Raw genomic sequence first — 144,179 nt, forward strand, 5'->3', positions numbered from 1 at the left:
AGCAAAAAAGAACACATTCCAGTGAACAGCTTCTCCTTTAGAATTCTTTTTTCAGGCTGGAGGAAGAGTAGGGTGTTCTGCATTTATAGAACATTCTTTCCAGCTCCCTTACATTAAGTCCCAATTACACATATTTACACTTGCATGCTAATTTCATAGAGATAGGGAATGGATCTTGTGCTTTTCTTCCCAATGCAAATTGGTGTGTTTCAAAGAGACATAGGCAAATAAATATCATAGTAACTAGCAGGGGAAAGTGAGATAAAATTAAACTGGAAACAGCTGCATGTTCTAGATGGGCCTGATTTCAAGGGATGCAGAACACTCTCCCAGCTCCCATTGGGATTGCCTAGAGAGTTTGGGTGCTCAGCATATCTAAAATCAGACCAAAATAGTCCACCACAGATCTCTTTTTCTTTCCTCCTTGTTGACAGACTGTGAGAGCTTAGCATGGGGTATAGCAGATGCTGCCTCTACGCCCCACAAACCCATAATGGCCACGGCGCCCCAAACCACCAGAGCTAGATCCCAGAAGACCTGCACCACCATAGAGCCCTCTGCCATATCCACCACCAAATCCGCTGCCAAATCCGGATCCATAACCACCAGCAGCACATGGGGTGTTGCCTCCAACAGCCACGGGCTCACAACTGGCAGAGAGGATGGGTCCTGGGATGGTCACGATGGCGGCAGGTGGCTGGATGACGACCTCTGCTGGTGGGATCTGGTTGACGCATGAAGGCTGGACACCAGAAAGAATACCAAGACTGGCAGAAGGGACGCCGGATCCAACCAGGGCACCGGAGCCATAGCCATAGCCAGAACCATAGCCAAATCCACCGCCAAATCCGCCACCAAGGCCACCGCCAAGACCACCGCCAAGACCACCGGCTGATCCAAAGCCAACGACTGGGGTGGAAGCACAAGATGGGACGGCGCAGGAAGGTCCACAGTTAGCCATGGTTGAGTCTGGAAAGACATAGGCAGGCACATATTATAGCCAAGAAACATTGTAATTCACAACAGCAATGAAAACCATGGATTGCATCCAACTACCAATCTGAGTAGACATGTCTATTGATTAAATGGGTCTACCTGGAAAAACATGGAATACATGGAGAAACACAGAATACAGCCCTATGTATTCTCAGTGGCACAGTATATCAAGCGAGCGATATACCAGACCATGTACTGAGCTTCTTTATTTTCCCCCTGGTTAGATCTGAAGCTGGTGTTGCCAGTCTTTTGAGGCCAGTAGGGACATTTTATTCTTGACAATAGTTCCCATGGAGTGAGGGGAGAAGTGACGTATCAGAAATTGACTACCGTATCTGAAGAACCAGGAAAGGAGGCAGAGACATAATTTCAGTTCAACAACACCTGTGGATTCCAGGTTGAAAGACTGGTGCAGGGAGTTCTGAACTAGATCGTCTAACGGCCAACACCATGATGGTTATGCTCTGCCTCACCAGTTACAGGCATCATGCTTCTGAATACTAGCTGCTGGAAACTTCAGAAAGGGAGAGTGCCATTGCACGTGGGTCTTACAAATGGGTTTTCAACAGGTCTCTGATAGGCCTGTGTGAGAAAAGGATGCTGAACTACATGGGCCATTTGCCTGGTCCAACAGCAGCTCCCAATACTGCTATTTAGATGAGGATTCTGAAAGAAATCTCTACCTTCTCACACACAGAATTACATCTCTGTTTCCAAAGAGAGAAGAAATATTAAATCAGTTTTAGGTTTGTATCATAAGCAGACTCTCCAAGCATAGGGGGTAAAACGTGCTGAGAATGTGGCATTCTAAATCCCCAGCTAACTGTTGAAAGGTGTTGGAAATTCAAGAGCTAGATATGTGTGTGGAAGTCTAAGAGATATACTTCAAGGGAACTAGGTAGCACAAATACACCATGGAGATTTAGTATAAATGTGCATTAGCATTTTAAATCTCTGAGTCAAGTCCTACATTGGCAGGTATAAGTACAGTGGTACCACGGGTTAAGAACTTAATTCGTTCCGGAGGTCCATCTTAACCTGAAACTGTTCTTAACCTGAAGCACCACTTTAGCTAATGGGGCCTCCCGCTGCCCCCGTGCTGCCAGAGCACAATTTCTGTTCTCATCCTGAAGCAAAGTTCTTAACCTGAGGTAACATTTCTGGGTTAGTGGAGTCTGTAACCTGAAGCATCTGTAACCTGAAGTGTCTGTAACCCGAGGTACCACTGTAAATGGGAGCAAACTGGAGCTTCTTCTGAGATGAATCAGTGTAACTATTCTAAAAGCTCTCCATAAAGAATCACAGAACTGTAGCTTTTTACACCATCAATTCCTATCTCCGTGCTTTGATGGATGCAATCCAGACCTCCAGCGCAGGAGATATTGACTACCCAACTCTCCAGTTGATTGCTTCCTTCATCAAACCAATCGGTTTCTTTGGGGAAGGATTCTGGCTCTGTTTAAAACATCTACTTTGTATGCAAAAGGCCCTAGTTCAACACCCAGCATCTTCAGGTAGGGGTGACAGGTACACCCAGTGTGGAACCCAATGTAGACTAGTTGTGGGGAATCTTTTACCCTCCAAGGACTGCTGAACTACTACATCCATCATCCCTGGTCATTGGCCATGCTTGCTAAGGATGATGGGAGCTATGGTTCAGCAACCTCTGGAGGACCAAAGGTTTCCCACTCCTGGTGTAGACAATACTGAGCTAGGTAGACCCATCATCTGACTTGATATAAGGCAGCTTCCTCTGCTCCCTGCTTTCCTACAAACTGTGCTATGTCCAACCAAGATTGACCTTCCTCTAGCTTTTACCCATTTGATCTATGCAAGGACTTGAACAAGCCAAGCTTACCTGTGTTGTTTTGATGAGTGGGAAGTTGAGAGATGATGAGAGGTGAAGCTGTTGGTGAACTGTGGAAGAAGGAGAGCTTTTATACCGTCCTCACGGAGTCCCTGATGGTTAAGAAACGCCCCTTCACACTTAATGTCTCAATTATCCACGATCAAAATCTGCTGTTTCCATCATAGTCTAAAATTGCTTTAATAAGCCAAACGTTGTCAGGATGCCAACTCTGTAATCAGCTTATTACACAACATGTTCATTTTTTCCTTCCATTTCTTCCCTCCGGGGATTGCTCACTGTATTCCGTTGGCTTGGGAAGGAATCTCGTTGGGTGGAAAAGTGGGCCTTGTTTCCTTTTCATTCTGTTTTTAAATATACAGCATTTTTAAACAAATGAAAATACAAAGAAACAGCAACTATAACAGAGCCTCCAATTATACCTATTTTCCAGGGACAGTCCTGGATTTACAAAGCTCACTCGGTTTCTGATTTGGTCCCAGAATGTCCCCCTTTTCCCTAGGATTTCCCTATTTTCATTTGATAAATGTTGGGGGGTATGGAATTATGCAACCCGAGGCATTTTTGTTGGGGATTGTAGGGAAAGACCTGCCAAAAAAGTTGAAAAACATCTTCATGTATGCGACAACGGCCGTGAGAGTTCGGGTAGCACAAGGATGGAAGACTGAAGAAACCCCAACTAAAGAATCATGGCAAGAAAAATTGATGGACTATGCAGAACTGGCAAAACTGACATATAAGCTACGGGACAAGGATAACTGTGACTTTAAGGATGAATGGGAACCCTTTACAAAGTATCTGAAGACGCAACAAAGCAAACTGGACTCCTTGGCTGGTTTTGAATAAACATTCACAAACTTTTTATTGATAATAATCAGCTAAATAGTTTGAGGATCTATACAACTTTGTAACATGCAGAAAACAGCATTCTTAGAGAAACCAAAGACTGGAACTGAGGGAAGTCGGGGGGTGGGGTTTGTGGGGGGGGAGGGAGGAAAAATGGGGGGGGAGAACAAGGATGATATGTTTTTGGATAATATGTCTTGTTATAATTTTGAATAATAATTAAAAAAAAACTAAAAGAGTTATGCAACCCCTGAACCTAAGAGATAAGTAATTATACAACCTTTAGAAGACATCCGAAGGCAGTCCTGTATAGGGACATTTTAAAATGTCTAATGTTTTATTATATTTTTACATATGTTGGAAGCCGCTCAGAGTGGCTGGGGCAACCCAGAATCTCTAGCCATTTTGGAAATAAAATTACAGGAAAAGATGTGCTGGTCCCCTCAATGCAATTTCTTTGACATCAGACATGAGCATGGTGGGGATCTTGTATATTTTTCTGGAAGCTGCAGTTAGTCACCTTTTCAAAGCCACAATTTCAAGAATTCCCTTGTTTGTTAAAGAGCTGATTGTTAAAGCACCCTGGAAATTGTAATTCTGTGCTGGGAATAGTTGTTCCCTACCACCTTTTTGCCCCCTTAACAAACTGCAGTTCCCATTCTTTGGGGACTTTAAATATCCATGACTATTTAAAGCAGTCTAATGATGCTTCACCTATATAGATGAGTTATATCCTTTTTAAAAAAAAGCAGACTGATTCAGATGAATTGAACTTAAGATGGAGCATATGAGAAACAGAGAGAGATTGAAATTCATAGTCTTTCATTCCACTGTTCCCAGGATTCATTGGGGGGAAGCAATGGTGATTGAGTTAATGGATACTGTCGGTGGTACCCAGGTCCGGATTTAGGTTTGATGAGGCCCTAAGCTGCTGAAGGTAATGGGGCCCTTTATATGTCTAGCTGTCCTTTGTCAACAACAAATTGTCACTGTTTTTTGTGTTGAATATATGCTATACAGTAATTCATAGACCTAATAGGTATCAAAAGCCAATTGCACATAACAAAATATGTATTTTATCAAAGTACGGTAACTCTTGAACTGAAATACAATTAAGAAGAAGTATCTTAATAGTGAAATAATTATTAAGCTCTAACTTAAAATGATTTTTTTATTCATAGCAAACGTAATAATGCAAACACATTGGCATTTGGCAATAACAAAAGTAGCTTTAGAAACACAATGTACAAAGACCCATAATCTAGTCTCTAGAAACTTGCTATAACATGAAATAATAATAGGTGTAAATATATGATGCAAACTATGAATAATTATAAATAGCATTATTAATATGTAATTAAGTGTTACAACCTGTACAATGCAATTGTAGTTAATACAGTGCATTTTTTTATAACATCAGTATCACCGTAGTAGTCCACACTGTTCATTGGGACAGCAGACCTTATTTGTCCCCCCCCCCCTTATATTTTGGAAATGTACATCCAGGTTTTCCCCTTTAATTTTTTGGGGGGACCCCCAAGAGAGTGGGGCCCTAAGCTATAGCTTGTTTAGCTTATGCGTAAATCTGGCACTGGTGGTGCCTGGTCAGCTGAATAGTGTGAACCTCACAGGGCAATTCCAGAGTCAGCAATCTTAACAGGAGAAAAACCCACAAGCAACCTTGTGGTTAGAGGATCATCTCCCTGCTTTGATGCCTTCCGCTGGTGTCAGGTGTTGGCTGTTTGGGTTTCCTGCTAGAGGATTCTTGTTGGCTTTCCAAAATTGTTGACAAGATCAGAAGAAACCAACAAAGCAAGTTAAGTGCCATGACCCCATGCAATCCTGCATTCCAGCATTAATTGAGCCGCTTTGCCCTGCTTGTAATTATTTGCCCATAAAGAAAATTGTAGTGTGTGCTTGTTAAAATGCTCAGTTTATTTAATTCAAATTGTCTGAATGTTTTTTCCCAGGGTTTAATGCAAGACAAGCTTAAAGTTTGCACAGGTTTTACTTAATCATCCCTCCTTGACTTTTCTTAACATATATTTCAAATTTGTGAGTTACACAATTCTCAAGGTTATATTTCCTATAAGGAGCAAGCAAAAATTGCACAGAAAGGGGCCTCTCGCGTATGCAATCCAATGTAAACAAGCAGAGCTCGCACAGCTTTGCCACTGGTCTCCCCAGCCTCTAGTCTATGGGCAGAGCAGGACTGGTGTCAAAACTCTGTGGAACATCTTCCCTCCTGCTGAATGAGAGAGGAGAGGCATTCTGCCACCCTGCTTTGCTGCCAGGCAGAGAGGGGAGATCTCCCTCACATACACCTGGTGGTGTGACGCATCTTTCCATTGGCAAGGAATCTCAGCTAGAGCATCCATGACAGATGGCCACCCAACCTCTGCTTCAAAACTTCCAAGGAAGGAGAGTCCACAGCCTCCCAAGGAAGACAATTCCACTGTCAAACAACTCCTACTGTCAGAAAGTTCTTCCTGATGTTTAGTCAAACTCTCCTTTCTTGTAACTTCAATCCATTGGTCTGAGTCCTAGCCTCCAAAGCAGGAGAAAACAAGCTTGTTCCCTCTTCCATGTGACAGCCCTTGAGATATTTGAAGATGGATATCATCTCTCCTCTCAGTCTCCTCTTTTCCAGGCTAAACATGCCCAGCTCCTTCAACCTTTCCTTTTAAGGCTTGGTTTCCAGTCCCTCTGTCATCTTGGTCACCCTCCTCTGCACACATTCCAGCTTGTCAACATGTATCTGAAATAGTGGCACCCAGAACTGTACATAGTATTTCAAGTGTGGTCTGACCAATGCAGAATAGAGTGATAATATTACTTCCTTTGATCAGGACACTATATTTCTGTTGATGCAGCCTAATCCCAGATTCCAACCCTACTATCCAGTATAAAGATTTACTTCTCTTTCTACTGGTAGTAGCACATTTAGTGATAGTGTATCACTGGAAATCCCAGGGGGAGCTACCTCTTGAGACATGGTTCAATAATATTTGGGATATAGCTGGTTCAGAATGACTGCTGGGCTCAGAAGAGTTGCAAGTGGTGTTATAAAGGGAAATACCTTTGGTGAAACTTGGTCTCCACTTTTTTATATGTAAGGGGAAAAGAAAGTAAAGCTATTCCATCAGCCTCACAAACCTGTCTGTGGGGAACCTATATGGACTGCCAACGTTTTAAGATCATGGAAAATAACACCATAAACTTAATGCTATGTTCTTTTCTTTCCAGTGACTGTATTGTATAATAAATATTATTATTTTAGAAAAGAACTAAGTCCCTATGAGTTCAATGGGATTTTTTCTCTGGAATGTTCCTGATCATTCTCAAAGTTTCTGTTGTTGTTGTTGTTTCTTTTCCCCCCTGACAGGGACTCAAGGCAGCTCACAGCTACAATCTTATTCTGTTCCATTTATCTGTTGAAGGTGTTTCACATGATTCCTTCCCTCACACATTTTTTCTTTTCAACAATCTTGCGAGGTAGATTTGGTGGAGAGGTTGTAATTGGCTCAAGGTGGCAGGTGTATATGACGCCTATCTGGGTGGGAGATCAAACATGGGAGAAGCTTCCTGGTGTAGAATAGAACGTACCAATGTTCATCTGAGAAATGTTGGAGAGTATGCCATGGGGCTATATGGGCTTTTGGTCTGAACTAGCAGGCCTTTTCTCACATTTGTGAAGAGAATGCTGGGGTTGGAGAACCATAATGATGTAAAAGAGGCCAGCTAGATGAGTTGTAGCTTAGTGTTACCTTGGGTAAACTATTTCTTCCAGGCTACTCTCTCCTGACGAGAGAGAGAGAGAGAGAGAGAGAGAGAGAGAGAGAGAGAGAGAGAGAGAGAGAGAGACTGACTCTGTCATTAACTTGATGCTGCCTTGACAGCTAAGTTGTAAGTGATAAAGATCAAGTCAACAGAGCATGATTTTGTCCCTTGTCTCTTCTCTCTCTCTTTCACACATGCACACACACACACAAACACATCAAGACAAGCTGCTGATACACCGATTTGGGGAAATTAACATTAATCATTTTACATTTTGGGCAGGACAGGTTTCTTACCAGTATAATTAGAGTGCTCATTCCCTTAATCGGGGTTCTGATCTCTCAAAATTAGTTTGACAGAAACAAGCAAATTAAACAGCAGGTATGTCACCATGTTTAAGCTCCAGGGCACCCCCAAACACGTGGATTGTCTGGGTTTGATTTTGTTTTGCTGAGAGTGAGAAAAGGAAATGAATGAAGAGGCAAGATATTTCGTGTGTGTGCTTTGCCCCCCAGTAGATGTGCCCCTCAAGATCTCCCACCCACACTATGCAAATTGGGCTTGTTTTATTTTATTTTATTTATTTATTAAAAAATGAGTCCCTTTTATGGATGGGAGAGAAAATTGGCACAGATCACAATCAAAGGGAAGCCTACCTAAATTACATTGCTGAAACAATAAGCAAAGCATACTCCGAAATTTGCACTTCTCTGAATTTTGCAGTGCTGTTGTAAAATTGTGTATATTGTATGTAAGTTCAGAGCAATGCTGATTAATTTTCCTGAAGGCGCTTTTTTAAATGATGATGATGTTAATTAAATAATAATAATAATAATAATAATAATAATAATAATAATAATAATAATTTCACAACTTTATATACAAATGTGGATAACGGAAGTTAACACTGGATAAAGGAGAGACTGAAATGGATAGCTTCACTTATCCCTAGAACTAATGAAGACTTACCCAGTGTAGACCCAGTGAAATTGATTGATTACTCTGATGGCCCTGAGTACCTTGTCCACTTATGTCAGTATGTCTACTATGATTAAGACTTATTTGAATAAAAACCAATAATCTCCCTTCCATCATACATCTCTGTTGCTGCCACATAATACCTGTTTCACAGCTGTGAGAATTCTGGGATGTTGCCAAGAATCCTTTATTGTCCCCTATGCTCCATCAGCGCTGATACATTGTCAAGATGGATGCTCTCTCTGCCTTCCCTTATAGCTCAATCCTTAGAATGCCCAGGTAGGACTGGGGATTGTCACCTGCCTGAAACCCTGGAGATGCCTGTCAATGTAATCAGCACTGAGCTATATGGACCCCAGTGTTCTGTCTTGGTAGAAAGCACTTTTCTACATTGGGAGCCAAGCTATGTTTCTCTGCTTCTAGAAAGATGCATTGCTGATCTCTTCAAAATGGTATCCATTGGGTATTATATCTGAATGAACTTCAACAAGGATATCTAGAGGTATCCATGTCTTTAATGGCACATGCCAAATATTCTAAGGCAAACATAAAGCATAGAGCTGGAGAGAAGCCCGACTACTTCAATTATTTCAATTATATTTTCGTATGTTTTATTTGCATGTGTGTCAATGGGTCTTTATTCTCCTCCTACCACAAATATCAGTCTGGGTAGGCCAGCCAAGCAAAGCAAGGGGCCCTTAGGCAGACTGTTCCCACAGTCTCAAAGTTTCAAAGAAAAATGTTTATAGAAATATAGGAAGCTGCTTTAGATCAAGTCAGGCCATTGGTTCTAGCCAGGCCATTGGTTCTAGCTCGTATTGTCTATGTTGATTGGCAGTGTTGATTCAGGGTTCTGTATGGTGGTTTCTCTCAGCCCTACCTGGAAAAGTTAGGGGTTGAATCTGAGAGCTTCTGCATTCAAAGCATGTACTTGGCATTGGTGCTGGAAGATGGCACCAAATAGGGAGAGTTCTGGGAGCCAGACAGAGAGGCTGAGATGGCTACATTTGGCCCCTGAGATTTCCAGACCCTTGGTCTACACTGACCAGGAGCAACTGTCCAGGGTTTCAGAATGGCAGTTAAGAAAAATGTACAAAACCGGTTCAAATTTGTGTTGGAAATGTAAGGAAAAAGAAGGGACTTTTTATCATATGTGGTAGGATTGTAGTAAAATTTTTTAAAAAATAGAGAAATGATATACAATGAGTTGAAGAAAATGTTCCAATTAACATTTGTAAAAAAAACCCTGAAGCTTTCTTGTTAGGGATTGTAGGAAAAGATCTGCCAAGGGAATTAAAAAAAAAATTCATGTATGCGACAACGGCAGCAAGAGTCTTAATAGCACAAGGATGGAAAAATGAGGAAATCCTGCCTAAAGAACTGTGGCAAGAGAAATTGATGGGCTATGTGGAATTGGCGAAACTGACACATAAACTATGTGACAAGGATAACTGTGACTTTAAAGATGAATGGGAACCTTTTATGAAGTATTTAAAGAAACAACAAAATGAACTGGACTCCTTGGCAGGTTTTAAATAAACACTCACAAATTATTTATTGGTAACATACAGATAGATAAATTGAGGATCTTTACAATTTTATAACATGCAGAGGATAACATGTGCTGAGAAACCAGAGAGAGGAGCTGAGGGAAGTCTGTTGAAATCCCCAATAAAAAAAATATTTTTAAAAAAGACAGAATGGACATTCCCATCCCTACCTGGAGATGCCAGGGATTGAACCTGGCAACCTTTTGCATGCAGAACAGGTGCTCTGCCACTGAACTATGACACCTGGAATGGTGGGACACCAATGTTGATTCATGAAGATACATAATTGTTTCATAGCATTCGCCAGGAGGATCAGGTGATGGGGGGGGGGAGGAAAAAAAAGGACCAGAAATGCCCACAAGCCATTCTGGAAGGCGGGGGGGGGGGGAATCCACTGACAAGTTGTTAATTATTTCCCGTGCATGATGTGAGTAATAGCATTAACGAGATCTCATGACGCATAAAAAGAAATTTGTTTGCCGCTGATTAAAGCCTCTGAGCGTCGTGGGGCGTTTCCTAACTGACACTGCTCCTGGAAAAATGGTATAAAAGCTCATGCCATCCCAGGTTCTCTCTACAGCTTCACCTGACAAACCTTCTCATTCATCTCCAGCTCCTCCAAGAGACAGGTAAGTAAGTCATCCTTAAGGGAAGGGCTGTAGCTCTGGGACAGAGTAGCTGCTGTGCTGGCAGAAGATTCCCAATTCAATCCCTGGCATCTCCAGGTAGTGATGGGAATGCCACCCTTTCTGAAACCTCAGTGAGGGCTATAGCTCAATGGTAGATCATCTGGACCAGGGGCATCTTCTTAGGTTCCATTCCTACCCTAGACTATTGTAGGGGTATTGCCAATGATCTCCTGAGGCCAGTTAATACATCTTAATGAAGCTTTTGCATAGCATGTAACTCCATTCTTTGCTGTGTTTTCGCCACTATCCTCACTGAAACACCTCAGTAAATAGTCTGAACCTTGTATATGTTGCAAGCTTTAAGAAGAGCCTGTTGCATCAGGCAAATGGCCCATCTAGTTCAGCATTAGAGTTTTAAAATACTAATACACATTTATACTAAATCTCCATGGTGTATTTGTGCTACCTAGTTCCTTTGAAGTATATCTCTTAGACTTCCACACACATATCTAGCTCTTTTGAATTTCCAACGTCTTTCAACAGTTAGCTGGGGATTTAGAATGCCACATTCTCAACATGTTTTACCCTATATGCTTGGAGAGTCTACCTATGATATAAACCTAAAACTGATTTAGTATTTCTTCTCTCTTTGGAAACAGAGATGTAATTCTGTGTGTGAAGGGGTAGAGATTTCTTCCAAGATCCTCATCTAAATAGCAGTATTGGGAGCTGCTCTTGGACCAGGCAAATGGCCCATGTAGTTCAGCATCCTTTTCTCACACAGGCCAATCAGAGGCCTGTTGAAAGCCCATCTGTAAGATCCACATGCAATGGCACTCTCCCCTTCTGAAGTTTCCAGCAGCTGGTATTCAGAAGCGTGATGCTTGTAACTGGTGAGGCAGAGCATAACAATCATGGGATTGGCCATTAGATCACCTAGCTCAGAACTCCCTGCGTTTCAACCTTGTGTTTCAACCTTGAGTCCACAGTGTTTCAACCTTGGTAGTCCACAGGTGTTACCGAACTAAAATTACGTCCCTGCCCCTTTTCCTGGTTCTTCAGATACGGCAGTCAATTTCTGATAGGTCACTTCTCCCATCCCTCCATGAGAACTATTGTCAAGAATAAAATGTCCCTACTGGCCTCAAAAGACTGGCAACACCAGCTTTTGATCTAAGAAGTTGGGAAATAAAGTTGCTCATTACATGTTCTGGTCTATCCCTTGCTTGATATACTGTGCCACTGAGAATACATAGGGTGTATTCCATGTTCCATGTATTCAATGTTTTTTCCAGGTAGACCTATTTAATCAATGGACATGTCTACTCAGATTGGTAGTTGGATGCAATCCATGGTTTTCATTGCTGTTGTGAATTACAATGTTTCTTGGCTATAATATGTGCCTGCCTATGTCTTTCCAGACTCAACCATGGCTAACTGTGGACCTTCCTGCGCCGTCCCATCTTGTGCTTCCACCCCAGTCGTTGGCTTTGGATCAGCCGGTAGTCTTGGCGGTGGTCTTGGCGGTGGCCTTGGTGGCGGATTTGGCGGTGGATTTGGCTATGGTTCTGGCTATGGCTATGGCTCCGGTGCCCTGGTTGGATCCGGCGTCCCTTCTGCCAGTCTTGGTATTCTTTCTGGAGTCCAGCCTTCATGCGTCAACCAGATCCCACCAGCAGAGGTCGTCATCCAGCCACCTGCCGCCATCGTGACCATCCCAGGACCCATCCTCTCTGCCAGTTGTGAGCCCGTGGCTGTTGGAGGCAACACCCCATGTGCTGCTGGTGGTTATGGATCCGGATTTGGCAGCGGATTTGGTGGTGGATATGGCAGAGGGCTCTATGGTGGTGCAGGTCTTCTGGGGTCTAGCTCTGGTGGTTTGGGGCGCCGTGGCCATTATGGGTTTGTGGGGCGTAGAGGCAGCATCTGCTATACCCCATGCTAAGCTCTCACAGTCTGTCAACAAGGAGGAAAGAAAAAGAGATCTGTGGTGGACTATTTTGGTCTGATTTTAGATATGCTGAGCACCCAAACTCTCTAGGCAATCCCAATGGGAGCTGGGAGAGTGTTCTGCATCCCTTGTAATCAGGCCCATCTAGAACATGCAGCTGTTTCCAGTTTAATTTTATCTCACTTTCCCCTGCTAGTTACTATGATATTTATTTGCCTATGTCTCTTTGAAACACACCAATTTGCATTGGGAAGAAAAGCACAAGATCCATTCCCTAACTCTATGAAATTAGCATGCAAGTGTAAATATGTGTAATTGGGACTTAATGTAAAGGAAGGTGGGAAGAATGTTCTATACATGTAGAACACCCTACTCTTCTTCCAGCCTGAAAAAATAATTCTAAAGGAGAAGCTGTTCACTGGAATGTGTTCTTTTTTGCTTTATTGTCTTCCAGTATGCCTAGTATTCACTTGAATACTTTTACTGTTTGAAATTCCCAATAAAACTTTTTCTGCATCATAGCAATGGCTTTCTGGTTTTCCTTTTATGTGGCAGCACAATGCTATACATATGTATCAAGAAATAAGTTCCTTTCAATACAGTTTAGTGCAACTTACTCAAAAGTAAGTAGGTTCAGGGTCACAACCTTAAGAACACAACACATATCCTCTTGGACTGGTTCAAGCATCCACCACCCTGTTAACAGTGCAGCAAGTATTTCCAGAACTTGCCACCTAGATATCATCAGAAGCCTTGAATGTTGGAGGAGGTGCAGGAGATTTCACGGGGGTACTTAACAACAGAGAATATTGATAAGGCATAGAACCAATAAATCCAGAGAGAGGTATCACTGTTGTTTTAAGATGGTCTGCCCAGCAGTTGGAAGAAACTTCAAATTTGGATTTGAGGAACATTTACTGAACATTCCATTCATTTCTTAGATTCTGTAGAACAAATTGATTTACTGATACCAAATAACTATAAAAATTGACCGCTGGTTTTTTTTAGTCTCAAAGGATTTAACCAATTGTTCTAGTACCTCTGGTGTCTTAGATGCTAGGAAGGCTGCCAAAGGCCTGAGAGAAGAGGAATGTTCTTGCCTGGCACTTAAAGATCTGTAATGAAGGCATCTATTGAACCTCCTTGGGGAGAGCAGTCCAAAAACAGAGAACCACAAAAGAGAATGACCATTTTCTTGTTGCTGTCCTTCAGACCTCTCATGGAGGAGGTACCTGAAGAAGGGTCTCAAATGGTGATCACATGGACTGGGTCAGTTCATATGGGCAGAGGTGGTCCTTGAGATATTGCAGTCCTAAGCCATTTAAGGCTTTATTGGGTCAGGAAACTAATTAGCAGCCTGTGGAGTCAGGCAAGGATTGGTGTTATATGCTCAAACTGTCCTGCCCCAGTGAGCAACCCAGCCACCAAATTCTGCACCAGCCGATGCTTCTGAACTGTTTTCAGAGGCAGCTTCACATACAATGCATTGCAGAAATCTCACCTAGTGGTAAAGGCAACAGAGGTTAGGCCAATGATGGCCAAACTTGGCCCTCCAGGTTTGGGACTACCATTCCCATCATCCCTGACCACTGGTTCTGTTAGCTAGGAATCATAGGAGTTGTAGTCCCAAAACAGCTGGAGGGCCAGGTTTGGGCATCACTGTGTTAGGCTATCATTGTTCAGATAGATGCACAGCTGGGTCACCAGCCTAATCTTATGGAAGGCACTCCATGCCACCAAGGCCAACAGAACCTCAAGTGACAGCAGTGGAACCAGAAGGACCCTCCAAGCTACGTGTCTGTTCCTTCGGGGGCTATGTAACCTCATCAAGAGCAGGCCACCTCCCATCTATCCAGTCTACGGACCACCCACTAACTGTACCTCAGTCTTATCTGGACTGAGCTTCAGTTTGTTGGCTCTCATCCAGTCCATTACCAAGGAAGAAAACTGCCCAGCACATCCACTGACAAGCCTTGAGATATAAAAGAGAAGTAGAGCTGTGTGTCATCAGCATTTAGCATATTCGGCGTCGTGGTGAAAGGCTCCCCCTGGCACCCACCCCCATTGTTGACCTTTGTTGGGGGGAGGACAGCGCTGCCGGCGTGGCTGGAGGAGGCGGGCAGGGGCTGGAGGGCAGCTGATGACATACTCCAAAACTCCAGGTAACCCCCTCAGCAGTTTCATGTGGATATGAAACAGCATGAGGCATAAAATCAAACCCTTCATGGACCTCACAGAGCCAAAGAGCACTCCCCAAGCATCAGCTACTGGAAGCCTAAGTAGGACAGGAACCACTGCAGAACAGTGCCACTCACACTTAACTTAGGCTGGATCTAGACACATCAAAGAAGCGTTTCCGTGAAATGTGTTGCAAACTTTGCATGAGAAATTGGGTTGGCAAAAACAGGACTCCACAGCGCCATTTGGTGTCACAGTGTTAGAATGCATTGTTGTTGTTTAGTCGTTTAGTCGTGTCCGACTCTTCGTGACCTCATGGACCAGAGCACGCCAGGCACTCCTGTCTCCCACTGCCTCCCGCAGCTTGGTCAGACTCATGTTGGTAGCTTCGAAAACACTGTCCCACCATCTCGTCCTCTGTCGTCCTCTTCTCCTTGTGCCCTCAAACTTTCCCAACATCAGGGTCTTTTCCAGGGAGTCTTCTCTTCTCATGAGGTGGCCATACATAATAAGACAATGACCTATCCCCCACAACAGCATATGAATCAACAGCAGTTTTCATGACACATGAAGGAAGATAATGACATGATAAAATTCAAAACAGTAACTATTAATTACGTAAAGGTAAATATAACCTGACCATTAGGTCCAGTCGTGACCGACTCTGGTGTTGCGGCACTCATCTCACTTTATTGGCCGAGGGAGCCAGCGTAAAGCTTCCGGGTCATGTGGCCAGCATGACTAAGCCGCTGCTGGCGAACCAGAGCAGCGCACGAAACGCCGTTTACCTTCCCGCCAGAGCGGTACCTATTTATCTACTTGCACTTTGATGTGCTTTCGAACTGCTAGGGTGGCAGGAGCAGGGACCGAGCAACGGGAGCTCACCCCATCATGGGGATTCAAACTGCCGACCTTCTGATCAGCAAGTCCTAGGCTCTGTGGTTTAACCCACAGCGCCACCCGCGTCCCAATTAATTACATAGCTATATGGAAAATGCATCTGGAAGACAAAATGTATTGAGGAGGTAGTGATCTGACATGGAGCCATTCCTGCCTCTGTTCCTTCCCCCTCCCTCACTCTTGTTAAGTTTTTTGATGGTGTGAGAACAGTATTTAATGTCCTAAAAATGTTGGGAGGAGGTGACCCCTCCCCAAATGCCTTAATCAGTTGGGAGGATAATGCTGGGTACCTTCTTTGATGTTGAACATTGTTTTGAGGAAGTTAGGCATTGGGAGGGGGTGGCTATCTATAAAATCGGATGGTTTGGGCAGAGGTTTTTTTTTTGTAGCTCATGCATGGACTGATTGGCCGCAGAGCCGTGCAAACTGAGGCTACTTGGAAGAGTCACTTCGCCGCTTCTTGAGGGCTTCCAAGTGGCAGATTGAAGTGCGTGCTTGCTGTTTTAGAACAAAATCTTTTAATCTTCTCACTCACTTGTGTAGTTTGCATTGCTTCTGAATCTCATTTTAAAAGAACCACCTTGCCTTTGGCAAGACAACAGCCTTTCAAAATCCTATTAAAACTATTTAGTTTAATTAATTCAACAACATTTATGAACTTGATCTAGGGATACCAGCTTTTTACAACCTGGTAATTACATCTCCAATGCCCCTCTGCTACCTGCTTGCCTTTTAGCACCTCCTTGGATTACCCCACTGCCTCCCTTGGGGTGATTCCACTCACTTTGGGAGTTATTGCTTTAGCATTGCAAGTTAGTAATTCTAACACTTGGAACAAAGAGACGGGATGTTTGTGTTTGGCTTTCTAGGGATGCAACTTTGGAATATATGAAAGTGTACTGTGGCCTGTGTGAGAACTGGTCAAGCCTGGGACCACCTACCCAACCTCCATCTTACTTGCCTGAGGCTGCAATCCTAACCCTGCTTACCTGGCAGTAAGCCCCATTGAATTCAATAGAACTTAGACTGATTTGGTTAGGGCTGTGCTGTAATTGGGACCATGGTAGACAAAGGATGTGAAAGCTGTGGTCCTCCAGCTATTGAACAACTACATATAGTACCCACCAGTCCCAGCAAGTATGTCTGTTGGTCCGGGTGCCAAACCAAGAGAGTTGATTCAGAATGAACTTTAATGGAAATATGAAAAGTGTCAAGCAGGCAATTGTAAAAGAAGCAGGACAGGAACAAGGCAAAGGCACACAGTATACAATGTGGCTTTCAACTTCTTCTTGGTCTGGAGGCTTTCGGGACACATAGTGGGAAAGCAGGAGAAAGGAAAGATGGCAGAGACTCGTGTAAATGCTGTTGGCTTAGATGACGGTCCCAGAAATTCAGATTTTCCAGACTCCAAGGTGAGACGCTCAATAATGGATAGGCATTCAGGGTCATTCAAATCATCACCACACAGATTTTCTTCACAAGTTCAATAGGCCTAAAAGCACACACTGCCACGATGCCCCTGCAGAGCCCTCCTTCCAAAGAGCCCACCCCTTCTCAGACTATAGCCCCAAGAGCTTCCAAGGAGGCCATCCCCATAGCCCCACCCACCATGGTCAGGTTACATTTACCTTTACGTAATTAATAGTTACTGTTTTGAATTTTATCATGTCATTATCTTCCTTCATGCGTCATGAAAACTGCTGTTGATTTATATGCTGTTCTGGGGGATAGGTCATTGTCATATTATGCCATGTATGTATGGCCACCTCATGAGAAGAGATGTTTCCCCCTATTGCTGAGCAGACCATCTTAAAACAACAGTGATACCTCTCTCTGGATTTTTGCTTCTTAGCCTTATCAATATTCTCTGTTGTTAAGTACCCCCGTGATATCTCTTTCACCTCCTCCAACATTCAAGGCTTCTGATGATATCTAGGTGGCAAGTTCTGGAAATACTTGCTGCACTGTTAACAGGGTGGTGGATGCTTGAACCAGTCCAAGAGGATATGTGTTATGTTCTTAAGGTTGTGACCCTGAACCGACTTACTTTTGAGTAAGTTGCATTGAACTGTATTGAAAGGAACTTATTTCTTGGTAGATGTGTATAGGATTGTGCTGCCACATAAAGGGAAAACCAGAAAGCCAGTGCTATGATGCAGAAAAAGTTTTATTGGGAATTTCAAACAGTAAAAGTATTCAAGTGAATACTAAGCATACTGTAAGCCAATAAAGCAAAAAAGAACACACTCCAGTGAACAGCTTCTCCTTTAGAATTATTTTTCAGGCTGGAGGAAGAGTAGGGTGTTCTACATGTATAGAACATTCTTTCCACCTTCCTTTACATTAAGTCCCAATTACACATATTTACACTTGCATGCTAATTTCATAGAGATAGGGAATGGATCTTGTGCTTTTCTTCCCAATGCGAATTGGTGTGTTTCAAAGAGACATAGGCAAATAAATATCATAGTAACTAGCAGGGGAAAGTGAGATAAAATTAAACGGGAAACAGCTGCATGTTCTAGATGGGCCTGATTTCAAGGGATGCAGGACACTCTCCCAGCTCCCATTGGGATTGCCTAGGGAGTCTGGGTGCTCAGCATATCTAAAATCAGACCGAAATAGTCCACCGCAGATCTCTTTTTCTTTCCTCCTTGTTGACAGACCGTGAGAGCTTAGCATGGGGTATAGCAGATGCTGCCTCTACGCCCCACAAACCCATAATGGCCACGGCCCCCCAAACCACCAGAGCTAGACCCCAGAAGACCTGCACCACCATAGAGCCCTCTGCCAAATCCGCTGCCAAATCCGGATCCATAACCACCAGCGGCACATGGGGTGTTGCCTCCGACAGACACAGGCTCACAACTGGCAGAGAGGATGGGTCCTGGGATGGTCAGGACGGCAGGAGGTGGCTGGATCACAACCTCTGCTGGTGGGATCTGGTTGACGCATGATGGGGCAACTCCTGCCAGGACTCCGAGGTTGGTTGCTCTTTCAGCACCTCCATAACCATAGCCGAGACCTCCGTAGCCATAGCCGAGACCTCCGTATCCGTAGCCAAGACCTCCATACCCATAGCCAAGACCTCTTGCTGATCCAAACCCAACAGTGGGAGTGGAAGCACAGGATGGGACAGCACAGGATGGACCACAGTCAGCCATTGTTGTGTAGAGGTGAGTCTGAAACCAAGAAGACCATGGGACAAAATGAACATGTGGAATGCCACTTCAATGGGGAATGCAGGGGACATTTGAATCAGCTGCCTTTGACAGCTCTAACACTATGCCCTAATGCTTGGATTCTTTATTGTCTTCTCTTTCTTTCACCACAGCCCTTCTCTTCATTGTGGGTCCCAAATCCAAATACTGGCAGCTCCAGGAATGTCTGAGAATGTCATCTATCTGAAACTCTGGAGAATAGTTTCCAGTCAGTGAGGACAATACTGAACTAGGAGGTCCAATGGTCTGTCTTGGTAAAAAGCAACTCCCTAAGTTTCTATTTAAACCAGACCTTTAGATGGAACAATGAATGCAGGAAACTTTTTTTCTTTCCTAGAGGAAGGGCCATTACTCACTGGCAGAACATATGTTTTGCATTCGATCCCTAGAATCTGCAGGTTGGGCTAGGAATGAATGAACCCTGGAGAGCCTCAGACGATCAGAGAGGACAATACTGAACTACATGGATGAATTGTAAGGCAGCTTCCTATATTATTACTTTCTTCATCTGCCAAATCTTCCATGAAGAACAAATGTATATTAGCCTATGCAATAAATACTGTACTTCCCTTATGCTGACTTCTGTTATTTATCTTCCTGACTGAATTTTTGCTAAGGTTACATTGCTGGGGAAATATGAAAAACATTCCGTGGAATGCTGTCTTGTGTCTCAAGCCCAATGCATGGAGAGTCATGAATGCTAAATTTGTACTTTACAATGAGGAAAGCTGGATTTGCACAACTTGTGATAGAATAAGACTCTCTCACCAGGAAAACAAAAATGTCTAGTTTTAAAAGAATGCTATAAGATGTATAATAATAATAATAATAATAATAATAATAATAATAATAATAATAATAATTTATTATTATTTATACCCCACGCATCTGGCTGAGTTTCCCCAGCCACTCTAGGCAGCTCCCAATCAAGTGTTAAAAATACAGCATTAAATATTAAAAACTTCCCTAAACAGGGCTGCCTTCAGACGTCTTTTAAGATAAGATAGCTACTTATTTCCTTCACATATGAAGGGAGGGCATTCTGCAGGGCAGGCGCCACTACCGAGAAGGCCCTCTGTCTGGTTCCCTGTAACCTCACTTCTTGCAATGAGGGAACCGCCAGAAGGCCCTCAGAGCTGGACCTCAGTGTCCAGGCAGAACGATGGGGGTGGAGAGGGCTATAGTGAATTGTTAGAGCATCTTCTTTGCATGCAGAAGGTCCTGACTTCACTCCCCAGTATCTCCAGGTAAGGTTTGGAAGAAAAACCTTCCTTGAAGCCCTGGAGAATTGCAGCCAGTCAAACATTACAGTGCTGGATGGATGAACACTCTGGTCTCGGTGCAAGGCAACTTCCTAAAACATTTGTGTTCAGAAGAAATACATAGAAAATAAGTCAGCCAAGAAAATGGAGTATGGAGGATTCCTGATGGAAGAGCAGCATAAAGGTAAAGGGACCCCTGACCATTTGGTCCAGTCGTGACCGATTCTGGGGTTGCGGGACTCATCTCGCTTTATTGGCCAAGGGAGCCAGCGTACAGCTTCCGGGTCATGTGGCCAGCATGACAAAGCCGCTTCTAGCAAACCAGAGCAGCGCATGGAAACGCAGTTTACCTTCCCGCTGGAGCGGTACCTATTTATCTACTTGCACTTTGACGTGCTTTCGAACTGCTAGGTTGGCAGGAGCAGGGACCGAGCAACGGGAGCTCACCCCATTGCGGGGATTCGAACTGCCAACCTTCTGATCAGCAAGTCCTAGGCTCTGTGGTTTAACCCAAAGTGCCACCAGCGTCCAGCTGAACCCTCTAAGCAGTGCAAAAAAAAAAAAAGCACGTAAAGACAAGATCATAACATAAATGCACACATTTGACTTACCAAAGTCTGTGAGGAGTAGAAATGGAGAGAAGGAGATCAAGTCAAGGAAAGCTGTTGGACTATCTCAGCCCAGGGAGCCCTTTTATACTCTTTTGACTGTATCCCCTGATGGCCCCACAGCTAGCTGGGATACACCCCCTTTCCCTGAGGCTTTAATTAGCAAGCAATTTATGAATTACATCATGCCCTCTAATTGTTTTAATAAGAAAGAAAAATGGGGCAAAAGACTTCGCATTTCCTCTGCTCCCCACAAAGCTTCTTTCCCATCCTCACCCTTTTGATCTTTGCATTCTCATTCTTCCACCAAAGGAGTTAATAAAAAAAAATTAAGAAAATGTAAAGATGCCTTTGTATGTTCATTTCGGACAGATCAACAGGTGCTATGGCTTTGAAGAGAATTAAAGTGGCTGGAATGGTTGGAGATTTTATCAGCAGCCTACTTGACTTCCATATCCAAGATTATCATTCCGTTCTCAGCACATAGCCAGGGTTCTCTGCCTCCAATGTCAGAGGTAGCATGCCTCTGAATACCAGTTGTTGGGAATCAGAATTGGGGAATGGGACATTGAGTTCCTGTCCTTCTTATGGGATTCCTATTGGTTGACCACTTTGAGAACAGAATCTTCCTAATGCTCTAACCTTCACTGATGCAAGGATGTCATATACACATGTATGAATAAGTGTACCCAATAAAGCGAAAATGATTTTGAAGCGTTAGCAAAAAAATCACAATTATTTGAAGCCCACCTACCAAATAAAATGATTGAAGAAATAAAAGGATAATGTAGGCAGGGATGATAGGAGACACCTATGTCCCAACCAGTCAGGGATCACATATTAAATTCACTTGTAATATTAGCAGCTCCTGGTTTCCTGAATTTCTAGCCCTCCTGTAACTTGTAATGTCAATGTGGCTAACACAATGCAAGGGTAAAATTTAATAATGATGTTTAAAAAATCCTTCGATAGCTTCCTGTTTCCATCCATCTTTGAGATCAGCAAAGGAAATCCTATCCACTGTTACATCAATATGCAAGATCAGGTGGGCAGATCGCCTTCATGGTGATCAGTTGAGATCTGTTGGTAGCCATCTATCTCCACTTACTGAAATGCTAAGGTTATTTTCAACTAGCCCATGTTAGACCTATTGAAAGCAATGGACAGGGGATGCCAGGAAACAGGGAATTATGTTCACATGTGGTGGGAGTGTAAATATGTACACATTTTTTTGGCAAAGGTTATTTAAGGAGATAACAGAAATCACTGGGCTACAGCTGACCGAAAGTCTAGCGGTAGCATGATTATCAATTTACAATGGAGTGGCAGGTTTGCTGGCTATGAAGGACTTGCTCACAAATTTATTGACAGCTGCATGAATTATTATAGATAAGAAGTGGAAGGGGCAAGCAGAATATAAAATGGAATAATGGCATAAAGAGGTGTGGGATATAGCTGTTAAAAGATAAATTTATGTGCCATTGAGGTAAGATGGGAAATATGCAAGGGAAATTATTTTTGAGGAGATATGGAGAGTGTTTGTAGAACTTGTACTGTTAAAACGGAAAAGGGTCAAACCATCATAAGAGGTGTTGAAATTTTGGAAGGCTGGATAGTTACAATGGGATGGTATCAGTGGTGGGGTGCACATTTTTATTCTTATTTATTTATGCTTATTACTTTATAAAAGAAGAAGAAAAAAGCAAGGGACAAATCAGTCAACACCATGCATTTTGATGGAACTTTCCTGAGAATGAGTTTATTGGATGCAACCCATCATAATTTCAGCTATGTTTGTGTGTGGCTTGTCGCTCATAATTTAGCATGTTCTAAACTACAGATTTTGAATACATTTCATACGTTTTCTAGGCTTCCCAATATGCAAGTTTTAATTGCCTTTCTAAGCTGCCTGTTTAAAAAGAAAAAAAGTAGTGTTTTCTTTTTGGTTTCAACTTGGTACTGATTTTATATATCTGGTTTAGATGCTTAACATATTTTTGGTTGGTGTGGGGTTTTTTTAACCACAGACACCATCTTCTATTGAAGTTGGGACAGCCCCCTCCCACCTCTGCCACCCAGAAGACCACTCCAGATTAACTCTAGATTTTTGCCAGGCTGAAGGAAACATCTCTGACCTCCTAGGACCAGTGAAGAACATAACATATAATGAGCCCTGAAGCTGGATCAAACCAAAGGCCCATGTTGTCCAGCATCCTCTTTCCTGCAGTGGTCAACCAGATGTAGTGGTCAACATAGGGACCATAGCTCTTTCTCACTATTGTTCTCTTCCAAGTGGCATTGGCGCTCTCAGGTCTCAATTGTGAGTTCCCCACTGAGGCTCTGCACTGTGTATGCAAGATGCTGAATTAGATGGGCCTTTGACCTCATCCAGCAGGACTTTTCTGATGTGCTCAAGGCATTCAAGGACACTGATTTCATCTGATACCGGAGATGTCTCAGAAGGTGTAAGCAGAAAGCTTTGATCATGTCCTAGAGTTCCCTACACTGATGAAAGAGCTTTGATGATCTCCATCTCCTCCCTCTGGGTGTTTCCGATTTAAAACAGCAGATAAACTAGAGCAATTTGACTTGAGGTCAGTAAAATTAAAAGGAAGGGAGAGGGGAACAAACCGGTGTCAAGACTATTTGTGTTGCATTATTGCAACCACTTAATTTTGTGACCTCCCTCTTTTGTGCTTAGTAAAGTATTTTGCACATGAAATTGTTGACAACTAAATAAAATGTTAGTTGGAAAGAGGCGGTCTCTTGGTCACAGGAGTGGTTGACAGAACTGTATAAAAACGGAAAATTCTCCCAGTTCCTCCAACAGCTTCATCTGACTCTCTTGTCTTCGTTCCATCTTCTCAAAGAAGCAGGTAAGTTCATTTTTTGGGGCGAATGTTTCTGAATTTATCAAAAAAAATCACATCAAATTAAGACTAGATGGATTTTCCAGCTTCATACTTTGTAAGTGCATTTAATATGATATTGCTAGAAGAAACTCTAATTAAGCATTTTTAAGGAAAGCTGGACCTGCCAACCTAGCAGTTCGAAAGCACCTCCGGGTGCAAGTAGATAAATAGGGACCGCTTACCAGCGGGAAGGTAAACGGCGTTCCGTGTGCTGCGCTGGCTCACCAGATGCAGCTTGTCACGCTGGCCACGTGACCTGGAAGTGTCTGCGGACAGCGCTGGCTCCCGGCCTATAGAGTGAGATGAGCGCACAACCCTAGAGTCTGGCAAGACTGGCCCATACGGGCAGGGGTACCTTTACCTTTACCTTTAAGGAAAGCTGGAAGGTGCCACCAGCTCTCTATCTTCTTCCTTCCTTCCTAAATGATATTTAGACAAACATATACACTTCTGTCTTTTACAGCACAAAACTCTGCATTTCACTCAGAAGTAAACCTGAATGTGTTGTGCTTAAAGGTAAAGGGACCCCTGACCGTTAGGTCCAGTCGTGACCGACTCTGGGGTTGCAGCGCTCATCTCGCCTTATTGGTCGAGGGAGCCGGCATACAGCTTCTGGGTCATGTGGCCAGCATGACTAAGCCACTTCTGGCAAACCAGAGCAACACATGGAAACGCCATTTACCTTCCTGCTGGAGCGATACCTATTTATCTACTTGCACTTTGACGTGCTTTCGAACTGCTAGGTTGGCAGGAGCAGGGCTGTCTTATTTTTTTAAAGCTCATCCCCAACTTGCTAGAGAATGGTATACTGTGGTGCAGTATGTTCAAGATACATGTTGATAGCATTGTTGATAAAACATGCCTTTTCTTAAAAGAACCTTACTGGGTTATCTCATCATTTTCTTATATTTCAGAACATCAGTACTGGGGTAGCCAACATAGCACCTTCCAGATGTTGTGGGTTAAAATGCCAAGAAAGGGGATCATTCCTTAGTGATACAGCCCATACTTGGCATGCACAAGGTCCCAGGATCAGTCCCCTACATCTCCAGGTGGGGCCAGTAATGTCCCCTGTCTGGAACCCAGGAGAGTCATCAGCAATCAGTGTAGACCATGGGAGGGCAAACCCAAGCCCAGGGGCTGGATCCGGCCCAATCACCATCTAAATCCAGCCCACGGATGGTCCAGAATCAGCATGTTTTTACATGTGTCCTTTTATTTAAAATGCATCTCTGGGTTATTTCCTCCTGAAGCTTCCAAAGAAGAGGGAGACAGTATAGAATTACAACAGTGGTTTGCGGGAGGCCATAGCTCAGAGGCTGCAGAGGGGAGAAGCTGGGAAATATCGGGAAAGGAGCAGGAACAAGAAGAAGCACGAGGGGAGAGACAGCTGGCAGACTGAGTGTCTTTAGAATGCATTCCAGACCCTTCTCTCTCCCAGAACCTGGCAGGCATTGAAAGTAGGAGAGCAGAGAGCTCAGAGGCAAAAGGCATAGAGAAGCCACCATAGGGAAGATGTATAATAGAAGAGACGGAGGGAGTGGGGTTTTCACTCGGAGCAACATCATTACTCTAAGAAGCAACATTTGTAAGCCTCTCTCTGTGAACATTGAATAAAATACCCCCATCGTTCAGCCTGGACATTGAGATCCAGCGCCGAGGGCCTTCTGGCAGTTCCCTCATGTTGAGAAGTGAGGTTACAGGGAACCAGACAGAGGGCCTTCTCGGTAGTGGCGCCCGCCCTGCAGAACGCCCTCCCTTCATATGTGAAGGAAATAAGTAGCTATCTTATCTTTAAAAGACGTCTGAAGGCAGCCCTGTTTAGGGAAGTTTTTAATATTTAATGCTGTATTGTTTTTAACACTTATTGCTGGCAGCCTGCCGCGAGGGAGAGGGATCAGATTCCCTGAAGCCTGACACTTCCCTTCTTCTCTTTCTATGGTTCATTTTACATTTCTTATATCCCTGCATATCTTACAAAAACTATACCAATCGGTTTTCCATTATTACATCCATCAAAATATTATTTGCATTGCTGAATTTATCTTCATGCTGCCAGAGTTTCCAGCTGTACACATGCAATTTTATTTTTTAGATTCATCTTCAGCCATGGCTAACTGTGGCCCATCCTGTGCCGTGCCATCCTGTGCTTCCACCCCCACAGTTGGATTTGGATCTGCAGCTCTTGGTAGACGCGGAGGTCTTGGCTACGGATACGGAGGTCTTGGCTACGGCAATGGAGGTCTCGGCTACGGCTATGGAGGTCTCGGCTACGGCTATGGAGGTGCTGAAAGAGCAGCCAATCTCGGTGTCCTGGATGGAGTCATCCCTTCATGCGTCAACCAGATCCCACCAGCAGAGGTCGTCATCCAGCCACCTCCCAGTGTCCTGACCATCCCAGGGCCCATCCTCTCTGCCAGCTGTGAGCCTCTGTCTGTTGGAGGCAACACTCCATGTGCTGTTAGTGGTTCTGGAATCGTAGGAGGCTATGGCTATGGTGGGTGGGGCTATGGGTCTGGCCTCCTTGGAAGCTCTGGGGGCTGGGGCTATGGTTTGGGCTATGGGAGGGGAGCACTCCTTGGAAGGAAGTTCGGGCGTCGTGGTAGCATCTGTTCTTAGGCCAATTAAACCTAAGAAGCATATCCTGAACTGATATCCAGGGAACTTGATACCGATTCAATCGCCAAGGTTTAGAAGACCTGCATCCAAGCAAACCGCTGCTGAAGTTGAACTCTCTTAATTCCCCCCTCTGTATTATGAAGTCGAGAAGACCAAGAACCTTCTACAATATGCAGCTTTTTTTGCCTATTGTACAACTACCCTTTCTTTTTCTTTGACCTTTTCAATAAAGCTTGTTCTGCATTCTGATAACATGTGTGTCTTTGTTTTTAAAACTCCACCTCCAGTTTCTCATACGAAGGTGTCCAAGGTCTTAAACCTAATTTTGTCCCAATTAAAATTGGAGTATTGGGGGCCGTCTCTCTTGCACCCTGAAGGGTTTACATGGAGTGTGGGGAAAGTATGTTATATTCCTCTAGAAATACCATTCGCCTCTTATTCAACATGAGTACAGGATCTCTCTCCAGGGCACCCTGACTAGTTATTCATTCAGAGAAACAACTCATAGTCAGGGGTCAAATGCAACTTTTGCTGATCGCTAAAGGACCAGGAAGGATGGGTTAAATAGGTGCAAGGAAGCAGTTGTGCCCCTTCTCCTGATTCTTCTTTGCTGTCACTCCTGTCTTCCACTGCCTCCCACAGTTTGGTCAAACTCATGCTGGTCGCTTCGAGAACACTGTCCAACCATCTCCTTCTCTGTCGTCCCTTTCTCTTTGTGCCCTCCATCTTTCCCAACATCAGGGTCTTTTCCAGGGAGTCTTCTCTTCTCATGAGGTGGCCAAAGTATTGGAGCCTCAGCTTCAGGATCTGTCCTTCCAGTGAGCACTCAGGGCTGATTTCCTTCAGAATGGAGAGGTTTGATCTTCTTGCAGTCCACGGGACTCTCAAGAGTCTCCTCCAGCACCAGAATTCAAAAGCATCAATTCTTTGGTGATCAGCCTTCTTTATGGTCCAGCTCTCAGTTCCATACATCACTACTTGGAAGTATATAATAATAAATACTTAGCTAAGAAAAAGAAAAGGGGAAAAGAAAAGAGGGAGATAAAAAAGCATACCTTTAAATAAACTTTCTTATTTTAAAAATAAATTCATATCTATAGATACTCAAAAAACAAATAGCCATCTATATTAATATGAAAAAATATCTGTGGAAATCAATGTGGAGGAGCAGAAAATATAAATTTCATACTTTGATTAATCACAGACATATTACCAGCTCTCTCTCTCTCTCTCTCTCTCTCTCTCTCTCTCTCTGTGTGTGTGTGTGTGTGTGTGTAAAGTAAATTATACAGAGGAGTGTTTTCTTCAGCTTTCTTATCCCTCCCAAAAAATATTTAAAATGTTCCATCTTCTAACTATTTCCCCCCCCCCTCCTTGCTGGCCAACAAGAACTGTTCTCTGACAAGTTGCGTCAGTCAAAATGGCAGCTTGGAACTTCCTATTTTTCCAATTTTGATGCCTTGGCAGAGCCTTGACATGACATGACTTCTGGTGCTTCGTAAGGACCTGGAAGTCATGTCAGAGGCATTGCGGTGCAGGTGCTGAGCACCCACAACAATGTTTTGTGGGTGCCCTGGCCCCCAAGAGTTGGTGCCAGTGCCTGGATGCTTTCCTTTGTTCTCTCGATCTCTCCCTTCCCGGCCTCTTACTCCGAGTCCTTCACCAACAATCCATCACTTTAATGTGTGCGTAATTCTTGGGTCCCAATCATGGCCCATAGCTGAGGACACCAAGGAAAACAAAAGGGGGCTGGGAGCCAGGAAAGAATATAAAAAGAAGAAAAGAAAGAAGAAAGAGAAAGGCACTTCCAATTTTCCATCTGCCCGTTACGTAACAGAAATTACTCAAAATATTCACTCCAAGAAAGCATGTTCTCCTTCATGGAGAGCACATGTCGCGGTGGGGGCCGACAGGACACTCCAAAGTTGTGGGACAGGCTAATTGATCTTTGTCCACTGTTGTGATTGGGCTTCCCTTGTTGTTGGGAAGATGTTAATGTTGCCATTTGATGATTGACAGCCAGGAATGTTAAAACTCCCTGCACGAGGCGTAGAGCTTCCTCTTTTCGCTCCGTGCATCGGATTGCCCGTCCCCCCTCCCTATAATTAGGGTTGTTTGCTTTGACCTTGCTATGCCTGTCATGGGGTCATCTGCTCTTGGGGCAGGAGCCCAGTAGGAATTTTGTCCATCTGGCTGATTGGCTGGGGCCATTTGGTTTTTGCCTACTGCGTAGCAAATCGTCACAACTTGTAAGGTTGCAGTTAGGCGTTGGTTTATGGTTTGGTTGGTTGAGGGGCATGGATTGGCTGTACCTGCTCCTCTAATGCTGCTGCTGCTGCAAGGAATTCCGTTAAAGGAATACAGGGGCTCATTATTGCTTTTGTCCGAACCCTGTCAGGGGGCTAGGGCCACGCAAAAGCCCCTGGTTGCATTTGGGGAAGGCTGAGGGCAGGTTTCCTGCTCCATCGCTACCCCCAAATGTATTCCCCTTTTCTGACTTTCACAGGCTTGTGAAATGTCAGTCTGTCCCCCACTGGGGGGGCAGACAGTCGCAACCAATGCCTAAGCAACCACTCACAATTTTTGTATTTTAATAAAGCTGTGGCCAAACTTATGTCAAAAAACCTTAAACAAAAATTCTGTGTGTTGTGTGAATTATTTGGGGTTGCCTGGGGACATCAACACACAAAACACCCAGCTGTTCTACTTTCTGCTAAGCAATATTTTCCTAATCTCCAGATTGTATAGTTTCAATATAGGGTTTTGTGCTAAGTATACAATTCCTGGTAAAAGGTTTCTGCAATTTCTCTCATCTTTATCCTTATATTTAATTGATGGAATAAACATTTGTATCTGTTTATCTTTCAGATGTTTTGATAGTAATTTAGATGGTTTATTACTGTATTTCAACCATCTTTGATTTTTTTACAGTTGGCAAAGCATTCCAGTTTTTCGGCTTGCATATTTTGAATGTTCTCTGTTGTTCTTAACTTCACCATGTTTGCTTATGCTAATGTGTCTTTTCTTAATATTTAAACCATTTTTTTCTGCTTGAGAGAATCTCTTATACATCTCTGCTGCTGTTTTTGTTTTGTCAGAACACCTCTGATATTAGATTCAGTTTCATCCCATATATGGCCATTTTGTTTATGCCCTTTAAAAAAACAATCTAAATATTGTTCTATTTGTGTCTTTCTATCTCCTCTTACTGATAAACTGTTATTTATTCTCTAGAATTTACGATTAGAATTATTTGGCATTTTGATGTTCAATAATCCCTTAAAGTTAGAGTACAAAACCTCCAAACATCTGTCAAATTTTTGTAGGCAAACATGCCTTGAGACACATTCCAGTTTTAATTTAGACAAAAATTCACTTCAGTCAGCTGGACAGCTTGCTGTGAGGAACTGAGACCAAGTGCTACAAAAACCAGCACACATGGGTTACTGTAATGCGCCAAAAGCTTTATTGAAAAGATTCAAGAAATGACATTGATAGCTGTATGAGAAATACAGAAGAAATTTAGCATATAAGCATCTTAGTTTTCTGGACTAAGCAAAGAGGTGGGGGATGAAGAGGGTTCAACTTCAGCAGTGGATCCTGGGATTTAGCCCTTTTGAACCACGACCAATGGATCTGTATCAAGTTCTCTGATTATCAGTTCATAATATGCTTCTCAGGTTTAATTGGCTTATGCACAGATGTTACCACGACGCCCGAACTTCCTTCCAAGGAGTGCTCCTCTCCCATAGCCCAAACCATAGCCAAAGCCCCCAGAGCTTCCAAGGAGGCCAGACCCATAGCCCAAGCCCCCATAGCCATAGCCTCCTACGATCCCGGAACCACCAACTGCACATGGAGTGTTGCCTCCAACAGCCACAGGCTCACAGCTGGCAGAGAGGATGGGCCCTGGGATGGTCACAACGCAGGCAGGTGGCTGGACCACGACCTCTGCTGGTGGGATTTGGTTGATGCAGGATGGGATAACTCCTGCCAGGACTCCGAGGTTGGCTGCTCTTTCAGCACCTCCATATCCATAGCCGAGACCACCATATCCGTAGCCAAATCCTCCATTTCCATAGCCGAGACCTCCCAATCCATAGCCGAGACCACCATAGCCAAGACCTCCTGCTGATCCAAACCCAACAGTGGGGGTGGAAGCACAGGATGGGACAGCACAGGATGGACCACAGTCAACCATTGTTGGATGGAGGTGAGTCTGAAACCAAAAACACCAAGGTAACACAGTAAGCCATGGCTGAAGATGAATCTAAAAAATAAGGTTGCAGAACTGAGCAGAACATGGAGCATGAAAACCAAAAAACAACAGAGAATTATAAATTGTCAGATATGATGTATATGAAGGAGGCCCAGTGTTGCATGCTTCAACCAGATGTAGACAGAACGTCCTATTGTCAAGGGTCATGACAATTGCAGTTCAACAACAATTGGAAGCCCAGTACTTATTCTCTACTCTCCGACACATGTTCCAACCAATTAGGGTTCACATATTATAGGTTTATTGTCCAAACTCCATCTGTGAGGTTTTGTCCTCTTCCCAAAAATTACTACCTTAATTTTAGAATGGTTGACTGTTCACTGCTGTTTTGTGCAAAAGACATTCAACTTCCTCAAAAGTCTCTGCATCCCAATTAAGGTAGCAGAAATCAAAACAATATCGTTGGCATACAGAAGAACTGAGAGTTTGACTTCCTGAATAGAAACAGGAAAATATTCCAGGCCTCCTAGTTCTTGAACAATATCATTTATATAAAAATTGAAAAGAAAGGGTGCTAGGCAGCATCCCTGTCAGACTCTCCTCTCAGTAGGGATATTATCAGAAAGCAACCCATTTGCCACAAGTCTAACCCTAAGCAAAGTATGGCTATGCAGCAGTTTATACAACTATGAAGTAGGTATGATGAACTGTAGTCCTTCAGTTGTCACTGGACTTTAGTCCCCTCAGTCAGCAAGCCCAAAGGTCAAGCGTGACCAAAGGTCAAGGACCAAATGGTCTCATTCTTGCTCTAGTGGGAATATCAATCTAGCCTTCCACTGTCATAAACTTCTGATAAATTACGAAGTATTTCCCCAAGAAATCAGACTTACCTACTTCTTTGAGAAGATGTAGTGAAGACAGAAGAGTCAGATGAAGCTGTTGGAGGAAAGGAGAGAACTCTGAGCTTTTATATAGTTCTGCCAGCTGCCCCTTTGACTCAGAAACCGCCTATTTCCTGCAAACATTTGACTTAGCTGTCACCAACGCAATATGCAAAATTACTTTGCTAAGCACAAAAGAGGGAGGTCACAAAATTAAGTGGTTGTAATAATGCAACACAAATAGTCTTGACACCATGTTTTTCCCTCACTCATTCTTTTAATGTTGCTGGCCTCAAGTCAAATTGCTCTAATTTATCTGTTGCTTTTAACCAGAAACACCCAGAGGGAGAGGATGGAGATTAAGGTGCCTTCATCAGCTCTGGGGACTCTCAGTCATTATCAAAGCTTTTTGCATACATATATGGGATTTTAGGACACCACCGATATTAGAGGAAGGCAGAGTCTTAAAATGATGTACAAACATGGGAGAAGCTTTGCTGCATCAGGGAAAAGACCCAACTAACTCTGTTCTTGTAATGGCCAGACAGAAACAGGACCTGCGAACAATAGCAGGAAAGCGCTATGGCCCCAGTCTTCTACTTGTGGAATAACCAAGAAGCATCTGATTGGCCACTGTGGAAAAGATGATGCCTTTGCTCTAAAAAAAGTTAAGCAAACCAACTAGAACTATAAGCTCCATGCAAATACATTGGTGCCTTGGTTCTTGAACGTAATCCATTCCGGAAATCCATTCGACTTCCAAAACGTTTGAAAACCAAGGCGCAGCTTCTGATTGGTGCAGGCACCCTGGAAACAATAGCCGACAAGCACACTGGATGTTCAGCTTCCAAAAAAAGTTCCTAAACCAAAGCATTTACTTCTGGGTTTGTGGCGTTCGGGTTCCAATTGGTTCATCAACTAAGCCATTTGAGAACCAAGGTTCCACTGTATATAAAATAAATACAATACATTTTTAAAATCTGACACCAAAGGAAGGCACTGTTGTTGACATCTGCTCATCTTGAGAGACAATGGAGTGTGCCTATAGGTGTTAAGTCAAGCCACTGTGTTAGCAGCACTGAAGTGATCTCCCTGGGGCAAAAGCCTGGGCAGTGGGCATGGAGGTTTTGGCCAGCAGACAAATGAAAGTAGACCAATACGTTTGGCACCAGCTTGGCTGCATGAGTTGCTGGAAGGCAGCTTACAAGGCCCCATCCAACTGTCTTGGGGACTGTACTCCAGATTTGTGTAGTGTTTACTTGTTAGCCACTTCTTCATCTGAAGATATCCTGCAAGCCAGCAGAGGTTTAGGATCAGAGTTTTCCTTCTCCTTGATGGGCTACCTTCCCAGGTTGACAAGCACCATCTGCCCCACACTTCCCTAAACAACTCATGCAGAAACCACCTTCTTGATTGTTGGGCCCACTATTGGTCTCGTTAGCTCAATCCAAGCAGGGAAAGTCCCTAGCTCACCAAGGGTTTGAGGCCTATTGGCTACCCTCACTTGGTTTAGGGGGACAGTTGAAGCTGCTCCCGGGGTGTGGCCAATGTCTCATGCTGCCAGCTTCTGGGAGCCATCGGTGAGATTTGAGTGCAGGGTGGGGACCAAAGGTGGGCAAAATATCTGAAAAGGAGCATGTTGTGTCCCCAGACAGAGGCACTATCCCTCCCTGAACACCCTGAACACCCCAAAAGAATGCTATTATTACTATTACTATTACTATTACTACTATTACTATTATTACTATTATTACTGTTATTATTACTGTTACTATTACTATTACTATTACTATTCCCCAGTCGCTCTGGGCAGCTCCTAGCATCCTAGCAGAATATTAAAAACATGACTCTCTCTCTCTCTCTCTCTCTATATATATATATATATGGAAGTTTTTAATGTTATATATATATATACCATATATATTTATGGTTAACAAGCAATTAGCAATCCCCCTTTCAGAAACTATCAAAACACTTTCATTTATTAGCAACAAATCACAAACACAGATAGCTGAAATGATTATGATGGTGGATGTCATTCTTAGATTGCACCCATCAAAATCCATCAAGGGTGATGTCTGGCTTGTTCATTGTTTTCAGTTGGTCTACTCTCAGTATGGATAAACAACAGATCACCAAAAAGCTGCCATCTCTTCTATCGGCCCCATGCAATCTTGCATATTGATGGGACAGAGGATAGGATTTCTGATGCTTGTATAAGAATGAATATGGAAACAGGTGGCTATTCCAGGGTTTTATTACATCTTAGTTAAGTTTTGCATTTTGTTGGCAACTTTGACATTATGAGTTGCAGAGAGATTGGAAATTCATGCAATCCGGGATGGCTGATGTAACAAGTGAATTTAATATTTGATCCCTTATTTACTGGCACCATTTTCTAGTACAGGGCTGCTAAATCTGAAGTTCTCCAGATGTTTTGCTGGATCACAACTCCCATCATCACTGGTTACATCAAACCTATTTCCCCCCAAAACGTTTTCTCACTAACACTGTCAAATAATGTTGCTTTAGTGGGTACCTGTATATATGATAACCTTGTGTCAATGAATATTAGAGCTTTACTTATACAGTTATTTTTTGAAACTGTATTTGAAGGGATCTCTTTTATTACAGGCAGGCGATGCAACCTGATTAAAAGCTAGCTTTACTTAATTTGTTAAGAGATGGCCATAAAAATTAAATGTGGAAGGATCTAGCAGTCTTTTTGTCTGCAGCTAGAAATTCATAAAGGGACGCGGTTGGCACTGTGGGTTAAACCACAGAGCCTAGGGCTTGCTGATCAGAAGGTCGGCGGTTCAAATCCCCGCAACGGGGTGAGCTCCCGTTGCTCAGTCCCTGCTCCTGCCAACCTAGCAGTTCGAAAGCACATCAAAGTGCAAGTAGATAAATAGGTACCACTCTGGCAGGAAGGTAAACAGTATTTCCGTGCGCTGTCCTGGTTCACCAGAAGCGGCTTAGTCATGCTGGCCACATGACCTGGAAACGCCGCAACCCCAGAGTCAGCCACGACTGGACCTAATGGTCAGGAGTCCCTTTACCTTTACCTTTTAGAAATTCATAAACATAAAATCGGAAAACAGCAACTAGTTTAGCTACAGAAGCATGATGACTTTGGAACATAGCTCTTGTGGAGACACCAGTGAAGCATTTTAGAGCACCAAGGAACACAAAGACCAAAGATCATTTTGAAACTCTATGGTATATGTTAATCAACACAGTGGAAAGAACAATGCTGTTTCCTCACCACCAGCCACTCATTGCTCACTCTGGAACCATCAGTTAAGGCAAAGTGGAAGATACAAGTGATAAAAACCAACTGTAAACATTGAGACTAACCTGCTTAATATTTAACAGCACTGTCTGCATTGCTAATATGTGGAATGTTTCTTGGAAGGTGGGGGTACAAGAGGATTGTTTGTTTTTTAAAAAAAAATCAGAAAAATAAATAAAAAGAAAAACCGCATCTAGTCCAGCATCCTGTGCCCAACCAGATTCAATGAAAAGCCCACAAGAAGGATGTGATTTTGATAGCCCTCTTCCCAATGGTTCACACTGCAGTGAAGGTAGAGAACGATGGCAATGTGTTGTGGCTGGAAAGATCAACTGAAATCCTGGATGTGAAAGTCAAGTAGCCCACTCTGAACACCCACGGCTACTTTAGCTATTTTGAAGAGAGAGAAATGGGGACAACGTATCTGTTGATCTGTCTGACAGAAAAGGAACATACAATCATTTCTTTTAACTTTGTTTTGCAGAGGAATTAAGAAGCCAAGATCAAAAGTTTCAGAGTGGGAGAGACGCGTTGTGGGAAGTTGAGGAAATGCTAACACTTTTGTCTCATTTTTCATTCTTATTAAAATAATTAGGAGGCCTGAGGCATATCACAAATTATTTGCTAATTCAAGCTTCAGAGGAACAGGGGGTGTATCCAAGCCAATTTTGGGGCCATTAGGGGATCCAGTCAAAAGAGTATAAAAGGGTTCCCTGGGCTGAGATATCTCAACAGCTTCCCTGAACTTCATCTCCTTCTCTCCATTTCTACTCTTCTGAGACTTTGGTAAGTCACTTGTTCACTCGGTAGAGCATGAGGCTCTTAACCTCAGGGTCAAGGATTCGAGCCCCACACTGGGCAAAACGATTCCTGGATTGGTTGAGCTAGATTACCCTCTTGTTCCCTTTCAACCCTACCATTCTATGAGTCTACGCTGGGATCTTGCACTTGCATGATTCTTGCACTGGTCAGAGGGTTCAACTAACTGAATTCCAACTCTTTTATTCTGTGAGATGGATAGCTCTCCCCAGGGGTGCCAAATTGAATAAAATATGGGGGGCAGGTAAGCACGCCTACACCATTTGAATGGCAATGCTAATCAACTTGGGGGGAGGGCAGCCCACTCAAATATTTTATGGGCTCGCCAAAGAGACCTTCAACCAGGAATCTTAATCCTTCATGTTGTTGGTTGGCTTCTTTTCTGTATCTATCTTATGAAATCATGTATTTAGCTGCCTTATAATAAGTTAGTCTCTTGGTCTATCCAAAGTGTTATCGTCTGCAATGACCAGCTGTGACTCTCCAAAGTTTCAAGGAGGGGGCATTTACCAGCTCGACCTGCAGATTCCTGGAACTGAACCTGGCACTTTCTGCATGCAAACCATGCATCCTGCCACTGAGCAATGACCCTATGACCCCTCCCATAGAAACAAAGAAAGAGCCTAGACTTCAAGGCTCTGTCTAAAGCGCTGACTTAAATAGAAGCATATGAAGTTGACCTGTACCATGTCAGACCACTGGCACCTAGTTCAGGATTGTCTACACTGACTAGAAGATGCTCTACACTGGACTTCAGGCAAGGGACATTCCCTGACATTCCTGGGACCATGAGGGATAAGATTTAGGACGCACAATGGAGAGAAAGGTTGTAGTGGACAATACAGAATGCATGAATCAGTGCTTAATGTTTGTTGAATAACAGAAAACAGCTGATTTTCAATCAAGGAGAAAAGAAGATGGTTTAAGGTGGGGAAAATGGGAATGGGGGAAATATCCTACTACCTCTGACAGATTCCCTGCACTCCCAAGTGATGCACCCCACACTTATTTTCTCCCTTGGTGTTTTTGCTTTCAGACTCACCTCCATCCAACAATGGTTGACTGTGGTCCATCCTGTGCTGTCCCATCCTGTGCTTCCACCCCCACTGTTGGGTTTGGCTCAGCAGGAGGTCTTGGCTATGGTGGTCTCGGCTATGGATTGGGAGGTCTCGGCTATGGAAATGGAGGATTCGGCTACGGATATGGTGGTCTTGGCTATGGAAATGGAGGTGCTGAAAGAGCAGCCAACCTTGGAGTCCTGGCAGGAGTTATCCCATCCTGCATCAACCAAATCCCACCAGCAGAGGTCGTGGTCCAGCCACCTGCCTGCGTTGTGACCATCCCAGGGCCCATCCTCTCTGCCAGCTGTGAGCCTGTGGCTGTTGGAGGCAACACTCCATGTGCTGTTGGTGGTTCCGGGATCGTAGGAGGCTATGGGGGCTTGGGCTATGGGTCTGGTCTCCTTGGAAGCTCTGGGGGTTTCGGCTATGGTTTGGGCTACGGGAGGGGAAGGAAGTTCGGGCGTCGTTTTAGCATCTGTGCATAGGCCAATTAAACCTAAGAAACATATTATGAACTGATAATCAGAGAGCTTGATACAGATCCATTGGGTGTGGTTCAAAAGAGCTAAATCCCAGGATCCACTGCTGAAGTTGAACCCTCTTCTTCCCCCACCTCTTTGCTTTGAAGTCCAGAAAACTAAGATGCTTATATGCTAAATTTCTTCTGTATTTCTCATACAGCTATCAATGTCATTTCTTGAATCTTTTCAATAAAGCTTTTGGCGCATTACAGTAACCCATGTGTGTTGGTTTTTGTAACACCTGACCTCAGTTACACACAGCAAGCCATCCAGCTGACTGAAGTAATTTTTGTCTAAATTAAAACGGGAATGTGTCTCAAGGCATGTTTGCCAACAAAAATTTGTCAGATGTTTGGAGGTTTTATACTTCAACTTTAAGAGATTCTGGGCTGGTAGGAAGCTATGGCTATGGGTCAGGTCTCCTTGGAAGACATTTTGGTGGCTACCTTGGAGGTCTGAGGAGGGGTGGGCTCCTTGGAAGGAAATCCCTGCTGGGATGTTGTGGTCATACATACTTTTAGATATATTGAAGTCTTGAAGAACATATTTGTGATGATGACAGGAATGACCCTGAATGGGTGAAGATGATGCAGTGTCTTGTCCTGGGACCATCCTAGAAGCCAACATCTTTTGCATGATTGATTGATTGATTGATTGATCTTTTGCATGAATTTCAGCCATGTTTCCTTCCTCCTTCTTTCCCCCTTGAAAGTATTTAATCCATGAATGAGTTCAGAGCTACATTGTACTAAATCCGCCTTTGCTTTGTTCATTTCTGCTATCTGTACACTTGTCTACTTGACACTATCCATATTTGCATTAAAAAGCATTCTGTCATCGACTCGCTCCCTCTCCCTCTCTTGTTTGATTTGGCATCTTATGGTGAAAATTCCCCCAAAAAGAATACCAGGGTAGTCTCCCATGTTTGAAAAATCCTGGAATATGTTGGTCTAGAAGACCCTGAGCTAACTGAGAACTTAAGGGGCACTTAATAGGTTCAGAAGGCAGTGCACGAGTGGGGAAACATTGGCCTTCCCGATATTGCTGACCACCACACCTGGCATTAGGTATATTTTGTTTCAGACCTCATAATTGCTATTTCTTTTTTAAAAAAACTTTTTAAATTCAAAATTAAAACAAAACATATTATCCAGAAACATATCATCCTTATTTTCCCCCCATTTTTCCTCCCTCCCCCCACCCTCCCGTACAAAACCTACCCACCCCCACCCCCCGGCTTCCCTCAGTTCCAGTCTTTGATTTCTCTGAGAATGCTGTTTTCTGCATGTTACAAAGTTGTATAGATCCTCAAACTATTTAGCTGATTATTATAAATGGCAGCTGATTTTGCCATTTCAGCGTATTCTATCAGTTTCATAAGCCATTCCTCCTTAGTTGGTAATCCTTTCCAATCCACTTCTGACTTCCAACTCTACAACGATATGATTCTATGAATATGCACACCACTCCTCTCCTCATTTGAGTTTCCCAGACACTGGTATTCAGAGAGATATTAGCTGCAACAGTGTAAGGGGAATATAGTCATCATGACTAATGACCACTGATTGCCTCCCCACCCAACCAATGAATTTGCCTAATCCTCTCTTGTTGTTATTGTTTAGTCGTGTCTGACTCTTCGTGACCCCATGGACCAGAGCACGCCAGGCCCTCCTGTCTTCCACTGCCTCCCGCAGTTTGGTCAAACTTATGTTGGTAGCTTCGAGAACACTGTCCAATCCACTCCTTCTCTGTCGTCCCCTTCTCCTTGTGCCCTCCATCTTTCCCAACATCAGGGTCTTTTCCAGGGGGTCTTCTATTCTCATGAGGTGGCCAAAGTCTTGGAGCCTCAGCTTCAGGATCTGTCCTTCCAGTGAGCACTCAGGACTGATTTCCTTAAGAATGGATAGGTTTGATCTTCTTGCAGTCCACGGGACTCTCAAGAGTCTCCTCCAGCACAATCCTCTCTTAGCAACATCCAAGTTGATGGCCATCTCTTTAATTGTTGTAGGAGGGAATACCATTATTCAAATATATTCTGTGTGAAGTCCCTCCCCGCTGGGTCCTAAATAGTTCAACAGTCAGTTCTAGTCTTATGAGAGAAGGAGACAAGCAAGGTGGCTTTCATGTCATGAACCACAAACAAACCAAACTATTATATGGGAGAAGCCCAAAGGATAAATGTTTATGGGATTGATGTTTTGTTCAGATATGTGTGTGCAACATGATTCAGCTAAGGTCATTAAAACATATTACTGAAAGAAAATCATTGATATGGAAAATATCCATATTGTTTCTATAAATGTATGAGGGCTGGGGGATGCCGTCAAATGATGGAGGGTCTCTGACTGTACTAGAGGCCCTACATTATTATTTTTCTATAACAGACACCCCATGTGACCACTACTAATAGATTATTATCCCACTTCTACTTTGGTAGTAACTGTATGGCAGCTGGAAATAGGTATTCCAGAGGGGTGACCATATTTATATTTCAGGTATAAAAATAAAAACCAAGACAGAGGGGGAAATATTTTTGCTGCTGGGGAACTATACAATCATCCCCTTACTTTCACATCTGTTTACTCTCGGAGTAGTAATCCACCCACTTTATAGCTCAAATGCTTAGGTGTTTGCAAAATAATAAAAAAAAAATTGGCGAGATTATATTTTCTTGGAATTTGAATGTTAATTGTAACAAACTTGTTCTCAACAGAATTTCCAGCACATCACTTGACCAGTAATCTGGAAAGAAGAGTATGTTCCCATTTTTGAACATGTGCAATTTAGTGGATGTGTGGCATTTTCTGAATTGGACAGCTGTAGAAAATACAGTGGTACCTCGGGTTAAGTACTTAATTCGTTCCGGTGGTCTGTTCTTAAACTGAAACTGTTCTTAACCTGAAGCACCACTTTAGCTAATGGGGCCTCCTGCTGCTGCCGCACCGTCGGAGCACGATTTCTGTTCTCATCCTGAAGCAAAGTTCTTAACCCGAGGTACTATTTCTGGGTTAGCGGAGTCTGTAACCTGAAACGTATGTAACCTGAAGCGTATGTCACCCGAGGTACCACTGTATTTTTTTTTTCTTCCAAGCTTCGGTTATTAACAGAAATTGCAAATATTCTAGTCTTTATATTGGAATTAAACATATTTAAATTGAAGCTATAATCCTATCAGATCATTCCCCTATTATACCATGATATCTCAGAGGAGGCAAACCAAATGGCTATAACAAATTATTTCAACAGGAATGCCTCACCTGATGTCCAACACAATATTCTTGGGGATGTCTGAGGCATTTGCATTGTGGATGATACTAAAAGAAATTGAGCTCTCTTCCAAAGACACAAATCATGGCAGAATGCAAGATTTGGAATTAAAGCATAAAGGAGCTGGCCCCAATCATATACATGCCAAAATAATTGCCAAAAGAAAATAACTAGAGGCTCTCAAATTACACAAAATTGCTAAATCAATACTGTTCTTACTGTTCAATACTGTTCTTAAAACAGAACTATTATGAGGCAGGGTATAGAAACACTAAATTAATAGCAATTATTCCAACTATAAGAAAACTTAAATCTCACATTACTGCTATAAATCAAGCAAATGTCCAATTGATGTATGACCCCAAAGAAATCAATATCCTTTTTTTTGCAAGCTACTATTTAAAGTTATATGGATAATCACACCCCAAAGGGAAGATATTACTTATACTAATTACTAATGAAGCCAATTTTGCAGCCAATTGACCATACCTATAGAGAAGTTTTAAATTAGGAAATTTCAGGAGAAGAAAGTAAATATGCTACACAAAAGTTGGAAAAATGATAGAGCCCTGGGTCATCCATCATTTTATATATATATTATATTATATTGTGAGGAGGCAAAATCCCTGATACTTAGTTCTGCATCATAATCATTCCCAAGTCAGGGCATGGTTGGGAGGATGCAGATTCTTATTGACCCATAACCCTCTTAAATAGACCCCCCAAAAGTTCACATTTATTTTATTTCATGTTATTTATAGATCTACGATGTGAGGCATTCGACTGCCCTGAAAAGGATTGTTTTAAGACAGTTCTAGTTTATGGCCCTGGATTTAAAGTTTTAAGAACGGTAAAAAAACTATGAACCAAGGATTTTGCATCAATCTGGACAAATTCAGCTAATATTCTATACTGAAATACTGTGAAAGCTGAAACAGAGATATCTGTTGCCTCCCTTTCTCATTGGAGACACTCACTGAAGCAATATGGAATAATCCAAACCTTTATGGCTGGTGAGGAGAGGGTGGCGAATGGGGGTGGTGACTAGATTGTCAAAGTAGGACCTGGGAGACCAAGAGTTGAATACCCACTTGGCCATGAAGCTCACACACCTCTGCACACATTCCAGCGTGCCAATATCCTTCTTAAACTGGACACAGTATTCCAGGTGTGGTTAGACCAAGGCTGCATAGAGTGGTACTATTACTTCCCTTGATCTGGACACTAGACATCTGTTGGTGCAACCTAGAATAGCAATAGCTTCTTCTTCTTCTTCTTCTTCTTTTTTTTTGCTGCTTCATCACACTGTTGACTCATGTTAAGCTTGTGGTCCACCAAGACTCCTAAATCCTTTTTACATGTGCAGTGGTACCTCTGGTTACGAACTTAATTCTTAGCTCCAGTTTCAAGGCAAGTTTCCCCCCTGAATGAATAACTATTCATGGCACTCTGAAGGATGACACTGCACTCGTGTTGAAAAAGAGGGAAATGTGAATTTTATCCAGATGACTATATCTTAATTTATTTCTTTTTTTTCTCCAAGTGAATTTTTATTGTTTTCCTTACATATTCTTTTCCAACAAATTGTAATAGCACCATACATTCCCTTTGACTCTGCCGAGTCGTGACCCCCCTCCCTCCCCACAACTGGTATATTTATCCTCTTTCCATTACACACATCATTCTCATATTAATACTATTATACATTGGAGGTATTATGTCAATCCTGCTAGTGTCTTGACCTCTTTACAATTCTTCTTTAAATATTCAATATATTTACTCCAGTTATTTTGGTATCTTTGATCTCCCTGGTCCCGGATCCTCCCTGACAGTTTGGCAAGTTCTGCATATTCTGTCAACTTCGCCTGCCACTCCTGAATAGTTGGTATATCTTGTACTTTCCATCTTTGGGCCAGAAGGGTCCTCGCAGCAGCTGTAGCATACATGAACAAATTTTGATCTTCTATTTTAATTTCTGTTTCTATTAAGCCTAATAGACACGCTTCCGGTCTTTTGCGGAAAGTATATCTAAATATTTTTTTGAGTTCATTATAAATTGATTCCCAATTTATGGGAATCTATCTTAATTTATTTCCACATATAAGGAAAGCATTCAGGGTGCTAGAATGGAGGGCTTCCCCCCCCCCACACACCCCAGTTTTAATATGGGCAAAGGGGGCTTCACATACCTGAAGTCCTGAACAGCTTGCTATGAAGAACTGAGGCTTAGTGTTCAAAAACCAAGACACAAACATTCTAAGAATGAAGAAGCTTTATTGAAAAGTTCAAGGAAATGGTACATAGAGTTGTAAAAGAAGCAAGGAAGACGAACAGTGTGGAAGGATCTTATTCTTCTCTACTTTAAAATAAAGGGGGGGGTGATTTTTCAGCCATGGTTATTTAGATTCAGCACTTGGATATCAGTTCAGGATATGCTTCTCAGGTTTAATTGGCCTATGAACAGATGCTAAAACGACGCCCGAACCTCTTTCCAAGGAGTGCTCCCCTCCCGTAACCCAAACCATAGCCGAAGCCCCCAGAGCTTCCAAGGAGACCAGACCCAAAGCCCAAGCCCCCATAGCCTCCTACGATCCCGGAACCACCAACGGCACATGGAGTGTTGCCTCCAACAGCCACAGGCTCACAGCTGGCAGAGAGGATGGGCCCTGGGATGGTCAGAACGGAGGCAGGTGGCTGGATCATGACCTCTGCTGGTGGGATCTGGTTGATGCAGGATGGGGCAACTCCTGCCAGGACTCCGAGGTTGGCTGCTCTTTCAGCACCTCCATAGCCATAGCCGAGACCACCAAAACCGTAGCCGAATCCTCCATTTCCATAGCCGAGACCTCCCAATCCATAGCCAAGACCACCATAGCCAAGACCTCCTGCTGAGCCAAACCCAACGGTGGGGGTGGAAGCACAGGATGGGACAGCACAGGATGGACCACAGTCAACCATTGTTGGGTGGAGGTGAGTCTGAAAGCAAAAACACCAAGGGACAGAATAAGTGTAGGGTACATCACTTCAGTGGGGGTGGACCACAGTCAACCATGGCTGAAGAAGAATCTAAAGTATATAATTGAAGAACTGAGTTGAATATGGAGCATGGAAACCAAAGAGGACCAAATAATTATAAAAGCTGAGATATAAGGTACATCAGGGGGAGTCAGTGTGTAGTTTTTTCTGATGTTGCAGACTTCAACTCCCATCAGACCCAAGCAGCATGAACAACAGAGAAGGGTGATGAGACTATAGGAACCTCACTATAACTACTGAGTGAGAACTACACCCCTGTGGTAGAAAAATAAGAAAATACTCATAGATATTGGAAGGATGATTCAGTGATGATGCTCTGAATTTTAAATAGCATGCTATGTCTACAATACAATCAAAAACATTTTTTTTTTGACATGCTGGAGCTCAATAAACCATTTTCTAGCATGGTAGGAATGAAGAGAGAGAGAGAGAGAGAGAGAGAGAGAGAGAGAGAGAGAGAGAGAGAGAGAGAAAAGCTGCAATCCTTTATCTATTTACCTGGGATTAAGCATCTGTGAACACAATAGGGCTTACATATCAGTAAAATGCAGATATTTTGTGCCACAAAATAGAGAAGTGTGCCTGTGTGCATGCGAGCACCTGTCTGTTTATCCCTGACTGTGTTTAAATTACATTCAGGGAGACAATGGAAATCTGGTGGTGCCTTCCAAATATCACAATTCTCCCCAACATATTTAGAGTTCATTAATATGAATTTCCCACTTTAGCCTTCCTAAATGTAAGGTGGCAGAGCCAGCCTCTAACTCCCATCTGCCTCAGCCAGCATGCCAAATGGCCAAGGATGATGGGAGTTTTGGCTCAACAACATGCGCAAGATTCCTCTTTCTCCTCTTTTCCCCTAGACATATGTCCCAACCAGCCAGGGATCACATATTAAATATAACTACAGAGGGTAAAGTAGGGTTGGGGAAATTGTGGCCCTCCAGTTGTTCAATATCCCAAGTCACCTTCGGCATCATTCCTGATGGTCAGGGATGATGTGAGCAACATCTCAAGGACCACAGGATAGCCATCCCTGTCCTAACTGGAAAGTCCATCTAGCCTATCCTTTGACAACTCTGGGAATATTCCACCTAGAAAATAGACTTACCTGCTTCTTTGAGAAGATGAAGTAAAGATGGAAGAGTCAGATGGAGCTGTTGGAGGAACTGAAGGAAGTCTGAGCTTTTATACAGTTCTGCCAGCCTCCCCAGTACGTAAGGTGCTGCCCCTTTCCAGCTAATCGTTGTTGGCAATTGTTCTTTCATGTGCAAAAAAAAAAAATCAGTTTACGAAGCACAAAGAGGGAGGCCACAAAATTAAACTGTGGTAACAGTGCAACATAATCATGACACCTATCCCTTTGTGCCTCCCTTCCTTTTAATTTTGCTGACCTCGAGTCAAATAGCTCCACTTTGTCTGATGTTTTAAAGCAGAAACACCCCGAGGGAGGAGATGGAGATCATCAAAGCACTTTCATCAGCACCGGGGTCTGTAGGACATCATCAAAGCTTTTTGCATATGCATACAGGATTCTGAGACATCTCCAGTAACAGTGGAAAACGGTGTCCTTGAATGCCACAGGTACATCAGAAGAGTCCTGCTGAACAAGGCCAAAAAGCCCATCAAATATGACATCCCTTTCTTTCACTTGCCCACCAGATCCCTTACCAAAATGCTAGCAAGCCGGACCTGAGTCCAGCAACACCAACACCAGTTGGAAGGAAAGAGTTGGAAAGAGCTACTTCCCCCATGCTTTCCTTCTGGGATAACCAAGAAGTATCTCGTTGTCCACTGTATGAAACAAGATGCTAGAGGATATAGCTGTTTGGTTTGAGCCAACTGCAATGCTCTTTATATTCTTATCTTCTCCATTTGAACTCGCTCTGGAATGTCAGAGATGTTTCCTTCAGCCTAGCAAAGTTTAGGGTTAATTTGAAGTGGTGTACTTCACAGCAGGAGCAGTCCTTATTTGAAAATAAGAGAAGTAGTAGTGTATGTTTGTATGTGTTTAAGAGATGTAGATACCCTCCCCCCACACACACACAAACATATAATAATAATAATAATAATAATAATAATAATAATAATAATAATAATTTGTATCCCGCCTTCCCCGGCCAAAGCCGGGCTCAGAGCGTCTAACAACAGGTAAAAATAGTACAGTGTACATAAAATTGCACAGTCAATTAATTAAAATACATTCTAGAATCAATTCAGAATCAAATTAATGGCAACCATCGGGTTAGAGCTCTATGAAGATTACAGAAGGAGAGAGGGGGTCAGACTGTGCCTGGCGGAACAGCTCCGTCTTGCAGGCCCTGTGGAACGATGTCATGTCCCACAGGGCCCTAGTCTCTTGTGACAGAGCATTCCACCAGATTGGGGCCACGGCCGAGAAAGCCCTGGTGAAAAACCCAAGGCAGTGCTCGACAGCTCTCTTTGGCTTCTGCAGCCCAGCCCTACTAAGGGAACTGAAGGATGGGAGAAAAAACTATTTCAGCGCCAAGAACCTCTTCCTCTGGGAATCAGTTTCATTGCAGATTCCAGACGCTGTTACGAAATTTGCTTCATGGAACCAAGTCCAAGCCAGAAATATAAAATCAGCAAAGATTTGAAATCAAAAGAAAATGGTGACATTCTTCTTTTTAAAAATGTCTTTTAAAAGGAATTAAAACTTTCATACTGGGAAGCCATGAAATGTATTCAAAGGCTGCAACTCAAAACAAATTCATTTACAGGCAGAAAATCACACACAAGCATAGCTGGATGGTGGTGACAGGTTGGTGGGTTTTACCTAAGAAAGTCATTCTCAGGTTACATCCATCAAAATCAATTGTGATCACTGACTTGCTGATTGCTTTCAACAGGTCTACTATCAGCATGACTTTAGTTGGAAATAACTAGTATTTCTGCAAAAATCTAACAAGGGAGGTAGATGGATAGCTACAGATCTTTACTGAAGGCACCATCTCATCTATGTGTCCATTTGCTCTTGCATATCGATGGGCCAGATGAAGATAGGGTGATTTCAAAGTCGAATATGGAAACAGATGACTATTGAGGGCTTTTCTTACTTTTGCATTGTGTTAGCTGCTTTGACATTACAACTTACAGGCAGTTTAAAAATTCACAAAATCACAGGCATCTAGTAATGTAAGTGAATTTGATATGTGATCTCTAATTGGCTGGGACAGGTGTCTGGTGTGGCATCTGTTGCCCTCCAGATGTTTCTGGATCAAAAGTCTCACCATCCTTGCCTTCTATACCTTCATTACCTCATTTTCAAGAGAGGGGACTTCAAGTGATTGTGAACATTTGCAAACTCTTGCCAATCAGCTGGGAAGCCCACAAGATGGTCATGATTTCACTAGCACTCCCCCCGAACTTTGATTCCCAGCTACTGGTAAACAGAGGCATATTGTATCTGGCAGTGGAGGCAGAAAACAATGGCAATATTTTGTGCATGGGGTGTTCAGCTGAGATCCTAAGTATGGAAGTCAAATAGCCTATTGAACCTATTTCCAGCTACTCCCGCATCTTTTAAGAGAATGAATGGGGCAGGGTATCTGTTGATCTATCAATCAGTATGAAACATGTAGAAGCCTATTGTTGTTGCTGCTGCTGTTCTCCATTCCTTCCTCTTACAGTGGAGGTAGAAAACAAGGTAAAGGTAAAGGTACCCCTGCCCGTACGGGCCAGTCTTGACAGACTCTGGGGTTGTGCGCCCATCTCACTTAAGAGGCCAGGGGCCAGCGCTGTCCGGAGACACTTCCGGGTCACGTGGCCAGTGTGACATCGCTGCTCTGGCGAGCCAGAGCCGCACACGGAAACGCCGTTTACCTTCCCGCTAGTAAGCGGTCCCTATTTATCTACTTGCACCCGAGGGTGCTTTCAAACTGCTAGGTTGGCAGGCGCTAGGACCGAGCTGCGGGAGCGCACCCCACCGCAGGGATTCGAACTGCCGACCTTTCGATCGGCAAGTCCTAGGCGCTGAGGCTTTAACCCACAGCGCCACCTGCGTCCCAGAAAACAAGAGTTTTGTTCAAAATAAAGATTTTAACCTCTGGGGAAAACTCTGGAAAAGTGATCTGAAGTTCACAGCATGTTATTCTTTGAAGGAGAACAACCTGAAAATGATTTACTCTGAGTAGGCAAAGATGTATAAGACTGAATCAGATAAGTGCTGGAGATGCAAAGAGGCTGAGGGAACATTCTTTCATATGTGGTGGACTTGTAAAAGGGTAAAAGAGTATTGGGAAATGATCCATAATGAATTGAAAAACATATTTAAAAGTACTTTAAAGTACTTTAAAGAGTCCTTTCTGTTGGGGATAATTCAGACTGAAATTCCCAGGTGTCAAAAATGTTATTTATATGCCACTACTGTGGCCCGTGTTTTGTTAGCCCCAAAATGGAAAACTAACAAGGTCCTAACCAAAGAAGAATGGCAACTTAAGTTGGCAGAATATGTGCAGCTTGCAGACTTAACATATAGAATAAGAGAACAAGAAAAGCATATGTTTAGAGAAGATTGGGAAAAGTTTATTGAATATATGGGAAATAACAGTGGACAGGTGAAAATGCTGGCAGCATTAAGATAAATTCAACAGTGTAAATAAGTTATGATGGATGTAATAATGGAATACTGAATGGTATAGTTTCTATAAAATATGCAGGGATTTATGATATGTAAAATGAATCATGGAAAGAGAAGAATGGAAGTCATTGATAGCTTAAGGATGTAAAAACTGAGTACTTTAAATTGTAAAGCAGAAAATTTAATAAACATTAGGTTAAGGTAAAGGGACCCCTGACCGCTAAGTCCAGTCGTGGATGACTCTGGGGTTGTGTGCTCATCTCACTCTAGAGGCCGAGGGAGCCGGTGTTCGTCTGTAGACAGCTTCCGGGTCATGTGGCCAGCATGACTAAGCCGCTTCTGGTGAACCAGAGCAGTGCACAGAAACGCCATTTACCTTCCCACCGGAGTGGTACCTATTTATCTACTTGCACTTTGACACGCTTTTGAACTGCTAGGTGGGCACAAGCAGAGACCGAGCAACGGGAGCTCACCCCGTCGCAGGGATTCAAACCGCCGACCTTCTGATCGGCTAACTAAGCTCTAGGCAAAGAAAACAAGAGATTTGTTCTGTGTATGGACTGATCAACTGAAATCCTATGTCAGACAGTATCACAAGCTGCTGAGAAGATAGCCAGCTACTTCAGCTACTTTAGAGAGATTGAATAGGAACAGGGTATCTGCTGATCTGTCTGAAAGCAAGAAACATGCAAGCAATTTTATGTTTCATTAAATCTGTTTAGCAGAAGAATGAAAATGCAAAGATCAAAAGTGTCAGAAAGGGCAAGGCGCATTGTGGGGAGCTGAAGAAATGCTAACGATTTTGTGTCATTTTTCTTTCTTATTAAAGTAATTAGGGGGCATGAGACATTTCAGAAACAGTTTGCTAATTAAAGCCTCGGGGTGAAGGGGGTGTATCCCAGCTAGCTGTAGGGCCATCAAAGGACACAGCCAAAATAGTATAAAAGGGCTCCTTGGGCTGAGATATCCCAACAGCTTCGCTTGACTTTATCTCCTTGTCTCCATTTCTACTCTTCGGAAACTTTGGTAAGTCAAGTCTACCTTTATATGTTAGAATGTTACCTTTAAATGATTCTTGCACTTTCAAGAGGTTCAGATTTCTGAACTCCAAGAGAACACCAAAATTCTAAACAAAAAAAATTCCTTCCAGTAGCACCTTAAAGACCAACTAAGTTAGTTCTTGGTATGAGCTTTCGTGTGCATGCACACTTCTTCAGATACGAAAGCTCATACCAAGAACTAACTTAGTTGGTCTTTAAGGTGCTACTGGAAGGAATTTTTTTTGTTTTGACTATGGCAGACCAACACGGCTACCTATCTGTAACCAAAATTCTATTAATCTTTGAGATGTGTAGAAATTGTGTGTTTGTATGTGTGTATACAGGGACACGGGTGGCACTGTGGTCGGCGGTTCGAATCCCCGTGACGGGGTGAGCTCCTGTTGCTCGGTCCCAGCTCCTGCTCACCTAGTAGTTCGAAAGCACGTCAAAGTGCAAGTAGATAAATAGGTACCGCTCTGGCGGGAAGGCAAACAGTGTTTCCGTGCGCTGCTCTGGTTCGCCAGAAGCGGCTTGGTCGTGCTGGCCACATGACCTGGAAGCTGTACGCTGGCTCCCTCAGCCAATAAAGCAAGATGAGCGCCACAACCCCAGAGTCGGCCACTACTGGACCTAATGGTCAGGGGTCCCTTTACCTTTTATGTGTGTATACACAGTCTTCTGAAAATTGGAAGTTGCCTTCTCCTAGCTTGCAGTGTTAGCCTGTTGAGCTCAGTATTACCTACAATGACCACCAGTAAAGATCCAGGATTTCTGATCAGATTCCATGCCCAGCTGCACCCAGCCCATGACATTCTGCATGCAGAGCAGATGTTCTCCCAGTTAACTACAGCCTCTCCCCCTGCCCGCCACCCATCTTATAGTATTTGAAACATGCTTTCAGAAGTAGGTATCTCTGTTTTCTTGGGAAGCTGGGATTCTGGGTCCCATTCTACCACACATTGTGGAAATCCAGCATTCATCATTACCGTGAGCAAAACTAGCCTCATATGCTTAAGTCTTTTTAATTCATGAAGGGGTTAAGACCATAGAGTAAGCTGTCTTTCCAGGGTTAGCTCACCTTGAGAGGGGTTAGATAATCAAGGTTTTGTTCTTTCCCAGTCTAAGTGAAGATGCTAGGCTGGTTGATCCAGCTTCGCCGCATGGCTCTCACAAGCCACTCTTGAGTTCCCATAAAAAATAATTAGGAACTTTCATCATGCTGCAATTAAGCCCAGTACTGCCTGTGCAACTTGTCTGACTGATGTGTGGAAAAGCACATGAAACTGACCTTTGAAGGGTTTGTAAGTAAACCAATTTTAAAATTGCCAACCTTGTGCTCTTTTCCTATGCTCAGGAAGGAGGGAAGTTTTGAAACTTGCAAGGGCATGTTTCAAAGGTATAACAGTTTTTATGTCCATGCTCTATTTCCAGAAATTCTCTTTTATACCTTTTTTTTTTTCATTGAACAAAAAAAAAATCTAGCACTCATCACTCTCTATGGTTGGATACCTTTCATATTTCACCAATCATGTAACCTTCACGAGAACTGACACCAGAGGGCAGCACAAACTAATATTAATGTGCTTTTTGTGGAACAAAATTTCATGGAAGACCTGTGTTTAAAAAGCAGGGTATTGGTCCATCTAACTCAGTATTGTGTACAGTTTATCTTGTGTATTTTATGAAGTCAAGTATTTAGCTGCCTAGTACTGAGTCAGACTCTTGGTCCATATAGCTTGCTATTGTCTACAACGACCAGCTGTGACTCTCCAGACCAGGTTTCAAAGAGGGAACATTTCTTAGCTCAACCTGGAGATTCCTGGGACTAAACATGAGACTTTCTGCATGCAAAACATATGTCCTTCCCCCAGAAAGTGATGGTCCTTCCCCTAGAAATAAAGAGCTCAGACCTCATGGCTCTGATCTTCCTGGAACCATGAGGGAAGAGAAGAGCTGTAGTGGCGACGTAGAGGACAATACAGAATACATGAATTAGGGCTTCATATTTGACGAATAACAGAAGACAGCTGATTTTCATTCAAGGAAGATGGTTTAAATTGGGTGAAATGGGATTAAGGGAAATATCCTAATACATCAGGCAGAAACCCTTCACTCCCCACTGAAGTGATGTACCCCGCACTTATTTTCTCCCTTGGTGCTTTTGGTTTCAGACTCACCTCCACCCAACAATGGTTGACTGTGGTCCATCCTGCGCTGTCCCATCCTGTGCTTCCACCCCCACTGTTGGGTTTGGTTCAGCAGGAGGTCTTGGCTATGGTGGTCTCGGCTATGGATTGGGAGGTCTCGGCTATGGAAATGGAGGATTCGGCTACGGATATGGCGGTCTCGGCTATGGCTATGGAGGTGCTGAAAGAGCAGCCAATCTCGGAGTCCTGGCAGGAGTTGCCCCATCCTGCATCAACCAGATCCCACCAGCAGAGGTCGTGGTCCAGCCACCTGCCTCCGTTCTGACCATCCCAGGGCCCATCCTCTCTGCCAGCTGTGAGCCTGTGGCTGTTGGAGGCAACACTCCATGTGCCGTTGGTGGTTCCGGGATCGTAGGAGGCTATGGCTATGGGTCTGGTCTCCTTGGAAGCAATTTTGGTGGCTTCCTTGGAGGTTCCCATTTTGGTCTGAGGAGGGGTGGGCTCTTTGGAAGGAAATCCCTGCTGGCACGTCGTGGTAGTGTGTGCTATTAAGCCTACTGAACTTGTTAAGAAAAAATCTGTCTGATGATTATAGCCATGACCCTGAATGGGTGAAGATGATGCAAATCTATTATTATTTAGTGTCTTGTCCTGAATTCTGAGCTTCTGGGACCATCCTAGAAGCCAATATCTTTTGCATGAATTCTAGCCATGTTTCATTTCTCCTTCTTTCCCCCTTGAAAGTATTTGATCCATGAATGAGTTCAGGGCCCCATTGTGCTCTGTGTTCCTTTGCCTTCCTCATCTCCTTCTTCTTGCACAATTGTCAACTTGATACTTTCCACCTTTTTATTAAAGCTCATTCTTTATTCTAATATGGCTCTCTCTTCATTTGGCACCTTTTGGCAACAATTCCTCAGAGGAGGAAATCTTCCTCTTAATCTATAATAACATGGTCATTGATCAACATTACGAACACATTGTCCAGGAGTATTTAAAAAATGGGGGGGGGACACGAATAAAATAAAATAAATACAAGCAGCATGAAACAAAGTAAATACAAGCAGCTCAGAATTAAGTAAAATGCGCATCAACATTTGAAACATCTAAATCATAGCACAAACTCCAAAGAGGAAAATTTCAGAACGTTAAATGTCAGTTCTTGGTGAATTTTGCTTGCTGCAGCACAATACATTTCTATGCTGAGAGTGATAGATGGGCTTTGATTTGAAATAAGTAGAATGGTAGTCTCTCACACCGGCACATTCTTGGAGTATGCTGGCCCAGAGAGACCCTGAATTATTCAATAAATGCAGAACCTTTCATTTATCCCTGTTGAAACTCATTTTGCTAGTTTGAGCCCAGCTCTCCAATCTGTTACAGTCATTTTGAATCCTGATTGTGTCTTCAGTGGTGTTACGTACCCCTCCCTGTTTGGTGCCATCTGCACATCTGATGAGCATCCACTCAGTTCCTTCATCCAAGTCATTTATAAAGACGCTGAACAACAACAACAACAACAACCTTCTTGACACATATAATCCAAAAATGGTTGTCACACATTATAGAAAAGATGGGGGTTAGAATTCTCCTTGGTTTCACAATCTGACACATCAGATTTTCAGCCAGGGCAATTGTCCAAGCTCTAGAATACCATGCTTTAATGTCCAAGCCCAAGGTAGTGCGCCATCACATGACTATTTCCATGTGTGCCACTATGAGGAGAAACATAAAAAGTACTTTATGAGCAATTGTTGGAGAAGACATGCCCTTTATTTCAAGCAAAGCAAGTTGATGGGTAGGTTCATTTTGTATATTAAACTCAGTTCTTTAAATTCCAGAATCCAAAATGGATAAGCAGATTTGAAAAACCCCTACATATGTACAGTATTAAGATCCAGTACTAAGATTGATGTCACCGCTGGTATCATGTGGGAAATACAGAAAAGGGTAAGAGACCAGCTATGTAAGAGTTTCAAGAAGAAGAAGAGTTTGGATTTAATATCCCACTTTATCACTACCCGAAGGAGTCTCAAAGCAGCTAACATTCTCCTTTCCCTTCCTCCCCCACAACAAACACTCTGTGAGGTGAGTGGGGCTGAGAGACTTCAGAGAAGTGTGACCAGCCCAAGGTCACGCAGCAGCTGCATGTGGAGAAGCAGAGACGCGAACCCTGTTCACCAGATTATGAGTCTACTGCTCTTAACCACTACACCACACTGGCTCCATTACTTGGAGGATTCCATATACAGGGATTGGTTTTGCTCTCTGCAGTTTTCTTGAAATTGTCAGGAGGTGAAAATCATGTCCACTGTCCTCCTAGAAGGTCTAAAACCATTTTGGATTTCAGGAAGGGTAACCTCGGATATTGTTAGGAGATGGTTTGCTAAGATTCTTCAAGAATTTTGCCGGTCACAGATAATAAAAAGATGCCTTGATAGTTTCTGCAATTTGCTTTATCACCTTTTCTTAAAGAGATTGATAATTTTGGCATCCCTAAAGTCTGCTGGGATCTCTTCTCTCTCTCCCAGACTCTCCCCCCCCCCAATGAGCTTGTGATACCACACCCTTTGTTGTAGCAGGAGCATTCACCATAAGTTGTTCTAAAGCAGTCAACTCTCAGTCTGCTTAAATGGCTGTGCATGGTTTTAACAGAAAGAAAAACAACTGATTAAAATCAAACCATGGCCATGCTACACTAGGAGTTTTAGTCAAGAACTGTTCTTTACGTTGGGGAGGAACCAGTTACATAAAAAAAAAAAAACCTGAGTCTACATAGACCTGATTGTTCCCAGCCAGTGGCATAGATTGGAGTGGGGGAGTACAGCGGTGCTTCCCCGGGCACAAAATTGCTAGGGGTGCAAAATTTCAACACCTGGTGCTGCCTCAATACAGCTGTGCAATTCCATTGCTGGGCCCAGTTGAAAATGGCTTCTCTATGTGAAGCAGGAAGTGACTTCTCCAGAAAGTGACCTCTCCAATCAACAGAATGACATAGTAATAATAATAATAATAATAATAATAATAATAATAATAATTCTGTTGGCTCCCAACGCAATATTAAAAACACGGTACAACATCAAACATTGAAAGCTTCTCAAAACATGACTGCCTTCAGATGTCTTCTTAAAGTCAGATAGTTGTTTATTTCTTTGACATCTGATGGGAGGGCAGGTGCCACTACCAAGAAGGCCCTCTTCCTGGTTCCCTGTAACCTCACTTCTCGCAGTAAGGGAACCGCCAGAAGGCCCTTGGTGCTGGACCTCAGTGTCCGGGCTGAATGATGGGGGTGGAGACACTCCTTCAGGTATTCTGGGCTGAGGCCTTTTAGGGCTTTAAAGGTCAGCACCAACACTTTGAATTATACTCAGAAACGTGCTCTTATCTCTGTGGTTGCAATTTCCTGGGTGACGCGGACGCTGTTAGGTGGCTGAATGTGCACACATATTCGGTCCATTTAATCCCACTCTGTATGGCCCCAGGCTCTGGCAACCCATGCTTTGCCACTGTTCCCACCCTTCCCAGTTCCTTGATCTTCTTAATACACAAAAGTTCTGCACACGGGATGTTTCATTAATTGTCACCTACACTTTTGGGAAACTACCATTTGTTGTAGTGCTTCACAACTCCCTAGGCATTCACAACCGACATAAAACCCCTTTCCCCAAAATACATTTACTCCATCAGTCAAAGGAACTGCTTCAGATAATTTCCAATCTGCTGTCTATATTTACTTCCTTCATTTCAGCAAAGTCTGGTGAGGAGAGAGATGCTATTCTTGAATCCATCTCTTTCTGTATCTGCTTCATCACAAACTGAATTAGCTCCCTGCATATTAGACACGGACTCCGCCTCAACAGAAAACAGTCTCCAGGTTTGCTTACAGCAGCTTTTGCCTTTTGACTCCTAGTGACAGGGTAAACCTTCTCTCCGGCTCCCAGTATATTCTGCCTAAGAATTTTGGCACATCTTTCCCTCTCCAGTAAATCTTTGCCTCAGATACTGGGAGCTAATCTGGATGCCGTCGGTGACCTTTGCTGTTTCGTGAGGAAACATATTTGTGGAAGTATTTAGATCTTCTCTTAATAAACTTGTACCTTGTAAACTTGTAAACTTGATTCTTGTACCTGTGTCTAGAGATGCCCAGTGTGTGTTGTTATTCATTAAAACTTTCTCCATTAACTCAGTGTCAAAGTTTGAAGCTTTCTCAAACCTCATTTTACAGAGTTTGACCTTTTGGGAGGGCTTGGACTGGTTTGGACTCAGTCTGACCCTTATGTTTCTCTCCCCTTATGGTTTTGATCTATGGGCTACTTTTAAAATGAGGCTGCATTTTAAATTGATTTTTAACCTGTATTTTAAATCTGGTTTTTTTTCTATTATGTTTTTATTGTAATTTTACTGGTGTTAGCCGCCCTGAGCCCAGCTCTGAACGGGGAGGGCAGGGTGTAAATAAAACTTCTTCTTCTTCTTCTTCTTCTTCTTCTTCTTCTTCTTCTTCTTCTTCTTCTTCTTCTTCTTCTTCTTCTTCAGGCGAGATGTCTACAGCTTTTGCCATTTTAACTGGGGAGCTGGGATACTAGGTGCTACTGACCTGACTTCGCACCTTTCTCTGTGCAGTTTGCTTGCCTCTCTCCTCCTCTTCAAGACTAATTGGTCTGCTAACACAATCACCTTGTGGACATTCTGAGGATTTCTGTCTCTCAAAATTCGAGAAAATGTATAGAGAGACTTTTTTCTCCCTTTCTCATCTTGCTAGAAGCAGGGGTCATGCAGGGAACCAGAATCTTGCAGAATTCAGTGGAAGTAAAAGGATATAGTTCTTCACAAAATGCATAAACTTCTAGATTCAGTACCAGAAGGTGTGGCGATTGCCACCAGCTTGGATGGCTTTAAATGCAGATTACAAATAAAAAAATAAAGTCAAGGTTTAAATGTGCTTAATATATTTCTTTAACTCGTGTATGCAATAATTTAAAACTGCTATCAAAATACAGTATCTGACTGAAAGGCTGGATAATCCTGCAGCATTTGACTACATTATCTCCTATCAAAAATATGTTATTGTCTAAAGTCTTGTAACATATTGATTACAAAAGCTGTAGTCCACAATAAATTCCACACTGTGTACATATGCAAATGTTGCAAAACTACAAAAGATTATCCAGCTATTATGACTGTTGCTTCTCTGAATAAATAATGGTTTGAGGCACTCTAAGAGGGGACTTGTTTTGAAAAAGGGGGAAAGGATAATTCTCTCAAGGCGAGAGAACTATAACCACATAGAACTATACCATTCAGGGGGCCAGAGAGAAAGATGTCCTGCAAATGTTCCAATTTTAGTTTGGCCAAAAACTGCTTCAGACAGCTGAGGCCCTGGACACCTTGCTATGTGGAACTGAGGCTTTACATTTAAAAACCAAGACAAACAGGTTATCAGAATGCAGAACAAGCTTTATTGAAAAGGTCAAAGTAAGAGCATTGAAAGGGGCAAAGAAGAAAATCGGTGTAGAAGGATCTTTTTTCTTCTGCACTCTGAAGCAAAGAACGGAGGATGAATTCCAGGAGTGATTGCTTGAATTCAGCTTTTCTGAACCATGGCCGATAGATCTGTATCAAGCTCTCTGATTATCAGTTCAGGATATGCTTCTCAGGTTTAATTGGTCTATGAACAGATGCTAAAACGACGCCCGAACTTCCTTCCCCTCCCGTAGCCCAAACCATAGCCGAAACCTCCAGAGCTTCCAAGGAAACCAGACCCAAGGCCCAAGCCCCCATAGCCTCCTACAATCCCGGAACCACCAACTGCACATGGAGTGTTGCCTCCAACAGCCACAGGCTCACAGCTGGCAGAGAGGATGGGCCCTGGGATGGTCACAATGCAGGCAGGTGGCTGGACCACGACCTCTGCTGGTGGGATCTGGTTGATGGGTTTAGGGATAATCCCATCTAGGATGCCAAGGTTGGCTGCTCTTTCAGCACCTCCATTTCCATAGCCGAGACCACCAAATCCATAGCCGAATCCTCCATTTCCATAGCCGAGACCTCCCAATCCGTAGCCGAGACCACCATAGCCAAGACCTCCTGCTGAGCCAAACCCAACGGTGGGGGTGGAAGCACAGGATGGGACAGCACAGGATGGACCACAGTCAACCATTGTTGGATGGAGGTGAGTCTGAAACCAAAAACACCAAGGGACAAAATAAGTGTGGGGTACATCACCTCAGTGTGGGTGGACCACAGCTAACCATGGCTGAAGAAGAATCTAAAGTATATAATTGAAGAACTGAGTTGAATACAGTATGGAGCATGAGAACCAAAGAGGGCCAAATAATTATAAAAGCTCAGATATAAGGTACTTCAGGGAGAGTCAGCGTGTAGTTTTTTCTGATGTTGCAGAATTCAATTCGCATCAGACCCAACCATCATGAACAATAGAGAAGGGTGATGAGACTATAGGAACTAGAGCCCTGTGGTAGACGCTGTAGAAAAAGAAGAAAATACTCACATACCTTTTTAGGTCTCCATGTTTCCATGATCGTGCTCTGAATAAAGAAGCTTGTTATGTCAACAATTCTATCAATCATTTTTTGACAGGCTGGACCACTATAAACTATTATCGCCCCAGGTGGGGATGAGTATGAAAAAATAAAGCTGCAATCTGTTATCTATTTACCTGGGGTTAAGCATTAGTGAATACAATTGGGTTTACTTATTAGTAAAACGCAGAGTTTTGTGCTATAAAAGGCAGAAATTTGTGTGTGTGTGTGTGTGTGTGTGTGTGTGTAAATGACATTTAGGAAGAGAGATAATAGAAACTGGTGCTCTATAAGACGCACCAGACCACAAGACGCACCTAGTCTTTGGAGGCGGAAAACAAGGAAAAAATATTCTGAATCTCAGAAGCCAGATCAGCAAGAGGGATCACTGCGCAGTGAAAGCAGCAATCCCTCTTGCTGTTCTGGCTTTTGGGATAGCTGCGTAGCCTACATTCACTCCATAAGACGCACACACATTTCCCCTTACTTTTTAGGAGGGAAAAAGTGAGTCTTATAGAGCAAAAAATACGGTATATTTAACAGGCATACATGACATTACTATGGAGATCTTCTCCTACTATGTTTGCTAAATGGCACAGCCGGACTTCAAGTCCCATCTGCCTCAGCCACCATAGACAATGGCCATGGAATATAGGAGCTATAGTTCATAAACATCGGCAAAGCCCCTGGTTCTCCTTCCCGGTTCTAAACATATGTCCAAAGAATCAGGGATGATTTATTTTATAAACCTGCAGGGGGTGAAGGAGGGATGGGGAACCCGTGGCCCTGAAGTTGTTGGAGGATCCCAAGTCCTCTCAGCCAGCATTCCCAATGGACAAGAATGATGGAAGCAACATTGCAAGGACCTCAGGATACCCATCCCTGCTCTAATTGGAAGAGCCATCTAGCCTTACTTTAATGTGAACCTATGACAGGCTTGGAAATATCCCCCCAAGAAAATAGGCTTACCTGCTGCTTTGGTGAGATGTAGTGAAGACAGGAGAGTCAGATGAAGCTGTTGGAGAAACTGGGAGAACGTTGAGCTTTTATACAGTTCTGCAACCGCCCCAGTGATCAAGGGACCGCCTCTTCTGACTAATATTTTATTTAGTTGTTGACAATTTAATGTGCAAAATTACTTCACTAAGCACAAAAGGTCACAAAATTAAGTGGTTGTAATAATGAAAGACTAATAGTCTCAACACCATTCCCACTCCCTTCCTTTTAATTTTGCTGACTTCGAGTCTGATGCTTGAAACCAGATGCACCCAGAGGGAGCAGATAGAGATCTTCAAAGCTCTTTCATCAGCTTAAGGGACTCTAGGACATCATCAAAGATTTTGCATATGCATACTGGATTCTAAGAGATCTCCAGTATCAGTGTCCTCACGAAAATCCATCAGCACACAGTTGTATTCAGTTTCCCCTCATCTACACATTACTGGAGTGCAATTCTCTTTAATATCATACATCGTTGTGCCTTCTTTTCTTTAAGATATGCATTTGTAGGCACAGTTTACTCCAATGTATTCATTTTGCTACCCATTACAGTGCTACCTTGGTTCTCAAACGACTTAGTTGTCGAACAAATCAGCTCCCAAGCGCCAAAAACCTGGAAGTAAGTGTTCCAGTTTTTGAATGTTTTTTGAAGGCCAAACACCTGACACAACTTCCGCTTGACCGCAGGAAGCTCCTGCAGCCAATCGGAAGCCGCCCCTTGGTTTCCCAATGGTTTCGGGAGACAAATGGATTAAGTTTGAGACCCAAGATTTCACTGTACTTGGATAACTGCACTGGGAAATGCAGACAGCTACAGATTTTGTAGCACAGCAATGTTTCAGTTTGACATTGTTTCAAAAAGGGGTGAATAAATTTTATTTTTCTTTAAGGGTCAATTGAATTGAATTTCTCTCCCATTCCTAAACTCACCTGCCTCTGTCACTGAAAAAACTTCATTCCTGTTTCTACTTAAACTTACTCTACTTACTCTACTCTACTTACTCTACTTGGTCCTTGTTCCCTACTGTCATGGTAGTATATATGGTTCTGACAAGATATCACTGCACTCCCATCAGCCCCAGCCAGCATGGCCAATAGTCAGAAATTATGTGAGTGAAATCCACAAAAACTAGGGGGAATCCTGTTGGCTACCTCTGCCCTGCTTAAACTAAGCCTAAAGCAAATACATCCAATCCAGGAGTGAGGAATCTGTGGAACCTCCTCTATTGCTGAGGTTCATATCCAAGGAAAAGTGTGCACAGTTCCCTATTCAGACGCGCTTCTTGTCATTTTGTAAGAATGCCAGAGGCTGAGCTATAAATGGCCAATAGCTATGATAGCTGTGTTTGAAATTCACCAGGTGCCAGGCTCATTGGCCACTTGCGACCAAGTGCTGATGCCCAGGCACCAGGATGGTGCCTGATGTCTACACTATCTGGAGGTGCATGACTGGGGATCCATGGATCTTGGCTCTTTTCATACTCTAGCAGCACATCCTGTAGAATTCTGTTATATTTTATCTGCAAAATCAGAATGAACTTCATTCTGTTCTCAGTCACCAACTTCAGGAGCCAAAAGGTTCTATTGGAAAATACAACTTTTGAGCCATCTGGCCCCAAAATGGCAACTAGGCATTCCATTTTGGCAACTGTAACCCTGGTTTAAGGAGCCATAGGTCACCTAGCTTATATACCTGAGCTTCCAACACTGTATGCATGTTCTATTTCCACTATCAGAGACAGTAAGCCTCTGAATACCAGTTGCGGGGAATCTCAGGTGGTGACTGTGCTGTTGCATCCAGGTCTTGTTTTCAGACTTCCCATTAAGAGATCTGGTTGGCCACTGGGAGAATAGGATGCTGGGCTTAATGGGTCACATTTAGCCTGATCCAGAAGGATTTTTTTTTAGAACTGCATAAATTCATGGAGAATGAGGGTGTCAATGGTCACGAGCCATGATGACTATGTTCAATAGCTACTGTCAGCACGCTTTTGTATACCTATTGCTGGAAATCACTGCTGTCGGATTCAGGCCATGATAATGAGCTTTCCATAGACATGTGTGATAACAGAATGCTGGGTTAGATGGGCCTTTAGTCTGATCCAGTCAACCCTCTTTATGTCCTTAAATCCCTGGTTCTTTGAAAACAGCTGACACTATACGAACCTTTTATTTCTTCAAATATCTTCTTTGAAAATAATTCCCAAATTCTCAAACGCTTCCTTGCTTTATTGCGTACACTTATCCATACCTCACTATATGGTACGTTTGCATCATTGAAGACTGGAAGAGCCTTGTTCTCAATGACCAACCAGATGTTTATGGGAAGCCCGACAAGCACGAACTGAGCTAACAGCAACTCTTTCCCCAAAAAACAATATCCTTGATTGTAATGCATTTTTTGTATGTTATTTTCACTTAGTACAGTATGTCCATTCTTATACACAATTTTGTACACATCACCTGGCTGCAGGACTGCATGGAAATTTTTGTGTAAGTGTGGATTTCATAGGATTACACTGCTTCAATTCCTATACCATTTCAGAAAACGCAACCTGGATCAAATTTCTCCCCTAATCTTACCTCCAACAGTGGAGGTTAAACATAAACAAAACCTGCTATGTGTTGTGCACAGAATGACTAACTAAAATCCTGGGTATTAAAGTCAATTAGACTTCTGAGAAAATCAACAACTATTTTGAAAATAATGAACGGGGACAAAACACCTTTTGATCTGCCTGCCAGGAGGAACAGACAAGAATTTTTATTTTTCTTAATCTTTTATTAACTTTGTCTTGTGGAAGAATAACAATGAGGAGAGTGGGGTGCTGTGAAAACACTTAACACTTTTGCCTCGTTTCTTAATTAGGGCCATGATGCATTCCAAAAACTGCTTACTAATTAAAGCCGGAGGGGAAAGGAGGTGTATCCAAGCTGGATGTGGAGCCACCAGCGGATAAAGATGAAATGGTATAAAAGGGCTCCCTGAGCTGAGATCTTCCAACAGCTTCCTTTGGCTTCATCTCCTTCACTTCGTTTCTACTCCTCTGAGACTTTGGTAAGTCAAGTTTGTTCTCATATGATGTTATATTTGAATAATTCTTGCAGTGGTCAGAGCATTCAGGTAACTGAACTCCAAAAGAAGGCTAAAATTCTATTACTCTGTGAATTGGGTAGATCTTCCACCAGGAACCTTACCCTCTTAAGTTGTTGGCTGGCTACTTTTCTATATGTACCTTATGAAATCAAGTATTTAGCTGCCTGATTCTGAGTGTTAGTCCATCTAGCTCAGTTTTGTCTACACTAACCAGCTGAAGTTCTCTGAGTTTCAAGAAGGGAATCTTTAGCAGCTCAATCTGCAGATTCCAAGGACCAAACCTGGGATGTTCTGAATGAAAACCACGTGTTTGGCCACTGAACAATTGTCCTCCCCCTAAAATTATAGTAAGGTTCTAATCTTCATGTTTCCAAATAAATACCTGACTCAAATGAGCATAGGGAGTTGTCCTGTACCATGACAGACCATTGGAATCCCTAGTTCAGTTTTACCTACTCAGATTGGCCGTTGTTCTACAGGCCTTGAAGCAGGGGACATTCCTAGACTATCCTGAAATTATCAGGGATTGGATTTGGGATCCACAACGAAGAGAAGGGCTGTAGTGACAAAAGCAGAGAAGAATAAAGGTTTCAGGAATGAGGGCTTAATGTTTTCAGAATTATAAAAGACAGCTGATTTTCAGTGATGGAGAAAGGAAGATGGATTGAGTTCAGTGAACTGGGAATGGGTAAAATATCCTACTGCCACAGGATGATTATGTCTGAAATATTCTCCCCACTGTCCATTGAAGTGATGTACCCCACACTTATTTTGTCCCTTGGTGTTTTTGGTTTCAGACTCACCTCCATCCAACAATGGTTGACTGTGGTCCATCCTGCGCTGTCCCATCCTGCGCTTCCACCCCCACTGTTGGGTTTGGCTCAGCAGGAGGTCTTGGCTATGGTGGTCTCGGCTATGGATTGGGAGGTCTTGGCTATGGAAATGGAGGATTCGGCTATGGATTTGGTGGTCTCGGCTATGGAAATGGAGGTGCTGAAAGAGCAGCCAACCTTGGCATCCTAGATGGGATTATCCCTAAACCCATCAACCAGATCCCACCAGCAGAGGTCGTGGTCCAGCCACCTGCCTGCATTGTGACCATCCCAGGGCCCATCCTCTCTGCCAGCTGTGAGCCTGTGGCTGTTGGAGGCAACACTCCATGTGCAGTTGGTGGTTCCGGGATCGTAGGAGGCTATGGGGGCTTGGGCCTTGGGTCTGGTTTCCTTGGAAGCTCTGGAGGTTTCGGCTATGGTTTGGGCTACGGGAGGGGAAGGAAGTTCGGGCGTCGTTTTAGCATCTGTTCATAGACCAATTAAACCTGAGAAGCATATCCTGAACTGATAATCAGAGAGCTTGATACAGATCTATCGGCCATGGTTCAGAAAAGCTGAATTCAAGCAATCACTCCTGGAATTCATCCTCCGTTCTTTGCTTCAGAGTGCAGAAGAAAAAAGATCCTTCTACACCGATTTTCTTCTTTGCCCCTTTCAATGCTCTTACTTTGACCTTTTCAATAAAGCTTGTTCTGCATTCTGATAACCTGTTTGTCTTGGTTTTTAAATGTAAAGCCTCAGTTCCACATAGCAAGGTGTCCAGGGCCTCAGCTGTCTGAAGCAGTTTTTGGCTAAACTAAAATTGGAACATTTGCAGGACATCTTTCTCTCTGGCCCCCTTAATGGTATAGTTCTATGAGGTTAAAATAAGGTACATTCACATTGAGAGAATTATCCTTTCCCCCTTTTTCAAAACAAGTCCCCTCTTAGAGTGCCTCAAACCATTATTTATTCAGAGAAACAACAGTCATAATAGCTGGATAATCTTTTGTAGTTTTGCAACATTTGCATACGTACACAGTGTGAAATGTATTGTGGACTACAGCTATTGTAATCAATATGTTACAAGACTTTGGACAATAACATATTTTTGGTGGGTGTTAATGTAGTCAAATGCTGCAGGATTATCCAGCCTCTCAGTCAGATACTGTATTTTGATAACAGTTTTAAATTATTGCATACACAAGTTAAAGAAATATATTAAGCATTTAAAGCTATCCAAACTAGTGGCAATCGCCACATCTTCTGGTACTGAATCTAGAAGTTTATGCATTTTGTGAAGAACTATATCCTTTTGCTTCCACTGAATTCTGCAAGATTCTGGTTCCCTGCATGACCCCTGCTTCTAGCAAGATGAGAAAGGGAGAAAAAAGTCTCTCTATACATTTTCTCGAATTTTGAGAGACAGAAATCCTCAGAATGTCCACAAGGTGGTTGTGTTAGCAGACCAATCAGCCTTGAAGAGGAGGAGAGAGGCAAGCAAACTGCACAGAGAAAGGTGCGAAGTCAGGTCAGTAGCATCTTAGTGCCCCAGCTCCCCAGTTAAAATGGCAAAAGCTGTAGACATCTCGCCATAATAATAATAATAATAATAATAATAATAATAATAATTATTATAATAATAATAATAATAATAATAATAATAATAATAATAATAATAATAATAATAATTTTTATTTATACCAAACCCGACCCAACCAGAGCTGGGCTCAGGGCGGCTAACACCAGTAAAATTACAATAAAAACATACCAGAAAAAAACCCAATTTAAAATACAGGTTAAAATTCAATTGAAAATGCAGCCTCATTTTAAAAGTAGCCCATAGATCAAAACTATAAGGGGAGAGAAACATAAGGGTCAGACTGAGTCCAAACCAGTCCAAGCCCTCCCAAAAGGTCAAACTCTGTAAAATGAGGTTTGAGATAGCCGCAAACTTTGACACTGAGTTAATGGAGGAAATTTAATGAATAACAACACACAGTGGGCATCTCTAGACACAGGTACAGGAATCACTTTATTAAGAGAAGATCTAAATACTTCCACAAATATGTTTCCTCACAAAACAGCAAATGTCACAGATGGCATCCAGATTAGCTCCCAGTGTCTGAGGGAAAGATTTACTGGAGAGGGAAAGAAGAGCCAAAATTCTTAGGCAAAATATACTGGGAGCCGGAGAGAATGGTTGACTGGTTCTGGGCTGGTAGGAGGCTATGGCTATGGGTCTCCTTGGAAGCAATATCGGTGGCTAGCTTGGAGGTTCCCTTTATGGTCTGAGGAGGGGTGGGCTCTTTGGAAGGAAGGCCCTGCTGGGATGTCATGGTAGTGTGTGCTTTTAGATATATTGGACTCTTGAAGAACAAATGTGTGGTGATGACAGGAATGACACTCAACGGAAAAAGATGATGCAGATCCATTACTGAGTGTCTCATTCTGGATTCTGAGCTTTTGGGACCATCATCAAGCCAACAGCTTTTAAATGGCTCTCAGCAACCTTTCCTTACTCCTTTTCAAGTCTTTCCTCAAAGTCTGTAGACCAGTAATAAGTTCAGAGCCACGTTCCATTGTGTGTGCCTTTTCCTTGTTCATGTCTGCTTCTTGTCCAATTGCCCACTCAATATTTTCAATAAAACTCATTCTGAATTCAAATATTTCTCTCTTTCTTGGTTTGTTACCTGGTCTTATTTCTCAAAAGGAAGGGGGGGAGGGTATTATCTCGTGCTGGAACAGTTTTGGAGTATTTTGTCCTAGGGAGTTCCTGAGCTAACAGAGAACCGAAGGGAGGACATACTAGGCTCATAAGTTAGTGGAAGAGTGGGAAACTGCATGAATTCAATATTTATCGCATTTGTATCCCACCTTTTCTTCAGGGAGCTCAAGGTAGAACATACAGTCCTCCTCCTCATTTTATCCTTACAACAATCCTGTGAATTTTGTTAGGCTGAGAGTGAGTTGACTGGCACAAGCTCACCCAGTGACCTTCATGGCCAAGTGGGGCTTTGAACCCTATTTCCCCATGTCTTAGTCCAACACTCTAATCACTACACAACACTGGCTCCTTGGGCTTCCCAAATGTTGCTAAGGTACAACTTCAACCATCCCTGGCCACTGGTTGTACTTTGTTTTGGACCTAATATTTCTTAAAGTCTAACAGGAACCAAGTTAAATCTTCTTTGGGGTGGAAGGCGGATGCTCTCTGTCTCTGTGTTACCTGTCCAAAGAGAGATCCTTACTGTTGACTTAGGAGCATCCCTTCATTATTGAGGACTTGGAGGATAGGTATATAGGAAGCTGCTTTACACTGAATCACACTGTTGGGTCTATCTAGATCAGTGCTGTCTTTAGTGACCGGCAGTGGTTTTCCGAGCTCGACTTGGAGATGCCAGGGAGTGCCTTCTGCATGCAAAGCAGGTGCTCTACCATGGCAATATGGTCCTTCCTGTAGAAGTAAAATAGAATCTCAGTCCTTATGATTCTGAATAAAAGGCTGGTTTAAGTAGGGGCATCAGGAGCTACTTCGTATGGCGTGAGACCATTAGTTCATACAGCTCTGTATTGTCTATGCTGACTGTCAGTAGCTATCCAGGGTTTCCGATAGGGTTCTTTCCCAGCCCTGGTTGGAGATGCAATGGATTGAAACTTGGATATTCTGCATGCAAAGCAGGTACTCTGCAACTGATATGTGGCTCTGTGGAATCTTAGTCAAAGGCAAGTGGAACAAGGGGTCTTCTCACTGCTCACGTCTCAGGGATTGTGCTGAGGAGGGCTGCACTGAGGAGCAATGGTGGGAGTCTCCCCCTCCCCCTGCTCCTGAATCTTCCCAGGAGCAGTGGGACAGTATATGTCAGGAGCGTAGCTGAGCCAAGAGATGAAGGAGATGGAAGAGAAACAGGGTTTGGCTCTCAATATGACAGCCTGCAATTAGAGTTGGAGGAAGTGGGCTCGGCCCCCCTTCCCCAAGTGTTCACTGAGTTAGTTAGAGCAGACACAGAAAGCTCGCAAGACGAGGGAGGGGAAGAGATAGACGGCACTGGAGGGGTTGCTAAGCAACAATCAGATAGGCAGAGGACTGAGAGTTCATCCTTGGACAGTGTAGATTTCCCCCTTCCCTCTGCTCACGTCCAAAGAGCTGAAAAGGTCAGATTGCAACAATAGTGCAAAAGGGGAAAGGTGGGACGTTGGCGTTTTTCCTGTTGTGACACAAGTGATTTCGCAGAGTGACCAGACGATTTTTATGGAGCAGAGGGCTGTAGCCATGCTCTGATTGTATTGTGAATAAATAAATGAACAGCTAGGAGGAGGAGAACTGGGAGAGAGAGAGAGTTAATGGACTCTCTTTCACTGGAAAGCGTCCATCCGCTCAGCCAAAGGTCAAGGAGAGCAGATAAGGTGGCAGCACAGAAAGCAAAGTGGTTGTGAGATCAGGTTGCAAGACATGGATGTGACGTGGATGACAAGAGGGGAAGTGGGTGGAATCCTTAATTGGCAACACCTTCATTCCTAGAAATGGATTCTTTGTTCTTTCACTGTGATCATTAAAGTTTCTAACTGGTAAGAGACTCCTTTTGCTTTGTTCTGCTTATCTGCTGCCAAAGGAGGGGGCGGGGAGCCAAGTCCCTGAAGTCTGACCAGGTCTGTAACCTGAGGTACCACTGTATATCTGTTCTCATATATATCCCATATATATTTTGAAAATGCAGATTTTTTACATTAATCCTGCTAATGTCTTCACCTGTTTACAGTACGTTTGTAAATACTCAATAAACCATTTCTGTTCCTTTCTAAATATAGATCTATTTATATTGATTTCTTAATGATGCCTAATTTCAAGGCACCTCTACCGGTGATGGGTTCTGACACTTTTGGCATGTGTAATCTCCCTCCCCTGGCAGACTGCTGGGAGAAGGAAGGAGCTGTTGGCTGGTGCTTGCATAGAAAAATGCCTGGGAAGCACTTGCATGCTGCCTTGCCTTCCACGATGGAAGAGAGGATGAACAGAAACACAATGAAACAAATGCTTCAAGTAATTTGCCCAGAATGCCCTAGCACAACGACACTTCATAATGACTTAGAGAGGAAGAAATCTTGCCACAATTTCTTTCGAGTAGCGCTCAGCACTAGCAGTGGCAAGAACACAGCTTTCAGGTTATATCTTTTTCAGGGTGGTGGGTTATGTCTTGGTGGGGGTGTAGCTGATGCTCCAGATGCTTCAGCTGTTGGGTGGTCTCCTACTGAGTTCACGGATGTATGCTAATCATGTAGGTTAATTTCAACTCGACACGTGGTGGATAATTGCTGAATTTGTTGTTGTTCTTTAGTTGTTTAGTCGTGTCCGACTCTTCGTGACCCCATGGACCAGAGAACGCCAGGCACTTCTGTCTTGCGCTGCCTCCCACAGTTTGGTCAAACTCATGTTGGTAGCTTCGAAAACACTGTCCCACCATCTCATCCTCTGTCGTCCCCTTCTCCTTGTGCCCTCCATCTTTCCCAACATCAGGGTCTTTTCCAGGGAGTCTTCTCTTCTCATGAGGTGGTCATACATAATAAGACAATGACCTATCCCCCACAACAGTCTTCTCTTCTCATCAGGTGGCCAAAGTATTGGAGCCTCAGCTTCACGATCTGTCCTTCCAGTGAAGGATAGTTGCTGAATAGTGCTATACTATTTAAGCCTTGTGTATCATCATCATCATCATCATCAATTTTAATTTGTATAGCATCTTTCTATCTTACAGTACCCAAGGTGGTTTACAAGCTGAAGAAACGAAGAATGTACACCTTATAACAATCTAATGCAATACAAAACTGTGTTAATGAAACATAACTTTAAAATAAGCAACCTACATCAAATAAAGCAACATTCAACAATCATTAGAATAGTATAGAATGATATTAAGTATCAGCATATAAAAAATAATCAGAAATCTACGCTTAACAATTACAATAAATAATTTCTAAACTACAATCGATAAAACAACGGCCAGCCACGGTGCATAAAATAATACAAAACAAATTGAGAAGCAGAGACTGAAGGGTTGGGCAAAGCCTTATATTAATAATAATAAATTTTATTTATACCCCGACCTCCCCAGCCAAGACCGGGCTCAGGGCGGCTAACACCAAATATAAAAACAATTTATTGAAATACAGCTTAAAAACAATATTAAAATACATTAAAACATTAAAATGCAATCTCATTTCAGTGGAAACTCAACCAAAAACTTTTTGGGGGATAAAAACGTCAAGTCTTCATCAAGGCTAACTATCCAGACTGGTCCTACATGGGCCAGAAAAAAGCCAGGGAAGTCCCCAAATAGGAGTTCCAACACAGAAGGAGAAAGGAAAAAAGAAAGAGGGGGAGGGAATCAAATTGATTCCAAGCCAAAGGCCAGGCAGAACAACTCTGTCTTATAGGCCCTGCGGGAAGAAATCAGATCCTGCAGGGCCCTGGTCTCATGAGACAGAGCGTTCCACCAGGCCGGAGCCAATGTTGAAAAGACCCTGGCTCTGGTTGAGGCTAATCTGACTTCCTTAGGGCCCAGGACCACTAGGGTGTTGTGATTTATGGACCTTAAGGTCCTCCGTGGGGCATACCAGGAGAGGCGGTCCCGTAGGTACGAGGGTCCCTGGCCGTGAAGGGCTTTAAAGGTCAAAACCAGCACCTTAAATCTGACCCTGTACTCCACCAGGAGCCAGTGCAGCTGGAAAAGCACTGGGTGAATATGCTCCCATGGCAGAGACCCCGTGAGGAGCCTCGCTGCAGCATTCTGCACCCGCTGGATTTTCTGGGACAGCTTCAAGGGCTGTAATTTGCTTGCCTGATGAAGTCTCTCCCCTCAAACTATTGTGTACCTATTTACTGCATTCTTATCCGCTCTTCAGCTAAGACAGTTTGCAGAACAGCTTACTGAGATTATGAAGCCAGTCCCTGCCCTTGGGCTTAAAGCTAAAAAGACACAACACAAGTCAAAAGTTGCTGGCTCCAAGTGAGCTGATGGAGCGGTCCTGCTCCTGTTTCCTCCCTCCCTGCTCCTCCAGGAACCTGGTGGAGCTGCTCTCTCAATGGAACCAACAGAGAGGTTTTGCTTCCCTCCTCTTTCTCTCTGCTCCCTCGGCTGCATCCTGATGGAATGGCATTGGTGGGCTGAAAGCTGATAGAGGGAGGACCCTAATGGAGCTGTCTCCTCAGCAGAGCTGAGGGAGTGACCCTGCTTCTGTGCCCCCACCTCTGCTGAAATGGCTGCTGCGAGATAACAAGTGAGGGAAAGGAAATGCCTGATGTAGCTGACACAGGGGTCAGCAAACTTTTTCAACAGAAGGCCAGTCCACTGTCCCTCAGACCTTGTGGGGGGCTGGACCATAGCTGTCAACCTTTCCCTTTTCTTGTGAGGAATCCTATTCAGAATAGTGGAATTTCCCTTTAAAAAAAAGGCAAAAGTTGACAGCTCTGGGCCGGACTATATTTTGGGGAGGGGCAAAAATGAACGAATTCCTATCCCCCACAAATAACCCAGAGATGCATTTTAAATAAAAGCACACATTCTACTCATGTAAAATCACGCTGATTCCTGGACCATCCGTGGGCTGGATTTAGAAGGCGATTGGGCCGGATCCGGCCCCCAGGCCTTAGTTTGCCTAACCATAAGTTGGCATCTCAGGAAAGCTGGTGGAATCATTTTACAAATAGAATACTCATAATCCCCGAACTTCCCTCTACCCCTCCATGGTTTCCCAAGATCTTCTTTTCAAATTGCATCATATCATATTCTCCATATTTTCTTAAAACTCAGTTTTTATCATAGTTCTCGCTTCATTGCAAGTGTTGTTGTTGTTTTTAAAACCTGCCAATGTTTTTAATTGTTTACAGTGTTCTTTCAAGTGACTTATAAAATTTCCCCATTCTTTATTAAATTTATTGTCCTCTTAATCTCTGATTTTCCGGGTCACTTTTGCCATTTCGGCATCGTCCATCATCTTTATCAACCATTCTTCTTTTGTAGGTGGTTTGTCCTCCTTCCATCTTTGGGCAAGTAAGATCCGAAATTTTTATTTGCATTCCGTAGCTCAGGACTGCAATACCCGAAGGACCACCTCTCTCCATATAAACTGACTCAGAAAACTGTGGCCCTCCCAATGATGATGGATTCCAACTCCCAATATCCCTGAGGGTGGACCACACTGGCTGATGAGGAGTTGGGAGTCCAATAAATTCTCTCCCATCCCCAATGAAGGGAATGGGGACATTTGCAACCTCCCTGAGAAGCCTGGCTGGGTTTGTACAGCTCATCTTTTAATGTCTCATCAAATTCTCTTGAAGAGGAACCTCCAGATTTTGAGTCAAATATTCCAACTGGGCAATTTTTAAGGACGGCTCCATGTAAGAACCTTTTCCCTTGCTTCTGGCATTGCTGACCTACAAAAGCTGAGCTGACGAAGCATTGGGGAGGTACTGAAGTCAGAGTTTCTCCCAACATCCCTCAAGGATTTCAAGGCTCTTGGCTAGGGAGCTCCACACATGCTAATTCAGAACAGATCGAGACATTTCTTTGCCTAATTGCTTCGTGGCTTTACCACATTCTCTGTGATCACAGCTTCCTAAGGCATCAAGTGGCCAATGCACCTTCTTCTCTGTTAGCATTCTGCTGACCTAATGGCTGTTACCATTAGTTGGAAGAAAACACCTCTGACCCTGTTTTTTAATTGCAACCACCTCCCCAACAAATCCATTGATTTTTCTGCACACTGAATCATTCTTGAAACTCAACCTCCGTCCACCTGTTGGAAGGCAAGAGTGAAGGCATAGGAGGCACTGAGATCAACTGGGTGGTTTTCACTGATGTCCATACTAAGCTGAAAACTCGCTCCTTCAGAGGGAATGTAGACTTGGGGGTTGGACTAGATGACCCTTGGGTCCCTTCCGACTCTAAGATTCTATGATTCATCAAAAGCAGGCAACCTCCCATCCATCTGATCTAGGGAACCATTCATTGACTCAGCCTTGTTGGTTGAGTTTATTGGTTCTCATCCAGTCTCTTACTGAGGCCAGACAATGGTCTAGCACAGGCTTCCTCAACCTCGGCCCTCCATAAGTTTTTGGCCTACAACTCCCATGATCCCTAGCTAGCAGGACCAGTGGTCAGGGATGATGGGAACTGTAGTCTCAAAACATCTGGAGGGCCGAGGTTGAGGAAGCCTGCTCTAGCACACCCACTGCCTCACCTGTAGATGTCAAGAAGAAGCAGAGCTGTGTAGTCACTAGCATATTGGCGAAAACATACTCCAAAACTGTATACAACTCCACTCAGCAGTTTCATGTAGATGTTAAACAGCATATGCAATAAGATTGAACCATGAGGAACCCCATATTGAAGGCTCCACAGGGCTGAACAGCACTCACCAAGCATAATCCTCTGGAAAAGACCATTCATCCATGCCATGCCATCCACCCCTAACTCATTCTATTGCTCAGACATAGGCAAACTCGGCCCTCCAGAAGTTTTGGGACTACAACTCCCATGATCCCTAGCTAACAGGACCTGTGGTCAGGGATGATGGGAACTGTCGTCCCAAAACATCTGGAGGGCCGAGTTTGCTTATGCCTGTTATTGTTCCAGAAGGATATCATGATTGATAGTATCGAAAGTTACTGAGAGGCTGAGGAGAAATGAGTTGGCATTTGTCTGTTTTGGAAGAAAATGAAGGAGTGTGCATTTGTGGGTGAAGTTAAACTGTTGGAAAGTTGCAGTACAGACCAATGCAGGAGAAACCATGAAAACACAAACAAAGACACATTTCTCCTGGCTCTCTCCCAACAGAGGTTATCATACAGGGTGACCCAAGCAGTTTCTGTGCCAAAACTGGGCCTAAACCCCAAATGAAATGGACCTAGAAAATCAGTTTCCTCCAAGAAACTGGATCAGTTCCATGACCATCCACTTGCTCTGGAGAGGATTGGCAAGTGGCCAGTATTTACTTAGATTTTCTGAATCCACAGAGCATCTCTTGTGTGGTATCACCACTGTCTCCTTCAAGCAGGCAGGGACACACATACCTCTAACCCTCTCTGCTAATTTTTATCAGCCAAGAGGGGCAAGGGTCCAGAGTGCAAGTGGTTTTGCCCTGACCGATCAAAGCACCTTGTCCACATCCTCAAGCCTTACTAACTGAAACTCACTTAGTGTTACAAAACTAGACAGAGCTCTGGACACCTCTTGAGGTTCATCTAATGTAAACAGTGGAGTCAAGGTATGGAAGCAATTCTATCCTGGAAATGCTTTGCAAACAAGTTACCATTTTTTCCCCTTCACCTCCTTCAGGCCAGATTGTAGAAGGCTCAACACTACCTGGAAAAGCTCTGTTGGACGACACAATGAGGATGCGATGGAGGCAGCAAAGTATACTGTTTTCACCAGGTAGGCTTGATGATGAGCTCTCACCAGTGTTCAACTGCATTCCTCTGGTGCTTTCCTCCACTCACGCTCACATGGACATAATCTAAGCATTTGTTAGTTCAGAGGTGGTGAAATTTTGATCATCCTAGTGTTACTGAACTCCATTCTCATCACCCTCAAAAAGCTCCTGTGCAACGAACTGGCTGGGGAGTATCCCCCATAGTTTAGTTGGTTTGGAAATAGGTCGGAGATGGGATGGGTCTCTGTCAACTCTTACAACTTACTCTGACTGGAGCTCCACCAACTCACATCAGCACCAGCAAACATGGCCAAGGAACATGGATAGCGGGAGTTGTAAAAGGTATAGGTAAAGGGACCCCTGACAGTTAAGTCCAGTTGTGAACGACTCTCGGGTTGTGGCACTCATCTCGCCTTACAGGCCAAGGGAGCATGCGTTTGTCCGCTCCGCAGACAGTTTTTCTGGGTCATGTGGCCAGCATGACTAAGCCGCTTCTGGTGCAATGGAACACCGACACAAGAGCAGCACACGGAAACATCGTTTACCTTCCCGCCAGAGTGGTACCTATTAATCTACTTGCACTTTTTGGTGTGCTTTTGAACTTCTAGGTTGGCAGGAGCTGGGACCGAGCAACGGGAGCTCATTCCATCACGGGGATTCGAACCACCGACCTTTTGATCGGCAAGCCCAAGGTTCAGTGGTTTAGAGCACAGCACCACCCAAGTCCCTGATAGGAGTTGTAATTCAGTAATATTTGGAGGGTCACAGGTCCCCCACCTGATTTAGTTTCAAACAAGGTGAAGTGGAAGAAGCTGTTCAGTTTTGGTTCTCATTTCTCTCTCTCTCTTAAATTCAATTCTGCACATTTAAACAGAAATTCCCCAACATTTTAGTGCAACTTTTGCCTACATTTTGTATGCTAATTTCACTATCAATTTAATGCACATTTCCCTCTAATATACACCTTTTTGTACAGATTGGTTGGAGGAATACATATTCAAATATGAAGAAGTGAACCTTTTGAAGTTTGGGTGTGTTTCAGATCACATTTTTTGAGACATGCTAAATGATTTCTCATTAAAATGCAGACACAAGCAAATTCACCTCCAATCCATAGATGTAACCTTCCGTAGATGCATGCACATTTCTTTACAAAGCAATTTAAAACATAATGGTGCAGTTATTTGAGTTGGCTTCATCATTTTTTAATGAGGACTATTAAGCTACTGCTACCTGCACGTAGCTTGTGTTGCAAATAAATTACGATCATTACAAGCATTAAATGATGGAAAGATTATAATGAATGCTTTTTGAAGTGCTTTGATGATCTGGGTGTAAATTGAAGAACACCATGCTGAGGTCAATGATAGAGGGAAGATTAAAAATGTTAAGAGTCTTCATACTGTGTTGTGACAAAAGCAGGTTACAGTAATCCTTAAGTTCCTTCTGCTTAGTCAGGCAAATTTCTGCACATGAAAATAAATTTGTCTCCGGCAAAGGAGAAATTTAACGAGAAAAGGGTTGTGTCCTAGCCAGTAGGGAGGCTGGAAGAAGAGTATAAAAGCTTAGACTTCTCTCCAAAATTCCATCAGCTTCATTTGACTCTCCCGTCTTCACAACAGCATCTTACCAAAGAAGCAGGTGAGTATGTTTTCTTGAAGGTGTTTTCATTCTTATGGAAAGTTTAGGTTTTCTTGGAAGTATTTTCATTCTTATAGAAAGTTTAGGTAAATCTAGGCTTAGTTGGAACTTCCACTAGACTCTACAATTCTTCAGTACTGGGATAGCTAACCTTTGACCATCCAAATGATTCTGGATCACCACTTCCGTCACTTTGGACCATGCTGATCTGGTCTGGTGGAAGTTCTAGTCCCGCAACATCTGGAGAGCCACAGATTCTAAATGGGGTCATGTAGAATGGCTCCCCTCATCTGTAACCCACCAGATGATGCTAGACTACAGCTCCCATCATTATTGATCATTGTTGGTCATGCTGGCTACTTCCAATGGGAGTTGGAGTCCGGCAACATCTAGAGTCCCACAAGTTAGCTTTGAAACACTGCTTTGAAACACTAGCTTCTTAGCTAGATGGTTCAGATTCTCCCTGAATGCTGGTTGTTGTAGACATCCCAGGAATTCTGGGCTGACCAGTGTTGAAAATGAAATCCTGGACAAATTGAGATGTGGGGTCTGATCTGGCATGCCATTTAGATTCTTTGTTCCACCCGCTTTTTCCTACTCCCAACCCCAAGTGGCCTCCAAAAAGTTGCCTGAAAAGGGATGCAGCCCTCCGGTGGAAGAGGGTATCCCACCTCAGAAATAAACTCTAAAGAATTAGGGGAGCTATTATGATACATTGAAAACACAGGCTCTCTTATTTGTAGAATAAGGCTACAGAGACTGTGCAGTGAGTGGGAGAAGATGAAAATTGCATATACCCTTTGTGATTCTGAGTCATATCTGTTTCTCAAATTTTGTTCTAGATTCCTCCCATCTCTGAAACCATGGTTTCCTGTGGCCCATCCTGTGCTGTCCCATCCATTGCTTCCTGCCCCACTGTTGGGTTTGGATCAGCAGGAAGTCTTGGCTCTGGAGGTCTTGGCTATGGTGGTTTTGGCTATGGAGGCCTTGGCTCTGCCGGTTTTGGCTCTGCCGGTCTTGGCTATGGTGGCTTCGGCTATGGCAGTGGTTATGGCATTGGTTCAGGAGCAAGCACCAACTCAGCACAGCTTGGCACCTTGGATGGGATTATCCCACAACCCATCAACCAGATCCCACCAGCAGAGGTCGTGGTCCAGCCACCTGCCTCTGTTTTGACCATCCCAGGGCCCATCCTCTCTTCCAGCTGTGAGCCTGTGGCTGTCGGAGGCTACACTCCATGTGCTGTTAATGGGCTGGCAGGAGGCTTTGGTGGCTATGGCTATGGGGGTGGCCTTCTTGGAAGCTATGGGGGTTATGGCTTGGGCTCTGGCAGCTTCAGAAGGGGTGGAATCAGTGGAAGGAAGTCTCTTGTGGGACGTTGTGGGAGCGTTTGCTTGTAGACTGATCCAACCTGAGAAGAATATCCTTATGAAACTACCATTGACCAGAGAACTTGATACAGATCCATAGGCCTTGGTTCGGAAGAGCTGACTCCAAAGAACCACTGCTGAAGCTGGGCACTTCGTTATCTCCCCACCTTTGCTTTGAAGTCCATGGGGCCAAGATACTTCTGTGTTCTTTTCATGGACTCTTCTGGAACTATTAATGCCATTTCTGTGATCTTTTAATAAAGCTTTTGCAGCCTTCGGATAACACGTGTGTTTTCGTTTTTCACCATTGGCATCCATTCCACACTGCACAGTTTCTTGAAGCTCACAATGCTGAAGCACCTTTCTTGTCCAAACTTAAATGTGGGTGGGCCAGGCAGGAGTACACCTCATTATCACTGACATTTAGCCTTGCTGACTGGGGCAGGTGGGAAATGACTTCCAACCACTTCTGGAGGGCAATAGGTTCTCCACTCCTAGTTTTCATTCAGGGGTATTCCCCTTGATCTACAAGGCTGAAGAAAGTGGGGTTGAGGAGCAATTTGGGTTATTTGTTTTCCTTTCATCTAACTACTCATGGTTAGGAGCACTCCATATTGCAACATTTCTAATGTAGGTTCCACTTTTGTGGCTATTAAGGACCTCGGTACATAGTTAAACTATGAAACTCACTCCCAGAGGAGGCAGTGATGGTCACCAATCGATATGGCTTTTTAAAAAAAGGATTAGATGATTTAATGCAGGGGATGTCTATCAGTGGCTACTAGCCATGATGTGGCTACTAGCCAACCCACAGTTGGAGGTGGTACTGCTTCTGAATACTAGTTGGTGGAAACTGCAGGAGAGTAGAATGCTCTGAATATCCTTCAAAGGTTTCCCATGGGAACATCTGGTTGGCTGGTGCGAACAGAATGCTGGACTAGATGGGCCATTTCTCTTATCCATCATGGCTCTTATGTTCTTAAGAAGATACGAGGCATTCTATCACTGGGCTAAAATGAGCTCTTGCATTCAGATGTGTCACAGAGATGGCACAAAAGTTTTTCTGTATAGGGATGAACTTGGTTCTTCAGATGTTGTTGGATTCCTGAGGGGAGCCTCAGGTCCACCAAGGGTGACCAGTGGTCAGGAATTATGGGAGTTGGGTTCTAGCAACATATGGACCCCAATTAGTCATGCCCATTAATTTCAATGGGTCTGCTCTGTGTAGGACTAAAATGTAAATGGGATAACCCAGAAAGATCAAGAAGGCAAGGAGGTTTTTTTAAATGATGCAGCAAGACCTTTATTAAGATAGAGCAAAGTAAAGACAGAGTAGTCTCAAGAGCTTATTAACCCCCTGCCCATCCCCAAACATGTCATAGTCATACAGCAAAGCATAAAGATTAACAACGGATATGGCGTTTTTCAATTGAGTGGAACACGGCTTAGGATGCAATTAAAATTGACACTTGCTCCTGACTCAGATATCATGTTGTCTCTGCCCATGACCATTTCATGCTCTGACCATTGTCATTCTATAACATGTGTACTCAGAAGTAAGCCCCACTGAGCTCAAGGAGACTTACTCCCAAGGTCAGTGTGTAGAGGATTACAGTCTAAATAACAAGGGAACCAAAGCAGTATGCATGTAGGAAGACCTATTTCCATTCCTTTCTTTTCTTTTTAACCCACAAATTAAATTACTTTTCAACAAAAATCAGCTTTACAAATCAGTAAGGCAGTTGGATTTGCTTGCCTTCATAATACCTACGGGTTATATCCAGCATTAGTCCTACTCAGAGGTGACCCTCTTAATGGACGTCATTAAGTTAGGGCTATTATTTTCAATAGGTCTACTCTGAGCGGAATTTAGTTGGATACCACTCTATGACTCCAATTATCTACTTTTGGATATGCCTAAGTCTTCCTGGCTCTTTATTGAGGTGGTAAATACTATTCCAGACTATAGCAATGGATTATATCATGATAGAAGTTACCTCCATTTTTTGAATATAATGCATCAAAGAGAAAGCTAATATTTCAGGAAAGAGGAATTTAGCACCTAGCTTTCTCTCTGGCATGCTTGCTTTAGATATGTAAGAATGATGTTTCATGAGTTTTAGGAAACATAGAAGGTTGCCTGATGTTGTACCAGACAAATGGTCCATCTAACTCAGGACTTCTAACACTGACTGCCTCTGGCTCTTTCCCAGGCCTTCTAAGAGATGTTGGAGATTGAATCTGGGACTGACTGTGTGCAAAACATGTGCTTTACAACTGAGCCATAGATTTCCATCACATCAGTGCCACCTACAGTCTGAATTAGCACAGTTCAGGCATATATTTGCCACCTCTGACACAAGTAATGCTAACCTATCCAGTAGATATCAGAAATTGCATGCAATACTCGATTGTTAATTGAATCGATGTTAATATTAGATAACTGCCTTTGGAAGAAAGTTGCATTCATCTGCAAGACATTGGAAATAAAAAATGTGTTGGATCCAACTCAGGTTCAAAAGAGATCCACTGAAATTAAAAAGGCCCAAGTTAGTTATGTCCATTAAGTTCAATGAATCTACTCTAAGTAAGACTAATGTTGGATGCAACCCATTGCAATCTTCTCCCTGGAGATGTTCCCCCTGTTTTCAGATCTATATCAACACTTGTGATCTGCACTGTCTGTTTGATGTTTAAGTATTCTGATATTATGATCTCCCATGTAGAGGAGACCCTATGGAGCCTTGTTGTTCCAACAAAGCATGTCCCTTTGTGTTCCATAAACAGCCTTACAATGTCAAATCTAAGGGGGCGGGGAATGCATAGCATAAGATGAAGTGGATTGGGAGCTGGTTGAGCTAAACATGCATACAGTGAGATATACTTTTAAAAAGGTTTGAAGACCCGCTTTTCCAGCTGACTTTGGTTGCCAACTTGGGATGCAAAGCATTTCTATATCATTCCTGAATCAGTTCCGGTTTTTTCCTTCCATTCCTGGTTGGCTTCCTGGGTTGTCTCTTTAGCATGGTCCACAGGGATTGCAAGGGTTGTAGGACAACCTACGTGGACGTCGGGAAAATAGACCGGAACCAGCACAGGGTGTATTTCCACCCACGGAGACAGGATCACAGCTGGCTGAGAGAATCGGCCCTGGAATCGTCACAACCACGGGGGGTGGCTGGATCACTACTTCCGCTGGAGGGATCTGGTTGATGCAGGAAGGGTTAAGACCACCAACGACACCATATGGGGTCAGCGACCCACCACCGCATGATGGGATGATGCCGCATGATGGGACACATCCGTAGGAGCACATGACCGGTTGATGGACTTGACACTAAGAAAAGAAGAAGTTGTGAGTAAAAGGTTGTCTGTGTCAACTGTCTTGGGAATATAGGATGCTCCTATAGACTGAGTCAGGCTAATAGTCCATTGAGCTCAGTAATGTCTACACTGACTAGCAGGAGCTCTCCAGGTTTCAGAAAGGATTCTTTCCTGACTATACCTGGAGATGCCCAGGATTGCACCTGGGTCTTTGTCCATTGAAGGCTACTAGTCCATGGGGACCACATAATTTTTGCCAAGGCAATATAGAAGATGTCACCTTTTTAATTTTCTGGCTGGACCTTACAATGCATTCTGTGTGTTCAAGGAAGTTTTTGATGTGTGACATTTTAATGTATTTTTAAACTTTGTTGGAAGCCGCCTAGAGTGGCTGGGGAGGCCCAGCCAGATGGGCAGGGTACAAATAATAAATTATTATTATAAATTATTATTATTAGATGTCTGAATGGTGAATTTGTCTATTTGTCTATCCAGGAGCAGATCTACTAAGAAACTAATGAAGCTTAATCTTCAGGGCCTCTAATCTCAGATGGGCCCAGAATAGTCCACATTGCTTAAAATTTTGGGGTCTGCTAGACCCAATTTGGGACGTGGGTGGCACTGTGGGTTAAACCACAGAGCCTAGGACTTGCCGATCAGAAGGCCGGCAGTTCAAATCCCCGCAACGGGGTGAGCTCCCGTTGCTCAGTCCCTGCTCCTGCCAACCTAGCAGTTCGAAAGCATGTCAAAGTGCAAGTAGATAAATAGGTAGTGCTCCGACGGGAAGGTAAATGGCTTTTCCTTGCGCTGCTCTGGTTCACCAGAAGCGGCTTAGTCATGCTGGCCACATGACCCAGAAGCTGCACGCTGGCTCCCTCAGCCAATAAAGCGAGATGAGCGCTGCAACCCCAGAGTCGGTCATGACTGGACCTAATGGTCAGGGGTCCCTTTACCTTTACCTAGACCCAATTTGAGTTGAATATATTTCAACAATCCCATTGTTTCAGAGTCAGTAGCACAGAAGTTCATAGAATCATAGAAATATAGAGTTGAGACCACAAGGATGATCTAGTTCAGGCATCCCCAAACTAGGCCCACCAGATGTTTTGGGACTACAACTCCCATGATCCCTAGCTAATAGGACCAGTGGTCAGGGATGATGGGAATTGTAGTCCCAAAACATTTGGAGGGCTGGGTTTGAGATGCCTGATCTAGTTCAACCCCCTGCAATCCAAGAATATGTAGCTGATCCATACAGGGATCAAACCTGCAACCTTGACATTATCAGCACTCAATATATTGTAAATGTTTGGTGGGCTGTTGTGGAACAACCCCATTGAAGAAGATAACAGTGGCTGCCTAGATCATCTTGCAGGTTGCGAAGGGGGCCCTATTACAGTTCAAGCTTCAGGACCCCCAAAATGTAGGCCCACCACTATGTCTATCTATTTAAAATACTTTTCACCCCCCTTCACCATATCAATAATCCTAGAAATGGGTACATGAGCAATTTTAAAATGCTAAGCACAGGAATAGCTTCACAATGGCTACAGGTGAGCAATGGGTGATGTTTGCATCACTTTCTCCTTTCTCTCCCTCTCTCTGGTACCTAATCTTTGTTTCTCCATCTCACCCTCTGTCTAGTTACATTCTTCTGGGCACTTCTTGTATTCTTAAAGCTCCCTATAGCTGAAGAGAAGCCAGCAAGTCTCTGACAGTCAACAATCCAATCCCAAATGCCTGGAACTTATTCCGGATCTTATGTTTTTCTTCCTTCCATCTGGCAGAATAAGGTTGCAAGGAGCAAAGGCAGTGGAATAAACTGTGCTGTGTGGATTGCAAGTGGGTTGTCTTGATTTATAATGCTGTGGCCCAGAAACATAAGAGAATATCGTAGGAACAAAGGAAGAGCCCTATGTTGCTCAGGGAGCTAAAATTTTCCTGGGGAATTTTAGATGAATTGATTGTAAAGCTACCCTGAGAATTTTAGTTCTGTGTGAAGAATAGGCATCTCTCAACTCTTAGCACCCTTAACAAACAACTGCTCCCAGGAATCTTTGGGGGGAAGCCATGACTGTATAAACTTGTATGATACAAATTCATGGTGCAGATGGAGCTCTAATGTTTGTTCTTATTCCTTCCCCTCCCTTGTAATAGGAAGCTGTTTGTTCCAGTCCCCATGAAGCACCACAGTACAAATATGTCTACTCTTCTATGTGTCTGCTCTTCAAATACATGAAGATCGCTGTTGTATCATCCCTTAATTCTTCTCCAGATGAAACATACCCAAACTCTCACAATCTTTCAACCTAGGACTTGAATTTCAAGACACACGCTATGAACAGTCTATTTGTGCTCCTTGGCAATTTTATAAGTACAGTGGTACCTCTGGTTAAGTACTTAATTCATTCTGGAGGTCCATTCTTAATCTGAAACTGTTCTTAACCTGAAGCACCACTTTAGCTAATGGGGCCTCCCACTGCTGCCGTGCCACCGGAGCACGACTTCTGTTCTCATCCTGAAGCAAAGTTCTTAACCCGAGATACTATTTCTTGGTTAGCAGAGTCTGTAACCTGAAGCGTATGTAACCTGAAGTGTATGTAACCCGAGGTACCACTGTACTTTCCATCTTGTTTCTAGACTAGTCTTCAATTTTTTTAAAAAAGTTCATATGAAAATTAGTATTTAAATATACACTCAATACATATTTGTCACAAAATACATATATCTTTTATCTCAATGTATGCATTACTACAAATGTTATTTTGGACTAGGATTTGTATTTTAAACTCATTTTTCATACTTTTTTTTAAAAAAAAATGTATAACAAATTTTGAAGCGCCAAATTCTGCATTATTCACTGAAAAATGTAGACTCCCTCCAGCTAAGTTGTACCCAGAGTAAACCAACTGAAATCAATGAAACTACACACACCCAGCATCTTTCTCGCCAAACTCGACACATTGTAGTAAATACGAAGAATCTTTGCCCCCCCCCACCGAGGTTCCTGAACTACAACTGCCATCAGCCCCAGGAAGCATGTCTGTCCAGGATGATGAGAATTATGGTTCTGCAACCTCTGGAGGGCCAAAGGTTACCCACACCTGCATTACAGGTAGAGATGGATATATAGATGATAGATAGGATAGAGATAGATAGATAGATGATGGATGGATAGATGATAGATGATAGAAGATGATAGATAGATAGATGATAGATAGATAGATAGATAGATAGATAGATAGATAGATAGATAGATAGATGATAGATAGATAGATGATAGATAGATAAATAGATAGATAGATAGATAGATAGATAGATAGATGATAGATAGATAGATAGATAGATAGATAGATAGATAGATAGATAGAGATAGATAGATAGATAGATAGATAGATAGATAGATAGATAGATAGATAGATAGATAGATGATAGATATAGATAGATGATAGATAGATAGATAGATAGATAGATAGATAGATAGATAGATAGATAGATAGATAGATAGATAGATATAGATGATAGATAGATAGATAGATAGATAGATGATAGATAGATGATAGATAGATGATAGATAGATAGATAGATAGATGATAGATAGATGATAGATAGATGATAGATAGATGATAGATAGATGATAGATAGATGATAGATGATAGATAGATGTAGATATAGATAGATAGATGATAGATAGATAGATAGATAGATAGGTAGATGATAGATAGATGATAGATAGATAGATAGATAGATAGATAGATAGATAGATAGATGATAGATAGATAGATAGATAGATAGATAGATAGATAGATAGATGATAGATAGATAGATGATAGATGATAGATGATAGATGATAGATAGATAGATAGATGATAGATAGATAGATAGATAGATAGATAGATAGATAGATAGATGATAGATATAGATAGATAGATGATAGATAGATAGATAGATAGATAGATAGATAGATAGATGATAGATAGATTAGATATAGATATAGATATAGATATAGATATAGATATAGATATAGATATAGATATAGATATAGATAGATAGATGATAGATAGATAGATAGATAGATAGATATAGATATAGATATAGATATAGATATAGATATAGATATAGATATAGATATAGATATAGATATAGATATAGATATAGATATAGATATAGATATAGATATAGATAGATGATAATTTATAGCTCATCTTTCCTCCAAGAAGCTCAAGGTGGTTGACCTCCCCATTTTATTCTCACAAGAATCCTGTTAGGAAGGTTAGGCTGAGAGTGAGCTGATTGGTCCAAAGTCATTCAGTGAGCTTCGTGGCTGAGTGGGCATTCGATGCCTGGTCTTCTGAGGTCCTAATCTGACTTTCCAACCACTATACCACACTGGATACAATGCACTTACCTCTAATCCACAAAGGAGAAGCAGTTGAATAGGATCAAGCTTAACGAAACTGTTGAATGAGCTGAGAACCTCGAAAGCTTTTATACCATTTCCTGACCATAAAAAAAAAATGAGTGGGAAGAATCCTTTCTTTCTTTCTTTTTGGCTTAGGGTTCTAATTAGCCTTCAGCCAATAGCTCTTGCTTTGTGTGTTTTTCACCCCTTGTTTTGTCTAAGTGCTAACTTTTTAATTTTGTAATCTTCAGGCTTTCGGAAAGGGTGATTAATCTGTCATTTGCCTCGTAGAATGTCATTTGTAATTTTTTACACCTATTGGTTTCTTCTCGCTTCCCATCCTTTGGGGGAAATTCCAAGGAACTAATTGGGGGCCAACCCAGACTGAATTCGTGGAACAGAGCCTTGGAGTGGTTGAGATTCCTTTTCTTTGTTCCATCAGCAGATCAATAAGAGACAAATAGCTTGGAGCTGTTTTCACACTACAATTAAGGAGGTTGATGAAAAACAAGCAAACCCTGAAATATAATGCTAGCCTTATCAAAAGTGAGTTCCCCTTCCATTTAGGGTGTATCCTTGTGTAAAATCATCAGATGATTTTGGAGTTCCAGTCATGGTTTCAGAATGGAATTGATTTAACTGAAATCCTCAGATATATATAGATATATATAGTTGTATGTTAAATCAAGATGATAGATGATAGATAGATAGATGATAAAGAGAGAGAGAGAGAGAGAGAGAGAGAGAGAGAGAGAGAGAGAGAGAGAGAGAGAGAGAGAGATATCCTGGGTTATATCCAATGATTGAGTTGGGGGTGGAGGAGAAATGGAATTCAGTAGAGATTTACAAGGAAATCTATTGAATTCACACTTTTCTGAACCAACTTGAGAACCAAAGGACAGCTATCCTTTGAAATTTGCACTTATCCACACAATCCTTGCAAATAGTTTCATTTTCAATATATATATTTAAAAATATCAAAACACAAATACTGCAGACATGGAGCATAATTATGTTTAAAAGCATCTGAAAGATACATGGATCAAAAACAGAGGGTTGTTCCCAACTGAGTTATACTCAGAGTTAGAACCATGGAAATTAATGGGCCTAAGTTAGGCATGCTCATTGATGTCAACCGGTCTGCTCCGATTTGGACTAGCAGTGGATACAACATAGATGGACTTCCTCATCCTTCAACTGCAGTCTGGATTTTGTCCAAGCAACAGTGGAAGAATCAAACAAAAAATGACCACCCAATATCCTGAAACCAGAAAAAAACAATCTAGAGTTCCAAGTCATACAACTGAGCATACACACACACACCTCCAGTTAGGGATGTGGGATGTACGGTAACACTTTTGCCTGAAAACCTGGTGAGCTGCTTCTAGTCACTGTTGACAATAGTAAGCTAGATGAAACAGTGGTCTAACTTGATATTGAACAGCTTCCTGTATAACTACAGTTCCCATAATCCCTGATGAGTGACCCTGTTGGCTAGGGTGGATGGCTGTTGGAGTTTACAATATCTAGAGGGCACCATGATGGCTACTCATCATACAGGTATACTGAGTTGGGGCATTTGCCTGTTTCGCTCAGAATTTGTCTACATCATGGATGAAGAACCTCTGGCCCTCCAGATATTGCAGGCCTCCAGCTCCCATCAGCCTTGATTATTAGGACTGATAGGAGCTGGAGTCCAACAACATCTAGAAGCCACAGGCTACCTATTCCTACACCAAAGGGCCACTTGAGTGAGAAACATGGATGTGTTGGCTTTTTTAAAGACAAAACAGAGAAGATTGCAGTTCTGAATTAGGTGGAGGCATTGTGAATCATCATCATAATAATAATAAATAAAATTTTATTTATATCCCACCCTCCCCAGTCAAAGCTGGGCTCAGGGCGGCTAACAACAGTAAAAAATAGCACAATTTACATACAATCACAGTCAATTAATTGAAATACATTCTAAAATCAGTTCAGAATCCAATTAATGGCAACCATTGGGCTAGAGTTCTATGAGGATTACAGAAGGAGAGAGGGGATCAGACTGTGCCTTGGCCAAAGGCCTGGTGGAACAGCTCCTTCTTGCAGGCCCTGTGGAAAGTTGTCAAGTCCCGCAATGCCCTAGTCTCTTGAGACAGAGCATTCCACCAGATTGCAGCCACAGCCCAAAAAGCCCTGGCTCTGGTTGAGGCCAAGCTAACCTCCCTGTGGCCCAGGGTCTCCAAGATGTTTTTATTTGAAGACCGTAAGGTCCTCCATGGGAGATACCAGGAGATGCGGTCCCGCAGCCTTCCTTCTTAAACCTTTGTCAAAGAAATGCAAACCGGTTTGACGACTCATTAAGCAGGCTGCAATTTTCCCCTCAGAAGCGGGCGGCATCAGCAGTACTGCTAATGAAGGCACATCAACTCATGTCCAAGACAAAACAACCTCCAGGCTAAGATTCTGCTGAGAAGGTAAACAAATAGACAACTTTGTTGTGGGTTGGATTAGAAAACGTACCAATGTAGAGGTGCTTCTTTTCTTCATTTAATTGTCTGTGTCTTTGAACATTTGTTTCTCACCTCATTGGCCCACAATAGGTATTAAATAAAGCTGTTTAAAATACTTGAAGGCTATGTTATGGAAATCAGACCACATGATAACCATTTGAAATATGCATCAGGGCATCTCTTTATTTTTTGGTATGCATATCAGGAGAGTCACCTTGCAGATCTGTTCCATAGGTGCTCTGAACATTGTAAAAGGTAAAGGTACCCCTGCCCGTATGGGCCAGTCTTGACAGACTCTAGGGTTGTGCGCTCATCTCACTCTAGAGGCCGGGAGCCAGCGCTGTCCGCAGACACTTCCGGGTCACGTGGCCAGCGTGACAAGCTGCATCTGGCAAGCCAGCGCAGCACACAGAACACCGTTTACCTTCCCGGTAGTAAGCGGTCCCTATTTATCTACTTGCACCCGGGGGTGCTTTCGAACTGTTAGTTTGGCAGGCACTGGGACCGAGTGACGGGAGCGCACCTCACAGTGGGGATTCAAACCGCCGACCTTTTGATCGGCAAGTCCTAGGCCCTGAGGCTTTTAACCACAGTGCCACCCGTGTCCCAACATTGTAGAAAGTCCAAAATATTTATAAAGGAATAGTCCCTTCCTCAAATATACTGGAAAAATAAAAAAAGATTTGTGAATATTTCAAATAAGTTAGTCCTTTAAAAATCAGATTATCTAGCAATACCCTTGGCATTACATGTCCAGGCTTCTCACAGTCAAGCAAGCCAGAAATGTGGAGTTCCTCCTCCTGCCATAGAAGGGAAGCAGCCCATGGCCCAGCAGCAGTAGCAGGAGGAGGAGGAGCTACCAGCCATGAAAGCTGTGCTGCCACACAATGCCTAGAAGTCATGCGTAATGGCATCGCATCCAATGTCCGGGCGTCACACACAACTTTGTAATGTCACATGCAGTGCCTGGACACACTGTTGTGGCATCATGCCCCTCACCCCATCTCTTTCCTGAATCGGCATGTGTCAGGGACTGGACTGAAGAGGAATGGTGGGAGCCCCTGAACCTTCCCAAGGGCAGGAGGACAGTATTGATTTAGAACAGTGGTTTGCAGAGGGGCATAGTCCAGAGAGGGAAAGCTGGGAAATACTGAGTGAGGAGCAGCTAGAAGAGGAAACACTAGGAGACAGACAGCTGGCTGATTCAGTGTCCTTGGACAGCAATCCTGAAGCCCCTCCTTCCCCTAAGACTAGACAGGCTTGGAAAATGATGGAACAGAAAGCGCATTGGCAACAAGCTCAGATTACCCAATGTAGGAATGGTGTAGACTAATGGAGACAGAGGGGGTGAACCTTAACTGGGAGCAACGCCATTTTTTAGCGTGCTATGCCTTCCGCTCTGATTATTAAAGAACGCTCCTTTCGTTTGATCTGCTTAATTACTGCCACCGGGGGAGTGATCCAATTCCCCGAATCCTGACAGTGCACCTGTTTCATAGCAAGGAACTCTTAAATGGACTGGAATCAAATTGATAAAAAAAAAATCAATAACGTGGAACTTCCGGTGGCAATCGTTTTATTTGTGGGATCAAAGAGTAAGCTGGCAGATGGCCAGAGCAGATGGCCAGGAAATCCTAAACAGATGGATCAAACCCACAATGAATCAAACCCACACCACAATTATTGTGTGATAACAATCATACAATATGAGCTTGTCATTGCCCAATTGGCAGAGTGTAGGTTATGATGTGTCAATAAGCACCAAGTGGCCTGCGATGGATCTGGGAGAGTGCTCAGAATAATGTGTGGGATAATTAAAGCCCCAAAATCTCTATCCTGTGACCTCTGCCAGTTTTGATTGTATCATTATATCATCAGGGCTTGGCCGAAATAGTTTGCTGACAGAGGCAGTGTGGCAAACTGTGATGTCCTGCCTTGCCTAAACCAAAATGCATAGTGGGCAAAGCCAGTCAGGTTATTTTCTCACACGTGGCAGGAAATTTGTGGTGGCCACTTCTGTCCATTTCAATTTCTCCAATTTTTCCAAGGATTAGGTTTGGCTCAGACATTTCTGCATATGTTTCATTTCCTCCTTAAAAAATAACAGTTGTGTTCCTTCAGGGGTGCTTTGGCCAATGGTGAGGAATGATGGGAGTTGTAAACCAATAGCACCAGAGATTCTGTACCCAATCAGAATGGTCAATTCTGTCCATTCTGGCTTCTCTTTGTTTCTCATTTTCCCAGTTTCTTACATTTGTATCAAAAAGAAAAAGAAAACTCCATACAAAACTCTATATTCATTTCTCCTAATCTTGTATGCCAATTTTGACTAGTGTATGCATTTTTTTGATGCAATTTTCACAAAAATGCACTATTGTGTTTTATTTTCACTTAAATTCCACATTTCACATACACTTTCCATTAATAGACACATTTTCCTATGAGCTCTTTGGTTGGAGAAATGTGCCAGAACATTGGGTGAAGTGGAAATTTTCAACCGAGAATGGCACCAGTTTGAGGGTGCGAAATCAGGAATGAGCTGACATTAAAAAAAGTAAACTGCATCTCGTCCCTAAAGAAAACCCCATAAACTCCTCCCCACTTTCCTGTAAGCAAAAATACTTCAGAACCAAATTAAGCAAGTAACATTTCCATTTCCAGACATCCCAGATCAATTGTTAACGATGCCCTGGGATCGAAGGTGGAAAGGCAGTACAGTGGTACCTCAGGTTACATACGCTTCAGGTTAAGAACTTTGCTTCAGGATGAGAACAGAAATCGTGCTCCAGCGGCGTGACGGCAGCAGGAGGCCCCATTAGCTAAAGCGGTGCTTCAGGTTAAGTACAGTTTCAGTTTAAGAATGGACCTTCAGAATGAATTAAATACTTAACCCGAGGTACCACTGTATACAAATTTAATAAATAATAATAATGACAAGAGGATAAGTCAATAATAACATTGGACATTCAATAACAGGACAGTCAATAATAACATTGACTGTCAAAAAACGGTAAGAGGGGATTCTCATAAACTCTCCCTCACCCTTTTGTAATTCAAGCAATGCTTCTGGACAGGAAAAGAAGTGTAGAGAAAATCGAGGAAAGCAAAAACCTTTCTTTTCTTTCTTTTTAAAGTGCCTTTAACTTTGTCCAAATGACAGGTCCTCCTCTTCAGGATTCCAAAAGCATTCACTGATCTGCCCAAATTTCAGTGCCCTCCTATGGAACTTTCAGGAAGTGCAGGAAACTGAGGAGACAATGCAAGGATGTTCCTTTTAAACAAGCAAAGAGCGCATATACCTTTAACCACTTCATTAAAGGAAGTACAGCACACACACATAATAGTATGCAATAAGTCAGATTCAGAGTAGACCCATTCAAATGAATGAACTGGAGTTAGTCCATTAATTCCAATGGCTTTGCTTTGAATAGGACTAATGCTGCATGCTGCATCCCTATAATTTATCTGACGTTTGTCCAGCAAAATTAAAGGGTGGACTTCATTATAGCTCAACATTAGCCTATAAGTGTGTGTGTCTATTTGTGTGTGTGTGTTTAAAAGTTACTATGATTAACAAAACAATGTATTCTTTTACAACCGCTCTGATAAAAATGAAACAAGGCTATTTCTAGTGTGGCAGTCAGAGATCTTTGAGGATGGAATGCTCAGAAGTGTTTTATTTGATGAAGATAAACTAAGGTTTCATCCAGAAAGCATGGGTCCAAGTAGTTTTCTGCTTGTCCCACACTTTCTAGGCAAAGTCCAAGTGGTTTTGCCCTGGCTCCATTGCTTTCCCTTGGAAAACCCACTCTCTATCAATAAATCAGAACAAATGTCAATCCAGGGAATCAGAACAAATGTCAATTGACGTTTGTTCTGGTTTAGCGATAAAGATCGGATTTCCCCAGGAGACAGCAACAGGCAAGGGCAAGTTTGGATGAGCCCTAAGCGAAGTGATGAAACATGAATTTAAATATATATTCTAATTTCTCTCTCCCTCTCTCTCTCTCCTACACACACAGCTGTATACCTAATTGTTTTCCATGATAAACCAAATCCTTTAAAAGACCCAGGGACGCGGGTGGCACTGTGGTCTAAACCACTGAGCCTCTTGGGCTTGCCAATCAGAAGGTCAGCAGTTTGAATCCCCGCAACAGGGTGAGCTCCCGTTGCTCGGTCCCTGCTCCTGCCAACCTAGCAGTTCGAAAGGACGCCAATAAGTGCAAGTAGATAAATAGGTACCACTCTGGTGGGAAGATAAATGGCATTTTCCAGAAGTGGCTTAGTCATGCTGGCCACATGACCCGGAAAAAACTGTCTGCAGACAAACGCTGGCTCCCTTGGCCAGTAAAGCGAGATGAGCGCCACAACCCCAGAGTCATCTGCAACTGGACTTGACTGTCAGGGGTCCTTTACCTTTTTAAAAAACCCAGAGCATGCTTGTGTGAAGTTCAACACTCTAACCACAATGCCACCACTGGCTCTCATCAGCATCAAAGACTTTCTGAAAAGGAGGTGGGAAGTCTTCAAAGGTCAACCAGACACTAATCTACAAATCCAGAAGATAATCTAAGCTTTTGGGGAAAGGGAGTTCCACATACAGAGTCCCAGGTTGTTATTGTTGTCGTTTAGTCGTGTCCGACTCTTTGTGACCCCATGGACCAGAGCACGCCAGGCACTCCTGTCTTCCACTGCCTCCCGCAGCTTCGCGAACACTGTCCAACCATCTCATCCTCTGTCGTCCCCTTCTCCTTGTGCTCTCCATCTTTCCCAACATCAGGGTCTTTTCCAGGGAGTCTTCTCTTCTCATGAGGTGGCCAAAGTATTGGAGTCTCAGCTTCACGATCTGTCCTTCCAGTGAGCATTCAGGGTTGATTTCCTTAAGAATGGATAGGTTTGATCTTCTTGCAGTCCATGGGGCTCTCAAGAGTCTCCTCCAGCACCATAATTCAAAAGCATCAATTCTTCAGCGATCAGCCTTCTTTATGGTCCAGGTCTCACTTCCACAAATCACTACTGGGAAAACCATAGCTTTAACTATATGGGCCTTTGTTGGCCCCAGGTACAAAGTTCTAAATGTTCAGTGCCTGCTAACCATGAGAGATATTGGACTAGACAGCCTAACTTTGGCCAGATCCAGCAGGGCTTTCCATATGTTGTTATAGGATTTGACAAATTGGAGGACGAGACTATCAACAGCTACTACTAGCCACAATAGCCATGTTCTGTCTCTACCGTTGGAGGCAGTAAATGCTTCTGAATACCACTTGTTGAAAGCCACAGGAGGGAAGAGGAGTTGTTGTTGTGCTCATGTCCAGCTTGCAGGCTTCCCACTGCAGCATCTCATTGGCCCCTGTTAGAATAGGGTGCTGGACTAGATAGGTTTCTGAGATCTAAATAATAACAACCCACAGAATTGCCACTGAGATAGCTCTGACATATCACACAAAGTGAACTTCCAAGGCCATCTTCATGGTTCTTTGGTGTGGGGGGGCGAATCAAAGGAATTTAAGAGGAAAGGGGAGTCTTTCTCCTAGACCAGGCTTCCTCAACCTCAGCCCTCCAGATGCTTTGAGACTACAACTCTCATCATCCCTGACCACTGGTCCTGCTAGCTAGGGATCATGGGAGCTGTAGGCCAAAAACATCTGGAGGACCGAGGCTGAGGAATCCTGTCCTAGACCAAGCATGTCCAACAGGTAGATCGTGGACATCTGTGGTAGATCACAGTAGATTCCCCCCCATACTTTGCCTGTCAATAACAATTGGTAGATTTTTATAATGTGAGTAGATCACAGTCTCTTAGGAGTTGGACGTGCCTACGTCTAGGACCTAGACCTACCAACATTCTTTCCTGGAGAGGAGAGTGCTGTAGATCCCTTCCCTAATCTATAAAATACTATCCTGGTTGTTATCCAAGATTTCTTGTTCTGGGGGCTGTAAGGATAAGGTGGGAAGAGGCTGCAAAACAATGAGCAAATGGTGGTTTTCATAAAAGATCTCACCCTGGTATTTGGAAGATAACTGCATCAGTCAATATTACTGTGACATGTTTGTTTTCTCAGCTGCAAATATGATCACAGCAGCAAAACACAGCCGAGCCCAATCAGCCAAGCCTTCAAGGTGACTCTTATCGCATTGGATTGCTCACTCGTGATGGGGTGTCATTAAAAACAACTGATATCAACAAAGCAATTAAAGGTTCTGAATTCCCTCCTGTATTTCCTGAACCCACGCTCTATTTTAGTATTGAAAACAGCCATCAGAATTCAACGGGCTGCAGTCCCCATTCCAGTAAGAAGCCTCCACCCCCAACCTTCAAATCCTTTAATCTGGAGGTGGTGCCCAGGGCTCAGTTTGGAAATATTCAAGATGCAAAGCCTGCATTGCCCCAGCGCCAGTTTTAGGGCAATAGAGGTGGTTCCAATGTGCAGGATCCTGAGATGAAGGCATGCAAAAGAATAATAATAATAATCAGTGCTATCCCTAGAAAAAGCAGTGTCGGAACTCACCATGAATGCCTACCTTGTTCTGTTATAATGGCAATGGTGCCCACCTAAGAAGTGCCAGAACTGAGTTCTGGTGAGTTCCAGCTTAAAAAAAAAAGCAATATAGTGGTACCTTGGTACTTGAACAGCTTGGCTCCCAAACAAATCGGCTCCTGAATGCCGCCAACCCAGAAGTAAGTGCTCCAGTTTGTAATGCTTTTTGGAAACCGAACATCTGACACAGCTTCCACTTGAGTGCAGGAAGCTCCTACAGCCAATTGGAAGCCGCGCCTTGGTTTTCGAATGGTTTGGGGAGTCGAATGGACTCACGAAATAGATTACAGTGGTACCTTGGGTTACAAACACCTCGGGTTATGAACACTTAGGGTTACAGACTCCGCTAACCAGGAAGTAGTACCTCAGGTTAAGAACATTACCTCAGGGTGAGAACAGAAATCGTGCGGCAGTGGCGCAGGGGCAGCGGGAGGCCCCATTAGCTAAAGTGGTACCTCAGGCTAAGAACCATTTCAGGTTAAGAACGGACCTCCGGAATGAATTAAGTTCATAACCAGAGGTACCGATGTAAGTTCAAGAACCAAGGAAGAAGAAGAAAAAGAAGAATATTTATATTTATACAGGTACCTACTGAGAAAATCCATAAAAAAGCAACTATACCAAAAGGAATTATTGTCAAAATAAGACATTTGGGGGTGGGGCAAATTTTGTCCTCACTCAGGGTCTCCAATTACCCTGGTTGTCCCATTGAAAAGCATAAGACTAGAGAGAGCTGCATTGGTTGCATTGGTTACTACAAACTAAGAGCCTATGAGGGATGGTTGCACCATTTGGGACCTTTGGGTTTAGAGAAAAGGCAAGTAACAAGGACGATCAATCCAATCCTCAATGTCACATCACTGTCATGTTGGCTCACCAAATAGTGTTAGCAAATAGTGTTAGCAGGTTTCTTGGCCTAGAAGAAGTGCAAATCCACAGGTACACACAGCTATCTCTGCTATGGTGATGGGGGTATTGTAAGACACTGGAGACCTTCCTACTATCAACTCCACAACCTGTTCAGCCAACACAGCTCAGGCTCGTTGTCTTGCTTCACATATCCAACAAATGAAAGCTTGCAGTGGGTGTTGAGCGGAATGGTGATATGAGGACAGGATCCGTAGTGAGTCATGGCACAGGGAAATGATGCTATCATTCAGTTGAACTTCTGAACTCTCCATTAGGATTTGATCCTGGCTCTTTTGTGATACCGGCTTGTTTTGGAGAGATGAACTGAAAGGAATGAGCTGAATGCATAGGAATATATTATTATTATTATTATTATTATTATTATTATTATTATTAATAATAATAATACCCTGCCCATCTGGCTGGGTTTCCCCAGCCACTCTGGCCAGTTCCCAACAGAATATTAAAAACATGATAAAATATCAAACATTAAAAACATCCCTAAACAGGGCTGCCTTCAGATTTCTTCTAAAAGTCAGATAGTTATTTATTTCCTTGACATCTCGTGGGAGGGTGTTCCACAGGGCGGGGGCCACTACCGAGAAGGCCCTCTGCCTGGTTCCCTGTAACCTCACTTCTCACAATGAGGGAACCACCAGAAGCTACTGGCGTAGGAAGCTACTGAGTCAAGACATTGGTTCATTCAGTTCAATATTGTCTACAATGACTGGTAGGGGCTCTCCAGGGATCTATGTTTAACCCCCCCCCTCCCAAAAAACCCAAAACACCACCAGTAAGAATAGAGGGCTGTCTGATGTTTCTTCCAGTAACTCATGTGCTCTGTTCACCACTACCATAAGGTGGAAGACTTCCCCCTCTCTTTTTCAAACTGACCTATTACTTCCATCGCAAAAGCTCTGCCATCGCCTTGGACAAGTCAAAATGTTTATGAACATTCCATTAGCTATAATTTCTTAGCCATTGGGTATTGGAGAGGTAGTGTCAGGGCGGCGGACACAGTTGACGAGTGGGCAACAAACTGAATTTGCACATCAATTGGAGCAACGTTTGTTTTATGTCATGAAGAAATGTATTCCCCCGCCTGCCAATAGATCAACATAATTTTTTTTCAAGGCAGCCTAAAATAGAGAATTAAAGTATACTAAAATAAAATAGACTAAGGAGCAAATGGTGTCACACAGGTAACAAAACAAAACATAATCACAGCAAAAACGTAACGAGACATAAATTCCATAGCTGACTATTGTTGAGAAGCTTAGGGAAATAGAATGGTTAAATCTGAAAGCTAAAGGAATGGAATAATAGTACCATGGACAATTCCCCCAAAAGGGACTTCTGGAATGGCAGAGCCACCATAGAGCTATGGGCTTTCTTCATTGCATGGACCTATGGGAGGTGTGAGGACTATGTGATTGCAAAGAATGAAGGTGAGTTTCTATGTAATGTACAATGTACAATGTTTCCTTCTAATGCATCCCTTTGCTTGAATCTCATCTTTTCAATGAAGCTACAACCTCTCTGGGCCCCCTTGCGTTTCCATCCTGTCAGGAGGATCGCTGCTGCCTCCCTTTGAGCCTCCCCACTGCCTTCTTGCCACTCTTTGCACTGACTCAAGTTTCTAGTCCTCATTATTAAAGCTTTCCAGTTTCTGGCAGAATCTCCCATTGCTCCTTTCTCTCCTCACCCTCATATCCACATAGCGCTGAGACAGAATATCCCTCCCTCTCCTCATTCGCCAGTGGCAAATTACTGGGCATTGGGATGGTTTTTGGGGCTTGTGAAACCAAAATCTTATTGGTTGTAGCACTTCCTCTCATCCAGTTGCAAGGTACACACAGACACACACAGACACACACACACACACACTTTTATCTCATTGCATAGTGTTTTCCCTGAGTGGGGCTATGGCTATGTTGTGAAACATGTTATTCTATATGTCTTTAATAAGCCATCTAAGGTAAAGGCTGTCAGGAAAGCATGTAGCAAACAATTGAACAAGTTAATCCTGGGAAGACATTCATCCTATTGCAAGACCTGAACAAGCTTCAGCCCTCCATCTGCTTCATGGCGTGATTCATACTCCCCGGGGTAAAAATATTCCCCTTGAAAAATATATTTACTACACAGTTACTCATGCTAGCAGCTCACTTATGACTATGACTGTTGTGGTAGCTGCTCTGAGGAAGCTTAGAGTGACCCGAGATTTGAAGGTGAAAACTTTCCCCTTGTTATTTGCATTTCCTTTTCCATTATAAAATATGTTCCCCCCTTTCTAACTGCTAGTAGTCACAGCCATGGTTGTTGCAACTAGCCTTAGCGGCTACAAAATGCAACTAGGTGTTCCAAAAAAAGGGCCTTGCCCTTTATAAATAATAAATCCATTATCCCGAAGTGTATAGTAGGATAAACTAGAATGAAATGTTTTTAAAAAGTAGCATTACAGCTGGATTTCTTGCCTCAATATATAATGCTACTAGAATGAAATAACAATAAAAATAGATAAAAGTAGCATAGAATAAATTAAGATGGGCATCAAACATTTTTAAAATTTGTGGCCATGTCACGAACACCAAATATGACTGTTACCAAATGTGTGCATTTTGATCTGAAAGGAGTAGGAGGACGTAAAATGGAAAAACATCCAACACCCTTTTAGAATGTGGGGTTTTTTGGGGGAGGTTATTGTTTTTGGTTTGATTTTATATGTTGTAGTCTTGTTGTGAGCCACCCTGAGATCTCCAGGTACAGGGCAGTGTATAAGTTGAATAAATAATAATAATAATAATAATAATAATAAGAAGAAGAAGAAGAAGAAGAAGAAGAAGAAGAAGAAGAAGAAGAAGAAGAAGAAGAAGAAGAAGAAGTGCATAGCTTGGGGGTTACTCCTGGACAATCCTGTCACTAGAGGCCCAGGTGTCTCCTGTGTCTAGAAGTGACTTTTAGCAGATTCACCTGGTTCACTAGGTATGGCCATTCCTGACCACTGTAGTCCACTGAAGCATTGGTAACATTGAGGCTGGATTACTGAAATGCTCTCTGTGTTGAGCTGCCCTTGGCTCTGGTTCAGAAAGCTCCAGCTGATACAGAATATGGTGGCCAGATTGCTGCTGGCCATCAATACATGATACCTTTTGTGAAAACAGCTACACTGACTGCCCATCTGCTACCCAGCCAAGTTCAAGATCCTTGTATTAATTTACAAAGCTCCAAATGCCTTAGGTCCAGGGAACCTCAGGGAACACCCAAAAAACTTATACCCTAGCTAGGTCACTGAGATCATCTGCAGGAGTGTCGCTGGTCATTCCAAAAGTTGGCAAGGCTCATTTGATAATAAGAAGATACTGAGCATTTAAGTGCCATTGGCCCAGTCCTGTGGAATCCTCCGGCAATAGATATTCTGTGCCAACTTTTAAATGCTTGCTAAAGCTTTTCTATTCTGCCAGGCCTGCACAGACAATTAAGAGCGTGCCCTTTCATAGCAGTTGATTGATGGCTCTTTTAAACTTTTGTATAGCTTTTATTGTGCAGCTTTATGTTTTTACTGCCATAAACCTATTTGATATATATGTATGTATTATGACACAGAGGTATACAAATATTTTAATCAATCAATCCATTGACAAATGTGTCTGATCGTCCCGGCCAACTTTAAACAAAGGGAGTTTGCAAGCACTAGCTATGTTTTATTGACTGCTTGAACAATGAGCTGTCTTTTTAACTCTGGGAATTGCCAAGCACAACGAAACATATATTTCACACCGGAGCACAATTCTGGCTGACGAAATAGAACCTCAAGGCCACCTTTCTGTCATCAAGTCAAAACAGCTGCAGATTTGGAAACCATGTGACTCACAAAACCGGTTTCCAGGGCAATTGTGGATTTGGGTGGGTGGGAGGCCCCTCTAAAAAGCAGCTTTGTCTAATAGAGATTCATTACTTAGCCTCAGATGTGGGGAATAACCCCAGGTAAGCTGTGATTACTATAATAGCAGGTGTTTGCTTATGCGGATGGTTTGCCTGGTGCTTTTGAAGAGCACTAGGGTTTCATTGTTCCAAAGAAGCGCTTCCTTTCCTCCCAACCTCCTGGGTATTGTTGTCCCCATTTCTTCGGCTAATGGAGCTTCAATTATTTCCGTGGCTATTTCAGAGAGGCTGAGCAGATCTTGCCAACGTGGCAATGGGGTGCCGCCTGACTTTGCAGTAAGTAGGCTTTTTCGGTAGAAAGTGCATATTTCATCACAGGCGATGCTTCCTTCCCACCCACCGCACTCCAAGATTTTGGGGATTCAGCACATATATTTTTTTTTTAAAGCTGAATATGCAGAAATGTGCCTCCTTAGGTAGGGAAGGACGCACCTCAAACTCCTCTGTTTAATTTCTGTAAGTGCAGGTATGGGACACTTCTGTCTTAAGTGCTTGGCTGGGATGGTGGGGGTCTGCTTGACTGGTAAGGAAAGAATCATGCTCTGCCCAGGCCCTTTTCTTCATATTCATTAGGGATAAACAGAACATATGAAGATAGAAAGTGTCTGATGGATCAGGCCAATGGCCCATCTAAGGCCAACATCCTGTACCCACAATGGCCAAGCAAATGCCTGTGGAAAATTCACAAGCGGGACCCAAGCACAAGAGCACTCTCCCCTCCTTTGGTTTCCAACAACTGGAAGTCTAAAACATCCAACCATGGAAGCAGAGCAGAGCCATTGTGCCTAGGTGTCAGGCGGCTGCCACCAGCTCCCTCAGCTGGTTGCCCAGGAACGTACAAAGACAAGGAAATGTTTCTTATCATCTGCTTTTTATTTAGTATTTACAGAGAGAGGCTATAGAACCCAGCCTCTTGGATAATGGCATTGTTCCGAGTGAATCTCCACCCCCCATCTCTCCCGCTTCCTCATTTGTCACTTCAACAGATGCTGACAAGTGCCCTCTGCCTTTGAGCTCTTTGGGTTGGGATGTGTCCAAGGGAACAGGGGCAATTCGCAGGCCCCCAGCTGGCTCCAGCCCACCAGCTGGCAGCTGGCAAACTCTGGTCCTTGGAACAGCATCAAAACAGTGGCACACAGCTTCAGAAGCCGTCAGAAGCTGGGCATGCAATCCAGCAGAGATAAGAACTCTTTGCAATGGAAGGGCGGACAGAGGCATATGTAAGCATATTTACAAGCAGTTTATTCAGCATAGATCAGGACAAAGAAAAATATATCTGTTCTTCTTCATGTCCAACAGCAGGAAGCATAAGCAAAAGCTATACGCAACAGAAGTTCCCAGTAGGCTGTCCTGAAAGTAAACAGACATGTGACATACAACAACTCCACATGCCTCTTCTGAAGGTGGAACAGAACATCTATATCCCAACACTTTGCTCTCCTACCTTCAAGCCTTTCCGGGTTCTAGGAGGGGGGGTCTGGAATGCTTTCTAGAGGCCCTGTGTCCATCAGCTGCCATCCCCTTGGTGCTTCCTCTTCCTCCTCCTCCTCCTCCTCTCCCATTATTTCCCAACCTTTCACCTCATCTGCCTCTGAGATGTGACCTCCCTCAAACCCCTCTGTAATCCTGAACTGTCTTCCTCTTCTCTGGAAGGGTCAGGCTGGGGAAGCGGTCTCCACCATTCCTCCTCTGCCCAGTCCCTGTCACTAGGAGCCATTGAAAGCCTTCTCCTCTTCTTTCAAAGTCATTCAAGTGTGTTGGTATCCCTACTTCCCATTGGAGCGAGTTCCAAAGTTTAACTTTGCAATGCATGAAGAAGGACTTCTAAAATCTGTCCATATAACTTCCAACATTCAACATCCATGAGTTCTAGTGTTGTGAGAGAAGGAGAAACGCTTCATGCCACCACAATGGGGACTGTTATGCTAGCAGTTCCCAAAGGGGCTCGCCCAGAAGGTGGGCTGTCTATAGATTTGAACAGCAGGCCAGGTGTCTGAATGTGGATCCCTGCCCTATGCAATGTCAATGCAGCATACCTGATTGCAATTAATAAAGGCCACATTCACAGCAGAAATACAAAGCCTACAATAACACTTTAATTGCTAAAGGATCCTGGGAACCATAGGTTTTCACGAGTGTTGGGAGCTGTTAGGAGATCCCTGTTCCTTCCCAGAGCTACAACTCTGAGTGTTTTAGGATTCCTAAATTAGGAATCAATGCCTCTTTCCAGGGAATTCAGGGGAAAACAATAGCTCCCAACATTTTTTGAGGGGGGAAGTGTTTAAAGTTGGATAATAGGGCTTTAAATGTGTGGTGTGACAGACCCTGCAAGTGCCCCTATTTTCCTGGTAGAGTCCTGGATTTACAGATGCCGTCCCGGTTTCTGATTAGATCCTGGAATGTCCCACTTTTTCTTACTAAAGGTAAAGGGACTCCTGACAGTTAAGTCCTGTTGTGAACGATTCTGGGGTTGTAGTGCTCATCTCGCTTTACAGGCCGAGGGAGCCAGCATTCGTCCGCTCCGCAGACAGTTTTTCCGGGTCATGTGGCCAGCATGACTAAGCCACTTCTGGCGCAATGGAACACCGGCACCAGAGCAGAGCATAGAAACACCGTTTACCTTCCCGCTGGAGTGGTACCTATTAATCTACTTGCACTTTTTGACATACTTTTGAACTGCTAGATTGGCAGGAGCAGGGACCAAGCAATGGGAGCTCAACCCATCGTGGGGATTCAAACCACCGACCTTTTGATCAGCAAGTCCTAGGCTCTGTGGTTTAGACCACAGCACCACCCGCACCACCCTAATTTCATCAGAGAAATTTTGGAGGGTGTAAAGCTAGGATTGTCATGTCAAAAGTCTAAGTTCTGGCACATTTTGAAATATGGCAACCCTAAGTTGTGCACCTCGTGAGCCAGGAAGATAAGTAACTAAATTACCTTTAGAAGGCATCTGCAGGCAGCCCTGTATAGGGAAGCTTTTTGATGTTTAATGTTTTATTATATTTTTATGTATGTTGGAAGTTGCTCAAAGTGGGTGGGGCAGCCCAGACAGGGTGGGCAGGGTATAAATATTATCATCATCATAATCATCATAATCATCATGGTCTTGAATAGGACATTCCTATTTTCATCTGGGAAATATTGTAGGTTATGGTGTTAATGTGGCCAAAGATGTAGCCCAGTTTTGAATTATGTATGTCTAGAGATGGAAAGAAGAAACAGTCCCAACTAAGGAAGACTGGCAACAAAAACTGATGGAGTATACAGAAAGCCAAAACTTACAAGAAGATTAAGAAATCAAGAAGAGAGATGTTTTAATAATGAATAGGGAAAATTTGTAGATTATTTGAAGAACTGTTGTAAACAGCTTACATTGTTAGCAGGACTGATATAAACATGTGCAGTGAGAATAACTTAAATAGAATGTAAAGAATAACAAGTAAATAGATTGAAATTGGATATGCAGTGGCAAAAGATATAAGTAATGGCAGAAAGGGGGGAAGGGGGTTGATAATAAGTTCTGGTGTTATAAATTGTTAAAATATTTGTAAAATGAGAAATCGAATTATTTAAAAACCAACAAAATTGTAGCCCAGTTTAACCCACCCCCTGGACCAATGTGTTTCATTTCTTCCTGCACCAGTGAGGACGCCCCATTGTGCATCACCACAAGGACCTTGAAGCAGTTTAGAAAAGGCAATCGAAAATATTCATTAAGAAAAGCAAGCATTAAAAACAAAACATTAAAATATATAATAGAAGCAGTAATTTTATAAATAACAATACTTATGAAAGGCACTGTTCAAAACAGTATAAACAGATTACACACCTGCTAAAATTACATGCCGAGGTAGACTGGCTTGTTGGAACAAAGAAGGGCTTTGACAGGCACCAGAAACAATACAGCAAAGGTGTCTGCCTAATATCAAAGAGCAGGCAGTTCTAAAGGGCACACTAAAGAGTTGGTTTCTTTCAATGGGATGAACCATCTGCCCATAATACCCGGTAAATGAGGCTAGGTGCCCACAATAAGACACGGGAGCGTTTTTGAAGAACGCCAACAAAAGGCAAACATTCTTTTCCTGATTAAAGGCTGGCAAACACCATTCCTGATTCGCAGAGCAATTTTTTAAAACCCTTTTTGCCAGACTCAGTGGTGGTAGATGGGTCCAGGCCTGCCAGCCTCTGCCAGCTTCATGATTGTCGCATTTCCCCTTCCAGTCCCCGAATGTGTGCATGGACAGAAGTGTCAGGTCATGAGCAGGTTCCTGCTGGCATTAGCCAACAGAAAGCCCCACTGACTTACACTCAGACCCTTAATAAGTTGTTGTTGTTTTTTGTCAGCAGTCTAGCTCACGATAACAAGATGCTGGAAGAACTTGGAAGGTGCTTCTTTGACAAACTGGTTCAATAAAGCAGACATCTTCAATCCTTCCAGAACCTGCTTTTAATCCAAACATACATTTGGGATCTATTTCTTAATCTTTTACCATATATCTTCATGGTGGCAGTGCTCCTATTGTGACCGTCCTTGGATCATGCTGTGACCCACTGGTGGGTCCTGACACACCAGTTGAAGGCTACTGGTGTTGATGATACTGAGTTAGATGGATTGAGGGTTTGACTACAAGGCAGCTTCCTACGCTTCATAGAGAGAAACTAGTTGAACCCTAGTGCAATAAGGCATATCCTGTTTTCCAGGACAATAACACACAACAAGGAACTCATAAGTCACTTACTCTCAGCAGCTAGGAATATCCTAACTAGACACTGGAAAGACCTATCAGGAGTGGACACAGGTACCAAAATATATGGGAAACTGCCCTGCTAGAAAATTTAACCAACAAATTTAACCTAAAAGGGGACAAGTGAAGGAGGATGCCTTCACCTCAGTTTGGCACCCCTTTATCACATTTGTTGTTGTTGTTGTTGTTGTTTAGTCATTTAGTTGTGTCCGACTCTTCGTGACTCCATGGACCAGAGCATGCCAGGCACTCCTGTCTTCCACGGCCTCCCACAGTTTTGTCAAACTCATGTTGATAGCTTCGAGAACACTGTCCAACCACCTCGTCCTCTGTTGTCCCCTTCTCCTTCTGCCCTCAATCTTTCCCAATATCAGGGTCTTTTCCAGGGAGTCTTCTCTTCTCATGAGGTGGCCATACATACATGGCATAATAAGACAATGACCTATCCCCCACAACAGCATATGAATCAATATTGCTAATCTGACCCGACAACCCCACTCCACCCTCACACATACAAACAAACTATACTACAACCAGCCAAACACAACCAACCAAGATCTGGAACCTCCAATCTCTGACAATGCCAATAAAAATAAAAATATAAATAGGTCCCCCCCCTCTTTTGCCCCCAAGCACACAGTAACTATGGCCGAATGTAAATGAACTGTGAAAAAGACTTTACGAATTGAGAGTGGAGATGCTATGTTTACTTTTCCGCGTTTAATTGTTTGTTTTGTTCCTAGTCCCTGTGTTAGAAGAAAACAGAGTTGTGGTGGTAGTAGCTATGAAAGGGAAGTGGTGGTCTAGTTCAATGATGGAGAACACCTGTGGCCCTCCATCTGTTGTTGGACTACAACCTACCATCATCTCAGCTAGCATGGTCAATACTATGGTGCAACTCCAACTTCTACAACATGTAGAAGACCACAGGTTCCACCCTGCCATAAAGTCTGATGTCTCCACACACGAACACACACCCCTAAGTGGTTGGGGTTGACACAGAAGAGGTCCTAAGAAAAAGTGTGAGTCTAAGAAGCCACTTTGTAGCCTTAGATCCAATAATAACCTCAGAATTGCAGCGTGCTGGAGATTAGACTGGCGCAGACTGCCGCTATCCTTCAAAATCATTAACAACAACCCTGCAGTTGATTTACATATCATAGAAAACAGCTTTCAGGTTCAAAAGACACTGATGTAGTGACTGCAAGGGATTAATTTAAAGTGTCTGGTGATCCTTGAAGATAAGTCTCCGAGACAGCTGTTTTCTCCTGTCCCCACCATGAAACAAGCTATAGAGAAGATGAATCACAGCCATTAGTTTATTAATCAGCTTTAGACAAACTGTGCCTCGGAGGGTTCTGGACAAACTTGAAGGAAATGTGAGGTGCACGTTCTAAGTCTGGGCTGGCTTTCAGCAAACAAAAAACAAACAAACGTTCTGACACTTTCAAAGGCAGGCAAGTGAAATTAAAAGTTGCTTTTGGGAGTGAGGGAGCATCTCGGGAAGACAACCGCTTCTGACTTGTTGGAAAAGAAGCCTGAGAGCCTGGGAACAGGCAGTTTTCCAAACCCAGGATTGCTGAAATCAGCATTGGTTTGGTGCTCCAATGTTCCCTCGATACAATTAAAAGGAAGCAGAAGGGTGTAGCAGCAATGTGTTGCTGCCCTATATTAAAACCAGGTGCTGAGAGACAACGCTCAATTGCTGTAATCAGGGAGGAGGAACAATTATAGCAATTTGAGAGAAGCGCGAGGCATGCGGGAAAATTGGAGCCACATGAGCAGAGGGTGTTTCCTACCCGCGAGGCTCCTGAGCAGATGGTATAAGAGCTCTTCCTCCTCCGCTCTCTTCCAGCCCAATCTGCTGAAACTTGTGAAGAATCAGGTAAGGTCTGTTCAAAGGCAAGGGGCTCAGATCTCTGTATAGCAAATGAAACACCAATTGTGGGGTAGGAGTTTTTGCTTTTGCTTAAAGTGCATGTTTGCTGAGAGGAAAAAACCCACTATACTGAGCGTGGCTTACTTGCAGGTAGCAGGGCAAATGTCATGTTAACCTTGTGGCTAAGAGCAGCAGGACTTGAGGGATCAGCTAAGCCTTCGATCCAGCCATAGTCCCACTGCTCATGAGCGCCGGAGGTAGAAGATAAAAGGGGATGCCTCTTTGCTGTGCTAGTTCCCAGGCTGGTACAGGAAAAGAGGCCTGGATCAGGCCCATTGCTATCACGCGACAGCAGCAGGGTCATCTTGAGATCCCTTGCCATCTTACCTCTAACTCTGAAAGCTATGTTTCAGAAGGTTCCATGGGCTATTGCTGATGGAAATGCCACCAGCCATAGCTTCCACCTGTCTGTCATTTGGGCAGATGTTCTGGGGAAATTCCTTAGTGGTGGGTCTCCTGCATTGATGAAGGCTAGCATAGCAAGGCAAGGCTATGCATAGGGAAACCTAGATGTCATCCAAACAATCCTTCATCACAGCAGGGTTTTTTTTTTGGGGGGGGGGTTATATCCAATGTGAGTCTTACTGAGAGAAGTCTCATTGAAGTTAAGAAGGATGACTACCTTAGACTCATTAATTTCAATTGGTCTACTCAGAGTAAAAGTCGCATTGGATGCTTACAACCTAGGAGTGGTTTGTGCTGTTATGCCTGGTGTCTGGCTTTCACACACAACAAGTTTTTTTGTATTAAAAAAGGAGTTCAAGTGGCTATATAGATGCAATAAAATGGGTGTGTAGAAACTGGCTGCCCCAATACTGTATTCTCTCAGTAGCTATGCGGCTAAGTGTTATGGGATATTTATGGTGACATATTTTTAGTTCTCTTTTATGCATGCAAAACTGGGGGTTGCAGGCTTAAAGCAAAATGCCAGATTGATGTGGGGGTGGAGGGTGGCGTCGGGGTAGATGAAACAGCCAAGGGATTTTCAATGTAACAAAAAGAACAAGATGACTATGCATAGTTCAGTGGTAGAACATCTGCTTTGCATGCAGAAGGTCACAGCCTCTATCCCTGGCAATAATAATAATAATAATAATAATAATAATAATAATAATAATAATAATAAATTTATATCCCACCTATCAGGCTGGGTTTCCCCAGCCATTCTGGGCGGCTCCTGACAGAATTAAAAGCACAATAAAACATCAGACATTAAAAACTTCCCTAAACAGGGCTGCCTTCAGATGTCTTCTTCTAAAAATAGATGTTTACTTCCTTGACATCTACTGGGAGCGCATTCCACAGGGCAGGTGCCACTACTGAGAAGGCCCTCTGCCTGGTTCCCTGTAACCTCACTTCTCGCAGGGAGGGAACCGCCAAAAGGCCCTCAGAGCTGGACCTCAGTGTCCAGGCTAAATGATGGGGGTGGAGACCCACCTTCAGGTATACTGAAGGTATATCTCTGAGTAAGGCTGAGTAAGGTATATCTCTGAGTAAGACTGGGCGGAATTCCTTATCTTAAACCCTTAGAAACTGCTGCCAGGCTTGATAATACTGAGAAAGGTGGACCAATGGTCTGACTTGGAATAAAGTAGCTACCCATGTTCTGGGGCATTTTTTCAGCCGGAACTCACTGGAACTCAGTTCTGGCAGCTCTCAGGTAGACGTCATTGCCATTCAAAGAGAATGAGGGAGGTGTTCATGGTGAGTTCCCGCACCATTTTTTTCTAGAAAAATAGCACTGCTGTGTTCCGTTTTTATGAGGGTTCTTCAAATTCCTGTCTGTGACTATATGGAATGTGGGGAAGGTGTTAGTTTGGTTTCCAATTTATTCCCCACTTCCTGAGACAATACACAAACTGAAATGCAGCCATCCTTTGAAATTTGTTCTCCTCTGAATTTCCAATACAGCTTTCCAACCCTGTCCCAATGTGCTCTAAACTGGGTAGATTAGGGAACTGTGTGCATCAAAATACACATATTAGTACAAATAGCACCTTTCAAAAATAAGTATTATTAGGCAAAAATGCAAACGAAAATGTCCATATTAGAAGAAATTTGCATTACAATTCTGATTATTTTTCGTGAGGACATGTATATATGATGCAGAAATATGCAGAATATGAGAAACTCCGAGAATCTGAAATATATAGATTTGTCTATACCTATCTGGGGATTGTGAGTAATAGTCATAGTAATAGTAGTAGTAATGGTAATAGTAGATGGTAATAGTAGCAGTAGTATTGGTAGTGGTAGTAATGGTATTAGTTGTAGCAGTAGTAATAAGAATAAGTAATAGTAGTGGTAAAATAGTAGTAATGATAATAAAAATAGTAAGATGATGAAGATGGCAATGAGGATGCAGTTTTTCAGTCAAACTGTTTGTGGTAATGATCAGTTCTCTTCTCCCTGGTGATGGACAAAATTAAGAAGGCCTCTGGTTAAAATTGCCACCCAACTTTATCTAGAAAGAAGAGAGTGGGGGTTGATTTGCTCATACCCAATATAAGAACCCTGAAAGTATCTCTTGTGTAGAAGAGACATTGAGGAAAGGCCATAGCTCAGTGGGGTAGAGCAGGGATGTCCAACAGGTCGATCACAATCTACTGGTCAATCCCCAGGAGGTGTTGGTAGATCAGTCGATCGTGGGCTCCCTTTCCTTTGTGTTGGCAAAAGAGCAACTGGCCCCACCCTCTCACCCCATCCACCATTCATGCATGATCGCTAGAATGGAAGACGGAGTTTTCGCTGTGAGGCTGATTGCTTCCTTAGCGATCTTTTGGTGAGCAACTTTTCCCCTTTATCAACATTTTTGAATCTCCTCCCTAAAAAAAGATTGCAGTCTCTTGGGAGTTGGACATCCCTGGAGTAGAGCATCATCTTTGCATGCAGAAGGTCCCAGGTTCAATCCCTAGGACACCTCCAGAGAAAACCCTGTATAGACCCTGGAAAGCCACTGCCAATCAGATACCAATGGGAAGCATGCGGGCAGGACCTGGGTGCAACACTCCACACTTGCCATTCCCAGAAACTGGTATTCAGAGACATGCTTCCAAAACACTGTTGGTGAAACATAGCCATCATAGCTAGAGGCCAATGCTTTAGGTCAGGCCTGTCCAACTGGTCGATCACGATCTACAAGTTGATTGTGGGCTGTCCCTGGTCATTCCTGGTTGAGCTCCAGCGATTGCCCAATCACCCCTCCAAAAAAAACACCTCAACAACTTAACAACTTTGGTCATCCTCCCCCCAAAAAACTCAACAACTCTGGTCGATCCAATGGGTAGATCACTGCCAGTTTATTCATAGTGGGAGTAGGTCGCAGTCTCTTGGAAGTTGAACACCCCTGCTTTAGGTTAATTTCATTATTTGTGATATGTGTCTTTCCCCACTTCATTTTAGATTTGCCTCCCACCACATAGCCATGGTTTTCCCCGGGGAGCTTTGTGGCTACAACGTCTCCTGCAGCACAAGCCTCCCCTCAACAACACTCCTATTGCAACCACCAGCTGTTGTGGCTGAAACAAAGCTGACAGACCTAGAGATCCTGATCCCGGAGCCCCCGCCTTGTGAAATCCCAGAATGTGGCTTCGATCCATGCCACTTGCCTCCATGGTACTGCCACCTGCCTCCTGAGCCACCCATCATTTTTGCCACCTTCGCCACTTGCCTTCATGAAGCATAAGTGTGGCTTGCCGGCGGCCATCTTGCAATAGGCCCGTTTCAGGCAGGAGGCACTGCGGACAGGAAGTAGGGGCTGCATTAGGAACAGGAGTCTGGAGCAATGCTCCACACATTGGGGCCACACTTGTTATTGGCGCCTGTCCTTAAAGGTTCAGGATCGGCAGCCATCATCCATTTTGTATATCCATGTAGTAGAAGTTTGAAAACAACAACAATAATAATCACAGGTGCTGTGAATTACAGTTTTAGCCTGAGTCTTTCTTTTTGGAGTGGGGCAATTCAGGTGACTATGTCCAGAGCATTCCAGAAGACGCAGGTTGAGAGGTGGGAGGAGGTGGAGGAAGAGGTGGAAGAGGAGTTAGTAGGCCCAAAAATAGCATCAAGGGAACCTTTGGTCCTTCAGACACTGTTGAGCATCATCAGTGGTTGGGGATGATTGGAGCTGTACTTCACCCTTTTTGCTGGATCCTATGTTCCTGTTCCCTGGCCTAAACCATACTTCAAGGGTGGCTGACCAGGGATCATTCAGATATTGCAAAACTACAACTCCAGTCAACCCCAGCCAGTATTGCCAGGGGTCAAGGGAAACTGTAGTTCATCAGCCTCTCAAGGGCCACAGGTTCCCATACCTGCCATAAGTCTGCCCACAGTTAAAGCTTTCTTTGTTGGCCATCAGATTGCTTCCTAAACTGCTGGTACCAGAGGCACATTTCCCCCTCCCATTTAAATATCAGTCTTACATCATCCAGGTATTTCCTTTCCGAGTGTGAGTAAAGGGGAGAAATATATGTCATTGGAGTTGCCCACCCAAATGTAATGGCAATGCCTCTTTGGAGGGTATTGTTGAGCCTCTGTGTCATTAGGCACACCTAATGCAGATTTGTACATTCCCTGAGCCAGATACCTTTCTTCTTATGCTATGTAGAGTGCTGTGTACATAGAAGGTGAAATAAATAATATTATGAAACAAAAGCATCTGGTTCATCAGAGGTATGTTGGAAGCAGAGAACACCAGCAGAGAGTACCATGAAGAACATTAGCAGGCATACACTTCGCAGTAATTCACTGCCATCCTAAACCTGCATACTCAGAAGTAAGATGCACTAAGCGTGCACACACCGGTTTCTTTTGTGGGCCACAAAGTTACGAAACACTGTTTGGATATTAATACAGTAAATGTCAACATTTTAGCGAAGGAGACAAGATGGAGGAGGACCAGGTGGGGAGGACCAACCATAACTTATGTCATGCAAAGATACTTGCAAAGTCCATCTGATGACATCATTAAAGGCATTTGAAAATGTTCTTTGGCTTTGTTGCTTAGACAATAAAATGCATTGTACAAAAATATATGTAGTACTTACTCCACCTAATTAGATTCCACCCTATGATTTAGAACGTGGATGGGGAACCTGATGTTGTTGGACTCTAATTCCCATCAGTCCCGGCCAGTATGGCCAATGGTCAGGGATGATGGGATATGTAATCCAGCAATATCCAGAGGGCCGTAAATTCCCCACACCTGTCCTAGTCCCAATAATGTCCCAACCAATCAGGGATCATACATTAAAAGCATTCACTGAGGGCTGGGGAGCCCATGTCTATTCAGATGTTGTTGGATTCCCAGCTATCACCAGACTCAGTGGTCAGCAGAGCCAATGGTCAAAAGTTGTAGCTTGGTAACATCTGGAGGACCACAGATTCCCCATTCCTGGTGTAGATAATACTTACCTAGATAGACAAATGGGCTAATTCTAGATAAGTAAGTGGGCATGTTTCTCTGTGCACGTTGCAGACTCCAATTCCCATTATCCCCAGCCAACATGGCCCAGTGGTGGATGTTGTCCATTGGGATGGGTTGGGTGGTAATCAGGGAAAGCCAATGACAGACAAAGCCAACTTATTCTAATTTTGTCTCTTTCCTTCTCCCTGATGGGTTCTATAAGGGCAACATTGAGACCAAGGAGGAGGGGTAGGAAGCTAAGTCTGGACTATCTCCTGGGCTGGTTATAAGCAAGAAGTCAGGAAGGTGGGTGAAGGCTAAAGGCAGACTGAGATTGGTAGGACAGTGCCCCCCACTTTCCCTAATAGACCAGTTTCCACTGGTGTGGCCAATGGCCAGGGATCATTGGAGTCATAGTTCAAAATCTGGATTTGTGGAAGTTCCTCATCTATGGCTTAAGAGGTAGCAACGGAAATGTGATAGAAATCAAATGCCAAGGAAACATACAATTAAATCCCACACCATCAATTTTATGTGAGTACTAATGAGGTGCTATTGCAACTATCTCCCATAATCATTACATTTCCCACAAACATGACATTTTAATTATGGGCTATTTCAAATTTTCAAAATACCAGTCCATTACTTCCGCACACTGTCTATGGTCAACAAAAAAAGTAAAAGTAAACAAAAACCACAGTTCATTTGCCAATAAACACAACTATTTTTTACAGTTGAATCCTGCACATGTCTACTCAGAAGTAAGTCATATTGTGTTGACTGGGAATCCTAAGAGTCATGGTTCAAGGTCAACCAGAGAGCTTCATGGCTGAGCATGGCAAGGGGAAATATTAAAATACAGAGCTGCCCTTGAACAAAGTGAAAGTGTGACTTGAAATCTGAAAGTTCCTCCTCAGTGGGATTTGAGGAAACACCTAAAGACTGGCTGCAAAAACCCAGACATGTTTCTCAGAGAGGTTCCACAGGGCCCAATTCCCTTAATTAGGGGTGGGAAACCTGTGGCACCTCCAGACATTGGACTCCCGCATCACCCCATCAGCTTCATCTGTCAGTGTGGCCCATCTACAGGTATGCTGGGAGTTGAGTTCATAATCACTGGGAATGCCAGTTTCCCCTTATACCTGCCCCAGAAGAAAGATGTCTCATAGAAGAAGTATGGACCACTGAAATCCTCTTGGACTAATCTATGGCTCTTAGTTGTGATGAATATATATTACTTTCAAAGACAGTACATCTCTGAATACTTACAGCTGTGGAACAGCTTCCCATTGGGATATCAAACGCCACTGGAGAGAAGGACAGTCCTCATCACTTCTTTGTGGGCTTCCTAGAATCATCTGACTGGCCACTGTGAGAACAGGATTTTGGATGGTGGTCTGCATTTGTTTTGCACAGATGCCCCCTCAGAATAAAGGTACTTAAAATTATTCAATAAGGTTCAAGATGGAACAGATCCTTATTGCCATGTAGTGTAACTCAGAGAGCTCTTCTGAGGGGAAATGCAAAATGCAGGAGCAGGGACCGAGGAAAGGGAGCTCATCCTGTCACGGGAATTCGAACCGCTGACCTTCTGATCGGCAAGTCCTAGGCTCTGTGCATTTATATTCCACTTGTCCTCCAAGGAGCTCAAGATGACGTGCTTAGTGTTCTCCTGCTCCCTCCACTTTATCCTCACAGCTTCCCTGTGAGGTAGGCTAGGCTGAGAGACTGTGACCTGCCTAAGGTCACCCACTGAGCTTTTTGGCTGAGAGGGGATTAGAACCCTCATCTCTATCAGCATTCTAATCACTATACTACAATGACTTGCAAAGCAAGTCCTCAGTTGACTAACTCAATAAGTAGGCCAGGTGGGGAAAAGATGTTGAATCATCATGAATCATCACTATTTGGCACCTGGGCATAAGAGGTTTCCACAACTGCTGAACAAAAACAAACTGCTGCAGAAGTCATGTGCCACCCCCACTCTCTGCAAGATTCTTGGGGATTCCAGGGTCTGTTTTCCTTTGGAGAATTGATATACAGTGGTACCTTGGTTCTCAAACTTAATCTGTTCCAGAAGTCCATTCTAAAACCAAAGCATTCCAAAACCAAGGTGTGATTTGTCATAGAAAGTAATGCAAAAAGGATTAATCCGTTCCAGACTTTAAAAAACAACCCCGCAAACAGCAATTTAACATGAATTTTACTATCTAATGAGACCATTGATCCATAAAATGAAAGCAATAAATAATGTACTGCAGTCACACAATCAATCAATCAGCAGCTGAACTGGGTTCCACACAGCCACAAAAAAGCCACAAAAATGCAAAATAAATAGCAAAAACAAACAGACCTCAGCATAGCACTCAAAATGGAAGTGTGGCACTCAAATCAGAAGCGTAACAATAAAAACGGAGCATGTTCGGCTTTTTAAAACATTTACTTCCTGGTTTGCAGTGTTTGGGTTCTAAATTGTTTGAGTACCATGGTGTTTGAGAACCAAGGTAGCACTGTATGGCAGAGACTATGATAGCTTTAAGAAATATGGTTTATTCACCTATTTACACCTTCAGTCTGCATGGTGTCCAGATCTTACTGCATGGCCATTTCAAGAGGGACTTGTCCCCCACTGTAGTGCAGCCTTGGAGTCCAAGACATCTCTCCCAGTCAACCATCAGGCATCCCACCCTTTTCTCTTCCTCCCAGATCACCTTCCTAAAAACTCTCCTTTCCTCACCCCCAGTTACCCTGGCAAGCTTCCAACCCCCCCCCCTCAGTCTCTGTTCACACCTCAGGACAAGGGGAAGGAGTTTTCTTGCATTGCCAATGGCTCTCTATGGCCCTGTATTGTTTCTTAATGGCCCTAGCTTGCCCAGGTCATTTTGCATAGGCTAGCCAGGAAATTATTGTGCAGCTGGCATTTCTCCCATCTCATCCCAAATAATCAAAATCCTACCATTTATTAAATTCTAGGGCTTAGGTGGATCCCCCCAAATCTATTACAAAACAAACAAAAGGTATTCCAACAGACCATAGCAGAGCAAGGTTGAGGAGAAGGAGGGCCATTCAGTCAACTCTTCTGAGGAACCAGAACCATCAGGCCCCTCCTTCTACCGTCACCTAGCAGCATCTATCCCATGATGCTGCTGCAGAGGAAGCAGGAATGAAGAGTGAAGTAAGCCTACTCCAATAACCTACCTGAGAAACCAGCTCCACCAGACTTGTCCCACTATCAGCTGTCACCTAACGGTTGCAATTCCATCAGGCTTCAGCAGAGGGAGAAGGGAGGAAGAGAAGGAAAGCCCAGTGCAAAGACACCATCAATATTATCACCTGTCCTAGAGCAATTTAACAATCAGTTCCTCTTTCCAAGGAACTCTGGGAATCATAGCTACAGCCTCCATAATTCTTTGTGGAGGTTCTACACAGCCCTTGTGACTAGTAGGCATTGATAGCTTTCTTATCCACCATGAAATGTCTAATCCTCTTTTAAAGCTGTCCAGATTGGTACCTGTTGCTACCTCTTGTGGGAGCAAATTGAACCATGTTTTTCTCATGTTGAAATTAATGGAGTCTTGTTCATAAATTTCAGTGGGTCTACTCTAAGCCTTATGAGGAATGGTTGAAGGAGCTGGGTATATTTAGCAAGGAAAGGGGGAGACTGAGAGGAAATATGGCTTCAAGTTACAAGAAAGGAGATTCCGACTAAACGTCAGGAATAACTTTATGGTGGTAAGAGTTGTTCCAAAGTAGAACAGACTCCCTTGAAAGGTAGTGGACTTTCCTTTATTGGAGGTTTTAAAGCAGAGCTTTGATGGCCATCTGTCATAGATACTATAGTTGGGATTCCTGCATTGCAGGGGGTTGAACTTGATTACTTTTAGGATTTCTTCCAACTCTACAATTCTATGACTAAAATGTAGTTTAAAAAAGGTAAAGGACCCCTGACAGTTAAGTCCAGTCATGAACGACTCTGGTGTTGCAACACTCATCTCGCTTTACTGGCTGAGGGAGCTGACGTTTGTGGACTACATGGAACTGGCGGAAATGACTGGCAGAATCCGAGACCAGGGAGAAGAGTCGGCGGAAGAAGATTGGAAAAAATTTAAAGACTATTTACAGAAACACTGTAAAATTAATGAATGTTAGAAGGAATGAAGTTATATGGCTTTAGCAGAAATGTTATAAAGAATTAAGTAAAAATAGATTGTTAATGGACTAAAGGGGAAAATAAAGTTAGATTGTGTTAAGATAAATTATAGGACAAAAACTGAGGAAGATGGAAAGGATTTGCTGAAATAGCTAACTGAACTGGAATACAAAAAAGGGAGGTGCGAGGAGGTCAATGAAACAAGTAAATGAAAGATAAGATATGGAAATGTTGGATGTGTTTTTAATTGTTTCTGTTTTTGTTTTTGTTTTGTTAAGATAAGTAGTGTTTTTGTTTTTCTTGTATTGTATTGTATTGTATTGTTCTGTTTTGTTTAACTCTTTTTTTTCTTTTTGTAACCTTTAAACTCTTAATAAATATTATTTTTTTAAAAAAGAGGGAGCCGACGTTTGTCCGCAGACAGCTTCCGGGTCATGTGGCCAGCATGACTAAGCCGCTTCTGGCAAACCAGATCAGCGCACGGAAACGCCGTTTACCTTCCTGCCAGAGCGGTACCTATTTATCTACTTGCACTTTGACGTGCTTTTGAACTGCTATGTTTGCAGGAGCTGGGATTGAGCAATGGGAGCTCAGCCCATCATGGGGATTCGAACTGCCGACCTTCCGATCAGCAAGCCTAGGCTAAGTGGTTTAGACCACAGCGCCACCTGCGTCCCAAAGTGTAGTTTAATGCCACCCATAATGAAGAGTGAAGAAGTACCTTCATTGGATGACCTTGAGTTATAGCATTAAGAAAGAAGCAGGAAAAAACCTGCCTACCTATTGTCTCCACCCCGTGGCCTTTAGCTCTAGACATGTCTAATGTGTTTATTTCGGGTGTGCGTAAGCAATCCTTGTTTCTCACCTGCCCTACTCCAGGTGATTCCACTCAAACTGTAGGCCATTCAAAGGGGAAATTTGACGCAGTCAGATATGCTGAGATTTAGGACTCTGTCTGCACTTCCTCTTGTCCTGAGCCTAGAAAGCATGGGTCTGAGCTTTTCTCCATATGCCCCATGCTTCTGAGGCATGGGCCCAAGTGATTCTGCCTTTACCCCACTGCTTTTCCCCAGTAAACTCACACTTTAGCACTAAATCGGAACATACAGCCTGTCAGCTTCGCCTTTGAGCCGGTGCCAACAACTGGGCTCAACCTCTTCAGCCCCGACTGAGAAAGCACTTCCAGAGACCTTCCACTGCAGGGAAGCAGGTCTAAGTGCAATGGACTCACAGCTTTGAGTTGTGAGCGCCAAAGTCAGCAGAGCACAGCAGAGTATGAACTACACAAACGACGGCTCTGAAGCATAACTTCTTTATTCTTTTACAGCTACTGCAAACTAAAATAAACTAAAGACTAACAACTATCGGAGGCTACTGTACTGCATGAGTGTTACAGTTGCTTAAGCAGTCACCTTATCTCTACACAGATAACACTCAGACTTTTTAGCAGAGTCAGGCTGGAGCGGAAGAAGCGATGAGCAGATTCCGCCCCCTCCTTTCTGAAAACATTGTCAGTAGATTCTTGCAGTGGGAGGGGTGAAATATCCACACAGCCATCTGAGGAAAACCTGATTGATGTTTGTCTTGATTCAGCGCTAAATCACTGGTTTTCCAGGGTGAAAGTGGTAAGGCAAATGGAAATCTGGAAGAGCCTCAACTTGCCTAAGGGCAAGAGATGATATACCAGTTATGGGGATCCATCTTCAAAGGGCCAGTTTTTAGTCTGGTTAACCTTCTGGGGGCCACATGTCAGAGGTGTGCAGGACCAGAGAGAAAAATGGGCAGAACAACAAATGTAAATTTTACATTTATATTTTAGATCCTTTTTACACACACACACACACACACACACACACACACTGCACTCACTGTCCTCTCTATCCCCCATCCAGACCAGAAAGTAGTATTATCAGAATTCCATGAAACATCCCATGCAGGACAAAACACTCAAGGAGACTGCAAATAGGAGTTGGTGAGGATGAGGTCTGGAAGGAAGTGTGGGAGTTTTTGTTTCCCTAGAATGCATCTCAGAAAATTGGAATCATAAAGGTATCTAAGTATCAGGTGACAGAGACAGATAACTAGGGATGGTTGATGGATGGATGATCTGTGTGGCCCAAAAAGGTTTGGGTTGTTTTTTTTCAAAATAAGAAGCAAACACAACATTTCTTTTTCTTTCAAATGCAGAAGCTTTAATGGAGTGCGTGAAAACATTTGCCTGGTGAGCAAATGTCAAAGGGAACAAAAATAAAATATTTTACTCTGAAAGCAAAGGAATCCAAAGGCAGACATGGGTTTAACAGGACAGTTGAGGCATCAAAAAAACTTGAGCGTCCTTCAGAACAGTTAAACATACAGAAAACCAAAGAAGGAAATAACATTTCATGTCATTGCAATTCCCATTTGGATTACATTAATCAAGGTCAAGAGAAAACGTCTAAGCAGCAGATCTACAATCTAGCATAGAGATGGACACAAGCACCAGGAATGCTGAGCAGCCACAGATCCAGTTGACAGTGCTGTGGATTGAGGGAGCTCAGCAGTGATGACACCCAGGCCCATCATATCATCATCAGCCATGAATCCATATTGTAATTTTTCAGGTACCATTTTTAAAAATTATATCCTGTTCCTGTGACTTTAACAGGGAGAACCACACACCTTGGCAACGGACACTCGGCGGGAAGGTTGGCACAGACCCAAGCGGCCGTATGAGCTTCCGCTGGAGCCCCCACCGCAGGCGGTGTGTCCCCCCACTCTAACTGGCTCGCAAGTGGCGGCAAGGATTGCTCCTGGCACTACCACACACATGGGAGGCGGCTGGATGACTACTTCACATGGTGGTAACTGATTGAGGCAGCCAACATTGGCTCCAGATGTTATACCGAGGCTACTCGATGACACTCCGCCCCCGTAGGAGGACAAGCCCCCGTAGGATGACAAGCCCCCACAGGGTGAACACAGTGAGCCCAGACTACCGACCGGGTAGCTGACACAAGATGGGGCACAGGATGAGACGCAGCAGGGCTGGCAAGACATCTTGGAGTGATGGAGCTGGGTCTGAAATGACAAGTGGCAGACAAGAGTTAGTGGGAGAAATCAGCTGAGGAAGGGGATGCTGAAGGAGAACTTGTGCAACAATGGGGGACGTTGAAGCAGAGGGGAGAGGCCATGTTAAAAGGAAAATTACAGAGGCTAGTGCTTTGTGGAAGAGCTGGTACCTGCCTTTGTGGATGAGATGCCCTATATTAGGAGTGACCAACATGGTGTCCTCTAGATGTTGTTGGCATGCAACTCCCACCAGCCCCAGCTAATGTTGCCAAAGTTTCAGAATGATCAGAGTTGAAGTCCACGATGTTTAGTGGACACTGCATTGGGTACCTCTGCTCTTGACTCTCATTAGGTATCTCTTACAAAAGACAATTTACAAATAGCATAGAATGATGCAATATCTAAGGCAGCCTTTCTCAACCTGTGGGTCCCCAGATGTTGTTAGACCACAACTTCCATCACCCCTAGCTAGCAAGGCCAGAGCTCAGGGATGATGGGAGTTGTACTCCAACAACATCTGGGGACCCACAGGTTGAGAACCACTGATCTAAGGTATGTAGGGTGCAGGAAAGAAAAAAGGTGACCACAGCAAATAATCAAATAATAAAGAGGGGCAGGCCATAGCTCAATGGTAGAGCATCTTCCTTGCACAATGGAGTTCATAAGTTCAATCCCTGGCATGTCCTGGTAGGGCTGGGAGAGACTCCTGCCTGAAAACCTGTCCATCCCTGTTCACAGTGCTGACCAAGATGGACCAAAAGCCTGAATCAGTTTAAGGCATCTTTCTGATCACTAGAAAGAAAGACTTGCTAATGGTGTGGGAGTGCCATTGTGGGAAAATTAAAAAGGATATCCACCTGCCTTGTGTTACAGTCAAGAAAGGAGTTTGGAGCAGAGGTTCAAAGTCCCTCTCAGCTGTATTAGTCCACGAGTGAGTGGGTGTTCCCCACCTAAAATGTAGGTTTGGCTTCCTGAATTTTGAAACCAAATAATACATGGTAGCATCTTAAAGGGCTATTCAGTCCAGAGTCTAAAATGATCTAACTGGTTCATTTGGATGCTCCTGCATAGCAGGCCTGAACGTCAAGTCCATTAACAGAATGCACATTTCTCAAGGCCTCCCCAAACCTGGAGTTTGCCATGGTCAACATGTCAGAACATCAGAGGCTGCTTTCAACTGAGTTAGACCCATAATCTATCTCAGGGTTTCTCAAACTTGGGTATCCTGATGTTTTTGGACTGCAACTCCCATCACCCCTAGCTAGCAGGACTTGATGGAAAGTGCAGTCCAAAATAGGGTTGCCATATGTGCAGAAATTCCCAGACATAGCTGGTATTCAGACCTTGTAAACAGTATCCGGGCGATTTTAATTAAAAATAGCTCCAAAACTCATGTTTTGTTTTCTTTTTGAAAGAAAAGTTCAACAGCGTTGCCAAAAGCAGCTCAACAGCTTTTCTGTCCATATTTTCACTTTTTAAAAATGGCAACCTTAGTCCAAAAGCAGATGGAAACATGAGTTTGGGAAACCCTGGTCTATCTAGTTTAAGATTATCCACACTGAGTGGCAGCGGATCTCAAAGTTTTTGAAAGGGTGGCACAAAATAGAGGGGGGAAACAAGAACACAGTTAGATCAGACTTACCTAGTCGCTGAAAAGTCAGGAGGAGTTGAAAGGTGCTAGTGAAAGACTGAAGAGTTGTGATAGCTTTTATACTGTTGTGTGTGGATCAAACCTGCTGTATTGGATATCCTCCTTTTGCCCAAGGGAAGATTTTAGCTAATTTGACTTTAGTCACGAATGTCCACCCATGCCTTATGGCAGCTAATCTGATGAATATGTTTAAACCTGCAGTCCTCTTTCATTTGAGAAAATTACAGGCCTCAATGGGGCTGTCTACTACTTCCTACAAAACTGGGTTGCCTCTTCCACCATGCATTTCTGGAGGTTAATGTCCTCGGTGTCCAGGTCCCTTGAGCAACATCTTGCTATCCAGGGTCAACAACTTGTGGGCAGGGATGCCAACTTGAATAAAATATTATGGGGGGGGCATAATAAAATACAGTCATACCTCGGGATAAATACGCTTCAGGTTGAGCGCTTTCAGGTTGCGCTCTGTGGTGACCCGGATATAATGGAGTGTGTTACTTCTGGGTTTCACCGCTTGCACATGTGCAGACGGTCAAAATGACGTCACACGTATGCACAGAAGCTGCGAAACGTGACCCGCTCAGACGCACTGCCGCATCTTATGTTATGTTCAGGATGCGAACATCCAGAATGGATCCCGTTCGCATCCCGAGGTACCACTGTATTATGGGAATGATAACTGTGCAGATATGGTCTACAAGGCATTGAGATTGAAGGATTTAAGTTAGTCCCACGGCTGCTGCTACCGCCACCCTCCTGCACCTTACATTTACAGCATCATCATACCACATGAAACAATCATGGCTTCCCCCAAAGGATCCTGGGAGCCTCAGTTTCTTAAACATGCTGGGTGTTGCTAGGAGATTCCCATACCCTCCAACATTTCTCCAACGAAAACAGGGACGCCCCGTTCCATAATGATAATCTGACTATTTATACATCACACATCTTACTGGGTTGCCACAGCTACTCTGGACTGCTTCCAACATACATAAAAACATAATGAAACATTAAGCATTAAAAAAAACCCTTCCCTATACAGGATTGCCTTCAGACAGCTCGGAGGTTGGATAACTCCATACCCCCCAACATTTCTCCAATGAAAAATACGGACATCATAAGGAAAAGTGGGACATTCCGGGATCCATCAGAAACAGGGACAGCTTCTCTAAAACAGGGTCATCCCTGGAAAATAGGGACACTTGGTCTGGATTCCCTTATTCCCCTTCCAGGCCTACAATCTCCAGAGTTCACTGGCAAGAGGGATTGCTTGTTAAACTACTCTGGGAATTTGTAGCTCTGGGAGGGGGCACAGGGTCTCCTAATTACTCTCATCATCCTTAACAAACTGCAGCTCCCATAATTCTTTGGGGGAAGCCATGACTGTTTAAAGTGGCGTCCAAGTATGGTAAGCATTTGGTGTGGATGTCACCTGAAGATATAATAGGTTCCTCTGTTCATATTGATGCTCTGTAGGGATGCGGGTGACGCTGTGGTCTAAACCACTGAGCCTCTGCCGAATCAACCCTGGTGATCAATGGGGCGACAAATGTCGCAGTCAGATCGCCCATTATACAAAGATGTAAAAAACAGAACAGAAGATTTGCTGGAGATGTAAAGAAAAGGAAGGGACCTTTTACCACATGTGGTGGGAATGTAAAATTGTAAAAAAATATTGGGGAATGATTTATAACGAATTGAAAAAAATGTTTAAAATAGCATTTGTAAAGAAACCAAAAGCTTTTCTGTTGGGTGTTTTAGGACAAGATGTGAAGAAAGAATTGAGAACACTGTTTATGTATGTGACAACAGCAGCAAGAATTTTAATAGCACAAAACTGGAAGACGGGAGAAATACTATCCAAAGAACAATGGCATGAAAAGTTGATGGAATATGCAGAATTACCAAAATTGACAGACAAACTGCGTGACTTTTGAAAAGAATGGGAACCTTTTGTAACATATTTGCAGAAACAATGTAAAAGTATGGATTCTTTGGCAGGATTTAAATAAACATATATAATGTAATTAGAGAGAACAAGAAAGATAACAATGTGATAATATACTACTATATATAAGCAGCAGAATGCAGCAAGTACTTTAACAAACCAAAAAAGGAAATGGAGGGAAACCAAGGGGGAGAGGACCCCTGACCATTAGGTCCAGTCGTGGCCGACTCTGGTGTTGCGACGCTCATCTCGCTTTATTGGCCGAGGGAGCTGGCATACACATTCCGGGTCATGTGGCCAGCATGACTAAGCCGCTTCTGTTGAACCAGAACAATGCACGGAAACTCCGTTTACCTTCCCGCCAGAACGGTACCTATTTATCTACTTGCACTTCGTGCTTTCGAAGTGCTAGGTTGGCAGGAGCAGGGACCGAGCAACAGGAGCTCACCCCGCCGCGGGGATTCGAACCGCCGACCTTCCAATCGGCAAGTCCTAGGCTCTGTGGTTTAACCCACAGCACCCCCCCCCCGAAGGGGGAGAGGAGAATTTACAAAATGATTGTTTGGTTAAGTTGAATGTTTGATATATGTATGAAAACTAATAAAAACTGATTTTTTAAAAAACAAAAACCACTGAGCCTCTTGGTGATCAGAAGGTCACGGTTCAAATCCCCGCAACGGAGTAAGCTCCCATTGATCTTTCCCAGCTCCTGCCAACCTAGCTGTTCCAAAGCACACCAGTGCAAGTTGATAAATAGGTACCACTGTGGCGGGAAGGTAGAAGGCATTTCCATGCACTCTGGTTTCCATCATGGTGTCCCGTTGAGCCAGAAGCAGTTTAGTCATGCTGGCCAAATGGCCCGATCAGCTGTCTGTGGACAAACGCCAGCTCCATTGACCTGAAAGCAAGATGAGCACCACAACCCCATAGTTGCCTGTGATTGGACTTAACTGTTCGGGGGTCCTTTACCTTTACCTTTTTTACCTATTGATGCTCTGCCTCTCCTGCCCACACCTAAGATTTTTATTCTCTCCATCCTGTATGGAATGAAGGACCCCAATACAGAGGTGAACCATGCAGCCCTAATGACGAAGCATGTCTTACACAGCTAACTATAACACACACAAAAACCAGCTGCCTCTTGGTTGCTTTGATCTAACTCTCTGAGAGAAGGAATGCCTTTGGCTATCTATAAGTGGATGGCACTGAGCACGGGGTGCTACTTACATTCTATTACTACAATTTTAATCACCACCGTGGCAGGATAACTGAAAGGTGTGGTTTCATAATAAAACTCTTCTCAAGCATATATATATATTTATATGATGAGGCTTACACCTGCCAACAAGAAAGGATCAATTAATAAACTTAAACTACCAGGAGCAGGTGCTCATGTTTAATTTTTTTCCGGCCGAATATTGTAAAGGAACTACAGTGGCAAAGATGCTTTTAGCTCTTGGGTGTGGTGCTGATCTTAGTTCTAAAGCAACAAGGGAGAAATCCAAAGGAATCTGAGCTTCCCAGAAGCTGCCACTCCTAGAAGACACTCCTACAAATTTTACAGGATTTTTTTAGTCAGCAAACCATATTAGAAATCTTAGGGAAGGATGTTCTTGCAGAATAAGATACAGAAAGGAAATTAGGAATGGGATGGCCCGCCAACTCCTGACCATTTCTTCCCCCTGCCCCTAAAAAAGGTTCAAATTTCTTTTAAATTCAAAATGTATGTGGGATATTATGAATATTTTTTCAGTCTGTGGATCCGGGTGGCACTGTGGTCTAAACCACTGAGCCTCTTGGGCTTTCTGATCAGAAGGTTGGCGGTTCGAATCCCTGCAACAGAGTGAGCTCCTGTTGCTCTGTCCCAGCTCCTGCCAACCATTCCCCTATGAGATACATTTGTTAGAAGTTGGTGAGATTTTATTGATTATGAGTTGGTGAGAAGAGCACATTTCTGGAATTTGTAGAAAAGCAGTGTTTTTCCTTCTTTGAATTGTAATGAAAATAACAGATACATGATTGTTAAACATATTTAAAAATGACTTGATTAAAGGAATGATGCCACAGAAGACAGAATTAGGATTGAAGGTGACCTTGGAAGGATTGAGAACTGGGTCGAAACTAAGCAAATAACTTTCGACATGGACAGATGTAAGATTCAACACATAAACAGGAATAACTAGATACACAAATGTAAGATGGGTGAAACCTGGCTTACTAGTAGTAGATGTGAAAAAGGATCTAGGAGTCTTAATAGACCACCAGATTAACAAAAGTCAAGAGTGTGATGCAGAAGCAAATCAGCTAATGCTATTCTAGGCTGCATCAACAGAAGTCTAGCATTGAGATCATTCCTTTACACTAGAATCATAGAATCATAGAGTTGGAAGAGACCACAAGGGCCATCGAGTCCAACCCCCTGCCAAGCAGGAAACACCATCAGAGGACTCCTGACATATGGTTGTCAAGCCTCTGCTTAAAGACCTCCAAAGAAGGAGACTCCACCACACTCCTTGGCAGCAAATTCCAGTGTTGAACAGCTCTTACTGTCAGGAAGTTCTTCCAAATGTTTAGGTGGAATCTTCTTTCTTGTAGTTTGGATCCATTGCTCCGTGTCCGCTTCTCTGGAGCAGCAGAAAACAACCTTTCTCCCTCCTCTATGTGACATCCTTTTATATATTTGAAAATGGCTATCATATCACCCCTTAACCTCCTCCTCTCCAGGCTAAACATGCCCAGCTCCCTTAGCCGTTCCTCATAAGGCATCATTTCCAGGCCTTTGACCATTTTGGTTGCTCTCCTCTGGACACGTTCCAGTTTGTCAGTGTCCTGTTTGCCTTGAACAGCATTTTTTATTTGCAGACCATTCACGCAGTTTGGAGTTAGCCATGGTCATTGATTTCAATAGGTCTCCTCTGATTCCGAGACTACTTCTTGTTCTCAGTCTGTCTCAGGAGATAATGGAAGAGTGCGTCTTTGGGGGTGAAGTCAAACCATTGTAGAGTTACAGTGCCTTCTGTGACTGTAGAAACCAATATGGGAGATACAAGTTTTGTAGCAGCTGGGGCAGATGAAGGCGTCTGGTTGTGCTGATGCTTGTGCACCATGGTGTTTTTTTCTTTCTACGCTTCTCCAGCTGGTCATTCCTCCTCCAAGTACACACTGAGTCAAGCAGACATTGGCAGATCAGCGGTTTATAAGTTAGATATAACTCACTAGATACATTTTTTTTTTTTAATGGGTGCAAATTTAGTTCCCATTGTCCTCATTAAGGAGAATGGAAGCTAAGGGGCTTCCGGTGTGTTGTGGGTTCAGGAAACATAGACAATGAACACAAACCACCAACTTAAACAACAACAACAAATTAATGAAAGACACATCAGCGTTGATCTGACTGGAGTAGAATTAGCTACAGCCAAGGACTATAATATCTGAAATGAGAGGTTGCAAGAGGTTATAATATAGTTACCCTATAATAATATGAGGAGACCCTATAATATGCTTGCAGCCTTAGAAAATAACATAGGCCAATGTAGCTTTGATATGTGCAGCAAAGGTGATACTCAGCTGTGATTCAGACGTGACTTCCTTTTTCTAAGAAACTGTATAAAAGCACATGGCACAGCAGACCAATCTCATCAGACTCAAGCACCTTCTCTCTGTCTTCTGCTACTGCTCTTGGTAAGTACGTTTCATTCATTCTAATTCTGTATGTGTGGGTGAAATAATGAAATCACTAGCCACGATGGCTATTCTCTGCTCCCGTGGTTGGAAGCTGAATGCTTCTGAATGCCAATCGCTGAAATCCTCAGGAGGGGAGAGTTGCTCTCATGCTCAGGTTCTGCTTTTGGGTTTTCCTGAAGATGCATCTATCTGGTTGGTGATTGTGAGAACAGGATGTTGGGCCATTTGCTGACCCAGCAGGTTTTTCATACGCTCCTAAATATCAGATTTTGGGTCAAGTGGTGTGAGCCACATCCTAGTAAGGGGTGGAGGAATCTGTTCATTTTGGCTTCCTCTCAGATATTCTCTCTCTCTCTCTCTCTCTGACCTTCCCAGTAACTTTAGTTCCTCACAGTTTCATACAACAGGCCTGACCTAGCAGGCCCCTTTTATGTCCATCCATGTTTTGTTTCAGAACATAAAAATTAGGTAAAATTAGGTAAAATTCTCTTTATATGCAAACTGAAACAAATTTCTTTCTCCATCCCTCGCTGAGAGTAGTTCTGGTTCTGCATACCCTCCAAAATTTCTTCTATGAAAATAGGGACATCCAGTGCTTTCTTTCTGGAAAAATAGGTGCCAGTACTCACCATGAAATTGTTACAGTAAGAGCCACAATTTTTAACGAGAGAGAGAGAGAGAGGGGGGCGCCAGTACTACGTACCCTTGAGTATCCTCTGGGTGGGGGGATCACTGGGGACATCTATTACCATAATAGTAATAATTTTACTATCTAAATCCTACTTGTCTGACTGGGTTTCCCCAGCCCCTCTAGAAGGATACAAATATATACAAAAGCATAATAAAACATTAAACATTTTAAGAAAACGTCCCCATACAGGGATGCCTTCAGATGCCTTTGTCTTGGGGGCTAATATAACTCCATAGCCTCCAACATTTCTCAGATGAAAATATGGACATCCTAAGGAAAAGCAGGACATCAGAAACAAGAATGGTTTCTGTACATCCGGGACTGTCTCTGGAAAAAAGGGACACCTGCATGGTCTGCACATGTTTGCAGGCTAGTTGCCCCAAAACAGGAAGAGGAAAAAGTATGGTTGACTCACATCCACAAAGGTGGGTACCAGCTCTTGGTCCATCTTGGTCAGCACTGTGAAAAGGGATGGACAGTAACTCTCCAGGTTTTCAGGCAGGAGTCTCTCCCAGCCCTACCAGGACATGCCAGGGATTGAACTTGTGACCTCCTTTGTGCAAGGAAGATGCTCTACCACTGAGCTATGGCCTGTCCCTCTTTATTATTTGATTATTTGCTGTGGTCAACTTTTTTCTTTCCTGCACCCTACATACCTTAGATATTGCATCATTCTATGCCATTTGTAAAGTGTCTTTTGTAAGAGATACCTAATGAGAGTCAGGAGAAGAGGCCCAATGCAGTGTCCACTAAACATCGTGGACTTCAACTCAGATCATATTCTGAGACTTTGGCAACATTAGCTGGGGCTGGTGGGAGTTGCATGCCAACAACATCTAGAGGACACCACATTGGTCACTCCTAATACAGAGCATCTCTTTTTTAAAAATAAATTTTTATTAAGATTTTAAAGGTTACAGGGAAAAAAGAAAAAGATATATATATACACATAACAATCAAAGAAGAAAAAGAAAAAAACAATACATATAGAAAAACATCATCAAAAAACAGAAAACAGAAAACAGAAATAAGAAAGAAGTCAAATCTTTAAATCACTTACTTACATTCACTTATTTCCTTGACCTCCTCACGCCTCCCATTTTTGTATTCTAATTCAGTTAGATATTCCAGCAAATCCTTCCAACTTTGTTTTTATCCTAATAGTTTATCTTAATATACTATAATTTTACATTCTCTCTTTCACCAATTCATTTTTACTTAATCCTTTATATCTTTTCTGCTAAAACCACATAATTTTTTTCTCAACATCTTTCTAACATTCCTTAATTTTACAATATTTCTGAAGATAAACTTTAAATTTCTTCCACTCTTCTTCCACCGACTCTTCTCCTTGGTCTTGGATTCTGCCAGTCATCTCAGCCAGTTCCATATAGTCCATCACCTGCATCTGCCATTCTTCCCGAGTGGGTAGATCTTGTGTTTTCCAATACTTTGCGATGAGTATTCTTCCTGCTGTTGTGGCGTACATAAAAAAAGTTCTGTCCTCCTTTCACACCAATTGGCCGACTATGCCCAAGAGAAAGGCCTCTGGTTTCTTCTGGAAGGTATATTTAAATACCTTTTTCATTTCATTATAGATCATATCCCAAAAAGTCTTAATCTTTGGGCATGTCCACCAAAGGTGAAAGAATGTACCTTCAATCTTTTTACATTTCCAATATTTATTATCGGGCAAATGATAAATTTTTGCAAGCTTGACTGGTGTCAAGTACCACCTGTAAATCATTTTCATTATATTCTCTCTTAAGGCATTACATGCCGTAAACTTCATACCTGTGGTCCATAACTTTTCCCAGTCAGCCATCATAATGTTATGTCCAACATCTTGTGCCCATTTAATCATAGCAGATTTCACCATTTCATCCTGTGTATTCCATTTCAACAGCAAGTTATACATTCTTGACAAATTCTTAGTTTTAGGATCTACCAATTCTGTTTCCAATTTTGATTTTTCCACCTGAAAGCCAATTTTCTTATCCAAATTATAAGCCTCCCTTATTTGATAATAATGAAGCCAATCTCATACTTTGTTTTTTAGTTTGTCAAAACTCTGCAGTTTTAATCTATCTCCTTCTTGTTCCAAAATTTCCCAATATTTCAGCCAATTTGCCTCCATATTGGGTTTTTTCAGAGCCTTAGCTTCCATTGGTGACAACCACCTTGGAGTTTTATTTTCAAGCAAGTCCTTATATCTTATCCAAACATTAAACAGTGCTTTCCTGACAATATGGTTTTTAAACGCTTTATGTGTTTTGACCTTATCATACCACAAATATGCATGCCACCCAAATACATTATTGAAATCTTCTAAGTCCAAAATGTCCGTGTTTTCAAGAAGCAGCCATTCACTCAGCCAGCAAAAGGCGGATGATTCACAGTAAAGCTTCAGGTCTGGCAGGGCAAATCCCCCTCTTTCTTTAGCATCAGTTAAAATCTTAAATTTTATTCGAGGCTTCTTGCCCTGCCAGACAAATCTAGAAATATCTCTCTGCCACTTCTTGAAACAGTCCACCTTATCCAAAATTTGCAATGTTTGAAACAAATACAACATCCTTGGCAATACATTCATCTTTATCGCAGCAATTCGGCCTAGCAATAACTTCAAATTTGACCATATTTTGTCCTTTTTTCATTTTGAGTTCTCTTCCTAATTGTATTCTGTTGTATCAGAAATCCTCTCATAACTGCTTTACTTGCGTCCCAAATTACTCTTTTTTCAACAGTGGTGCTCATATTTATCTCAAAATAATCTCTCAAGTTTTTGTGGGCCTTTTTAGTCACTTCTTCATTCCTAAACAATGAGTCATTCATCCTCCATCTAAAGGAACCAATTGGTGTTAGTTTCATTTCCATCTTCACCGCATTATGGTCGGAGCAGGTTTTGGGACAAATTTCCACTTTTCTAGTCTTCGGGGCCAGCCCCCTAGTTACCCAAATTTGGTCAATTCTTGTCCATGTCATTTTGGCTTCAGAGAAGAAGGTTCCTTCTCTTCCCAAGGGATTCTTAGTTCTCCAAATGTCAACAAGGTCCATATTGTCAGCCATATCAAAAAACGTCTTTGGTAATCTGCCATCTTTTGTAACCACCTGTCTCTGGGCCTTATCCATATTTGTAGACACTGCTCCATTCATATCTCCCATCAAGATCATATTATAATCCAAATAATCCATCAAAGTTTCATGCAACTTCTTGAAAAATTCCGATTTCCCCTCATTTGGTGCATAGATGCCTACTATCAAAAACTTCTCTCCTTGTGATTGAATTTTAATTGCAACAAATCTTCCTTGGTCATCTTTAAATAGGAATTTTGGTGACAGGCTCTCCTTTACATAAAGTACTACTCCTCTTTTCTTGACTTTATCTGATGAAATAAATTCATGTCCTAATCTTTTGTTACTCAAAATCTTCCGATGTAGCCTTGTCACATGTGTTTCTTGTTCACAAATCAAATCCAATTGTTCTTTTTTTAATAAATGAAAGACTCTCCGCCTTTTTTCTGGGGAGTTCAGTCCATTCACATTCCACCTTAGTACTTGCAGTGTCATGATGTAATTACTCTGCTTTTCCTCCACCAGCACCCAGTACTTTATGTCTGTCGGTGGTGTTGATTTCCCTCTTTTTGGTGGGCTTCTGTCCAAAGCTTCTGGCTCTTTTCCAAGTTCTTTCTGCAGATCTTCTTCATGATTTCCCAAAAACTTATCTTTCTCCTCAACTGATCTTATTTTTATCTTTATTCCTTTGTAGCTAAAGGATAGGCCTTGGGGGAACTCCCACCTGAAAATGATTTTGTTCCTTCTCAGAAGGGCAACCAAATCTCCAAAGTTGGATCTAAGATCCAAAAGATGTTTCGGTATGTCTTTAAAAATTTTCACTCTTGATTGCAGAATTATCAGAGGATTCTGAAAATGCAGACCCAAGATTTTGTCTCTCTCTTCTTTTGATCGGAGGGTGATCAGACAATCCCTTATTTTGATCTTCTTTCCTCCTTTTCCTAGTCTGAAGGCCCTTACAATTTTAAATTCTTCTTGTTTCAATTCCAGCTTCCAAAACTGCAAATTCCTGTGTCAAAAAGTCTATCAAGGTGCCCTCCTCCAATTCGGGTACAGCTCTAATTCTTAAATTCATCTGTTTTTCCTTAAGTTCCAACATAGACAGCGTCAATTTATTGTCTTGAATTTGTTTCTGTAGGTCTGGAACCTTCTCTGTTTCCAATTGTGTTAACTTGAATTCCACAACAGCAGCTTTTTCCTGGTTCAAAGTGGATTCCTGCAACAATTTCTGGATAGATTCTGTATTACTGTTAACCTTTTGTCCCAAACTGTTTAAAGTTTCTGTATTTAAATCAATTTTAGTAGTTGCAGTATCGACTTTCTTGTTTGTCTCCTCGACCCTCTTATTTGTCTCTTCAACCCTCATACTGAGTTGCACCAAAGTTTCATTAATCTTGGCCAGTGGGTTCACTAAGGCAGTGTTTCCCAACCTTGTGCCTCCAGATGTTTTTGGCCTACAACTCCCATCATCCCTAGCTAGCAAGACCAGTGGTCAGGGATGATGGGAATTGTAGTTCAAAAACAGCTGGAGGCCCAAGGCTGGGAAACACTGCACTAAGGCATCTTCTGAAGACATTCCACTAGGCTTAGGTTGTGTTGGTACAGTCAAAGATGTAGTAGTAAGGCCAGCAGCTGATTGCCTTCACTGCCCCAAGATCTTCCCAGACCTTGTTGATCTGTCTGGGGGTGGCAAATCTACTTTTTCTTTCCCATCTGCCATAACACTTAAACAATAGAAGAGCCAAGGTCAATCTCAAATACACAGTCTGTTTACCAGTGGAAATTTCCCCTTGTAGAAATTTCTAAAAGTCCCTCTAGGGGGAAACAGTTGCAATAGTCCAAAAAAGAACAAAAAACCCAGTCCTTTAAAACTCCAACCGAGAAAAATAAACAGTTTTAATTTTTGTTACTTTTTGTTACTTTCCAATTACTTTCTCTCTTTTTTTCAAACAAAGTAAAATAACTGGGCACAATGTATCTCTCTTACTGTCAGCAAACCTTCTATTGCCGCAGTTCATAAAACGTCAGTCGTTGTCTACCGGCAGACCGTTCCCAAGTTTGAGCCGTGGATATTAAGCTCTTTCCCTCTCTCTTGCAGGAATACACAGGCCAAAACGTCCCCCTTCCTTCCCTGCTTCCTAGGAAGGAGGTTCGGAATTTTATCGAGTTAGAAATCAGTCCATTCCAGGCGAAGTTCCAAAGCTTTAGCTTAAAGCCTCTTTGCTTTGATCTATTTACAAAAGCGGAAGGCGGACTTCCTGTTTAGACCTCCCCGCTTCGGTATCCAATTACGTCTTTTTTTCTTCTTTTTAAATAAATCCAATTCCCCCTACTCACGGGTAGCTGCTTACTATAGTTGAATTGTCCCAGGAAAAAAGTCAGCGCTCTCCAGCAACGGCTATGTGGCTTCGCTCCGTGAAAGAAGCAGTTGACTCACAGCACCGCGCCACTCGCCCCGCTCCACTCCGAAACCCGTAAACGGGTTTCCTTGCGAATGGGGGGGCGCAAAGGGTGCCCGCGGAGCCCCACGTTCACAGGTTTCACCCGCCTGTGTTTTCTGTAGGGTCCCCGCTTCGCCATAGAGGTGTAGACCCGATTTCCATGGAGCTGGTCCCTCCAAATCAGAGGGAGTCCACCATTAGCTGATGGCGCTAACCTGGAAGTCTAATACAGAGCATCTCATCCGCAAAGCTCTTCCACAAAGCACTAGCCTCTGTAATTTTCCTTTTACCATGGCTTCTCCCCTCTGCTTCAACATCCCTCATTGTTGCACAAGTCTCCAAGGGTGGACTTCAGCACCCCCTTCCTCAACTGATTTCTTTCACTAACTCTTGCCTGTCACTTGTCATTTCAGACCCAGCTCCATCACTCCAAGATGTCTTGCCAGCCCTGCTGTGTCTCATCCTGTGCCCCATCTTGTGTCAGCTACCCGGTCGGTGGTCTGGGCTCACTGTGTTCACCCTGTGGGGGCTTGTCCTCCTACGGGGGCGGAGTGTCATCGAGTAGCCTCGGTATAACATCTGGAGCCAATGTTGGCTGCCTCAATCAGTTACCACCATGTGAAGTAGTCATCCAGCCGCCTCCCATGTGTGTGGTAGTGCCAGGAGCAATCCTTGCCGCCACTTGCGAGCCACTTAGAGTGGGGGGATACACCGCCTGCGGTGGGGGCTCCGGCGGAAGCTCATACAGCCGTTTGGGTCTGTGCCAACCCCGTGGAATTGGCAAGGTGTGCGGTTCTCCCTGTTAAGATCAAAGTCAATCTCCACAACAACAGAAGAATTTGGAAAAGAAAATGGTACCTGGAAACTCCTAATACGCCTTCATGGCTGCTGCTGATGTCATAGGCCTGGGTGTCATCACTGCTGAGCCCCCTCAATCCACAACTCTGACAACTGGATCTGTGGTTGCTCAGCATTCCTGATGCTTGTGTCCTTCTCTATGCTAGATTGTAGATCTGCTGCTTTGACTTTTCAGCTTTTCCTCCTGCGCTTTTACTTAACTCAAAGTACAAAACAAAAAACTGCAAAGGCATTAAGTAATATCTCCTTCTTTGGTTCTCTGTATGTTCAACTATTCTGAAGGATGCCCAAGTTTTTTGATGCCTCAACTGTCCTGCTAAACTCATGCCAATCGCTTTGTGCTGTTATCTTTCAGAGTAAAATATTTTTGTTCCCTTTGACATTTGCTCACCAGGCAAGTGTTTCCACACGCTGTTTTTTTCATTCATTAAAGCTTACCTGCCTGCATTTGAAAGAGAGAAAAAGCCTGTTGTGTTTGCTTCTCATTGGGGTTTGGGGAGGAGGACCTTTTTTAGGTCCGCACTGAATATCCATCTCATTCAGTAGCTGATGGATGCCCCAGAGAAACTGCTGGGCAAGGTGTATGACCATCACCCATCCCTTTCTGTGTCTGTCACCCGATACTTAGATGCATGCTTCTCTATGTATGTGTAGCTTCTGATTTTCTTAGATATAGTATAGGGGAAAGAAATTCAGGTGTAATGATCAAACATGACCCTCTGGACTTCTTTTTATGGCCCATGAGACTCTTCCCATGTCATACAGGCTCCCAAACCTAGCCCCTCACCAGCTGTGCTTTATAGGCTCCTTGGGTGCTTAGGCCTGTGTGGGGTGTTCCATTAATTCTGACGATACAACTTACTTGCCAGCCTGGGAGAGTTAAAGAATGCTACATATATAGTATGTGTAATACTAGTCGAAAAGGCAAACGTAAAAATTATCATTGCATCATAGAACTGCAGAGCAGAAAGAGATTCTATGGACCATCTAGTTCAACCCCCTGGAATGCAGGAAGTTTCAGCTGTCCAATACGGGGGTTGAACCTACAACCTTTCTTTTATCAGCACCATGCTCTAACCAAATGAGCTATTCAGGATGATGAAAGTTGCAGCTCTGCAATATCCGGAGAGCCAAAGGCTCCACACATCTGTTACACAATGTGCCTCATTTTATATTATGTTGTACCCTTGGAGGGACGTGGGTGGTGCTGTGGGTTAAACCACAGAGCCTAGGACTTGTCATTCAGAAGGTTGGCGGTTCGAATCCCCATAACAGGGTGAGCTCCCATTGTTCTGTCCCTGCTCCTGCCAACCTAGCAGTTCAAAAGCACATCAAAGTGCAAGTAGATAACTAGGTACCGCTCCAGCGGGAAGCTAAACGGCATTTCCGTGCACTGCTCTGGTTCACCAGAAGTGACTTAGTCATGCTGGCCACATGACCCAGAAAAATGGTCTGTGGACAAATGCCAGCTCCCTCGGCCAGTAAAGTGAGATGAGTGCGGCAAACCCAGATTCGTCCGGACTTGTCTTAACTGTCAGGAGTCCTTTACCTTTTTAACCTTTTAAGACTGCAGACTGTCCTGTTCCCAGCAGGAGGTGCTGAAATGCAGAACATGAGTCCAGGCTGTGATTTGAACCAAGGCAAACTCTCAATGGGGTGTAGTTGTCTGCAGGCAACCAAGCCCAGGAGGGCAGTGCGGGCCCTACTAGGCCGCAAAACGAGGCCTAGTCCCTTTTTTCAGCAGTTGGGGGGCGGAATTTCTCCCACAGGAGGCGCCTGCCGATCTGGGAGGGCGGCATGCGCCCGACTCGCCACAGCCTCAGCCTGCTTGTCTGTTGAGGCATCTTGTTGAGGTTTGTTGAAGCTGCTGCTACCGACCCAAGCAGGATGCACAGGCCCCATCTAGGCAGCAGGCACTGCCCACTGCCTGCTTACCTTTGCAGCTGGGGGGGTGGGATTGCTGCCAACCACTGGTGTTGGCATCCCAAATGGGTGACGCGAGCCTGAGCTGGGCCTCTAGGCCAGCCTGCTTGTTTTGCCATCCGCAGGGGGCCACATGATGACCTTTTTGAACTGAATCACACTGGGGAGGGGGTGCCCCGCCGGGCTGAAGGGCAACCCATGTCATTACAGAGGAGGCAGGTTTAGTTGTTGCCTGAGGACTATCCCTGCCTCCAGGTCTGGTCCGGACCAGACGGATACTAGAACCAGCAAGGGATACCCACATGACCTGTGCAATGCCAGGTCAATGATTCATAAGACCACTGCCATCCATGACTTGATCATGGATGGAGGATTTGACCTGGCCTTTGTAACAGAGACTTGGTTGGATGAAGCAGATGGGCCTGTTCTTGCCACTGCTTGTCCACCAGTTTTCTCTTATGCACAGCAACCCAGGCCTTGTGGGCGGGGAGGGGAGGTTGCAGTGATTTTTAGGAAGTCATTAGTTTGCACCAGGCATCCTATTGGGAAGACCCAGTTCTCTGAGTGCATGTTCTGGATAGGGCTTGGCACTTGGCTAACTATCTGGGCAATATCTTAAAAGCAAAACAATGGCAGGGGAATCAGCGGCTTTGGCTTACGATGAGCTGTTCCGTGAGAGGGCTGCTGAAGAACACACGGCCCGTTGGGACATCAAGGACAATGATCTTTGGTCTGAAGTAGTGGCCCCAAACTTCCAAAAAAGGGCTTTAGGGGAGAAGTCAGTTAAACCCCCCCTCCAAAGTGCAAAGGGTGGCTATATCAACATGCTGGGAGTTTAATAATGGGTTGTGCAGCAGTGACTGAAGCCACTTTGACCATCTTGTGAGCGTTGTGGTTGTCCTCACTCACGGACTAAGTGTCTTCAGGCTAACCCCCATGCGGCGGCACTTGCCGGGCCTGTTAAAGGGCAAAACCGGGAGTCCCTGGCCCTAGAGTGGCAGCATATAGGTCAAACTCCCAGGACGTGGTCGGTGGAAGGGCATGCTGTGTAAGTTTGCACTTTGCAGTCCCCTCTCACTGGGCCTCAACTGCCTGCATATCCTCAGCCAGGTGGGCTGAGAGGGTTACCTGCCAAGGCCTGTGCCAAGTTTCCCACTCTGAAGTTCAATAACGTTGTGGTCAATTTGAACCCATACTCTGATCTCCTGTGTTATCATTTGGGGAAAGGGGTAGGCACCACAGACAGGGTTTAGGGTGTGTGCCCGCAAACAGAGAGAGCACCCCTTCTTTCCCCTTGATACACTTGACCAAAGAATGGTGCACTCCTATCTGGGATGGCCATCCTCTTTCACCAAACATGCAGCTTCAGGGTGTGTGTGGATATTTTCACCCCCTCCCAATGCGAGAATCTCCTGATATGATGTTTTCAGAAAGGAGGTGTAGGAAACTGCTCTTCGCTTCTTCCTCTCCTGCCTGACTCTGTGGGGAGTCTGAGTGTTATCTATGTAGAGATTAGACGGCTGAGTGAGAGCTGTAACACTCATTCAAGCCAGTAGCGCTTCAGTTTTACTCCAGTCACCTAGCCCAGTTGGGGCAGATCCAGTTGTTGAGCCCAGTCGTTGGCATAGGCTCAAAGGCGTACTGACAGGGGGGTGTACATGGACCGTTGAGTGAGGGAGCCGACACATGCCTAGCTAGCCAGATCAGCTGAATCAACCCTGGTGATCAATGGGAAATGGATGTTGCAGCCAGATGATCCTCACATCCAAACATATAAAATCATAACTACCTAATACTTATTGCAGTGGTGTTTGCTGCTGCTGAAATAACTAACTATGGCATTATGTTCCCTACATTTCTGATTTATATTATTACATGTGAGGACCCTTTTTTATAATATATATGGGGGCTGTTCTTTTTAGATGTAGGGCTGTAGCCAGCTAAGTTCTACTCAGTGTAGACCTATTGGAAATAATGTATCTAAGATAGACATGCCCCCCCCATGCCAAGGAGTGAAACTTAGGAATGAGTAAAAGAAATGAAAAATGAACAGAACCAAAAATATAATTATGATGCAGATAGATAGCGTTTATTGTAGTGGAAAGAGGAGATCATGAAAGCTTTTCATAGGTGAGCGGCTTCAAATAGGTCGACAATCCTTTCTGCCACAAAAGAGTTAAATGACAAAGTGACAGATGAATTTATAATTGACACAAGGCATAGGTACACAGGGGAAGAAAGAGATTCTCAGGGAACTGGAAGCATCAGAACTCTTACAGGCCTGAATGATATTCAGAGTGCTATCAATGAGTGATAGAAAGGAAACAGAAAGGATGCGCTAAAGAGAGATAGAAGGAAAGCTCAAAGAAGCATTGATCAGGGATGTGTAGGCGAGAGTGTCAGAGATGCTGAGCAACCTTTTGATCCAATCCATACTGGTTTGTCTGGATCGTGGAGGCTCAGCATTCCTGACACCATACAATCATAGAATTGTAGAGTTGGATGGGACTACAAGGGCCATCAAGTCCAACCCTCTTCAATGCAGAAATCTCAACTACAGTATCCATGACAAATGGCCATTAGAAATTGATCCATGGTGTGCATTTCAGGTACCATTCCCCACACCCCGTTCCTGTGGGGAATCACAATCCCATTCGAAAGAGAGACAAGATCATCTTCGTCTCAGTATAGGAACTGTCATTGGACGAGAAAGGAGATTGTAAGCAAAAGAATTTGGTTGCATCAGTGAAGGCAGCTGCATTGCTGATGAAGGAGCAAGCATGCTAGCCTGAGTTATCTGGGCAGGGCCTGGGGCTGGGGAGAGTCATGCTCGTTCAAAGTTCCTAAATTCCACCTCCAGCACTCTTAGAAACGGCAGAAATGTTCTGTAGAGTCCCTGCACTCTTACATCATCAGTTGTGATTATTGTAATAGTGGGTGTCATTACAGTTGTAGTCTTCGTAGAACAACTGGTGTGAATCTGGAAAAAATAACATGAAAGTGTTTAAGATGGCGTACACTAATGTCTACTCGGATTCTGTTTTAATTACAAATTTTGCATCAATAAATACTATGAGCAATCTTTTCTGAAAGTGGTGTCCAATTACATCACAGTAAATAGTAAAATTTAGCAAGCAGATAGATTTTTAACAAGGAGATATACAGGCAAAAAACCCCAAAACACCTCATCCTCCCAACTTTTCCTCCCTTTTTGTGGGGAGAATGAGGTCTTCGTTCCTCACACTCCTGCATAGCAACAGCATGAGGCGAGTCAAAACCACAAATTTGAGGAGGGGAGAAACTACAAAACTACAAATTTGAGGAGGGGAGAAGTTCAAAGAGTGACTAGTGACCTTAGGTGGTCTTTGGTTACTTTGTTAAAGGCTTAGTCAGATAAAAAAAAACTCTCCTGTACAGTCGTACCTTGGAAGTCGAACAGAATCCATTCCGCAAGTCCGTTCGACTTCAGAAACATTCAGAAACCAAAGCGCGGCTTCTGATGGGATGCAGGAAGCTCATGCAGCCGATCAGAAGCTACAGAAGCCCCATTGGATGTTCGGCTTCCAAAAATTGTTCGCAAAGAGTCACTTCCGGGTTTTTGCCGTTCGGGAACCAAAATGTTTGAGAACCATGCTGTTCAAAAACCAAGGTACGACTGTATTACCCTTGGTATGTGAATAGAGTGAATCCTAATTCCCCATAATGCACTTTGTGTCCCTGGATTAGACAATCCACTCAGGCTAAAACAAATCCATTACACTATTCCAGCTTTGTAAGTATTTTCATGTTTCCACTGCGATTCACACCAAAGCTATGAGGCAAATGTGAAAGCTTGCAACTTTCTAATTACCCTGTTCCTCAAAAATAAAATAAAATAATGTCTAGTAGCACCTTAGAGACCAACTACGTTTGTTCTGGGTATAAGCTTTTGTGTGCATGCACACTTCTTCAGATACTCTGAAACAGAAGTCACCAGACCTTAACAGTGTCTTCGAAAAATTTTACACATCACTTGGGAAGACAGGCGAACTAATATCAGTGTACTGAAAAAAGCAAAGATCACGAGTGTTGAAGCAATGATTCTTCAACTTCACTGGACTGGTCATGTTATGTGGATGCCTGATGATCGTCTTCCAAAGCAACTACTCTATTCCGAACATAAAAATGGAAAGTGTAATGCTGGTGGTCAGCAAAAGAATTTTAAAGACTGTCTCAAGGCAAATCTTAAAAAATGTAGTATAAACACTGACAACTGGCCTGAGAGTGCTCCAGTTGGAGAACAGCCTTTACCAAAGGTGTCACGGGCTCTGAAGACACTCGAACTCAGGATGCAAGGGAGAAAAGTGTGAAGAGGAAGGCCCCCTTGGCAAATCCACACCGTGATCAAATCCTGCCCAGAAACCAATGTCCCCACTGTGTAAGGACGTGTGGATCCAGAATTGGCCTCCACAGTCACTTAGGGAGACATTGTTAAAACCATCCGAACGAATTAGCTTCCCCCCCAACTCCAAAATCTAGCCCCAAATCACCAAGAAAAGAGGATCACTACACTCTCTCCAAGCAGTCATCCTCGAAAAGAGCCAACGGGTGTGTTTTTTTAGACACCAAAGAATCGCTGGGCGTGGTGGTGACATAGATCCAGCTCCCCGAAGGGCCCGGGGCCTAAAAGTGCTGTCTTGGAATATCGCGGGTTGGCACGCCAAGAAAAATAATCAACAATTTTTGTGCTACCTTAAGCAATTTGACATCATCTTCTTTCAGGAGACATGGCAGAATGACCCTATATTTCTTAATGGGTATAACTGCCACTACCTGCCTGCCTCCCCATCTCTAAGGGGCGGCAGATCTAGTGGTGGCCTAGCTTGCTTCATCTCTACGGAGCTGGCGCATTCTCTAACAGCCCTACCCAGCTGCAATTCTTTAGCAACAGCCGCTCTACTTAGCTTCAAGAGAACTACTCTCTTGCTGGTCAATGTCTATATTCCCCCAGGCCAAAAAAACCCCGTTGTCAAGGCTACATGGGCTGAGCTAGAGGCGTTTTTAGAGCCTCTCGAATCTACTTACCCGTCTGCCCTGACTATTGTGTGTGGAGACTTCAACGCTCGTATAGGAACAGATGACAACAGTCTATACACTCATTTCAACCTATTTATGGACCCTGAAGAACAGACGGATATTGGTGCGACACGACTGTCCAAAGATAGTAGAAGTAATTTCCCAGGTCTCTGCTTAGTGCAGGCTGCCAGACGGAGGGAACTGCTGATATTAAACGGCAATATAGAGGGGGACCGCCCCGGGGAATATACTCATTTCTCCAAGGCTGGGGGAAGCGTTATAGATTATATCTTAATCTCAAGATTTGCTCACAGCTTTGTAAGGAAGTTCCAAGTGGGCCACAATACTCTGAGTGATCACCTACCTCTAATTTTAGAGCTTGCAGGTCGGCCTTTTGACTATTCTATTGCCGAGCCACAATATATACCTTCTGTAAATTTGGATATACCTGCCCCCAAAAGACTCAAATGGTCCCCAATACTGAATGAAAATCTAACCCTCCTTCTTCAGTCAGTGGAGTTAAAGCTTATTCGCTCCGCTATTGTATCAGGCAATTCAGTAGATGCGATTATGGAACGCTTTAAATTACTTTTGGAAAGATTGAAACCCCATTTAACAACAGTGATACATAGCTCCGCTACAAAGAGGGCAAAGGACGGAGCTAGCTGGTTTGACCTGGAGTGCAGGCAAACAAGGAGACAAACGAGAACAGCCTACCAGAGATACAGGAAATCAGGGACTGCCCTCCTACTTAATGCTTATATTTATCTGAGACGGTCTTACAAACAATTACTAAGGAGAAAGAAACTGGAAGCTGAAAGAGCCGCATGGCACAGTTTGGTTAAGGCATCGCACGAGAAAGATACTACTTGCTTTTGGCGAACCATATCTGGTCTACTGGACCAGGAGCGTACTAATTCCATCTGTACAGTGGAACCAATGGAGTGGTTGCGCCATTTTCAATCTTTGTTCTATGACCAGGAAGCCCAACATTACAAACTATGCATTCAATTGGAGGACCTACCTCATTGGCCACCAGTAACTGCAAAGGAAGTTGAGAATTTAATCGCACAATTAAAGAACAACAAGGCCCCAGGGAATGATTACATCCCTGCCGAACTTCTGAAGTCCAACATTGGCTGGTGGGCCCCCCTGCTGGCGTCTTTATTTTCTTGGATCGACTCAACGGGTTTACTCCCAGATGGTTGGACTGAGGCAATAATTATCCCAATCTATAAAAAAGGACCCATGACAGACCCGGCGAGTTATAGACCAATCAGCCTTCTGCCTATACCCAGCAAACTATATGCCAAACATCTTTATATCAAGCTAACTAGCTGGCTGGAAACTGAAGCTATTCTAGCGGAAGAGCAAGCGGGTTTCAGGCAAGGCAGATCCACCATAGACCATTGCTTCACCCTAGCCTATTTAATTGACAAATATGCCAAAAAATCCCGTGGGGTGTTATATGCAGCCTTTATCGATCTAAAGGCTGCTTTCGATTCAATTCCACGTGTAAGACTCTGGGATAAATTGAGCACATCAAGTATTGACAAAAGACTATTATTTCTGATCAGCTGTTTATATAAAGACACGGTGCTGCATGTAAGAACTTCGTTAAATGGCCATCTTATAGGACCAGTTCCTGTCAGTAAGGGGGTCAAGCAAGGTTGCATCCTGGCCCCAGTTCTATTCAACATCTACATCAATGATATGGTTAACTGTTTGTCATCTCCGGACTTCCACGCCCCCAAACTGGCTGACAAATCAATATCAGTGCTTTTGTATGCTGATGATGCGATACTCCTATCTCGAACAAGAATAGGCTTAAATAGGCTCATAGGTGAATTTTCAGCATACTGTAGGAGAGAGCAACTTGCAATAAACTATCAGAAAACCAAAATTATGGTTTTTGCAAGGAAACACAGACAGTACAGCTGGAGGATGGATAACCAGGCAATTGAACAGGTTAAAGCCTTCAAATATCTGGGTATCGTTTTCCAGTCGACCGGGTCCTGGGATGTCCATCAAAAATGTGCCAAAGAAAAAGCAGCTCAAAGTATCAAGATGCTGTCCCGCTTCTTTTACACGAAGGGGGGCAGATACATCCCAGCAGCCCTTGAAGTTTTTCAAGCAAAACCTCTGGCGCAGTTACTGTACGGGGCACAAATCTGGACAGGGAACCACTGCTCCAGTCTTGAAACTCTTCAGTCTAAATTTCTAAGGCAGATATTCGGCGTCCCCTCCTGTGTTCCAAACGCAGCATTACGACTCGAGGCCTGCCTTCCATCTGTAGAAACTCAGACCTGGCAGAGAACATTCAACTATTGGCTTCGTCTTAATCTAAATCCACCTGGTCTACTGCCTCTAGTAATGCAAGACCCTCACAAAAGCAAGTGGTTCAAAACTGTGCATCAAAAACTCCTTACATGCGGTCTGCATTCACAGTCCCTATTATCAATGGGCCTCATTAAAGCAAAGAGTCTAATAGGCCAGCGCCTGAAAGACATTGAACGACAAAACAACCTGATTATCTTAAAGAAACTGTGCCCATGGTATACCTACTTTCCCCCTTCTCATTTTGACTCTCCAGCTTCATATTTGTTTAAACTAACCATCCCAAAATACAGACGTGCCTTTACATTGGCTAGATGGGATGTTCTTCCCTCTGCTGTACTCGAAGGTCGTTACCAAAAGACTCCATTTGAAAAACGACTTTGCCCATGTGGAGATGGTAACACGGAAACAGTGTCCCACGTCCTTCTATCTTACCCCCTTTACAAAGACCTAAGGAACGAGATTATTACTCCACTCATTCTCTCCAACCCCGGCCGTTCACCAGACATTACACTGTATTTTCTATTATCTGATACGGATAGTCAGATAACAGAGAAGGTCGCGAGGTACATCGAGAGAGCTGCGAAATTGAGGGCCACCATCTGAGTGACAGACTTGTTCATCTGACGGACCTCCTTTTGCTTGTTCTTTTCTTCCTTTTATCCCTATTTTCACTTTTAACTCTTGTATAGCTGTGGCCTGTTGGCTTTGCTAATAAAGTTTTGATTTGATTGATTTGTTAAAACCATGTTTATGGAAGGTAATCTTACTCGGTTATGAGTTATTTAAAAAGAAGAATGAAGATATATAGGGTGGACATTTCTCAGGAAGGTAGTAGGAGATGGGTGATTGACTCAATACGACTGTTAATGATGGCAATTAGTCCCACAGGAAAAAGCAAGGGATAGTATGCAGATGACCAAAAATAGCTTTAGCTGTTCCTTAAGTTTTCAAAGATCACTGAAGATGGTGACAGCAGTCACAAAATTAAAAGACGCCTGCTCCTTGGGAGAAAGGCGATGGCAAACCTAGACAACATCTTAAAAAGCAGAGACATCACATTGCCAACAAAGGTCCGTATAGTAAAAACCATGGTTTTCCCAGTAGTGATGTATGGAAGTGTGAGTTGGACCATAAAGAAGGCTGATCGCTGAAGAAGTGATGCTTTTGAATTATGGTGCTGAAGGAGACTCTTGAGAGTCCCATGGACTGCAAGAAGTTCAAACGTATCCATTCTTAAGGAAATCAGCCCTGAGTGCTCACTGGAAGGACAGATCGTGAAGCTGAGGCTCCAATGCTTTGGCCACCTCATGAGAAGAGAAGACTCCCTGGAAAAGACCCTGATGTTGGGAAAGATTGAGGGCACAAGAAGAAGGGGACGACAGAGGATGAGATGATTAGACAGTGTTCTCTAAGCTACAAACATGAGTCTGACCAAACTGCGGGAGGCAGTGGAAGACAGAAGCGCCTGGCGTGCTCTGGTCCACGGGGTCACGAAGAGTCAGACACGACTAAACGATTAAACAACGGGGGAAGAATGTGATCTCATACAAGAGTTTGTATTTCATTATTGATTATTATAGTCCCTAGATGGATGCCTTTCTTGCAAGCACATATCCTTAATTACCAATGCCACCTTGTCTCAACCCTTATATTATCTGATTATACAAATGAATGCAAATATGGGTCACATCCATTGTTTTCAGATTTCAAAATGCCTAATATTTAAAAACAAAATCTCAAGGTTTCTGGGGTTTTATTTTCAAAAAGTATTCTTATCTGCAATGTTCCTTGTATTTTTTGATTTAAGCCATTTTTCATCTGAAATTTCTGCGCTTCAGATATATCTCTGCATCGTTGTTTCTTGTTTTTATATGTAAAAGAGACTCCTTTCAGGAACTCCGATCTATATGGAATTTGCTTATTTCTCAGAGCATCTGTCAAAAAATTGGAATTAGCTTGGGGTTTTTAGAAGTTGGACGGGAATTTCTTTTAGAATAATTATATTTTTCTCCACTATCTGTAATCTATTCTGATACTCCGTTTGTATTATTTGGTCTCTGATTTGGCGTAAATTAAAAATTACCAGACAGTCTCCTGGTAACTTTTTTTCACCTTTGCAAAGCTTGATTTAATTCAGAAGATTTAATCAATCGAGTTTTCCATCAGTTCTTCCTGTATCTCTATCTAATTAAGCAACTCCTTAATCAATTTGGACCTTATATCTTCCTCTGGTTCTTCGGAAATTAGTCTAAGACAGAGAATCATTTCCTTCTGACACATTTCCAAAACCGCAATGGCATCCCCGGCTGATACCTGGGAGGCATTAGCCTCCGCCACCTCCTCTTTAATTTTTCCTGGTCTTTTCTCAATTCCAACCCTTCTGCCTGAACCCTCTTTGTTTTTCTTCCTCTAACCCCTGTGTCTTGGTTTTTAGCTCCTGTACTGATAGTCCCCCTGCCGTAGTGTTCCCATCCACATTGTCATTGCTGACACAACTCAGATTCCTTTTGTGGGTTGACTCTTTTTCCTCCTCCTCTTCCACTTTCCCTCACAAATGTCCCCCTAATTATCTCTAAACCATCCTGGGGTTTTGTTTTTTGCCTGTATACCTTCATGATGCCCCAGTCACCCAAAAATGTTCTTCCCAGGATCCAACCAGAATGCTCTAAAATGCTGCCCTTACTTACAATCTCAGCATCCTTATTTACCACATTTCTGTCTCCCTCTCCTCAGCTGTGTGTGGTGTCTCAGCTGCTGAGCAAAGCAGGGAGTGACAGCAAACGTCAGAACCTCTTCACAGTCATGTTGCAAATCTTTGAAATACGTGTTTAAGGACCCTCTGATGTTGCACTGTAAGATCTGATGGCGCTGAGAGAGGCTGGCTAAACGTGAAATGATGGTCACATAGAGAAGTGGCATTTACCCCTTTCTCTGGGGTGCATTGGATCTTTCTCTAGCCATGTTCTAGGTCTGCAGGAGAGGTAGCGAGGTGGAAAGAGCACGCCTTCTTTTCACTTTATTTCTATTCAAATATTGTATGCAATGGACCGAATAACAGTGCACTCCTATCTGGGATGGCCATCCTCTTTTACCAAGCATGCAGCTGTGTGTGTGTGTGTGTGTGTGTGTGTGTGGATATTTTCACCCCCTCCCATTGCGAGAATCTCCTGATATGATGTTTTTAGAAAGGAGGGGGAGGAAACTGCTCTTCGCTTCTTCCTCTACTGCCTCACTCTGTGTTATCTATGTAACAATCTATTATTGTTAACTATGTAGAGATTAGATGGCTGAGTGAGAGCTGTAACACTCATTCAAGCCAGTAGCACTTCAGTTTTAGCTTGCAGTAGCTATTAGATAGACAGCTCCGTCTATTTACAGCTCTTTATTGAAACATTTCAGCTACAAAGACCGGGGCTTCTTTCAGCCATATCCAAAGGCACGTCTTTCTCTCTCACAGATACACAGAGAGAAGTGAAAGTACAGGGAAAAACTCCTCCTCCTTAGCTTCTAAAAGCTTCTGTCTCCTCCCGGCTTACGT

At 43.3% G+C, this 144,179-nt stretch overlaps 5 protein-coding genes and 5 long non-coding RNA genes across 13 annotated transcripts in view; 7 read left to right on the plus strand and 3 right to left on the minus strand.

Moving 5' to 3' along the window:
• The first annotated feature begins 10,517 nt into the window (after positions 1-10,517).
• Positions 10,518-13,118, plus strand: LOC309358335. Its single transcript, XR_014163460.1, has 2 exons — positions 10,518-10,646; positions 12,068-13,118. It is a non-coding gene; the product is annotated as an uncharacterized lncRNA (long non-coding RNA).
• A 10,428-nt stretch (positions 13,119-23,546) lies between these two features.
• LOC309358658 (uncharacterized protein) lies at positions 23,547-26,549 on the plus strand. The gene is made up of 2 exons (XM_081892034.1): positions 23,547-23,642; positions 25,774-26,549. Exon 2 carries the CDS (start codon positions 25,788-25,790, stop codon positions 26,295-26,297), a length of 510 nt encoding a protein of 169 aa, XP_081748160.1. The 5' UTR covers positions 23,547-23,642; positions 25,774-25,787; the 3' UTR covers positions 26,298-26,549.
• A 3,191-nt stretch (positions 26,550-29,740) lies between these two features.
• On the minus strand, positions 29,741-44,527 carry LOC309358657 (uncharacterized protein). 2 transcript variants are annotated; one of them, XM_081892033.1, is made up of 2 exons: positions 44,505-44,527; positions 29,741-30,516 (listed from the first exon to the last, which is right to left on the minus strand). In XM_081892033.1, exon 2 carries the CDS (start codon positions 30,496-30,498, stop codon positions 29,989-29,991), a length of 510 nt encoding a protein of 169 aa, XP_081748159.1. In that variant the 5' UTR covers positions 30,499-30,516; positions 44,505-44,527; the 3' UTR covers positions 29,741-29,988. The 2 variants fall into 2 exon arrangements, with proteins under 2 accessions (XP_081748159.1, XP_081748158.1); XM_081892032.1 differs by lacking the exon at positions 44,505-44,527 and adding an exon at positions 31,407-31,470.
• LOC309358662 (uncharacterized protein) lies at positions 35,396-37,305 on the plus strand. The gene is made up of 2 exons (XM_081892039.1): positions 35,396-35,475; positions 36,545-37,305. Exon 2 carries the CDS (start codon positions 36,563-36,565, stop codon positions 37,052-37,054), a length of 492 nt encoding a protein of 163 aa, XP_081748165.1. The 5' UTR covers positions 35,396-35,475; positions 36,545-36,562; the 3' UTR covers positions 37,055-37,305.
• LOC309358659 (uncharacterized protein) lies at positions 42,612-58,794 on the minus strand. Of its 2 annotated transcripts, none has more exons than XM_081892035.1 (2): positions 58,689-58,764; positions 42,612-43,333 (listed from the first exon to the last, which is right to left on the minus strand). In XM_081892035.1, exon 2 carries the CDS (start codon positions 43,313-43,315, stop codon positions 42,812-42,814), a length of 504 nt encoding a protein of 167 aa, XP_081748161.1. In that variant the 5' UTR covers positions 43,316-43,333; positions 58,689-58,764; the 3' UTR covers positions 42,612-42,811. The 2 variants fall into 2 exon arrangements, with proteins under 2 accessions (XP_081748161.1, XP_081748162.1); XM_081892036.1 differs by lacking the exon at positions 42,612-43,333 and adding an exon at positions 56,614-57,355 and having other exon boundaries at positions 58,689-58,794.
• A 2,846-nt stretch (positions 58,795-61,640) lies between these two features.
• On the plus strand, positions 61,641-63,354 carry LOC309358663 (uncharacterized protein). Its single transcript, XM_081892040.1, has 2 exons — positions 61,641-61,776; positions 62,613-63,354. The coding sequence occupies exon 2, from the start codon at positions 62,631-62,633 to the stop codon at positions 63,120-63,122; it is 492 nt and encodes a 163-aa protein (XP_081748166.1). The 5' UTR covers positions 61,641-61,776; positions 62,613-62,630; the 3' UTR covers positions 63,123-63,354.
• An 11,239-nt stretch (positions 63,355-74,593) lies between these two features.
• On the plus strand, positions 74,594-76,349 carry LOC309359388. Its single transcript, XR_014163832.1, has 2 exons — positions 74,594-74,696; positions 75,539-76,349. It is a non-coding gene; the product is annotated as an uncharacterized lncRNA (long non-coding RNA).
• Positions 76,350-103,950: 27,601 nt separating this feature from the next.
• Positions 103,951-144,179, plus strand: part of LOC309358725 — a 258,724-nt gene continuing 218,495 nt past the window's right edge. Inside the window, exons 1-2 of one of the 2 annotated variants that reach the window (XR_014163520.1) lie at positions 103,951-104,319; positions 107,776-109,029. This is a non-coding gene — a long non-coding RNA (uncharacterized lncRNA). Of the gene's footprint in view, positions 104,320-107,775; positions 109,397-144,179 lie in introns of those variants that run through there. The other variant, XR_014163521.1, reaches the window with a different exon arrangement.
• LOC309358762 lies at positions 116,096-118,656 on the minus strand. The gene is made up of 2 exons (XR_014163568.1): positions 118,624-118,656; positions 116,096-116,990 (listed from the first exon to the last, which is right to left on the minus strand). It is a non-coding gene; the product is annotated as an uncharacterized lncRNA (long non-coding RNA).
• On the plus strand, positions 123,942-131,787 carry LOC309359225. Its single transcript, XR_014163785.1, has 2 exons — positions 123,942-124,258; positions 130,879-131,787. It is a non-coding gene; the product is annotated as an uncharacterized lncRNA (long non-coding RNA).

Source organism: Podarcis melisellensis (genome assembly GCF_964234715.1).
Source record: "Podarcis melisellensis genome assembly, chromosome: 16".
Taxonomy (NCBI): Eukaryota; Metazoa; Chordata; class Lepidosauria; order Squamata; family Lacertidae; genus Podarcis; species Podarcis melisellensis.

Bases quoted from the DNA above. Each gene is read 5' to 3' on its own strand.
- LOC309358658 (XM_081892034.1), top strand. From the start codon at position 25,788: ATGGCTAACTGTGGCCCATCCTGTGCCGTGCCATCCTGTGCTTCCACC.
- LOC309358663 (XM_081892040.1), top strand. From the start codon at position 62,631: ATGGTTGACTGTGGTCCATCCTGCGCTGTCCCATCCTGCGCTTCCACC.
- LOC309358662 (XM_081892039.1), top strand. From the start codon at position 36,563: ATGGTTGACTGTGGTCCATCCTGTGCTGTCCCATCCTGTGCTTCCACC.
- LOC309358659 (XM_081892035.1), bottom strand. From the start codon at position 43,315: ATGGTTGACTGTGGTCCATCCTGTGCTGTCCCATCCTGTGCTTCCACC.
- LOC309358657 (XM_081892033.1), bottom strand. From the start codon at position 30,498: ATGGTTGACTGTGGTCCATCCTGTGCTGTCCCATCCTGTGCTTCCACC.